The sequence below is a fragment of the Orbicella faveolata genome, unplaced genomic scaffold (assembly GCF_042242905.1).
Source record: "Orbicella faveolata isolate gen_17 unplaced genomic scaffold, um_ofav_v1 contig_1, whole genome shotgun sequence".
In the NCBI taxonomy this organism is placed as follows: Eukaryota; Metazoa; Cnidaria; class Anthozoa; order Scleractinia; family Merulinidae; genus Orbicella; species Orbicella faveolata.
In genome coordinates, this window is record NW_028301536.1 from 1,135,068 (window position 1) to 1,275,128 (window position 140,061).

At 37.9% G+C, this 140,061-nt stretch overlaps 20 protein-coding genes and 1 long non-coding RNA gene across 26 annotated transcripts in view; 16 read left to right on the forward strand and 5 right to left on the reverse strand.

Annotated features, from left to right (window-relative positions):
* The first annotated feature begins 291 nt into the window (after positions 1-291).
* On the forward strand, positions 292-5,263 carry LOC149117655 (acid-sensing ion channel 2-like). Its single transcript, XM_089272150.1, has 6 exons — positions 292-1,230; positions 1,807-1,876; positions 2,593-2,652; positions 3,460-3,673; positions 4,067-4,158; positions 4,364-5,263. The coding sequence occupies exons 1-6, from the start codon at positions 349-351 to the stop codon at positions 4,498-4,500; spliced, it is 1,455 nt and encodes a 484-aa protein (XP_089128276.1). The 5' UTR covers positions 292-348; the 3' UTR covers positions 4,501-5,263.
* Positions 5,264-7,248: 1,985 nt separating this feature from the next.
* On the reverse strand, positions 7,249-13,630 carry LOC110042673 (phosphatidylinositol 4-kinase type 2-alpha-like). The gene is made up of 9 exons (XM_089283775.1): positions 13,115-13,630; positions 11,796-11,996; positions 11,512-11,643; positions 10,801-10,954; positions 10,243-10,319; positions 10,036-10,132; positions 9,658-9,791; positions 8,847-8,906; positions 7,249-8,204 (listed from the first exon to the last, which is right to left on the reverse strand). Exons 1-9 carry the CDS (start codon positions 13,457-13,459, stop codon positions 8,031-8,033), a joined length of 1,374 nt encoding a protein of 457 aa, XP_089139901.1. The 5' UTR covers positions 13,460-13,630; the 3' UTR covers positions 7,249-8,030.
* Positions 13,631-14,653: 1,023 nt separating this feature from the next.
* LOC110042621 (uncharacterized) lies at positions 14,654-19,254 on the reverse strand. The gene is made up of 3 exons (XM_020747987.2): positions 19,115-19,254; positions 18,244-18,357; positions 14,654-16,715 (listed from the first exon to the last, which is right to left on the reverse strand). The coding sequence occupies exons 2-3, from the start codon at positions 18,247-18,249 to the stop codon at positions 15,651-15,653; spliced, it is 1,071 nt and encodes a 356-aa protein (XP_020603646.2). The 5' UTR covers positions 18,250-18,357; positions 19,115-19,254; the 3' UTR covers positions 14,654-15,650.
* Positions 19,255-21,001: 1,747 nt separating this feature from the next.
* LOC110042715 (uncharacterized) lies at positions 21,002-27,836 on the forward strand. The gene is made up of 3 exons (XM_020748081.2): positions 21,002-21,131; positions 25,507-25,552; positions 26,523-27,836. Exons 2-3 carry the CDS (start codon positions 25,547-25,549, stop codon positions 27,453-27,455), a joined length of 939 nt encoding a protein of 312 aa, XP_020603740.1. The 5' UTR covers positions 21,002-21,131; positions 25,507-25,546; the 3' UTR covers positions 27,456-27,836.
* Positions 27,837-29,088: 1,252 nt separating this feature from the next.
* LOC110042716 (uncharacterized) lies at positions 29,089-32,669 on the forward strand. The gene is made up of 3 exons (XM_020748082.2): positions 29,089-29,350; positions 31,017-31,085; positions 31,393-32,669. Exons 2-3 carry the CDS (start codon positions 31,068-31,070, stop codon positions 32,248-32,250), a joined length of 876 nt encoding a protein of 291 aa, XP_020603741.2. The 5' UTR covers positions 29,089-29,350; positions 31,017-31,067; the 3' UTR covers positions 32,251-32,669.
* Positions 32,670-35,518: 2,849 nt separating this feature from the next.
* LOC149117656 (uncharacterized) lies at positions 35,519-36,763 on the reverse strand. Its single transcript, XR_016205803.1, has 2 exons — positions 36,693-36,763; positions 35,519-36,603 (listed from the first exon to the last, which is right to left on the reverse strand). It is a non-coding gene; the product is annotated as an uncharacterized LOC149117656 (long non-coding RNA).
* On the forward strand, positions 35,849-41,563 carry LOC110042607 (uncharacterized). 2 transcript variants are annotated; one of them, XM_020747971.2, is made up of 4 exons: positions 35,865-36,219; positions 37,889-37,969; positions 39,600-39,682; positions 40,156-41,563. In XM_020747971.2, the coding sequence occupies exons 3-4, from the start codon at positions 39,665-39,667 to the stop codon at positions 40,978-40,980; spliced, it is 843 nt and encodes a 280-aa protein (XP_020603630.1). In that variant the 5' UTR covers positions 35,865-36,219; positions 37,889-37,969; positions 39,600-39,664; the 3' UTR covers positions 40,981-41,563. The 2 variants fall into 2 exon arrangements, with proteins under 2 accessions (XP_020603632.1, XP_020603630.1); XM_020747973.2 differs by lacking the exon at positions 37,889-37,969 and having other exon boundaries at positions 35,849-36,219.
* A 2,090-nt stretch (positions 41,564-43,653) lies between these two features.
* On the forward strand, positions 43,654-50,088 carry LOC110042622 (uncharacterized). 2 transcript variants are annotated; one of them, XM_089283809.1, is made up of 3 exons: positions 43,654-43,742; positions 44,838-44,989; positions 46,816-50,088. In XM_089283809.1, the coding sequence occupies exons 2-3, from the start codon at positions 44,975-44,977 to the stop codon at positions 47,968-47,970; spliced, it is 1,170 nt and encodes a 389-aa protein (XP_089139935.1). In that variant the 5' UTR covers positions 43,654-43,742; positions 44,838-44,974; the 3' UTR covers positions 47,971-50,088. The 2 variants fall into 2 exon arrangements, with proteins under 2 accessions (XP_089139935.1, XP_020603647.1); XM_020747988.2 differs by lacking the exon at positions 43,654-43,742 and having other exon boundaries at positions 44,659-44,989.
* A 2,285-nt stretch (positions 50,089-52,373) lies between these two features.
* On the forward strand, positions 52,374-53,978 carry LOC149117657 (uncharacterized). The gene has a single exon (XM_089282044.1). It carries the CDS (start codon positions 52,696-52,698, stop codon positions 53,671-53,673), a length of 978 nt encoding a protein of 325 aa, XP_089138170.1. The 5' UTR covers positions 52,374-52,695; the 3' UTR covers positions 53,674-53,978.
* A 2,228-nt stretch (positions 53,979-56,206) lies between these two features.
* On the forward strand, positions 56,207-61,846 carry LOC110042700 (uncharacterized). Its single transcript, XM_020748067.2, has 2 exons — positions 56,207-56,313; positions 59,876-61,846. The coding sequence occupies exons 1-2, from the start codon at positions 56,308-56,310 to the stop codon at positions 60,746-60,748; spliced, it is 879 nt and encodes a 292-aa protein (XP_020603726.2). The 5' UTR covers positions 56,207-56,307; the 3' UTR covers positions 60,749-61,846.
* On the reverse strand, positions 61,616-64,317 carry LOC110042704 (putative skeletal organic matrix protein 8). Its single transcript, XM_020748070.2, has 2 exons — positions 64,175-64,317; positions 61,616-63,352 (listed from the first exon to the last, which is right to left on the reverse strand). Exons 1-2 carry the CDS (start codon positions 64,184-64,186, stop codon positions 62,558-62,560), a joined length of 807 nt encoding a protein of 268 aa, XP_020603729.2. The 5' UTR covers positions 64,187-64,317; the 3' UTR covers positions 61,616-62,557.
* A 3,721-nt stretch (positions 64,318-68,038) lies between these two features.
* Positions 68,039-70,657, forward strand: LOC110042702 (putative skeletal organic matrix protein 8). 2 transcript variants are annotated; one of them, XM_089283815.1, is made up of 3 exons: positions 68,039-68,999; positions 69,255-69,290; positions 69,788-70,657. In XM_089283815.1, exons 2-3 carry the CDS (start codon positions 69,273-69,275, stop codon positions 70,457-70,459), a joined length of 690 nt encoding a protein of 229 aa, XP_089139941.1. In that variant the 5' UTR covers positions 68,039-68,999; positions 69,255-69,272; the 3' UTR covers positions 70,460-70,657. The 2 variants fall into 2 exon arrangements, with proteins under 2 accessions (XP_089139941.1, XP_020603728.1); XM_020748069.2 differs by having other exon boundaries at positions 68,042-68,999; positions 69,252-69,290.
* Positions 70,658-72,339: 1,682 nt separating this feature from the next.
* On the forward strand, positions 72,340-75,710 carry LOC110042609 (putative skeletal organic matrix protein 8). The gene is made up of 2 exons (XM_020747975.2): positions 72,340-73,635; positions 74,955-75,710. Exons 1-2 carry the CDS (start codon positions 73,618-73,620, stop codon positions 75,573-75,575), a joined length of 639 nt encoding a protein of 212 aa, XP_020603634.2. The 5' UTR covers positions 72,340-73,617; the 3' UTR covers positions 75,576-75,710.
* A 5,620-nt stretch (positions 75,711-81,330) lies between these two features.
* On the forward strand, positions 81,331-85,641 carry LOC110042672 (putative skeletal organic matrix protein 8). Of its 2 annotated transcripts, XM_089283828.1 has the most exons (3): positions 81,331-81,486; positions 84,250-84,782; positions 84,885-85,641. In XM_089283828.1, exons 1-3 carry the CDS (start codon positions 81,481-81,483, stop codon positions 84,889-84,891), a joined length of 546 nt encoding a protein of 181 aa, XP_089139954.1. In that variant the 5' UTR covers positions 81,331-81,480; the 3' UTR covers positions 84,892-85,641. The 2 variants fall into 2 exon arrangements, with proteins under 2 accessions (XP_089139954.1, XP_089139951.1); XM_089283825.1 differs by having other exon boundaries at positions 84,250-85,641.
* Positions 85,642-88,412: 2,771 nt separating this feature from the next.
* LOC149117658 (putative skeletal organic matrix protein 8) lies at positions 88,413-89,176 on the forward strand. Its single transcript, XM_089272613.1, has one exon. It carries the CDS (start codon positions 88,413-88,415, stop codon positions 89,097-89,099), a length of 687 nt encoding a protein of 228 aa, XP_089128739.1. The 3' UTR covers positions 89,100-89,176.
* Positions 89,177-94,459: 5,283 nt separating this feature from the next.
* Positions 94,460-95,192, forward strand: LOC149117659 (putative skeletal organic matrix protein 8). Its single transcript, XM_089284284.1, has one exon. It carries the CDS (start codon positions 94,475-94,477, stop codon positions 95,111-95,113), a length of 639 nt encoding a protein of 212 aa, XP_089140410.1. The 5' UTR covers positions 94,460-94,474; the 3' UTR covers positions 95,114-95,192.
* Positions 95,193-96,681: 1,489 nt separating this feature from the next.
* Positions 96,682-101,283, forward strand: LOC110042719 (uncharacterized). The gene is made up of 2 exons (XM_089284278.1): positions 96,682-97,054; positions 99,172-101,283. Exons 1-2 carry the CDS (start codon positions 96,838-96,840, stop codon positions 99,600-99,602), a joined length of 648 nt encoding a protein of 215 aa, XP_089140404.1. The 5' UTR covers positions 96,682-96,837; the 3' UTR covers positions 99,603-101,283.
* Positions 101,284-102,243: 960 nt separating this feature from the next.
* On the forward strand, positions 102,244-115,823 carry LOC110042717 (transcription elongation regulator 1-like). 2 transcript variants are annotated; one of them, XM_020748083.2, is made up of 18 exons: positions 102,244-102,374; positions 102,772-103,005; positions 103,238-103,540; positions 104,080-104,240; positions 104,665-104,969; positions 105,712-105,912; positions 106,411-106,671; positions 106,751-106,820; positions 107,443-107,662; positions 108,210-108,418; positions 108,817-108,967; positions 111,523-111,687; positions 112,547-112,729; positions 113,510-113,689; positions 113,799-113,882; positions 114,207-114,307; positions 114,651-114,711; positions 114,889-115,823. In XM_020748083.2, the coding sequence occupies exons 2-18, from the start codon at positions 102,778-102,780 to the stop codon at positions 115,033-115,035; spliced, it is 3,030 nt and encodes a 1,009-aa protein (XP_020603742.1). In that variant the 5' UTR covers positions 102,244-102,374; positions 102,772-102,777; the 3' UTR covers positions 115,036-115,823. The 2 variants fall into 2 exon arrangements, with proteins under 2 accessions (XP_020603742.1, XP_020603744.1); XM_020748085.2 differs by having other exon boundaries at positions 106,414-106,671.
* A 629-nt stretch (positions 115,824-116,452) lies between these two features.
* Positions 116,453-120,074, reverse strand: LOC110042718 (stabilizer of axonemal microtubules 1-like). Its single transcript, XM_020748086.2, has 2 exons — positions 119,890-120,074; positions 116,453-119,698 (listed from the first exon to the last, which is right to left on the reverse strand). Exons 1-2 carry the CDS (start codon positions 119,928-119,930, stop codon positions 118,345-118,347), a joined length of 1,395 nt encoding a protein of 464 aa, XP_020603745.2. The 5' UTR covers positions 119,931-120,074; the 3' UTR covers positions 116,453-118,344.
* A 1,425-nt stretch (positions 120,075-121,499) lies between these two features.
* LOC110042670 (DNA polymerase nu-like) lies at positions 121,500-134,662 on the forward strand. The gene is made up of 30 exons (XM_089284331.1): positions 121,500-122,404; positions 124,565-124,724; positions 124,976-125,031; positions 125,693-125,854; positions 126,224-126,420; positions 126,745-126,783; positions 126,913-127,043; positions 127,585-127,694; positions 127,970-128,085; positions 128,184-128,267; positions 128,471-128,531; positions 128,713-128,777; positions 128,985-129,020; positions 129,215-129,262; positions 129,485-129,577; positions 129,843-129,899; positions 130,172-130,225; positions 130,336-130,355; positions 130,660-130,705; positions 130,975-131,038; positions 131,513-131,590; positions 131,693-131,807; positions 131,996-132,078; positions 132,219-132,290; positions 132,424-132,483; positions 132,729-132,839; positions 133,177-133,255; positions 133,593-133,660; positions 133,744-133,805; positions 134,107-134,662. Exons 1-30 carry the CDS (start codon positions 122,140-122,142, stop codon positions 134,194-134,196), a joined length of 2,682 nt encoding a protein of 893 aa, XP_089140457.1. The 5' UTR covers positions 121,500-122,139; the 3' UTR covers positions 134,197-134,662.
* Positions 134,663-139,382: 4,720 nt separating this feature from the next.
* Positions 139,383-140,061, forward strand: part of LOC110042627 (zinc metalloproteinase nas-6-like) — a 7,541-nt gene continuing 6,862 nt past the window's right edge. The window contains exon 1 of the mRNA XM_020747995.2: positions 139,383-139,525. Within this exon, the coding sequence (XP_020603654.1) occupies positions 139,480-139,525 (46 nt within the window). The 5' untranslated portion in view covers positions 139,383-139,479. The remainder of the gene's footprint in view (positions 139,526-140,061) is intronic.

Here is a 140,061-nt window from a genome sequence, read left to right on the forward strand (position 1 = left end):
TTAAATTTTTTCTCCCGGAGATTGAACTCGTCCTTTCAGTAAAATTTTATTAGAATTTCTCGTATTTTAATTGGAAATTAACTTAACTTCTGTCGAGCCAAAAGTTACCTCGTGGATTTTATGCTATATATGCGTGATTCTTTTCTGTTTGAATAAGATTTTGTTTAACATAATTGGAGGTTAAGAAGATTAAAATACAACAGTATATTTTGTTACTCTGATCATCAATAATTAACGACCTTCATTTAAGAGAAATAAGATTCTTGCACAGTTTATTCGAGGACAGCAGAAGGTAATTTGCCACCTGTTTCAATTAATGTTAAGTAAGAAACTGCCTCATCTGTCAATATGGCTTTCAGTCTCCAACGAAATAAGATTCAAAGTCTCAATGAAAGTAGCGAGAACCACCAATCTGCACCTGAAAGTTTGAATTCTTTCGCAGAAGCCACTTCCTTGCACGGAGCTCGCTTCCTCCCAAGTAAAAATGTTTTTAGAAGAGTCATTTGGACGTTGGCTCTCACTGCAAGCTTCGGCCTATGTATTTATCAGGTTTACCAAACTATCGATGCTTTTTACGATCGACCTTTCAACACGAAAATAACCACGAAGACAGACAACGATGGTAGTGGCGTCGCATTTCCCGCCGTTACACTCTGCAATTTCAATATTTTTAACCAGCGAAGGTATAGGAACGACGCAAAACGTAATAATCTTAGCGACGAAGACATTGAACTTAAGATAAAAGCCATCGGACAAATGCTGTCAGGTTCAAAAGATTTCTACAGCGAAGAGTCCCGGAAACGCAATCCTGAGTTTTTTCGACGCACTTACGGCGAGATACCGGACAAAAATAACACTTTAAAGCTCTTTAGCCACGATATAAGGGACATGCTACTTCAAAGTTCGATATTCAATTCCTGTGTTATTAATGGAAGAGCGTGTGGGTCCAAGAACTTCACCTCGTTTACTAACACCGGTTTTGATCAATGCCACACCTTAAACTCCGGACATGATGGTCACCCCTTGATCAATGTCTCACTGGCCGGTGGAAAGGCCGGTTTGAAGCTATTACTGAATATCGAGCGAGACAGTTACGTCGACAATCCTATAGTGCCATTTGTTGGCCTTTCAGTCCTGGTACACGATCAAAGCGCCTTCCCCTTTATGGATCGGCATACGTTTGCCGTTCAGCCCGGGCTTCAAACTCTCTGCGCAGTAAAAAGGAAGAAGGTTTGTTTTTCATCTGAGTAAAGCTATCTCCTTAAATAACGTTAATTTAAGAATTCTAGTCTGAATGTTGTACATGCTAGACACGAGAAAGACCTCCCTCTTTCCGTTAGTAGAGTCGCCTTCTTCCCTGACTAAGAAAGATTGAGGCGACTATGCTCTCACAGTAGAGATAAACCTAAGTATGTCTAGCCAGTTCACGAAAATCGTTTGATCGACCATTATAGGTAAAGTTCCACGCCGAATAATTTTGTAAAGCTAACTGTTACAACTAATATCACAATAATTTTTACTATATTTAAGACCATAATTCTTCTTTATCGTACCTTCATCTTGCAAACCTGACCGCCTCGGCTAATCGCTTATGTATACCCGCCGGTACTGCTTAGTCCAGCCTCTAAGTTCAGCTAAAAGCTCGCAAATGGATGTAAGTATGATCTCGTAAATTTCCGTATTGGGCCTACATGTAGGCGAAGAGAAACCGTTTCATGTCTGGTCATTTAGGAAGTTATAGTAATGATGTCATAATGGCAATGACTTCATATCAAAATACTGTAACAAACTTTTTTCTTTTCACAGATAATAAACTTGCCGTTGCCATATTCAACTAACTGTTCCAAGGAAAACCTGTTTATATTTCGAGACACCCAATAAGAAACAATAAAGATAACTTGATGGGAAAAAATTAATACGAACGAAGAACTTAAAACTGTAAGCTGAATGATTCGATAGAGGAGTTCCATACTTTAATTTCATTTATTACATGGCTTGCTCCGTGAGCGGGCAAGATGGAGCTATCTTGCCTGCTCGGGACTACCGCCGTGTCCCGCAAGAAAAATTTCTCTGAAAGCCATATAATAAATCCTTTATTGACCAAGCTTGTTCGGTCAAGATGGCTGGATATTGGCCTCGTTCTTTTTTTGCGGGTTTATGGGCCTCGACTCCGTCTCAGTCCATAAACACGCAAAAAAAGAACGAGGCCAATATCCAGCCATCTTGACCGAACACTTGGTCAATAGCCCATACATGAATAGAAGTAAACAAAACCGGGAGATTATGCAGCCTTGTACATTATGGTAAAAATAGAGATGCCTTGCTAGAAAACACAATTTGAACTATCATTGCTTCTCAACAAAATCATAGTTACTCTCCATTGAATGATGTTGGATTTCATGTTGCCTAAAGGCGTCACACAGTAACGTAACGCATACGATTAGGCTAAACTTATGTATCAACTAGTCAACCTTTTTTAAAGAAGGTTTAAAAATTTCGAGAACACTGCGCTACATGCACGGTGTGTTAGATCAAGAGAGTTACTCTGGGTAAACACAACGCACTAAGCTAAGCCTATGAATTCTTTCCCAGGTTTGAAGATTCCAGTTTGCGCCTCTAACGACTCCGCATTTTGCGCGTATCCCGAAACTGGTAAGCGTAGACTTTAATTTATTCTTTTGGGTGTGTGCTACAGGAGAGGAGAATGGAATTATTAGGAGAAACAGCGTAGCATAAACTAAGGTTAGGCAAGGAGAATTCGTTGATTCATTGAGAAGATTGAGTGTCAATTTGAGTCATTTTAAGACATATTTGGGAATGTTCTACAATGTCCGTTAAAGATAAAGATCGAGCATGCATTGTAAGAATCTTTTTCTTTCTTTTTAGTTGTAATCAATTGATCAGTCGCTGTCGGTTAGTTCGGTTTCGTCGATCGGTCAGACAGTCAGTCAGTCAGTCAGTCAGACAGTCAGACAGTCAGTCAGACAGTCAGACAGTCAGACAGTCAGTCAATTAGTCACTTAGTCGGTTAGACAGACAGACAGTCAGTCAGTCAGTCAGTCAGACAGTCAGACAGTCAGTCAGTCAGTCAGTCAGTCAGACAGTCAGTCAGTCAGTCAGACAGTCAGACAGTCAGACAGTCAGTCAATTAGTCACTTAGTCGGTTAGACAGACAGACAGTCAGACACTCAGTCAGTCAGAAAGTCAGACAGTCAGACAGTCAGACAGTTAGACAGTCAGACATTCAGTCAGTCAGTAAGTCAGTCAGTTAGTCATTAGTCAGTCAGTTATTAGTCAGTCAGTCACTCAGTCAGACAGCAAGGCACTGAGATATGGTCACTCGAAATGCAGTACCAAAAATATGACTATATCAACCAGAATTAACCGTCAGTGACAATCAAAATTCAGCTATAAGGCAAGCACATATTTTTTGAGGCTGAATTTACTACTTTTGTTTAGAAAATTTTGGTACATCGAAGGAGAAGGATGCCTGTAAGAAAAGCTGTTCACAGCCTTGCGAGCACACGGTATACCAAACGTCTTTGTCAAACGCCGGCCTACAGAGGAAAGTTTTCATCAAGAAACTCAGTTCTTCTCCGAACGTAACTCTGGATTTCCCACTCTACGAAAACTTCCTGAAGATGTCAGATTCTGAAAAGAAGGAGTACATAGAGTGAGTTTGTTAAGTAGCTCAAGGTTTCAGGATTTGGTTCAATGGACTGCGATACCAATTATTAGTAGATGGATTCGTGTTCGGTCGTCCTCCACGTCTTGCCAGACAGCTTCCAACCAGTTTGGATTTTTAGCAAGTTTTCAGTTCTATTCACAGCAACATTTCTTCATTAATGATAGGGCCCACAATGAGCACAGCAGTGCTATGCAGTATTTAAATTGATTGATTGATTAATTTAATAATTAATTTACAGGCTTGTGCTTCTTATTCAATGATTCATGATTCGACCATGATGGTCTTGTATATGTTGTAAATATTTGCTGGGTTATAACCTAAAGTATACTTGGCACTGACGTTATCAACAAAAGTCCCTTTTTCTTATTTCTTTTACAGTGATAACATCATTTCCTTGAACATATACTTTGAGGATCTCAGCTACGACGAAATAGAACAAATTCCAGTGTTTGAGATATGGACTCTAGCGTGTAAGTAACTTTGGTAAAACCGTCTTAGGCAGAATCTTCCGCTTATCAGCCTGTGCTAATTACAGCCAGAGAAATGGATCGAAAGGAACAGTAATTGCGAAATTGGAAATGCAAATGCAACCAAACACTTTGTTATGCCTTAAAAACGAAACACTGTAAAAACGGGTAGGTGACCCAATAATCGATTTTATTATTTTTCTTTCAGCAAATCTGGGTGGAAATTTTGGCCTCTTTCTCGGTATGAGTATCCTCACAGTTGTTGAATTCATCGATATCGCCTTCAGAAGAATTTACTTTACTCTTTTGGAAAAAGCAGGAAGAAGAAGAGTGAGGGAACAATAACAACGAACAAACAAACAGACATTGTGAAGATGGCCACAACTTTTCCACCAATTGACTGGTGTGATGCCAATATTGTAACATCATTTGAAAAAGATTTGTAGTAGTAGGAGTAAATTAGAGTGTAATATAATTGTTTGAGGACATTCAGATCAACACAGATACGTAATTTTAAATTAAAAACATACTGCTATATTCTATGCCAATTTTCTATACCCATGCTGAATCTGAGGTTCCCAGTTTAGGTTTTTGTCTACTTAAACTCCTAAATATTTAACAAAAAGTTTACGTTCAATATTATTTACATGAATATTGGCAGTCTTCCTTGTTGATGAAATTAACGAGTAGTTTTTTTTTTTTTTTTTTTTTTTACAGACAGCTTGTTAGTGGCACAATACTTCAGTACTCCACGCTGAGCTGGGGTGCTGCTTACAGGACAAAACTCACGAGAATACGCACTAAGAAAGGCCAATGGGTATGGGGTGTATTCTTCACTCGTAAGAAAAAAATCGACTAAAATTTACTATAACTTACTTGAAATTTTCGATAAAAATAATATCTACAAGATGAAGATTGCACTCTTTTTGTTCATAAAATTCAAAATGATAAAAAAGTATTCCAGCTGGTTTCTCTGGTACTGCACCAGTCCAGAAATCCGACACCACAACACCAGGTATGCATCAAATCAAAACTTCTATAGGCCAAAAACAGCAACTTGATATGGACAATCTGGATTCCAATTTTTTGCATCAAAGATTTGGGAATCAGTTCTCAGCTTAAAAAACGTACGATAAAATTCCGTTAAAAAGCAGTGTAAGCAGCACTTCTTATTATAAAATACTCAAAAAATAGTTAATAATAGTCATTTGTAGTACTGTCTTATATTTTTTTGTAATGTTTTTCGATAATGTATTTTTCTGTAAGATACGCCGCGTCGCCCAGTTTTAAGAACATTGGTGAGAATTTTAACTTCTCACCTACCTTAATGAGCAAGGGAAAAAAGACGACCGACCCAATGGTGGCTTTTCCACAGCACATTATAATTAGTGGGATAAATGATCAATACGGACGCGATCTTACAAGCAAAGACATCGAAGATAAAAAATCCAACAACAATGACGGAAAAATGGAAGAACTTAGATCGTTCGCACAAAATACAACTCTACACGGGGCTAGATTGTTGTTCGCTGGTAACATTTTCAGAGTATTGCTATGGCTGTAGCTGTTATAGCGTGCTATAGTCATTCAGTTGCTGCTATCGTTTCACCTGTGTGAGTGAATCTAACAAACGACAATTCAACATTTTGAAGACATAAGCTATGACGTCACTGAGCAGACTCCTCTGTATGAGACCTGGGCTCTGATTGGTTAGTGTTACAATTATTTGTTTACAGGACATGACATCACCCTGAGTACTGAAGAAAAGCATATTTCTGTACTAACAGGCGTAACCGCGAATTACGGTCATTCGGAACGGCGAGATTTAGACTTCTGAATATGTCAGGTTAACTTCGGATTTTTCCGGACATATTGCCCTCCAAAGTGAGTAGTATATGGAATATTAAATGTAAAAATAGCACCAACTCGGGAAAAAAAATCCGAGTTCCAGATGGGATTTGAACCCACGATCCTCCGTGATCTAGCCGAATGCTCTAACCACTGAGCTATTAGGGACTGCATGGCGAACAAGGAATTCTGAAACTCAGATTTTTTTCCGAGTTGATGCTATTTCTATATTTAATATCTCCTAACTGCCCTCGGAAATCTTGGGAGCAAGTTTGGAAAGAAAACCTCGGGTGATGTAGATCAATATTTAAACGGTTTTAAAGAAAATTAAAGGAAGGATCACAATCAATAAAGATGTCAAATTGAGATCTATGGTACAACTGCTCTGGACTAAAATATAACTGGAATCGAGTAATCGCAGTCTTGGAAATATCAATTGTCAATCTAATTTTAACGTAAAGGAATCTAACATGCCAGGATATGAAATTTAAAATGACAGAAGCGCTTTTTCTTTGTATTAATCAGATGTCCAGATCTTCCTCATTAATACTATCTGATTGTTTTGAATACGTGTTTTGTCCACAATGTTTTCACGCTGAAATGAAACATCTGTAGCAATCAAGTGCTGTTGTTCCTTAATTTCAACGATTCCGGCTATCTTCACTAAGCAAACAGCGTATTCTAGCACTAATTTGTTGCCTTTTTTTCATACAGGAAACTTGGAGGAACATTCGGTTTCTTCCTCGGAATGAGTCTTATCACTGTTCTGGACTTCCTGGCTTTTATCTTCACTGAGGAAAATTTTGAACTTATTTTAACCAAAACAGAACACAAGAGTCATCACTATGGGGAGCTGAGTATCCTTGGTGCGGGTTGTCGCAGTTATGGCACTGCCCGTGCGAAGAGTAGAAAGAGAGTTACGATGAGAGGGTTTTTGACTACAAAACCAGCTACGTGTTTTCACCATAATTATTGTAACTAATCTTGAAAACTTAGAAGTGTGATTTGTTCCAGTCGAAAGGCTGTTGTGCAAGTATTCAGTCATGACTCATTTGAGTACTAATTCTTGGCAAAGAACAACGAAAGAAAACAAACTGCCTGTTGGAAACACTAAGGGTATTTAGGACTCCGACTGGGCACAAACTATAGGTCAATGTATTTTCCAGCCTGTCCCTTAATCTCAGTTCAAAAGGCGTCACATTTTTAAAACAATTCAGCATCGCAGCTGTAGAATATAACACACAATTTAACAGAACAAAGATCTATTTATTTGGCTGATTTGTGAATACTGTTCATATCTATCCACCTTCATATCCTTCCCTCAACAGAACTCTCTTTCTGGTTTTCTTGGTAACCCAAAAACGGACAGGTTACCATTTCCATTTTTTTCTAAACTATTAAATTTCATTTACCTAAAAATTCTCGGCCACTTTTATCCCAAGATGTGGCAAAAATTTGAATGATCATGTATGCTTATTCACTATTAAATTCTGTCCATACGTCCAATATCTCGTCAACGTGGACCACTACTTATTGCCATTTCTCCAGGCATTTGTACAAAACAACGATCCATTCGTAAATATATCAGCAATTGCGTGTTGTTTATCTCATTAATCTGACGCAACGCAACGCAATGAATTTGAATTCGTTTCTTTAACACGAATTTTAGGCTGAACTAGAACGAATTTTGGCCTTAATTCGTTCAAATAAATCTCTTAATCTTCTTGACTCTACAACACAAACCAAACTTGGCCAAATTACTAATTCTAATTTTGAAATCTTACGTGGGAAATCTTAAAATTAAACAGAAGAGCTTCATTCGAAGCAATGCTTAGGGGTCGACATTTAAACGTTTGAGCATTCGCGCTAAGTACATAGCACCAGACCCCACCGAACACGATATTCAGCACTAGGCTACCAGGAGCCAAGTAAGAATACTGACAGGTTTCTTGTCAGCTTATGGCTAGACTTTCTTCTCACTTAGTCCATTCATCCTCACTGAATCAACTCAAAAGATCATCTGAGGGTTAGCACCATGAGAAAAATGGCGATCTGTGCTGAAAGCTCTGGGTGAATGCGTGACTCTGACTTCTTAGCCGATCTCCATCGACGATCTTCTTTCGTTCCACAATAACAACAGGCATCTGAACAAGCTGCAGTGGGGATTTTTTGTCTCGCAGAGCTTGTGTTAAGTTTAATACCTAAAAAGTAATAAAATTGAAAATCACTGAGAACTCTGTAAGCAGAATCAACTGAGGTCTCTGGTTTTAGTGTGAGGATTTCCTAACAAATAATAATAATAATAATAATAATAATAATAATAATAATAATAATAATAATAATTAAAAAAACTGTTTGCCTGGGTACTTTGAATTACAGTGTATAGCCATCAAACAGGCTCCTGAACAGGCTCCCGACGAGGGCGATGCAGGCGTTCCATGATACCAGAATCTGGTACCATGATCTGATTGGGTAAATCACTGATTGTCGTCTGCTTTGAGATAAATATTAGCCAGATCTTTGTGAATTGGGGTTGACGGGCCTACACGACTCCTACGTTCTCTTGCCGTTCCGTCTCTCGACCAAGAAAATTAAAAAAAAAAAAAAAAAAAAGACAGGCAGATTGGCGCCTCCACCATCCTTCCTTGCTTCGTTCGACAAACTATTTTCTCCGCGCTCGTCGGGAGCCTGTTCGCAGGCTACTGGAACTAGTATTCACCATACTTCAAAAGCTGAACTAATCTACCCTAAGTTACAGTGACAAATGAAAAATGGGGTGGGGCTGCTGCGACAATGAAGACAAAAATAGACTAAAAGTAGTTTAAAACATACACATGTATTACCTGTCCTCTTAGAACTGACATTTGCCGCTCAAATAAAGATTTGTCAAAGCCTTTATCCTCCTATAATAAACACGTGAGCAAATATTGTAAATTAGACTGTATCTCTATGCATTAATCAACATGTGTAAGATTGAAAATAAAGTAAACAATAAAAGCACTTTTTTACAAGTTCACCACAAGAGTACGCCATTTCCAAATTACCTTTAGCCACTTTCTCAAAGCGAGTCTTGGTGCCCATCCTTTCATATGAAACTGAGATTTCATTCACATGCAAATTAAACTCATTTTCATATGAGTGGTTCTGCACCAGGACTCGCTTTGATAGAGAGGCTTAAGGCAACACATAAATCGGCTATTCAAACAAAGTTTGACAATAAACTTGTCATTCATTCCAATTCAACTCACTAGGGGTATTTCTAACCCTCCCCCCCCCCCCCCCCTTTCCCTAATTCCCCTGAATGGATGCAAAGCAAAGGATTACCCTGCAGTGTTAAATCCACCGGTACTTATTTATTCGTGGGGCAAAGAGGGCTACTGTAATGGGAAAGTGTCTTGCCCAAGGACAAAACACACTGACCCTGACCAGGTCTTGAGCCCGGACCTCTCATTCAGGACTTCAGCACTCTGTTAGGACAATAGCCTTCTCATACCACTGACTCTTAAGATGTAAGTTTTTAATCATCTACTGTATGACATCTCATGGTATTCATAACCCGATACACACTGAATTATTTTCCCCCCTTTCAGACTACAACATGCGCATATTTTCAATTCAAATCCACAAATAATAGAACAACTGACAGGAACACACCCGAAAAAGAAGGTACAGGTCTTCTGTGAGGTCTTGAACAAAATTCATATCTGCTAGTTGAGGTAAAACAAGGTCTGATATCTCATCCATAAATGGCTCCTTCGCTTGTGGTAACCACGCCCAGTAAAATGGGTCTGTCAAGAAAAAAATGACTAAATGAAACACGATTTATATACGTCCGCAGACAGTCGCAACATAGTGTACATGTAGCAGGAAGTTGTTTTTTTACTTAATTGACAAAGACTGAAAGGATGAAAAATAGTGATTCACCAGAGAAAAATGTACAGCAACTGGAAACAAATTGATCCTGGACTTGTGTCGTTACTTCAACACAAAATGTGCAAATTAAATGCACTCTAGATTATGCCATGAACTTACATGCTCTCCAAGAGTCTGGATGCTTAAAAGGGAATGCCAGTCCATTGTCAATAGCAGCAACATATATTTTAGGAGGATCCACATAATCCCAGTCTCCCTGCATGGAAAGAATTTAACAGTTTACAAATCATTGACACCAAATGTACTATTCAGAAGTATTCATTTCTTTCTTTCTTATGAATTGACATGTAGTTAAAAAGTCCTCACTCCTTCTTCTCCTTCAACTTGTCGATCCACTTCCGGAGTCTTTTCATAGTTTATAAGCCAGTTGTCATTTCCCCGATCTAAAAGAAAAGTTAATATATCAGATACAGCTGTAAAAAGCCAAATTCGGTACTTTCGTTATAATTTTTCTTCAGTTTGCTGCATTTAAGGGAATATTTGTCAAAAGGTCAAAACAATAAGGAAAGTGACCAACTTCATCTCTAGTCAGTGAATGTTAAAACAAGTTGTGGCAAGATTGTTCTCAGTTTGGAGTAAAAGTTTCCTTCACTGAACATTAGCCTTTTTGCATCTCATCTTTCCGACGAGGAGTGAGGAAAATGTCTAGTTCAAACACCTTTTCAAATTATCTACCTGTTTGATGGGAGAGAATCTGTCTAAATATGCACAGAAGCAGGAGAGAGGATAGGAAGAAAAAAACAAAACTACATTGAAGAATGAAAGGATAAATGGATGAACAAACAAACAAATGAGGCCACTAATAAAAATCTTTTACCAAATGACAAATTACTGTAGATTGAGACTCAGCAGCCCATAGTGTACCTGTATTCCTAATAATGTAATCAAGACAAACAAGTTTTTGAAATTGAAATAGAAAATCTTTGTTAGTAGCAGCAGGAAGTGGTTCCACTTCCATCTTTCTGAGGTGAAACTCGGCATCTTTGTAGCCTTCTACAAACAACTGAAAAGATCCAAGCTGAAAAATAGAGAAAACAATAACACATTAAAATCTTGCACAGAGACAATGTAAGCTGGACAAGTTTTAGACTGGAAAAACAAGTGCCTTGGACAAAATATTGAGTTTGACACTATGATAACAAATGACATACAAGAAACAAGAATATTTAGCTACTGCATGTCTGTACATGTAACTCTATGAGAACCTCTTATGTCTGACGTACATGTACATACAGTAGTGTACAACATGTAAGATAGAGACTGAATTTTTTCCCCTTCAATTAATACGACAGACATGTACATAATATCATATGATTATGTTCAATGCACAATGTCAGCTTGTGAGCCATAGCACTACAGGAAAGGAACTAGATTCAGGACCTGTACCTTACTGTGCAAAAGTGAGAAAACAAGGTTTAAAAGGTCTGTTGCTCTGGGGGAAAGCAAAACATTTCAGGGCAGGTTTGAGGGAGGAAGTATTTCATACTACAAGATAGTACCTGTAAAATGGACCAATTATACTGAGTCTACATGCTACATGTAGATGGTTTAAATTATTTAATGCTATGGACTTACCTTTGGAGGGAGACCAGCTTTAACATGTTTTCCTAATGTATCAGGAAACCTTTCTGTAGCAAACTTTTTTGACCTTGCCTTTGCACGATCAAATGCTGTGTAATTAAATGTTTCACTTGCAAGCCTAACAACCTAAAATTAAAGGAATAATAATATTTACAAATAATTTTTATAACCTGTATAATTGTGCATACAAACATGATACATACATGTACGTTCATGAATCTAAACACATTGTACATGATTTATGTGCACCTATAAGTTACATAATTTGCTTCTGTTACCTTAGTTTTTGGCACAATATTAAGTCCAAGTTTTTGATCCACAAGGCTTGCTCCAGCTTCAGATAGATATCCCTGGTTTGGAATTAAACAATTCCTACCAAAACAACATGGGCAACAGATCTTGTGACACCATTTTGTCCATTTAGGGTTTAGATGGCCATAAGGTTCTTCATCTTTGGGTTTAAATACACCTATCTTTTTCTGTGAATAGACCAAACAAAAAGAACACTGAACTATGTACATTTACACACTATATCTACTTAATTTACAGTGCATTCGAGTGGTATTCTGTGGAATATCCCACAAGTCACTTGGATGTTCACAGTATACTGTACATGCAAGGGACAAGTGGGATATTCCATAGTATATCACAAGAGAGCATTGCATAACTATTTATTACCATGCATTATAATATAGATAGGACCCTGCGCACACTCTGATTGGTCAAAAACCATTGCTTTATCAGAGTATAAAACAAGGCATGTTTTATTGTTTTTCGGGACATTACCTCTATATCATAAAGCAAATGAAGAAGCCTAAGCTGTGTATTACATTGTGATAAAACACTCCGGACATCTGAGAACACTCGAGAAATGTAGAAAACACTCGCCTGCGGCTTGAGGGGAATGATAATGGGCAGACACAGCCCTAATCATATCTTTTAAACTGCCAGAGCTAAGGAAATACAGAAATGAGAAGACTTAAACAACTTAGAAGTTCAAGGGTTGGCGAAGCGTACAACTTTAATTGAAGGAATAAGTGGAACGGGGAACATCTGTGAGGGAAACGTAAGTTACCAGAAAACTTGCAAATAATTTAACATACCCCAGGAAAAAAAAACCAAAAAACATTGATTTATTGTCCCCCTGTCTGAGTTCAGAGTCAATCCCCGAAAAAGAGATTTAACATGAAAAGTTGTTATGTAACTGCAAACAAATGATATTAATTAATGAGAAAAATTAATCATTGCATTTGGAAAATTTACACTAAATTAATAATACATGCCAAAGATCCATAGTTTTAACAACAACAGATAAGTTGTGACAATGGTTGCAAGGCCTTAATGAGGCTTCCAGAAAATTTCTTTTAACTCGCGAGGCTCATATCTTGAGATGTACACCTTGAGCAATTAGTTTGCAACTAAAGAAACCGGAAATGGCTCAACTTTGACACAACCAGCCACCATATCAATTACACAAACGATTTACGTCTCTCTGTCTCTCTGTTTTGGGACCTCTGCACTGGGCTGTGCTGAGGCACGTTTGTAAAAAGGAGACAAAGGTTGACACAAAGATTCTCAGAGATTACAGAAATCTTACCCCTTCCTTATCCTTTACGAAGTAACTTCCACTGGAACCTTGGTAAATTCGTTCTGGCAAAATTCCCACATCAATAGCTTGTTCGGCGGAGTGAATTATCCCAGTAAACTCTGGATCATCAAAGTGGTTTCCCTGGTATTCAGTGTCACTGTGACTGTCCATTCGTGATCGAGATCTGCCAAGTAAGGGTCTTTGTTCAGAAGTTCTATTATCGTAATGCGAGCCGCCAACGATGGCTGTACTGTAGCTCGCCGGGTCGGCGTGATACGGCACTACATCGGGCCCATTTAGGCGGCCGTCTGAGACGAAATCAATCAGTGGACGCCCTCCTTCGTTACTTGACATCTAAATCTTTAATTCGAAAGCCCTGTTTAGAGATTTTCCAATCGTTTTCAGAGCATTTCATTCGTAGAAATCGCCGCTAGACGTACTATTTTGGTTTCTTACATTGTCATGATTTCATCTCATGACGCGCATGGTTTATTGTAGTTTTAGGGCTGCCGCTGACTGGTTCACGGAAGTGATTGCTCTTTCGATTTCGCTTTCCTGTCAAATGTTTTCCAGCAAATATTGTTTCCTAAGAGACAAAATTAACCCAATTCTTGAAAAAACTTAAGCAGTTGACGCTTCTGTGCGAGGGAAGCAAATTTCTATAGCTGGTACAATATTACTGTACATGTGCTTGTTTTAACACAATCACTGCCTCCACTAAACTTGAGTCGCTATATATGCCAACGTGGTCAGACATTTTAAAGAGGCTCCCCGCATGTTTATAAAAACGTTTCAGTCTAACATTTTATTTTCAAGATATCTTAACCCGAATTTCTCCTCCATAAATTTGCCATTGCTAATTAAATTCCAAAAACCCTCCTGGCAAACGTTACCACCTTACAAAAATTACCGCTAGCAGCAAACGTGGAGAAAACCGGTTGCGCACAGATTACAGGATGATTTACTCTTCCTGATATTAAGTCCAAACAGACGCTGAAAGTTTTCAGCACAGACCACAATGAACTTACCTCTCCTCCGACAAGCCTCAAGGAATTTTTCTGCAGTTTTGTCGGCGTCTGTATTAAATACGACGTTTTGTTGCGGCGTCCGTGAGTGGAAAAACAATTGTCAGTCGTTTATGTAAATAATTGCCCAGTTGGCCATTGAAATGCAAAGCACCTTGCAAACCTTGCCTGCTCATATGTGACAATTGGAATAATTTGTGTTTAGAATTGGCTTCGCTTCTAGTAATCTGAAGGTAAAACTTTGAACTAGGATCGACTTTAACTCAGCTGACCCTCCAAAAACTTAATCTACATTTTGAACTGAGCTGTTTGGATATGCACGCGCAATATTCCGGCTTCCATTACGTCTGCAGTCGTTAAATTGAACTGAAACAAGATATATTTCATACTACCAGGCGAATAAAAACGTAAAACAGCCGACTATAACACCTATAACAATACTCGAATTAATCGGAATGAAAGCTGAAATTAACGAGAGGCATTTGATTTTGCGCCCTGATTTTTTAGTTTTACTTTTCAGCTGTTGTTTTTTTCCGTTTTTTTTTTTTTGTCAAGTTTTTGAAATGAAATGAACAGCCAATACTGGTAATATTGCTTGTAGTGTAGGCGTGCTCGAGGCCCCCATAAGCTGTATCAAGGAACGAAAGAAAAATGTAAAAGATACTTTTCTCTATCTTAGTAGATAATCTTTAATTGATGACGTTATGAAAAAATTGAAATAGGGGAACAATTACTCCATAGTATTTAAACCATCCGATAGTTAGAGAAGATGTTAGTCCAGTTTATATTGTAGGATATGCATATGCCTAAATTTATTCCCTGAATGTCAGTGGTGATCAATATCAGTCAGGGAATGAATGAATGAATCGTTTCCGTATTCATGGGCAGGTAACTAGTACGTCCATTCGTTTTGAATACCTATGTAGGCTCTAGGGTAAAATAGAGGTTCTTGTTGTTGCAAAATCGCAGTTTTAATTCCCTTTTTTCGTAATCTTTCATCATATACATTTTTATGTCATAGAAACTTAATTAGAATAAGTAATACAAACGTTAAAATCACATAATTTATAATGTTGAGAAAACTTCCTTGGAAAGATTGCTTCCTTGGTGTCTAACATTCTGTCTCAAACATTTAAGTCAATCCCCGACCCTCCCAAGTGCCACATACCCTTGCAGGTCCCCGTGCATATACGGTTAAATACGAGAGTATCTCCCCCTCCCTTGGTTTTTTAACTCTGTTATAGAGAACCTTACAATACAGTGCAATAACAGTGTGTTTAAATTGACGTATGATGCAGATTCATCTCATCGCTAGCTATGGTAGGGAGCTGGCGTCTGCTTATTACTGTCCAATACATTTATACAGCCATGACTCGTACATTTCTGTCTAATAAATACTGGAAGGACGTGCTAATAAACCATCGGATTCGTGAGTTTTGAAATATATAGACGTGATTTGCAAAGAAAAAACTCTTTTATCGCAACTAGCGGAATTTAAGAATTAGTTGTTTACATGTAGGTCAACTCTGAACATCGTCATCTTCATCACTATCGTCACCATCATCACCATCATCACCATCATCCCGTGAAGCAATCTCGCGATAAATGTAGGGGTACATTTGACATTCACAACACGATCTTATCTCCTGAGTGTATTGCTCCCAGACTTCACTATACACAGTTTTTCCCGTAAGGGTGCTCAGCTGACTGTCGAGCTCAAACCTGCCGGAAAATCGCAAGAACGACAGCTGTAGTGTCCGCTGCAAGCAAATTCCCATTTTTGCTGCACATTGGCGGTCTTTGTCACGACAAATCACTTCGTTGATGAAATTCGGAAATCGGTCGCCGCCCAGCCGAGTGGTAGCCGCACATTCGGTGCATAACCGATGTAGATTTGAGCCGTCTGGTATCGTACCCCGCCCTTGACACCCACGGATTCGCGTACCTGGAGACGTGGGAAAGCTCCTTTTCATACGTTGTAACTTGAAGTCGTATTCCGCTTGATCGGATCGCCGCTGGTCACCGCTATGAATAAGACGCTTCGTAGTCGCTGGCGTTTTGACTTCGGGAGTTTTCGTAGGCTTAGTCGTGAGTTCGGAGCTCTTCGCTACAGCTTCACGCGAGAACGTTGTCAGATCCTCAAAGCCACAGGCGTCGGTCTCATTAATAGCTGTGTATCGTTTGATAAATCCTCCAACAGACTCTAACTGTACCAGCAGTTCTTGTTTAGTCCTACGCAAGCACACTATGGCGCCAAGTTCGTCTTGGACGCGAGAGACCTTTGTGTGGTTAAGGCAAATTTCCGGACTTGTCGTCGAAGGAACAGTTACTTTTGTAGTAGGTCTAACAAATGGTAGCGAAGGTTTTGCTGTACCTATTTTCCACGGGCGTCTATATCTTGATCGTCTTGTCCTTCTAGTAGTCCACCCTCTATATACCTGATGTCGTTTAAAAAGTTCCCGTAGAGAACTCGGATCTCGGTTGGTATCTTGGCTGCCATCATCTTCAACTGCCTGTGAGTAATACCCCCGCACTATAAGAATAGACGTAAGCAGTAGAACCAAGGGCGCTAGTATTGTTTTCGTCTGAAACACAACAGAGTTCAATATTAGTAAAAGAAAAAAAAAAACTTTATATTAGGCTGTTTAGGTGCAACTAGAAATCGTTTTTCTGCCTGAATGTCAGGAAGCAGAGCCAGAGACGACAAGCAAGGGCTTATGACTTTTATCTGAGTCAAGAACAAAAGGCCATATAAATGTACACAAGCTATAAATTGGCTCGAACGAGTAAAGGAACTGGCGTTTATTCGGCTTTCAATAATGAATGATTGTGTTAGTGATCGCTTAATACTGTAAAATGACATCATAATCAGCGGCGCTAGGGATCGTCGCACGTCAGACGCAATTCGTCGATGACATCAATGAAAACAATAAGTAATCAATGCTTAATCGATGGGTTATCGGCTGATTAATTAGTCAATGATTATTGCCGATGATCAATGAGTAATCGATGAATAATCGATAGGCCACATTGATTACATCGATTTTTCATTAAGAGATTAGTCATCGATATAATCACGGTCAACACAAACCAGACCAAATCGAAAATATATATAGAAAAATAACGTCCTCAAGGAATAACGACGGCATCTGAAGCATCAGACACGTTTACTTCGGGAACCCGCTGGCGCTTGATGTTTAACCAGAATTTGACGTCCCGACAAGTACATTTCCCCTTCCCCAATTTTTATCGTCGCGAACCATTCACGCAAAGATTTATACAAATGTGCAACATAATAATGCATGTGTAATTAACGAGTAATCAATGGTTAATCAATAGGCAATCAATTGGTAATCAGTAGCATCAATTAATAACCAGTGACCTAGAAAGATGAGTAGTGGTGCCATCAATGAGTAATCGACAGGCACAAAGGTTTTGGCCATCAATTAGTCATCGATTGTTCATTGATCATCGGCAATAATCAATGACTAATTAGTTGATTACTTATTGATTACCCATCGATTACTCCTCGATGTCATTGATATCGATTAGTTACGTCTGAGGTGGCACGCGACAGTGTCAGGCCTTAACGTGTGTCGCGATATAGAGCAAACTAAGGAAATCTACTACTCCACGGGGGGAATGAGGGCACTTCCGTACATATGCTTTATAGATAAGTGTCGCTGTGAAGGGTATGGCTTTTAGGCAGTTAAGTCTGTGACAGAGTATAAAAATCAGAGAAGTGGCCAGTGTATAAATAATTTTTTCTAGAGCAGGGTTCTCTACCCAGGATTCTATAATAGAAATTGAAAATCGGAAGTGACGTTGTAAGATATTGGTTTAATCAGTTAGTGTATGTTGGACTACAATCGTGATAAAGTTTCCGCATGAAAAATAGCTAGTCTGGGATGGGGTAGTGGTTTTGGCGCCTAGTCTAGAATAGAGTTGCAAAATCAAGCTGATCATGGTCTAGTATAGGGCAAGGCTCTCAGTGTCCCAGCGGCACACCCCACCAAAAGATTTACAGAGTACCACCCCCGCGAAGTTTACCAAGCGAATTAGCTAAAGGAACAAGACCGGATGTTATAAGTATGGCTCAGAGTGGAGAAATACCTTCATTGTGCAGCGATATCAGCTCGCTAAGCAAGACAGTCAGGTTTTCTCAAGCAGGTTTTCTGTTTTCTTTAGGTATTGGGATGTTAGGTCAAATCACCATAAATATGATCACTGCATATATAAAAACCAACAGAAGGTCAATTGAGAGTAAAACTATTGAGTGAGCAGTATTATTAACTATTACAAGGAGTAATAGGCTAACATTAAAACAATGTTAAGTCAATTAACGACGTACAGAGCTTTCTAAATGTGTTGTGACCTTAACGAATCGTTTATTGGGTGGTAAATTTGCACCACTCCGTATCTGAGTTTTTTACTAAGTTTGACCATTTTTGAGAAACATGTTACAGAATCTAAATTTAAAACAGTCTGGGTCATTTTCTAGACAAACATATGCTATCTTAACATGGTGTCAGTCTGTCCTCGCCATACTACCATCAAAGGATATACTATGTGGATTTCTTGTCTAGTGATTTTAAAAATAAAACTATGGATAAAAGAAAAAGTTGTCAAACTATCTTAGGGTGCTTTTCAATTGAGTGTGGAAGGTAATCAGGCAATTACTTTGGTTTTGGTTTTGGCTTTACTCCGGTTTGAAATTGGCCGAGTAGTCTAATTGGTAAGTAATTGGTTTGGTTTTGGTTTTACGACACTCAGCTGAAAACCGCTCTAAAGGGCAATTTAAACGTGTTAGTGAAGTCCGAGGTTCCTAATTTTACATGTTCACTAAGCTCTGAAATTAAGGTTTTTGTCCCAGTGAATCAATCTTACTACGTTCTTGTGATGCTATATAAACTGAACAGAAGTTTGATTTGCCAATACAGGCTGTACCTAACCTTAAAAATTAAAGGGCAAATTTCACTCTTACCTGTCAAAAGTTTGTAGTTACGTCCTTGTTAGACAAAAATAACCTCGGCTTATCGAAGATTATTATAACTATCGCAACCTTTACAAACACAGAATCGTTACACCGGCTCGCGACAATGATATGAAAAACAACCTTGACTTTATATGACGTTACAAAAGGAAAATCTATTTTCATTTTTTTGCTAATATTTTATTTTCAAACAGGGGCTATACTGACAACAACAGAAGAAGTAATATCACTTTCAATTGAACCTAATATATAATGTTTTAAGCAATATTTAGCTGTCAGTGTGACATATTACATATGAATGTGAGTTTTACGTATTAAGATGGCTGTCGCCGATCAATGGCTGGAGTTGCTTCCATTTTCTTTAGTTTCCTGTCCCTGTACCACATCTCTTGCACAGCTAATTCTTGCACAGTTTGAGAGAACCCTTGAGAACGAATTCAACTGTACCAAGTACAGAACAATATTTAGTCAGGGTCGAATTTGAAAGTTTCCATGAATCCATGTTTCGAACGCAAAGCAGCGATCATCTAGAATCAAAGCTAGAATACCTTTTGATATTCAGTCGTTATAAACAAGAAAAGAGGTCACTTTTTGAAAATTCAGAGAGTACATGCAGGTCTTAATTGGCTCTGACATTTTATCTTCCATTCATTAGGACAGTTGACAATCTAGGCTAGATTAAAAACGCTTTGTGGATTAAAATTTCATCTACCCTATTGGGTAGGAAATACTAGTACTTATGTTTGTTGTTGTTTTTGTTTTTTTTTTACGTACAATTGCCACATCCCTCGTTCTTTCGCAACGATCACCGAATGGTACCACCTTTCTGAGATCACGGCAGAGTTGACCTCATTTAACGATAAAAATAATAAAATGTCAACCTCTTTAAAATTATGTTCATATTTACTTGAATAAAAAAGGTTTGTTTAAGTTTGATGGTTCAAACTTTGAAGTCTTGTCGACGCTTTTCATTAAGTCCCTCTCATTCAAGTGATCGGTATGTCTTCCTTGGACGTGAACATCAGTTCACGACTAATATTCTTGGACTCTGACCATCACGTGATTAATGAATTTTCTCTGAAGTTCATTTGCCAGATGAACGTTCTTTCAAAACCACCAGTCCTTGCTAACTTTGGCCATTGTTTTAATTTACACTTCATTAGATAGTACTGTTATCTTATGTAGGCAAAAAACATGAAGGACATTATAAACTAAACAGGAAGAAGGATACAGGAAATTGTGGAGACGTTTGGAGGAGAATTGGGGATTTCCCTTGGAAAAAGACAAATTTAGGTTCTCTTAGATGCCATTTCCTGCTGTTTGGGAACTCTTGGAACGAAATTAATATAATTTCAATGAAAGATTTAATTTGCGTTTGGCGATATATTGAGGGAACATATATACATGACGTTCGAATTTCTTTTGACGTCAAAGCCGCCATGTTGGTGTTTGCAAACATGCAAATTTCTCTCTTTGGGGAACGAGTTCTATTCTTATACCAAGATTTTCTATCGGTTGGAAAACCGATTATGACTGCTGCAACTGCAGTAAAAATGCTCAATTTCGGGCCTCAGTGCGTAAGGGACCCTTGATTTGAATTTTAATATTTACTCGCCAGTTACAAAAAGCATTTCTAATCATTTCACTGCCGCTGTTTGTCCGCCGATTTAGCACGAAAGTCACGAAAGAAAAATATATTCTAGAAAAGTCGAAAAATAGTACTGTATGACATAAATAGCTAGAGCTATGATTTTTCTTTATACCTTTTACGGCAATGCCTATAAATAATGCGCAAATGTCATATCAGATATTTTGTAAGAACACGAGAAGTCCCTCTTGACTTGTGGCGTAGTCAATATTTGTTGTTCCATTAGTTTAACTAATAATACAAGAAACTGGTTTATTTATTGCAAAGTAGGTATACTGAAAAGCAAATTAAGGTGTTTAGTTGTGTCGTTCTCAGTGTCTGTTTAATGAGCTAAAGGAAATCAAAACCTGACTAGAAAAGGTAAGTGAAACTTGTTACTGTAAATATCCGTCCTCAACAAGACAGCTGCCGAGTGGCACGAAATGTTTGCGGGAGTTTGATTTTGCGGATCGGCGAAAGACTTGTTCTTTTTGCTAGGTATTGATTTTTGGGATTTTCATGTTTTAATTGGAATTAAAATATTTCTTTTCCTTTTTTTATATAAAACTATGTGCAATGACAATTAAGTCAAAGAAAATGTAGAGAATCAGTGTCACTCTGTCGCAATTACATGATCTCGTCCTGGTGATGCTGATTGCTCCAGCGATAGATCAGCAAAAACTACGGCACCATCTGATGCATTATCCCTCGATATGCCACTGGCATTTTTTTTCCACATCGGTATTTAGCCAGTAAGATTCTACATGTGATGTTCGTACGTATAATTTCGCGGATGGAGCGAATTTTTGCGGGAACTTTTATTGACACGAACTTCTTTTGCGGATCGTGAAAATACCGCAAAAATCGAAAAAATTAGTAACCGCAAAAATTTTATACCCCACGGTATGAATGGTCACTTGTCACTTGTATTTTCACGGTAAACGCACGAACCCTTAGGCGAGTAGGATATTCCATGGTATATAAAGAGAGATCGTTACCCTTACCCCGGCAGTGGAACGTAGCCGGCCAAAAGGATTGTGAGGTCTGGGAACAAGACTGAAAAACAACAATTTGTAGCCTTTCCAGTTTTGATGACGTCAGGTGTCATATTGGCGCCATTTCCAAAATCATTAACTCAGCTATGCACGTGCTCAAGAGGTAACCGTGTGTAATATAATAAAATTTCATGGTTAGTCTGAGATAACAGTAGTATATTAACTGTTCAATGATCGTTCCAAACTGATATACATCGTTGGGAGGGAATTTATGAATATTTGAGAGTTCAGATCAATAGGTTGTGTTGTACTGAGGGTTTACAACCATGTCTGTAGAAAATCAAAGAGTAACGACGTGACGCAAGTATATATTGCTAGCTGGAACTAGACAAACAAGTTACTGGACAGTTATGACGTCATCCACTAAAAATATCCATTTAAACATCTCAGTTTGGCGCCAATTTCTAGAAGCTAATTTCAGCACGGTTGCATTTATAATTGGCAGATCGGTTTAAATGCCTTGAAAGATTTCTAGGAGATCTCTAATTTGTCACAAATTATGGAACGTTTAAGGATGTTTCAGGGAATAAATTTGTTATTAATTTCCTTCAAGTTTAACAAGGTTTGTCTGGTTTCTGGGCTTACCCATTTTTTTTCCATTTTCGTTCTGTCACGATTGTAATTTATGTGGGATGGAGAAGTTGATCAGGGTTCTAATTTGAGGATATCCTTGAGCTATGAGGTTTAAGACACTGAAGAGGTAACAATCAAAAGCAAAATTGAAGAAATGTTGAATTAAAAACGACGACCCAAGTTTTCTGTTATTTTCCAAGGCGTGCCATGCGTAACTCTCTCAAAGTTTGGCTGAATTGCCGCTGGTCATATTTGCTATTTTGATGGAGTCCCCTCTTATTGGTTTAAGGAGTAATTGAACCTTTTAACTTTTCTGAAAAACTACATTTTCATCACGCACTGCAGTTTCAACAAAACTCTTTGACTTCGTCATGTCGAAAAAAACTCTGAGTTCACCCCTTTCCTACATTCAAAGAGTCATGATTCTGGTGAACCCGGCGTGATTTATTGTTATGATGGCAACAAACGTGATGTTTTTTTTTTTGTTTTTTTTGTATATTAATTTTTGCACTAAGCGAAGCAACAAGGTTAAAATCACTTCAAACCGCTTAAAATTACTATATTGGCCAAGCTTTGAGCTTTGAATTTATTATATTGTTCATTTCAAGTATCATTTCTACTCCATAGGGTAATTCTTCTTAAAACACGAAAAGAAATTTCCTTGCTATTAACTAACATTGAACATTTCGGGGGAGGTATTTCAATACTCTCTTCAAGTCTCTGAAACAAACAGTAGATTTGCAAATTAGTGAAGGCATTTATGAATAATGCTTGGGTAAAAGGACTTCAAATAGATATTGATTTAATTTTGTAATAGGGAATCAGATATTTACAGCCTCTTTGTAGTTTATGTCTAATGCGAATTTGCGTATAATCCAAAATATTAAGCACAGACGCAAAATTCTTCTCAAACTTCCTGCACTTTCCTACAGTCTCACTTCAGCTTGGTAATCTTATCACCTTAATTAACCACTGAAGGAATTTGCTCAGGGTAGAATTTAAAAGTTTTCACTTCAAATGCCTGCCTCGGGGGTGAAATTAGCTATTCTGGCACGTAAACACATATTGTTTAACTATTCTGTTTCGGCTTCAGAGCAGTGATTATCGCTGTAAAATTCTAAAGTCGTTTATATTTTTGTTAATTTATAGATTGCTTTGACGTTTTTCACAAATGTGAGGTTGTTCGGACCTTTAACTGTTTAGTGTAGTAGATTCTCTTACTTTTTTCAGTTTTTTCCTGATTATTATTGCTTCGATGTATTCCTGAACCAGATGCCGTTTACTTTTTTGGTGTCGCAATATTCGGAAGCAAAACTCTTTGTTATGTGAATTCCGTTTACGTGATAGTTTAGTTGCTTTCTGTCATGTTGTTTGCATTTAAACCTTTCAATTATAGCGCAGTGTTATGGTGCGAGTACTCTAAATGTGCAAATTTTCGCTGCGAGTGGAGTGATAAGTAACCAGTTTTAATTAAGCAGAATATAGTGGAACGTAAATAACCGAATTCTATTATTCATAAACATAAGTTGCTTTCACATCTACCGAGGGCAACTGGGCAACACTGTTTACAGCAGCAAAAACATTCAAAAAACGTCAGGATAAGGAAAACGTGGCCGACAAATGCTTTATACATGTAGTTTTCATCCAGATTTCGGAAAATTGCATGGTAAAACGCATCCACTCAGCGCTCATTTTTGGGTGTATAGTGTTTAATCAACATACCTCGCCATTAATTTGAGAACAGAATTCGATTTAACTCAATTTAACTCCACCGCGCGTTTATGTAGTCTTTTGGCATTCTGGTATATGGGAAGCGAAGTCCCAAAATACCATAATGTTAAAAAGACTACATAAAAGCATGGGTTACCGAGACGTGAGGCTAGAGCTCCAGCCAGGCCTGGTCAGGGTCGCCATTTTGTATTCTTGGGCAAAACAATTTACTATCACGAATTCTGGCTGAAGAAAAATAAAAAAAATAAAAGGTTACAATAAAGTCTAATATAGACTAACATCATCTACTAGCACTTAAACTTTGACTAGAATCTATGTTACGGTAAAATACTAAGGCTAAGTAATCAAGGCGTCGTGCTTTATGTAATTTCTCAGTAGTAGTTCTTCTTTGTGATGTAACAGAACTACAAGGCAAGGAATTTTAATGAGAAGACTTATCCAGAGTTGTGATAATGCTGAGGAAAAATTTCCAATCATCTGGCCGGAAAAAGATAGTTATCTTTCATAAAGTTCCAAAGCAATTAAACAATATTCATGATAAACTGTCGTCGTTTGACTTGATAAGGAACGTAATATGTTCAAGATGTACTTGAATATGTTATCCTTGACTGTTGCTGTATGATAAAAAGGTTTGGAGGTCAGTGCTATTAATTAAAGATACAATGTGTTTAACGCTGGCTCTATCAGAATTCTTTTGAATATTCTTAGCCTGATGATATGGCGTTGTTTGTAATCTGTCCACAGCCATTTTGTTTTTGCTCATTAGTAAAATGTGAGCAAGCGACAAATAACCCTCCATTCAATAAAAATAACCCTCCATTCAATTCCCGGCGGGATTGGTGATCGCATCCTCAACGATGGGTGGGAGGCGCGGTGGCCTCATGGTCAGTGCGCTCGTCTCCGGATGGAGCGGTCCGGGTTCGAGCTCTGGCCGGGGACATTGTGTTGTGTTCTTGGGCAAGACACTTTACTCTCACAGTGCCTCTCTCTACCCAGGTGTGTACCGACCAACTTAACGCTGGGGGTAACCCCGCGATGGATTAGCATCCCATCCAGGGGGGAGTGGAAATACTCTTAGTCGCTTCATGCTACGGAAACCGGGATGAGCTCCAGCCTGATGGGCCAGTTGGCTCGTATGTAGACTTTACCCTTACCATCCTCGACGATGTAAAACAAACAGGAAGGTCTGCGAACAAATCAAATTGGATGCACGTAGGAATATTCGTGGGGTATGTGTTCTGCGTGATGTCAGCGTCTTGAAATAGACACGGGTATTAAGTGGTTTGACGTTAGTCACTTTAGTTTTGGACGTACATTTGGTTTGTATGCAAACCAACATCTGGCTCTACTGTATATTACTGATAACACCAATGACGAATTGGTTTGCTTTTACTTAGGTTACTTTATTGCGTTGGATTCTACTGTCTTATTGCTAAAATGAAGGTATGTATTAATTAGTTAATGAACCTCAAACTGTATATAGGCCAGTGACGTTCATGGGCTTGGCAGGAGCTAACAAATTTACATGGTTGTCTTCATCTTTCTCAAATTAAACCCTGCTCATAGCATATAGTCTTTTTCAATACGACTGTTATAAGACTAACCTCAAAGGCGTGTCATTTTGCCCAGCACAACAAAAGTTCATATATTCTGAGCCAATCATAACTCAAACGAAAGACATACAACACCGCATCAAGAGAAAGAAAAAGAAGGTGATTTGTTCATTAAAAACAAAATAAAAAATCGATTGTAAAGCACTCTGACACGCAAATAAATCAATGGTGGAGGTGACGAATGGACGATAACGTTAACGTTTTAGTGGGAGATTGACAAAACATGTAGAACAAGTATCGGTTTTGAGGGATCTTTCGACAGAGAAGGGGTTAAAGATTCTCCAAGAATAAAATAGCTTGTGCCGCGAGGATACGTCATGGCACCTCATAGTATCCTCGCAGATCATGTCATTCTGAAGAGAAAGAGATTTTCTTAATTTTTAGAATATAGCTGCTCTATACCCGCATTTGGAGCTGAGCGTGAATTATGTTTTATAGATATACACGGCTAGAAATTATAGAGTGCGTACGTCCCGGATGCTGCATGTGTTGTCAGTGCAATCTCAGATGTAATTATTTTAGCTTTTTCATGGTAAAACCAAATAGACCATGGTGATCCTATGTTTTCTAAATGAGAAAATAATGCACTCATGTTTTGAGGTCTAGACCTCGGCTGCCGAACGCAGATTTCCTAGACCTCATTCGTGTATTATTTCTTAGAGAATATGAAACGCCGTCTTCTATTTAGTACATAGAAGTTACTTTATATTTATGAACAAGATTAAAGTACTGTTGTAATGTGTCACTTGGTTTAACATCTAAGTTACTTATATATCACGGTATTACTTTTCTTTAAACAGACGTTGATCACATTATCCGTCATTTCTGTCTCCATCTGCTTCATAACACTAAAATGTTCATCTTCTTCGCTTGTCGATCCTGACGAGGAGTACTGGCGCGATCCACTACCCTGGCCAAGGGCTCATAGGATGCCAATCTCCCGGCGTCCTGTGCGGCATTGGCCTTGGCGAAGGAAGTTCGTGAAGCCAAAAACAACGTCTGTACCGGCAACATGGGCTGCAATACCTGGTCCTGACTTTTGCCGGAACCACACCAAAGTATCTCGAGTCCAAGACGAGCCAGGTCCTATTGTATGCTTGCGTAGGAATGTCACAGAGCTAATGGAGCAGCTGAGGACCGTAGGGGGCCTTATTAAGCGGTACATGGCTGTTACAGTGATCGACGCATGCGGGTTTGAAGATTTGACCACTATCACATCACCAACAACGACAACAGCAGCAGGAACCACACCGACTTCGAGGACGCCACATACACATAACATTGTAAGGCGTCCAGCTGATGAACGAGATTCCGAAACTGGAGCCCAGCGTCGCAAAAGGAACATTCCCACGTCACCAGGCACCATTTTTCGCGGGTGTCAGGGGCGAGGTACAATACCGGACGGTGCTACTACACATAGATTATGCACCGAGTGTGCGGCTACAACTCGACTGGAGAGCGATCGATTTCCGACTTTCATCAACGAAATTGTTTGCCGCGATGCTGACCAGCAGTGCGCTGCCAACATGGGATTGTGCATCCAGCGAAACCTACAGCTGCCATTCTTGAGATCAACCGGTGATTTCCAGTTTGACGCTTCTTTGAGCAGTTTGACAGGGAAGACTGTGTACAAGGAAGTTTGGATTGAATATACTCAAGAGATAAGGTCGTGTTGCGAATGTCAAATGTACACATTTCTCTATAGCGAGATTTCATCAAGAGATGATGACTGAAAAATTAAAGGACTCAGTAACGGGATTTTGAGATATTTTGGCCGCGTACAAAATTACTGTTAAGTTGAAGGAAACCTAAAAATAGTAGTTTACTAAGATATAAAAACATCGGAGATAACGATACGCCATAAAGGAACAAGGATGGTTGAGGATGGAGAAGATTAACACGGATTACAAACGACGAACTCAAGACATATAGCCTAAGCTTTTAATTTCAAGATGAGCGACGTAACTCCTTTTACCATATTACGTAATCTGTCTGCCGGCCATAGATTTCAATAGATTGCCGGCTTAAGAGCTTAAAACTGACAGTATTTTGGTTACTTTGTAATTCTTCTGACGTGGATGAGATAACTAAACTTTATTGCATTTTCCATCAAATGACTTTCTAAGCTGACTTATGTCCAAACTGGGAGTGAGACAGAATTGCTATCAAAAGATTTCAACCGCTCTATCTTAAAATTATTATAATACTGGTAGGTTCCTTAGTTACTTTATTTTCCGCACTATACTCAACTATTGCGTCAAATGGGGTCCAATACATAACGTAATGGATTAACCGCAAAGGGAAGTTTATTTGACTGAAAAGGAAAAAGTCGAACACATTTAATGGAAGATGGCGTTTTTGTAGAATACGTCACAAACTCAGTGCATGCCTGCTGCTTGTGTGACTGAAGTTGATCTTCTAAATGGGAATTCTTTTCAACAGTTTGAGTATCAATACATCTTACGCGTTTGACATTACCCAAAGAACTTGAAAATCATTCGAGAGTGGGTAGATACGAGTAATTTTCTCATGCACTCATCAAGCATATTTGGTCAAGTTTCATTGACCGCATACTTAGCAAGTTCAATTCGGTATAACTTCTTTACCCTGAATCCGTGGTTTTAGTGATGTATGTTTCCAATTCTGTACTCAGACGAAATCGGGGGCTATGGCAAAAAGTGAAGTACTTAGACGAATGATACATCGATTCTCCGCTATTTACTTTATTTCACATCTAGATATTTACAACAGTGCGTAGTTTCGTCTTTGGAACTGCCTCCCCTTCAGCACACGTGTTGAACATGTGCTCTGGCTAGATTCCGTAATCCGTTATTTGGTTGCTATGAAACGTAGTGTCTGTATTTCATAATGATTCGTAGATATAAAAATTCAAGTACAGAAGCTATGACTAAAAGAACACCCCAGCCATTTTCAATCCACATAGACGTCGATAAAACTAGCAAAAAAACCCTTTTATTTTCGAGAGCTTCTGTGAAGTAATATTACTATGAGAACGTAAGATTGATTGTAACTAATTGAGGACTCAGGAGCGCACACCTAGAAGGAAGCGATTCTTATATCAGAATTATTCATGCATTGTTCCTTTCAAGGTTATCGGAATCGATGACATCAGTATCGAAAGCGGAACATTCAACGTGATGAACTCTTCTAATCCTGTACCACACCCGGGCGGAGTAAAATAAACCTCCTGTGTCAATATTCCGAGGGTTACTAAATTTTTACCAAACTCGAGTCGTCGGAGTTAAAAAACTAATAAATAAAATTGAGGGTTTAAACATGCCTTTTGGAATTATCTAATTTGTTTAATTAAATCCTTTAATTACTGGATGTTTCTTTTGTCTAGACCACGGGCATTAGTGTGATTGTTAAAGTCCAGAAGCACTTAAGCAGGAAACGGAAAAATCCGAGTGCATTTTCATGCAAAATAGATCTCTTGTTTCAAAACCACAGTTGATCGCAATCAAATATTTAAACTGATCAACAGCAAAATCTGCTTTTTCCGCTCTGGGTATTTAAATAAAGTGCTGATCCTAAAGAAAATCAGAACTGCCTGCAGGATTGTAGAAGAGGGCAAGGAAGAGAAGATATTTCACTCTTCCTCACAGAGGTAAGTCAGCTTTACTGCAGAATGGTCTTGTAACATATTTTGGGCTAAATTCTTTATCGTTGCTAAGTTGAGGGCAACTTGCCCAGATGAAGGTAGGCCTTTCCCTAGGCTAGATCTCATTTGAAACTATTTCATTCCAGTTGTTACAACTTGCAAAATTTACTTCCGAAAATGTCCCAAGGTGGCAGATCGAATAATCTGTAAAAACGATACACTTAGTTCGTTCATGAATCTAGATTCAAAGAACATTTGTAACAAAATGATGATGTAGAAAACTCGATGAAAATGTTAATTTGAAGGCAGTAAAACAAATTACGTATTTGATTGTAAACGGAAATTTTGTGGTATTTTTAAAAGCAATACCTAGCCAAGAGTAGTCCTATAAGTAATATTCTGGTTTGTGGCTAACTGCGCACGTAAAATGAAAAAAAGGCATTTTTTAACGACACACTGAACCAAGCTTTTGATAAACTTTCTTTTTTGTAACAAGACAGTAAAAAACCAGTCGGGAAAGTTGTACATATATTGAGTCATTAAGATAGAGATAAATCAAAAATCTCAGAAAATCTATTTTCGTTCTCAGCGTAGTGGTTCTCTTTGTTTAAAAGCAAATTATTCGCCCCCTGAAACTATTTTCTTCAAAACGGCTGTGCTGCGTTGGCAAAGTCCTTAGTTTACCATAAACATGAAATAACGTTATTTATTAACAACGTGATACAGATTATGTGAATCAATTATCATTGTTAATTTTAGCAGTGGTTGTTCAGATAAGGCGTAGTGTTCAAAGCATAGCAGAGACAAACACTGTAGGTTCGTATTCCGAAAAAGACAAAGTTAATGGGAATTGTTACGTATGATAAAAAGTCAAGCATCCATCCCACCAGCAGGACTTGTGAACAATAGAGTCACTCCGACTATGACATGTGGGCGAGACAGACTGTCGCGATGTTTAAAGAGCTTGCAGAGCCACTTTTCGTTTAACAATCAATATAAATAAATATTTGCTAGTGCTCGCACAAATCTTGAAAAGATAATGAAGACGTGGGAAGCTTTTGGGTGTTAATTAAAAGTACCTGTCATAGCTGATTTATGCACGTTAATTTCTCCTGTTGTTCAGTTCAGAGCGAATGCGGTTTCAAATGAACGCTGACAAATTCTATTCATTATAGCTGTCAGCTGAAAAAAGGGGCTTTTTCAACTCATAGCCTAGAAATCTAAAAAAAGACATTCTGCTCACATAGATCATGAAATATTGACTAAATGTGTTCACTGGTAGTTGAGAGAATGGGCAGAATTTTGACTGGCAGCCAAAGTTGCTTGCAGTCATTTAAATGATATTGTTCACGGCAAAATAGGAAAGGAATAGTGAGAAGAGTAATCAGGCGCTTCGTTGTTACATGGAGTAGGATCAGGCAAACCTCTTCTATCACAAAAGTCGATAGTAACTTCGTATTATTTACTATGTATTAAATTTCTTGACCGACTTGAAATTGAGACAAAGTGTGAAAACAGGGTCTTAAAATATACAAGTATACGACAACTTTTACTTTTAATTCATTTTTCGATAGCTTGCCTAACGGGGTCTACGGTAACTGTCTAGGATATATTTTATAATTTTCTTGCTTATCGGATTAACTTGGTTGACAATAAATAAACGCCTTTTCAGATCCAGAATTTGACACAAACTACACCAGCTAGTCTGAGGAACAACGAAATCATGGAGTTGGCAATGAAGGTGAAATTTCATTCATTATAGTACATTATGAATAGGACACAGCATTTACCATGGCTAAATTACAACAAAGCTTTGGCGAAAATCTTATCACAATGTGCTATTTTGATTCTTTTGGCTTTGAATGACAGAGCTTGGCTGCGAAAGAAAGCCCTATGTGAAAAAAGATGATACTTTTAAGCACACATTTGATCAGGTTTAATCATAAACCAGTAATTTCGGAATCGATAATTCTGGTAGGGTAAAATGTTGAAATCAGATTTAGTCTCCCTCATTTCTTAACTTTTATTTTATTCATTCTCGTTTTCAGATTCTCCCGTTTATTTTTCTTTTTGTTACGTTCCCGCCGTCGTCCGGGAGAAGATGGTTGCCAGCAAAACCTTTAAGAGGTACAAGGAAACCCTACCCGCAGCCTACGACTTCAGGCTCCGTCATGATTAATAAGAAAGAATGCGATAGTATTGTGAACGACCTTTCGCAGTCTCCCAATGTCCTCCAGCTTTGCGTTCGTCTCAACGAAACCGAGTTGATAAACAAGCTTAAAATTATGGGTAGTTTCAATCCACGATATATGGCTATCAATGGAAAAGATGCATGCAGATTTCAGGACCTTTCCGTAGACGAACAACCTTTACCACGACGACCCTCGCCCCAACCAAAAGCCAAACAAGATCAGTCCTTTGAAAGCGAAACAGACATGGATATGAGTGCTTATGGCTTGAATGACATACAGGATGACGCTGGACAGCTTGAGCTTGAGAACGAGAGGAGACAAAAACGAATGATCAGTCTCAACCCAGGTTCCATCCTGCGCGGATGCTGGAGTCGAGGCTCTCCGTTGGACGACTCTTCACTGTCGCGGCTTTGTACCGAATGCTCGGCAACCACTAAGCTGCCACCCGCTATTTTCCCGCCATTTATCAACGAGGTGATATGCGGCGAAGATGATGATAATTGTTTCGGTCCCATAGGAAAGTGCGCGCAGAAAGTGATAAAATTCACGTTTCTTCGAAGCACCGGAAATTTCAAACGAGACGACGCTCTCAGTGAACTTCATAACACTGATATTTTCGTTGAGGAGTGGGAGGATTACGAACAAGATATCAGATCTTGCTGTGAATGCCGCATATTTACGTTTCTTACAAAAAAGTCGTCGATCTTATGTTGAAGCTGTTTGTCTTATCACATAGCGAAGTTTTTTTCAACTATAGTGCACTGCTTTTGTATCCCATCCTTCAAATTAGGAGGTCTCAATGCAGACGAAAGTTCAGACTCGATTTCACATTTTAAACATTTTTTTTTCAGACCAAATCTCAATATTTTATTTATTTTATGACTAAGTAGTAATTGCTCGCTTTTTGAGCCTGAAATTTCTAACTGCAGACTTTGAACACTGAAGTAATTTGTCGTCGAACAGATAAACTTTTTGAATTGTCAAATTGTAATAGTGTTTAGACAAGCTCAGAACAAAATTATCAATAGTTCTTCACTATTTGACTTAAGAATTAGGAACGCCCATAAAGGCTGAGTAAAAGAATTGAATTTTGGGGTTTAACTGCGAATAAACTGTAAACATTTAACTCTTCAGTTTTGATGTTGACGTTGAAATTAGCTGAAAAATCGTGATGATTGAGCCCCCATCCCCGCCCTACTTAAAGAAGCTCAGTTGAACTTTTCATATGGTGCCAAGCTAATTTATATATTGTCCACTTGAATTTGATAAAGATGGATTCGACACCGTAGCAAATTTGGAAAGCTGACGCTTTGACCGAGGCACAAAGTTCTTATGGAGAGACTTCGATCTGAGGTTCAAACCCTTTCTCTTTTATATGCCATTTTTCTCATTATTCTTCATAGAAAATAAAGAAAATATTACCCACTACATTGAGAAATCTTTGAATCTAAGTGAAATCAACATTAAGTACGAAGTGGACTACTAAGGATGACGATAAGTGAACCAGCGACACATTCGTAGTTTTTTATCGATTTAAGGCCAAAAAATACACCCAGTTCATAGAACGAGGGAGGTTTTAAGCATTTTTCGAGGAATACGCGAACATACATGACTGGGGAAACGTTAATATGCGTGCCTGGCTTCACACGAGTCTTTCATCCAAGAGAAGCGCTGGGTTGAACAAACTCTCTGGAAAGAGGTATACTAGAGAGCGATTTCCGCTTGAGTGCGGAAAGCAATTCGTGTTTCCTTTTATTTGCACTACGACGTCCAGCGATCGGCTTAAAGAACTCGCATGACTTTGCTATCCAATCAGAAGTAAACCCAAAACCAAACCCGACGCTCGCACAAGTTTTCCCGCCCATCGCGTCAGCTACATCATGATCTGCTTCGAGTTTTGATTGGCTCACTAGATTGTCTGCGTAGCGTGATTGGCCCGAGTGATTACTTTAGTTTTGGTGCTACCATGTTCAATAGGAACTACTCTATTAATGTAGGGAATAACGTGTTCCCCGCTAACGGCTGTGTGGTAATACCACAAGAAAGACATTTATTTAGATATTGGTATGTTATTTGAATCGGGCACCTGAAGGATACATAACGGTTGAGGCGATATCGTTGACCCCCTCACAACGAGATTTTACTCAGTATAGTAGAGTGTACGTAGAGCACTAACGATTAAATGACATCGCGACGAACGTACAGAGTCTGCAGTTTACATTTGACTGATAAATACAGCACTTTTAGTGCATTTATCTTGAGTATTAACGACTAAATGACCTTGTGAGAAGCATACAGAGTCCACAGTTTACATTTGACTGATGAATACATCAATTTTAGTGCATTTGTCTTGAGTATTAACGACTAAATGACATTGTGAGAAGCGTACAGAGTCCACAGTTTACATTTGACTGATGAATACATCAATTTTAGTGCATTTGTCTTGAGTATTAACGACTAAATGACATTGTGAGAAGCGTACAGAGTCCACAGTTTACATTTGACTGATAAATACAGCACTTTTAGTGCATTTATCTTGAGTATTAACGACTAAATGACATTATGAGAAGCGGACAGTCCACAGTTTACATTTGACTGATAAATACAGCACTTTTGGTGCATTTATCTTGAGTATTAACGACTAAATGACATTGTGAGAAGCGTACAGAGCCCACAGTTTACATTTGACTGATAAATACATCAATTTTAGTGCATTTATCTTGAGTATTAACGACTAACATAAAATGACATTGTCAGGAACTTACAGTCTTCGCAGTTTACATCTGACTGAAAAATACAGCACTGACAATATTGACATCAACTGAACTCGATAGTTATAAATCCTTCCATTAAGATTTACCCGAATTACCTGATTTGCACCGGTATCAAAAATCTCCTCATCAGACAAGCACCGGGAAATTAAACGTTGGGCATTTATTTCAGTTCACCTAAATAACTTGTGTTTGTTCGGTGTCTATTCCTACCTACTAAGCAGCAGTTTCTTTCGACTTCCTCTTAATATAAGACAATGTTAACTTTCGATTTCCGGCAAACATCAAACAGTTCACACGCGAAAGTTTGCGGCTGATGTAACTAGTCTTAGAAAGGAAACTTGAGGGTGGCAGCTTTTTCAGTTCAAACTCAATGTAGAACGATAGTAAAAAGTAGAAATCATTTCTATGCGAAGACGTTATATTGAATTCAAAGGATAAAAAGTGACTTCCAGTATTTTGCTTTGTTCTGTGTCAAGTTTCATCTATCCAAGACGAAAACTCTAGAAGAGACTAAAAGATTGAAATGTTTTCACAAGAGGGAAAAAATCAATCAAATTCAATATCTGCACACCAAGCAAGACCAGTCTCGAGCCCATTTCTATATTTGGACCAAGACGTAATTCATTGTCGAAATCCGATGCAGGATTGCAAAAGTGAAATTACCGAAATCCAAGTGTCATACTTAATATCTGCACACCAAACAAGATGCCACACAAGTGTGTTTTCCCAATCAAGCTCAACAAGATTTGGCGCAATGTATCTTAGCTTTATCTTCATGGTCGAAAACACGAACGCAGTGGTTTTATAACGCAAATGGCAAACATTATTTCGCACTCAGTCGTAAAATTACGTTTGGAGGGTTGTCTAAAAGGAAACCTTACCTTTACTAAAAAGAATTCAAAAGTGCGTGACACATGTCGCTGAGCAGAGACTTAATTAAAATGCAAAGACAAACGACAGTGGCTGAAGTTTCGATTGTTCATGACCCTTCAGCTGAGACCACAAAAGTGACAGTGTACCAATTTGTGCACGTGGACTGTCAAAATTCATTGAATTTTTTGACATTTCAACTTTCTCTATTTTGAAATAACCTGATTTACTCTCATATTCACTGTTTTATCATCATCTGGAGGTTGATAGCTGAAAGTAAACTAAGTCATTCACCGTTTGTCATGTTTGTCTGTCTGTCGACAAACTACTTTTGGAAACGTCAACTCTTTAATTAAATGCGCCTGCGATAGCAAAACACGTGGGTTTATTGGCCTTATAGTTTATTAGTTAGCCTGTTGACTGGTTCCCCGAGGTAATCCCAAAGGTCTTGTGATGCTTCGAAAGTTGACTTTTGCTAGAATTTTCCACCCTAAGGGAAGTATTGTCAACTAAATTTCTGTATTCATGTCTCACAAGCGAACCATTCGTTTGTCAGCGAACTTACCCCAATCAAGCACAAGTTTGGCTGGCTACCTTAAAATAATACATGATATTATGCAATCTAAATGGAGACGATTTCAGCAAACGAAACTGCTTATTGTACTATTCTATATGGCATTTAAGGGTGGGGTGATCCTAGCCTCTCCTTGAAGATTACAAAAGATTTTGCCAAAACAAACGACTTTATCTGCAAACATAGGTCAAATCAAAGAGGCACTGCTCTTGAATAGTCAACCGGATCGACGTGTCTATTACCGGTTAAATAATTTTTTTCAAACCACTCAGCAGTTATCGTAGAATCACGTCAAAGAAGGACTTGAAGGGATATTGGCAGAGGCCAAGCAGCCGTTACGTCACTAATCCGGCCTCTTGAGGTCGCTGACCACATCTCCAAAATACTGTTGTTTCCGTGCGATTCAGTCAAAGCTTCCGATGTAGATGGCATTTTCACGGAACAACAATATCAACAGTTCACAAGGTATTTTACTATAGACGCAGATTGTTCCCGAACAGGGGTTCCTTGAAATAAGGATTACTGGGTTAAAATCCTATTTTCAATAAACGTTCCTTTGGGCATTACGAAACATTTCTCGCGCAATCTCCTTCGTAGCCATCTGCGAAGAAGAACAGTCTCGAGCCCACTTCTATATTTGGACCAGGACGTAATTTACGGCGAAATCCGATGCAGGATTTCAAAGGTGAATTTACTGAAAATCCAAGTGTCATACTTAACTATATCTATTCAGTATCTGCGCACCAAGCAAGATGCCGCACAAGGGTGTTTTCCCCATCAAGCTCAACAACATTTGCCCCATTGTATCCTAGCTTTATCTTTATGGTATAAAACACGAACGCAGCGTTTCTATAAAGCAAATAGCAAACATTACATGTATTTCGCACTCACTCAGTCGTAAAATTATGTTTGGAGGGTTATCTAAAAGGAAACCTTACCTTTACTAAAAAGAATTCAAAAGTGCGTGACACATGTCGCTGAGCAGAGACTTAATTAAAATGCAAAGACAAATGACAGTGGCTGAACAGTTTCGAATGTTCATGACCCTTCAGCTGAGACCACAAAAGTGACAATGTACCAATTTGTGCACGTGGACTGTCAAAATCCATTGAATTTTTCGACATTTCAACTTTCCCTATTTTGAAATAACCTGATTTACTCTCATATTCACTATTTTATCATCATCTGGAGGTTGATAGCTGAAAGTAAATTAACTCATTCACCGTTTTTCATGTTTGTCTGTCTGTCTGTCTGTCGACAAACTATTTTTGGAAACGTCAGCTCTTTAATCAAATGCGCCTGCGATAGCAAAATACGTGGGTTCAATATTGGCCCGTGTATGCAGTACAATAGTTTATTAGCTAGCCTGTTGACTGGTTCCCCGAGGCAATCCCAGAGGTCTTGCTAAGCTCCGAAAGTTGACTTTTGCTAGAGTTTTCAACTCTAAGGGAAGTATTGTCAACTAAATTTCTGTATTCATGTCTCACAAGCAAACTATTCGTTTGTCAGCGAACTTACCCCAATCAAGCACAAGTTTGGCTGGCTGCCTTAAAATAATACATGATATTATGCAATCTAAATGGAGACGATTTCAGCAAACGATACTGCTTATTCTGCTTTTCTCAATGGCATGTAAGGGTGGGGTGATCCCCTCCTTGAAGATTACAAAAGATTTTGCTAAACAAACAACTTTATGTGCAGACGTAGGTCAAATTAAAGAGACGCTGTTGTTGATTGGTGAGCCGGACGTGTCGATTGCCGGTTGCCTAGAGGAAATCAAAACTCACCGCCTGACAGGACTCGAACGATGTCACCCCATGTGATTACGCTTCATAAGCCGTATAAGCTGTTCTAATCATGACTAACAAACTCGGTCATTTAAACAAACAACTAACGAATTTAGGATGGCTTGAAAACTCCGATATAACAAGGATACAGGCATGGAGTTTAGTCTAGGATATTGCTTCATCGAGTTGATCTAAAAATCCGAACCAACAGATGAATAAATAGTCCATTTGCCCCGAGGCATATAAATAAGCTATTTATTTTTTGATTACATCACAATTCAGTGCTTAAGTAGTTTGATTTGTGGCCCATTAAAATCGTTTTTTCCGCTTTGGCTGGTTAAATAAAGGTCCTTAAAGGCAGTTCTGTGCGGATACTAAGCTGAGGCAAGCAGTGAGGCGAGAGGCGTTTTTTCTGAATCGGCAGAAAGGTACGTTATTTTGCAAACTGAATTAATATCTTCTCAATCTTATATTGTTTTTGCCGATTCTTTTGTCGCAACCATTGCCGTTTTAAGTTCTAGGTTTTCAAGAGTTTATTTCATGACAGAGATTGAATCTATCGGTAGTCCGTTGAATTGAAAAATGCGATTTCTAACTGTAGCTGTTTAGTGCATGTACCATCCGGTTCTTACAATATTGATTATATTTTAGCTGTATAAATTCACATCTTATCTTTAAGTCGTATCTTGACTTTCGGTCAGTTTTAAATGCTTAACTATGATGGTAAAACTGAAAGGGACTTCGAAATATGAACCAAGAAATCTACGGTTTTCAATAAATTTTACAAACCACTGTACTTTTACCAGTCCACTAACATGCGTGAAAAAAACTTTTACCGAAACTAGTTTTGAGTGACTGTTGACGTAATTTCTCTTAAAACAGCCTTTTTTGATCCTGGCAAAGGATAAGAAGTCGATAAGGGTGATCTTGTGCCCAACGAATCAACGACAGGATCGAGAAAATAAAATACTATCATTCAAACTTCACACGTTGCAAAGTTTTGTTGAGGAAATTGCCCAGTTATGATAATGTCAAGGTGAATTTAATTTAATGCCGATCTGTCAACATCAATCTTTCGTTATTAGATGTCAGATTTGAAACAAACAGGTCTTTCAAAATGATACCACACCTTTACTTTTCTAACGACATTCACGTGAACGAAACCACCTATGTAATATTGTTGATTGGTCAAGCGTCCCTATATTGACGTCATATGCACTAAATTAGTTCAATTTTAATTTCACTCGGTGTTGATGAAAGTATTGCTGATTTTCGCGTGAGTCTTTTTGCTGGAAATTTGACTGCCGCAGACTTCACAAAAAAGCTGAGCTTTTTCACTGGTCAAAAGCTGACGTTCAAATGGCTAAAATTGACGTTCAAACGAAATAGTTAACTGAAAAAGTTATTGTTCAAATTCGATAACATCCACAATGGCGTCATGGTGTGTTTAATAAGTTGCTGTCATGTAATAAGAAATGCTATTTCGCTGTGTTTGCTGTCCTGTTGCTATATATATTTAATACAACAGTAAATAATGATCAATTTGCGGCTTCTCTATTGTCATGACCGGCTATATTGCCGCAAGTATTGATGCAGCACTTAGCTCGTGTCTATTAAAGTCGGCGAAATCGTGTATACATTCTACGATTGCCACCTTTTTTTTGCATTAATACGTCAGAGAGCGTATGTTGAATAAAAAACATGTTTTGTTTTTATTTGTTCTTCTGTTGTTATAAACAAACACGAACAAATGTTGTTTACTTTTACAAGACCTCGATTGTTGACCTTAAAAGGTGCTCAACGCTTTGAACAAGAAAATCTGTGTTCCATTTGCAAGAGGTATGTCCGGTTCAGTAAGAGATTTGTTTAAAGCAACGGAGGTTAAATAATAAGAATAGAAACTTGTATCTCAGCCATGAGCAACATAATGATAAATGAAGCTATGACGATTGTATGAAGATATTTATATCATTTCGTTATTGGGTTAAGGTAACAAAGGACAAAGTACAAGGTGATTTAATACATTAATAGTTGTTTGCCTTTGTTGCTCGGTTTCAGCCCTTCTGTGAGAGGAAACGAAGTAGCGAAATTCTTTGGCCAGAAGCCAGAAGTTCAAAACATTCATGGAGTTAAAACTGAAGGTAATGTTCCTGTAGACAAGTAATAGTCAAAAGGTCTTGACAGAAGTCATCTTTGCAATATAAATTTTGTATCAGCTAATATTAGTGACGAAAAGAGAAGACAAGAGTCAGTTAACGAAAGAGGAAATTCATTGAAAGCCAGTCAGTGTGTCATTTTCTGGCTGTAGAGGACTGTTCACGTTGCATTGAATTTTGTAATTGCTATCTAACCCTTCCACGAATAGTAGCATGGCGCCATTTCGCTCGTAAAGACAAGGTTTATCGAGTTCTTTTGGTTAGCCATATTTAGCCTTAATGATGCACACAGATCATTTGCCACGATGTTGTATCATTCAAACTATTGTCAAGAAATGACGGAGCTACAATTAAACCCCATCTGGTCGATGTTAAGTTAGAGACAATCAAAATTCAAGGCATGGCAGAGGTATAGTTTTAAAATCTCATTAATCGTTTTTCTCAATTTTTAACCACAGAGCCTTTGTCTGCTCTGTGTCATCTTCCTTCTAATGGCGGTCTTGCCAAATGATGGACTGCGAGTGTCGAAGAAAAAGTTCAGATTCATAAAAATTCGTCCAACACGCCGACCTCCGATTACCAATTCCAGCATCCCCAAAGAGAAATGCAAAATAATTGTCAACAGCCCTCCAAAACGCTTTGTTGGTCGTTTCATCAAAGGACCGATATGCGTCCTCCTCAATGAAAGCCAGAAAACAGCCAGACTCCAGAAAGTTGGCGGTTACGTTCCACGATATGTGGCAGTCAACAAAAAAGAGGCGTTGCAGTTTGAAAGCCTGCTCGGAGATGTACAACCGCTACCGACCAGACCCCCAAGCTCATCGCCTTATAATAACCAATCAGATTTGTCGAGTATCTTTGGCCAGCAGGACGGAACTGCTGGAAACAGGAAACGACGCAGTTCGATCACCCTGCCATCGAGCCCCGGCACCACTGTCATTCAAGAGTGCTTTGATGGAGGTTCCCTTCTGGAAGATGACGGATTCAGGCGGCTGTGTACTGAATGCTTTGGAATCTCGCAACTTCCAGAAGGCGTTTTCCCTCCCTTTATCAATGAAGTGATTTGTGGTGACGACTCAGATTTCTGTGTGCCTGGCATAGGGGAATGCCAACAGAGGGTTATAAAGCTTAATGTTCTTAATTTTACAGGGGAATTTGAGCGCGATGACGACCTAAGTGAGGTGTTTGGGTTTGATGTGTTTGTAGAGGAGTTGGAAACCATCGAAGTAGAATTAAGAGCTTGCTGCGAATGTCGTTTGTTCGCGTTTTTAGGAAAGAAGTAAGGAGCAAGATTAACTTGCTATTGTACTACATCTTACATCTATTTGCATTGTTATTTTTAACGTATACGTAGGTGGCTAAATATAACTAAACTTAAACTTAACATAACTTGTGATAACATACGATTATTTTTGGATTTTCTGGTCAAATATTTAAGCACTATTTAAAATATAACGGTCTTGCCACAGCTACATCCATACGGTGGCTATTCATCTAACAATATCTAATTATTCATTTGCCACTGTTAATTACCTGAATACAGTCAGTTGATAACTAAAGTGAATTTCGCATAAATATAATAATTGTGTAACAACAAAATCACACATCAGAGCACAAGGAAGCCTCACAAAAATCCTGTTAATCATACCGTGTCATTTAGGAAGAACAGTTACTAGGCGTTAATTCCTTAGTTTGTTGTAGCTGCTGTTCAAGGAGAGTGAACTTGAATCAACAATCATTGTAGACAGACAAGTCAATAACTTTCGTAATTTCCTAGGAAGGAATGATAAACATGTAAATTCTCCATTCGATTTCAATTCGTTGTCAAGCAATCAGGAGATGAGAATAAACAAAATTGTTAAGGGAGACTGTCTCTGAAAGTATTGTATCCTCTCCGCCGCCCCCACATCCTAACGAAATAAACATGTTATTTTTAAGCGGTATATAATAACGCTTAAACACTCAAAAGGATGTAAATTAAACTCAGTGGGAGTCAGATATTGCATTTTATTAATTTCGCGAGATAACCTCCGAAAGACAAAAATATTTTCTTAACACGTTGCTAAGCAACAGGCCTGCTTTTCCCTGGCACACGTCGTTTATACACACCCGGGTTATACATTGTGATTATGGTGCGAGAGTGACTTTCACGAAAGCTCTTAGTTACTAAAAATTGAGAAGTCGTTCACAACAGGCCTCAACGATCTTTCTGAATACGTATTTGTCAAATCGGCGATCCGATGATATGAAAGGTTTCACGCAATTTCACATAATTGAATCTCCTTGCTCTCGACCAACCAGCCATTTTGAACTTAAGCGACCCACCAAAAGTGTCGCGCATTGAAGAGTTACAGCAATTCTCGGTTCTCGAGGTCGAATGTCTTGATATGAAATGGCTTTTGTACATGAAAGGTTCAAGATGAAGATGTTCTGATGTATCAACAAGAATATCTTCTTGTTGGTGATTTAATTATTTAATCTCATTACCTATCTTACTGAAGAATTGATTGGGTACGGAAGAAAACTGACATATTTTGTTGAACTGCCAATGCCCAATACAGTGTATTTCTCTTTGTTCAACTCCCTTTTTCTTATCTCATCCAGTATCGCTGATATAACTTTTTCAAATAGCATAATCACATACACTGTAGACAAAGTGATATTAAAAGCTTCAGAATATCTGAATATTTAGAGTTCCCTTGAAGCACGTGTGCTTAAGCTAAAGTACTTAGTTCTGTTTAGATGGAAGACAGAGTGAGGCAGCTAAACACGATTGCGCAGTTGCAAACAACCTATAACAGGTTGCGAAAAGGGCATGACAATCCGGTGAGTACCCTTACTTTGACACAGTGTGACGCCCCTTTGAAAAATCCTGGCTACGCCCCTGAAGAAAACAGAGATCATTGCAGATTTGTGAACGATCTTGAAACGAGGGACGAGGGGATGGGTTAGTAACTATCCATATGGCCCAGACAAGGATTGGCGTCGAACCTTTTACAGGTTGAAAATCGTGTTTTTGTGCCACCTGGAGTCGTATTGTTGGACAAGCCAATGCATGAAAATTTTAACTTTATTGATGGCACAAAAAATATGTACAGCTATTTCGAAACTTGATGTTTTCTGGAATTTCTAGTCACGGGAAAACCTTGTTATGCCCTGAGTTCCAGTTAACAGGGGTGTGTTTCTGCGAAATTGTTTCCAACCTGACGAACTAGTTGTCAAAGTTACTAGGGCCAATCTTAGGAGATTGCAAGCGCGAAGCAAATTTAGTTATACCGAAAAGTTAAGGCGAGTTTTTAAGATTTTGAGTTGAATTTGGTCAGAATTTCTGTGGCACTAAGAAAAAGCAACCAGTTTTTTTAGAATTGGATTCTGGTTTTCAAGAGCTAGTTACGACTTTGGGAATACATATGTAATAGATGTACTCAATAGTATTAGAAAGGCACTTCAGTTAATTTGTGTACAATGTATTGATAACATTAGGCAGGTCACTGAATCAACAAATGAAAATCAGTAATTTAGATTAAATCGACACTATTAAGTATTTTTAAATTACTCTATATCACTGAAACACCAATACAAATTTAAGTGCGCTGTAAAAGCTTAGTACAGTTTCCTTTTGTATTGGAACTTCGATAATGTGTCATTGACTTAACCTGGAGGTGATCAATCTCTAAAAGATCACGAAGCCTCTATAGCTTGAATACATCTTTCCAAATCTGAAATATTTTAGCCTCTACTGTCAGACAATAAAGAGGGAATCCAGTAATTAGAACCATTGTGCGGGTTTTGTCAGAGAAATGCTTAGAACTGAAACGATTTTCTTCCATTTTGCTTACAATACAACTGTTAAGTGGTAGGATGACGTAATACCAAAGAAGTCTCCGTCAGTTGTGATTAAACATTCGGTTTCCTTGGGACTTAAAAGATTGCCACGCTAAATTACCTTTAATTTACCCACCCAAGTCAAGGAAGCGTAATTAACCACTAACGAACGATTAGGACTACGCTGACTATGTTGGATCCAAGGAAATTGAAAACTTGGGTAAGCACTCTTGTTGAGCTATTTGTATCAATGAAGTAACAGTTTAAAAATCGTAAGTAGTTAGGGTAATTTGGCCGTTATGCAGTGTGCAGAACTATGCGTCACAGCAGATGCAATCTTCCGTAGGACAAAACGATGGTAGTTGTACATTTTACCACAATACCATAGAAACCTTACATAGTCTAGTATAAAGTACAAGGAAAGCAACATTTTGTGTATGCTAGATTCGAAGAAGTGAAAGTTTCTGCACGTTTTCATGAGCGTTATTAAAGCGCGCTAAGAATAATGAGTAAATGTGGCAGTCGCCATCTTTTATTAGAATGACAAATAACGGAAAAATGTTAACAATCAGAACTGATAGTCATTCGAGTTTCAGCAAAATACAATCCAATTTTTATATGTAATGGTTGAATTTTATCGTTCGAATGGAAAATTTTGAAAAGTTGAAGGCCAAAGTCGAAGTACCTTAATGAGGAACCTTTAAGTTTCCCGACACTGATTGACTTATGTCATACTTCCATCTTTTTAAAATTAAACCAGTATTTGTCAGGGTTGACGTAATAGAAGACTGAAATATCGCAGATCACAGATCAGCTGCATGTTTTGTTATGTTACTTATTGTTTTTTTTTTCCTTAGTAATCATCGTGAAAAGTGACAACATATTTCACAAGTGCAAACTATTTTCTCAAAAAGAGAACATTTCAAAGATAGATTTCCGTTTGTGTCAATAACGCCGGAATAACATTTCTACCAGAAAGTTATTGGTATAGCCGATGTTGAACTTCTCAGGTAGCTCTTGATATTCTCTAAGCTACAAAAACCTTGCATACTGATAAAGACTGGGGACTGTTTAGTTTAGTACGTCAATAGTTGTTCACATTTTATTGGACCCCTTGTTCGAATCGTTTCATAACTGTATTTAGATATTGCAAAGCTGACTGGTTTACACAGAAAGCAGACACGCAAGGTTTAACTGTGAGACGGAGGACTGTAAAAATGATTCCATCATAAGCAAGGAATATAACTGGTATTATCAGAGTGGTTTTACAATTCTCATTTTTATTCAGGTATGAATCTTAAATTACCTCCTTTAGGAAGAGGCAGGTTCAAAGAGTTTTCTTGGCTAATATCTGTCGGTGTTTCACAACTGACGAGTACATTTTCCTGTCCTCAGCGAAGTCAGCGAGATTACAAATAATCTTGTGCTAAATTTTGCGGCTAGAACGTGAGAATGGAATTGATGCAGGTGAGAAAGTTCATTTTTTCAGATAATGAAGAGCAAATGATGTGGCCAACCGTGTACCCGTTCACACTACGCCGGAGGAATTTGAAAACGGAACTTTCACTCTGAAAACGCGTCAAATGTTTTCTGTCCACACTACGCCAGAGGAATTTGAAAACGGAACAATAATCAGTCATTTTGGAATTGCCTTTGAGGAAAACTTGGCCGGGGCAATCACATGATTATCGTAATGTCAGCATTTTCGAAAAGCTCAAAGTGTTTTGCGTCCACACCTTAACAAATTCCTCCTGTATGAAGAGTGTTTTCAGAAAGCTTCGTTTTCGTGACGGATTAGTGTGGACGGTAGGCCTAACTGTAGAAATCAAGCTGTCTTTTAAAATTCTTTTTAAAAGTCTGCAGTAAAATGCTAATTTTAAAATTCTATTTCACCACTGGGGTGCGGGGGGGGGGGGAGGGGGGAAGAATGAATTGTGATATCTTTGGTATAGGATTTGATTTTGCCGGTTTTAATTTAGTTTGTGTGCTTGTACCGACAAGAAATTTTCACTATTTATTCACTAATCCAGCCATTCAGTCATTCAGTCATTCAGTCATTCAGTCATTCAGTCATTCATTCAGTCATTCCGTCATTCAGTCACTCAGTCATTCAGTCATTCAGTCACTCAGTCATTCAGTCATTCAGTCATTCAGTCATTCAGTCATTCAGTCATTCAGTCATTCAGTCATTCAGTCATTCAGTCATTCAGTCATTCAGTCATTCAGTCATTCAGTCATTCAGTCATTCAGTCATTCAGTCATTCAGTCATTCAGTCATTCAGTCATTCAGTCATTCAGTCATTCAGTCATTCAGTCATTCAGTCATTCAGTCATTCAGTCATTCAGTCATTCAGTCATTCAGTCATTCAGTCATTCAGTCATTCAGTCATTCAGTCATTCAGTCATTCAGTCATTCAGTCATTCAGTCAGTCAGTCAGTCAGTCAGTCATTCAGTCATTCAGTCGTTCAGTCATTCAGTCGTTCAGTCATTCAGTCGTTCAGTCATTCAGTCGTTGAGTCATTCAGTCGTTCAGTCATTCAGTCGTTCAGTCATTCAGTCGTTGAGTCATTCAGTCGTTCAGTCATTCAGTCGTTCAGTCATTCAGTCGTTCAGTCATTCAGTCGTTCAGTCATTCAGTCCTTCAGTCATTCAGTCCTTCAGTCCTTCAGTCCTTCAGTCCTTCAGTCCTTCAGTCATTCAGTCCTTCAGTCATTCAGTCCTTCAGTCATTCAGTCCTTCAGTCATTCAGTCCTTCAGTCATTCAGTCATTCAGTCATTCAGTCATTCAGTCATTCAGTCATTCAGTCATTCAGTCACTCAGTCATTCAGTCATTCAGTCATTCAGTCATTCAGTCGTTCAGTCGTTCAGTCGTTCAGTCGTTCAGTCATTCAGTCATTTAGTCAGTCAGTCGGTCAGTCATTCGGTCAGTCATTCATTAAGTCAGTCAGTCAGTTAGTCAGTCAGTCAGTCAGTCATTCGGTCAGTCATCCATTTAAGGAAGTGAAATTTTGATGCAGTCTCGTATGAATAAAACGAAATTTGTCTACGAACAAGTTTGGGAGTATATACAGGTAAGCTATATTTCTATTTTGACGTGGTCCTGAAATGTGCTAAGCTACAGCAACTTTGTAAAAAATTTTTTTATACATACAGATCGTTTTTATAAACATTCCCCACCCTTACACTGCCTTTACATTTCATGGAAGGCGCCATTTTCTGCGCAACTATCCCGAAAGTTAACGCTGAAACAAGAAGAAAGCGAAAAGTAAAGTTTTGACATTTTTTTTCCAGATTACCTTGCTATCGACGTTTTTGGCTGTGTTTATTATTCAATGTCCAATGGCAAATGGTCGGATTCTTAACAGTAGACAGAAGGAAAACATACAAAACAATGATAGCGTCATGGCCCCTCCTGGAAAGGTTCCAGCTAGTATAGTCACTTCTGTCAAGGACGGAGTATCCCCAACTAAAGCATTCAACCATCCAAGCAACAATACTACCTCAACGAACAGAAACGCATTGACTGTTGATCGTTTTAGGGCACAAAGGTCAATAAGAAAGGCAAAAGCAAAGGTGCTAAGCGCAGTTCAAAACTCTACAACAGTGAAAAGACATTCGAGTGGTCGTCGTGGGTGGCGTGGTGTCAGAAGTGGAGTCAAACAGACAAAAAGACGTGTTAGAAATAGTGTCAGGCACAGAGGCATACGCGTGGACATACAAAACGTCACCAACATTACAGATTTAAATTACACTGCAATTCAAGGCAGTGTTCAAAACAAGTTAAACCTAACGATGTTTGCTCACGGGAGGAAACATCCTTGTAACTGGGTCAACACAACCGCAATGAAATTCAAAACTGGCAATATCGAGTGCAGACGATTACAAACCACTGATCTGCAGCAGCAAATGAATTGTCGTGGAATGTACAATCACAAGTATCTAGCATCGTCTTTTAAAGAAGCGTTGCGATTTAAAGATCTGGATACAGGAAAAACGATGAACCTAAGCAATTCCTTTGTCTTGAATCGTTCATCCTCCAGACGGCAGAAGAAGGCAGTTGATATTGACCCGGGGGAGACTTTGATCGTTAAATGTCACGCGACCAAAACGCCCACAGAATCCGGGCATTTGAGAATCTGTCCCTCATGTTCGGCCATCACACGACAACCATCGACGCCACGAAGATTTCCGGAGTATATTAATGAGTTATTGTGCGATCCTCAAATGGTGTCAAGTTATCTTCCTGGTATTGATGCGTTTTGTGTGCAAAAGACTTTCACGCTTGATTTGCTGCAGTCTACTGACGACTGGGAATTGAATCCTGTATTAAGCGCAGAGGCTGGGTACGATATTTACACAGAGAAATGGGAAGTATACACTCAAACGATACGACGTCACTGCGCATGCGAACTGTTACCCTCAAGTCCGATGGCGATGTATTTATGACAGGGTGTATCAATATATTTTTTTCTGTTGATGATTTGTCGTCACCTTTCTCCTTGACAGTGTATCGTTACTAATGAAAAACAAGGCGTTGATCGGCTTCAGTAAAAGATCCCTCCAGGTATTTCAGAGCGATTATTCCTAGAGAGAAAGCAAGGCTTAATTTCCAAAAATGTATGCAACAACTTTGAACCTCTAAAATGACGCTCAAAATGTTGAGACGGAATCCGCTCAAAGTTCCAGCAATAAGTGCAAAAATAATTTACTAAAAATCTACTCACAGTACGGTTACTTTTTGAGTACTATTTAAATCATCTCACTGTAATTCATTTCTGTAGACCCCGCGATTAGATCCCCAAGCATTCTCGAGAAATTTAATGTCAAACCCGTAATTAAGAATGCTTAATGTGTGCGTTATTGTGTTTTCAACTAACGCGAAAAGTCCGTTTTTATTGAAATATGGATAACTTCAAGTTCAACTTTCTCTCGCGGGGTTAGCTTGAGATCCTAAGTCTCGATAAGTTCTTCTTAGCTTTATACTACCATGCTATGAGGTTTTTTTGGTAACTTAATTTTTCATTGCGCGAATGTTCTGCGGAAATCGCCTTAATTCTTTTGAAAGAAATCAGCAACGACAATGACGTGAAACTTCGGTGTTGAAAGACTACATGGTACATGTTTGTTCATGAACAGTCTTTAAAATTTACAACCTGTCGCTTATAATTCTACTTAGATCTTTAGAGGGAATTTTTTTATGAAGTAAGAATTCCGTTTGCTTTTTTGATTGTTTCTATATTTAGAGCAAATAACTTCTAGACTTATCTCTTCAAAATAAAACAATTCGTAACCAAATCCGATACATTTGAGTTATAGTAACAATATAGAAAACACTTATTCTTGCTCTGTATTCGAGATGGCAAAGAAAACACTGGAAGAGTCATTTGAGAAGTTCAGTTGAGAAAGGTGTTTTTCTATGTCGTTTTACTTGTGCTCTTGCTCACCCACTGTTTCAAGACAGTGAGAGGAAGAGTCAATTACTAGGCTCTTACGAATATTAGACCTGTATCACCTTGACTTACATCATATAGTTTGTAACTAGGTACCTTACGAATTGAGTTTGACGTATTTTGATGCGTTACTTGTACTTTGTTGCTGCGACCATGCAACAATTCCACAGAGCGAAATACTTTATATTTTCTGTTGCAAAAAGACAAACTGAAAACAGATTGTAATCCTGTTAAAAAGTTTGCTATACACTCTATTTAATATATAAGAATATTGTTTTTTCGGCTTAGGTGATCATTCTATGTTCTATATTCTTGTGAATATTCTTAGATTATGGGTCGACTACGTCGACACAACGTCCGATTATCTGTCCTGTATCATGACCTTAATGGCGTTGGAGTAATTTTGGAGCCAGACGGCAGGTAATAAAGCCTGATGTGACTCACATAACTTCTTGCAGAAATGTTATTAGCATAGAACATACAGCTAGAGCTGTTTTTGCTTGTCTTTTGGTGGTTTTGCCATTTGGGAAAGGAAGAATCTCTATACGTACGGTTCAGTTCAAGACATGAAATTGTAGTGTACTTACACACTTTCAACACTCAAAATTATAATCTCTTCAGAATCTCGACTTCGCGGGTTAATTCTTATGATATTCTTTAACTTTTGCAAATGTTAACCTCGATTATCTAATAAAGTATATTTTTATGAATAAGAGAGTGTAAAGGTTGAAAAAGTTGTTAAGATTCCTAGCTACAAACACTTCAACTACGTTCGTTTTTATCCTTTTTTTCTCGTGTTGCTATTAATGGACATTTACTTAATCATATGAATTAAGAGTATTTGTATCAACTGTTATATTGCACAGTTGGCCTTTTGACAGACGATATTGTTTGACAAGAAAGTATGAATACTTTGGCTAGTCTATAGCATGCACATCAACTTTGTATCAAAAATTTAGATTTTATACATCAAGACTGAATAAACATGTATATGTATATGAAATACTAAATAAGAATGCAATAAAGTTTATAAGTGTAAACTAAGTGGAGGGGCAGTGGTGGGCTAAAATATTAAACAGAAAATTCACGTAAAGTACAAAAAAGAACAAAATAATTCATTAGCGTGCCACTAGCTAGAATTGCTGGCCAATATTGCTTAGGGAGCAGATACATGGATTCCTTATTTGGCAATACAGTCGGTATATATATATACTGTTTTGGCTGGTAAAGCCTTGCTGTTTCTTAAAGCTGGTTTAAAACTATAAAGGAATTCCTGTCTGGATGGATCACAACTGAGCATATCTTGATGAAAGGTTGGTGAATCTTGAACTTTTGTACACGGCTTTATTTTGTTTTGTTTTTTTTTTTCACGGTATATTTTCTTAGAACATCCATATATTTGTTATGTTTGATCTTGCCTTTTTACCTAAAGACAAGATGAATAACGTTCTTCATTCGAGCCCGGGCATGTGGTTTTATTGGCGACTCTGCTTCAAAGAGTTCTGTTTTTGATAAGATAACAGCTAAAGCCTTAATCATATAGAATTATTCAGTTCTTTAGTGAAACGTAATTAGGATCTAGTATGCAATTAAAAAGCGACAATTAATTAGACGAGATTGGTATCAGTTATTTTGTGCAAAAAGTCCAGTTTTCTTTCCACCTAAAGTTCTTAAAGGAGGTATGCGCTTTCTCTTATCAGTTGAGTGGAGTTTCTACTGAAGATGCAACAAGATTCAACTAAGTGCCTCAAGTGCATTCTTCATTATAGTGACAAAGTGTTGATTATGAAGTTATATTTGACAGCTAGACGGGTGACGCGGCCAAAATAGACAACATAGAGCACAAATATTGCGACGCAGCTCAGCTTCTCCTTTTTTGTTGATTGATTTTGATAATTTGTAATTGCTTTAAATGGCCATGGTTTTTCATTGGGGATCAATCCGACATTTCGCTGGTTTTGGTTAGTTTTGTCTTTTTGTCTCTTTTTCGGGTCTTGTGGAAATAAACCGTACGTTGTCTCTTGATGATTTGAGTAAAGTATTTTATGTCCTCAAATCTTCTGAAAACCTAGAAATCAACCGCTTGAATTGGAATAGATGATAGAAGAATAACTTACGTTATCAAAACAAACCAATCAAAAAGTTTTTTTCAGATGGAAGAGGAAGGAAAACTGCATACAACATTAGCAGGCCGCATCACATCACTGTGAATACTCCTTATTTCACAAGCTACGTTTAGAAAGAAACCGATGTCTCATTAAATCTGTTGGACTTGAAAAGAATTCCTAAGAAATTGTAGGCGTAGTTCTATTAACAACTAGAAACATGCCTCTTTTCCGACCACGTTTGATATTTTTGAAAAAATCAAAGCAAAGACAGGCGCCACGCGTAAGGCTAATGGTTACCAGGGTTTTACATTAAAGGTCATTTTCTCTCATTAGATATCATTGAGTATTGCACGCCAAGTACAAGTTCTGTCCACTAATGTACAGACAATTATTTGAGCAAGCACGGAAAGTCATGAAGTTGTCAAATTCAGTTAAGGTACGGAAAACGGCGGCTAAGGTAAGTCGATCTAAACAGAATAGAGAAACCGTTGACAGCGAAATGCTATATCGAAGCACAAGTGCTTGGTCCTTGAAGTTGTGTTCGTCGATCATATCCAAGATTTATGATAAAACGGTTTGGCTGTAGCGATAGAACTTTCTAAACACAGCAAAATTTTCATTGCATCCTAATTCTCGCCCCTTGGAAGAGTCAAGCATAAGCTTGCACCGTAACGTTAGATTTGCAATTGAACTACTAGGAATTAGTCAAGTCTCAAATGATAGCTGCAATTTTTTTTATGTAATATTGCGTAAGACATGCTGAACTTCATGTACAATATTTGGCTGAATTGGTTTGGTTTTTCGGAATCGAAATTAAGTTTTTCATTATAAGCACAGGAATTTGGGTTATACGAGGTAGTGGACGGTGGTTAGAAATGTAAGGGATGTTCTATCCTACGGGATGATGCACTATTGACATGCTAACACACAGCTCTTGACTATTTCTGTTCTAGTGAGGTGGAAAGTAAGGCATACGTCACGGCTGTCTTTTACTGGAGATTACTTGGTAATAATTCTGTCGGCAGCTACAGGGAAATGATCATGGAATTAATACAGGTAACAGATTCTTATTCAAAGCAAATAGTCCTTATAATTAACTTCTCGCTTTTTAACTCGAGGAACTTAATCTGGGAATGAGACAAAGGGGGGCTTCTAACCAGCGGTAACCAAAATGTTGCAATTTTGTATTGGCATCAGTGTTCTATTTAAAAGCTTTGGAAGAAAGCGTCGCTTATTACAATTTTTTCCCAATATCTACAATTTAGAAAACTAAATTCTATTCTTTTTTTTTATCAAATTTTCCAACAATTCAACTAAAGAACTCGTTGCTTAATCAGGTATCCTAACTGATGAGCTGATGAATAACAGAAGATGTAAATGTTAAATGAAATTTTAACTTGTTTCAGAGCGTTCTACTTTCCACGTCTTTTGCTGTGTTGTGTTTTCAACTGGCGGTGGTGAATGGCCATAATACCCATTTGACCCCTTCTGGTAAAGTTACACGCCCAACAGGGCTTAATAAGGGGACCGATGGAACACAACCGCTTGGAACAAGGAGCCTTTACAGTGGAGCTGCGTCTAAACGGGCCAACGAAGCACCAACCAAAGCCGCAATGTTTTCTAACAGTAAAACTTTTATGTCTTCAAAGGGTGAATTGTCGATGAGCAAAGCAGTTGTGAAAAGTAAAGTCTCAACAGGAAACGCAACGAAGTCAAGCCAGGGTCGATGGCCAAATAGTGGAGTTCGTAACGTTAGAAGGCACCGCAAACGAAGAGGCAACTTTGCTAGGAGCAGACGCAGAACAAGAAAGAGACACAAAGTATTGCTGACCACGAGGAGAGGCAAGAAAGGAAAAAGCGGTGTTAAAAAAGTAATCGTCAGCAATAATGGAACTGCTAAAAATGACAGCAATTTCCAAGACAACAATGCAACAGCAGGAAATCAAACAAACCATCACCCTTGTAATTCTATTCAAGCACCCAACATGGATTACAAAGTTGGCAAAATTGAGTGCCGAAGATGGCAAAGCACTGAGCTGCAGCAGGAAATGAACTGTCGTGGAATGTACAATCACCAGTATCTAGCATCGTCCTACAAAGAAGCTCTGAAGTTTAAAGATCTGGATACAGGGAGACATTTGGACCTCAGTCAGTCGTCTTTTGTACTGAACCGCAAACCTTCTCGTCGACAGAAAAGGAGCGTACGTATCAACCCAGGAGAAACACTGATAGTTCAGTGTCATGGAGGGAAAACGCCCACACCATCCGGGCATTTGAGAATCTGTCCCGTATGTATGGCCATAACGCGCCAGCCGTCGACGCCACGAAGATTTCCTGAGTATATTAATGAGTTACTGTGCGATCCTCAAATGGTGTCGACTTATCTTCCTGGTATTGGTGCATTCTGTGTACAAAAGACTTTGACGCTTGATTTGCTACAGTTTGCTGGTGGCTGGGAATTGAATGCCGCATTAAGTGCAGAGGCTGGGCACGATGTTTACACAGAGAAATGGGAAGTATACACTCAAACGATACGACGCCACTGCGCATGCGAACTGTTGCCCTCGAGTCCGATGATAACACTTTTTTAACTTTCTAGTGACCAGATTTCTCATTTTGAGCTGTATGGAAACGAATCGGAAGTTTAGTCGTTGTGGTTTTTCCTTAATTGCGACCACGATGTTTGGAATCTTGAACATTTTTTACAGCGCTCGAAAAACGAGTATAAAGGCTTGTTCTTTACCTCACAGTCGTATCATTTACACATAGATTTACACAAGACAACTTTATATTTCATTCAAACCAGATTGTTTGTGTAGCCTGAAAATAAGTAACATCACTGTGGTCGCTTAGCGTGTTCTGCATTTTCAGCAGACACAGTAAAATGTCTAAGTACCGCGAACTAAATTATAATACCAAGAAAAGAACATTTCCTCGGGTGGAGTAAAAAGCTAATTACCATGACCTCTTGCACAACTTATCTCCAAAAATTTTCTACAAATGCATATTTTATTAGTTAAATAAAATTGATAAAATTGAAAATAATTTGTATTGTATATTCGTAGTATAACGTTAAGTTTGCAGTCCAGTCCATTCCTAGATTTTGCAGAACCTCAGCGTTCACTACGGCCAAGTAGTTCAAATTTGCTGTCTACTCCTAAAACTAAAACGGCTTCCTATGGCGACAGATCTTTCTCGGTTGTCGCACCAAGGCTTTGGAACGACTTGCGCAATGTCATTAAACAGTGTTTCACCGTGGACTGTTTGAAATCAAGATTAAAAACTTTTCTTTTTAAGAGAGCGTTCTTTGATTGGGCTTTTTGATAGGGTTTTTATGTGAAAGGACTGTAAAATGCGCTTTTAAGAACCTTATTATTATTATTATTATTATTATTATTATTATTATTATTATTATTATTAGAACCCGGGTCACTTATCAAAGTAGTTCTGTAACATACAGCAACTAGGAATTAACTGAACACGTTGTAAGTCCATCCCAGCCTGCCCCGCAGGCTGACATTGCCCCAACGGCAATGGTTCATGGCAAATCACTTTAAATCAGCAGCGTTTAAAAAGTCTTAGCCATCGAAAGACAGACATAGCTATTCTCTTCACTCTGTAGACTACTGACTGACTTTTGGTTTGGTTTGGTATCTTGCATAATAACAACTGACATCTTGTACCGATTACCAATAACAGGCGCCAAAAACAGCGACACGGCCGAGTGAAGACGCCGATTAAGTTGTGTCTCGCTTAGTGCCAGTTACCTTGGCTTCTGTTGAAACTCACAGACCACTGCAAGGCCTTCTTTATCAATATTCATATTTGGTCTGCTTCTACTGATATTAACGTTATATAATTCAAAACAGAGACGCGTAGTCTGTCACAATCAAGTCAAACTCAAAAGCTTCATGCATTTATTTTCAGACTTGTTATTACTGCAAAATGTTTTTTTTTTTTTTGTTAAACTAAATTGTTTTATTTAGAGACCACCTTGGAGTTTTTAAAATGAAATGTTGAGTTTGAATGAGGGTTGTAGTTTAATTACTTCTGCCAATGCCGAACACCGTACAAATTGACCATAAGAAAGACCAAGGATCGCAACCTCGCCGATTTCATTTTGAGCACTTTGACAAAACTCAGTTCAACCTGCGATGTGTCGTTACATTAGGTTTTTTTATTTTATTATTATTTTTTAAAAAGATTAATTTTGCCATGTTAGATCAGCGTCGAAAATATGCTTGTTTCAGTTTACGAGACTCATTTGCACAGAATTAGTTTTACTTATCAGTGTTTTTAATTAAGGTTTGAATTCGTTGACTGTAGTACTGTTTTACGAGTTTTTAAAAATATTTTTTTGTATTTTTCTTCGTTGCTCTGGACTCTGGTGGCTATCGCAAAGCATTTCCTCCCAATTTCAGTTGTTATGTTTGCGGCAGGATGTTTCTATGGAGCATGTAAGATGTTGATAACCAATGGCAACCAGGGCAACGCCTACGAGACGGTACTATCTCGTGTTTCCAACGTGGTTCAGTGCAGACCGAAGACTTGGAGGCATCTTCAGACCAAAAGGTCTATACGGGATTTATCTCAGGCAAGTAAGCAATGCTGCAAAAACGATAATTTCTACCAGAAGAATGCCATTAACTAACAACATTGAGTGGAGGTTTGAAGAGTTATCAGTGGGAAGAAACTATCTTTCGTCACTGTGTCAATTCATTGTGGTAATTTTTCCTAGAAAAAGGGGCCAAATTATGCTGGCTTGTAAATTGTTAATGAAAATCAACAAAGTCATCGCTATTTTGCTCCTGAGAAATTGTCGCTTGAGACAAAGTATCCACCTTGTAAACAATACGTGGGTACATCCAATTACAAGTTTAATATCAATTCATTAGTTAATAAGAATACTTGAATGCGAACACTTTTCGAAGTTTCGTACATCAAAGTTGCTATTTGAAACAGTATCGATCGCAATTAAAGTAGTACTATAAATTTCTTATTGTGTAGATCTCTGTAAGAGGAAGATTGAGGTTGATAGAAACTTACAAACGAGTGCGTTTGTTTATCGAGATAATGACAAATGTCAGGACTATTTGTTTTACAAGGTTAAAGTTATTAAAACCAATAGCTGGGGGTTACATATGAGCACTTTACCAATTATTGCCTTCATGTTAAGTGTTGAGCTTATTTCGTTTGCAGAAAGTGGGACGGCAGCACTTTGAAAAATGAAGGTAAGAAAGAAGTTGAGAAACAGTATTTGACATCTCCTACTGACCGATTTAGAGAAATGCATATTCAAAAAGTCCGTGAATCGAGTGAAACTGACAGTAGAATCGCATTTTCGGAAAGAGAGGTCAAATTTTTGTCCAGAATATAGCAATATTAGTTGTTCAATGTTGAAGTCGCGTTTCAGTTTCACTCAGTTAGACATTCTGTCCTTTGGTCTCTTCGTTATCACTAGTGTCGTAAAACTGAATAAGTTTGAATAATGAATCACTGTCTGTTACCACAAGAAGTTATATTAAATTAACACCGAAAGCTCTCTAACAATTGTGGCCGTTCATGAAATGGTTGAGAACACCTAACCATGCTCCGTGTAAAACGCTTTTCCTCGTCTGACTAATTCTTTCGGCGTGGGATTGGAATTGGCGATCGACCAAACAAGGGTAAAGAATTTTACTTTTAGCATCGAATCATGCCATTAGTATTTAGTTCACTTTAGCGAATGCAGATGTAAGCGAATCAAAACACAGCTTAAAAACTGAATAGCGCTGCATTTAAGATATCGATACATAATAATCATCGACATGAGTCGATTTGCCGTACAATACGAGGCTGCTTTTTTTTTTTTTTTCGCGTTATTTTTAATATCGGTTTTCATTTTATTGTCCAGTGTAACGCCCTGAAGCTATTTTCAATATTTCGAGTGAAAATTATTTGCTCACTGTAATATTCAAATCGACTTGGTATATTGCAAGAACCATACTGAGTTTGAAATCATTTTGACAGACGAAATAAAGAAAAAAGTTAGAAAAAAGTAATTCATCAGTGAATACTAATTTTATTACATTAGCAGGGATCATTTTGTGGATAGATAAAGAAATTTGTATTGGTTTCATTTCACTATGAACCATTTTACAGGCGTATGAAACTGAAGAAAACACAATTTTTTTTCTCAATTTTTTTAAGTGACTGTTAAGGCTGATATCAGTAGTAAAGCAAACAAAAAACGTTAAAAAAAAAAGAAAAATTATTATCCCACTCGTGGATTATGGCAACCTCTGCGAGGTCCATTTTAACTAAACAATGTCTTATGCTTATAATTTGTGTAATTTGTAGCGCCGACAGACACCGCAGTTGTTTGTTCAAAATTGCAATATTCCCACAATTGGCAACGTGGAGTAAGGCGGAAATTGCGGCACTGGATAGTTAACTAATGTCATTTGAAGATCTAAAGTGCATTTCGAGACCAATTTCTCGCAGTTTTGTGGTTTGGTTTGGTTTTACGTGTAAAAAACATGCGCCAGTGCTCTAACCAATCAGACATTGTGGTTATTCCTAAGCTATTCGGGAGCAAACTTAAGACCGGTCCACACCACGCCGCAGGAATTTGAAAACGGAAGTCTCGCTCTGAATAACGCATCAAATATTTTCCGTCCACATTGAAAAACGCAACAATCGTCGGTCATTTTGGATTTGCGTTTGAAGAAAACTCGATCAGGGAAGGGAAGGTTAGGCGTTTTCAAATTCCTGCGCCTTGAAGAGGGTTTTCGAAAAGCTCCGTTTTCGTGACAGACTAGTGTGGACGGTAGGCCTTGCCGTAGAAATAAAGCTGCATTTTCCAATTTCTCCAGCGTAGTGTGGACGCTGCGCAAAACCAACTGCATCTTGTCTTAGGCACATTTTCCCACGCTTGGGGTTTGCTAGTCGCGGCTTCCAATTCTATTTAGTTGGTTGGGTTGTTTACAACTGTGTGAGCCCTCATCAGTTATGATTCCTTTCAGTGTTTTAGTGCATTTAAAAACGCTGTAAACAACACCGCGGTCCTACACAAATTTTATAGTATTGAGGAAACTGCGTTGCGTCTTTTATACTACAAGTAAATGTTAAAAATATTGTTAAAAAGACGCTTAATGGCGGTAAAAATCAACCTTTAACAATAAGCTTTAAGAGGGTGTCTCTGTAAGAACCGACCACTGATTTTACTTCGAAAATTCGATTTTTCTCATAAGCTGGGATTTCGAAGCCCTTACCTGGTCAATCACTAAAATGAGTTTTATTTGATTAAAAATTCTAATTGAAGTTTACTAGGATTAATTGAAGTTCGGTCCGCTCGACGCAAGTTGTATGCCTGCCGAAACTGGAAAAATAGCACATATTGCTCAAAAGCATAATATTCGCTCAAAAGTCCCAATTCTTTTTTTCAACTATAGATATAGCATAGCAGTTTGCTTAGCCATGTTGCAATTATAATTCAATGTTGTTCCTTCAACGGTTAAAAGAAGATTTTCTACCCGTTAAATCGAGTTTTGAATCAACCGCGAAAATAGCTCTACTTTGAAGGCACGTTTTAAAAATGTGGCACCTGTTTGAAACTGCTGAACTATATAGAGAGGAAGTATAAATTTCCCTTAATTTAAAACACCACATCATTTCCCCGTTATACTCATGGGAAGATTGGGAACTAAAACACACGTTGTAAACACAAAATGGCCGTGGCATTTATCGATTCTTCCTTGGCTCCCCGGCGGATCACCGTTTACTGTTCATACATGTATGTGTGCCGAGAGTTGTCCAAAAGAGTGCTTCTACAAACCTTTCAAGAGGAGTCTACATGATTAAACCGGCTTCGAGGAAAACAACAGTCAGTAATACAAAGAACATCGAAGTATGTGACCGTCACGCTCGACACAGATGAGGAACGTGTAAATGTACTTTAATTATATACAAACCTACAGCTGGAAGGAAGAGCTGGCAGTTTTAATGCTGCCTAGGTTTCAAGGATCGCTACAAAGGGCCAAAGCTTTAATCTTGAAACCAGGTAAGAGATTTACGTGAATTTATCGGAGCACTTTACGAAGGCGAGGTGTTAGTTACTCGCTGGAATATTTTCAAAATTTCCTGAACTTTAACTTAAACCTAGTGGGCAGACAAATTTTATTATTGTTTTAAATTAAGGGAATTTATACTTTCTATTCATGTAGTTCAGCAGTTCCAAACGGGTGCCACATTTTTAAAACGTGCCTTCAAAGTAGAGCTATTTTCGCGTTTGATTCAAAACTCGATTTAACGGGTAGAAAATCTTCTTTTAACCGTTGAAGGAACAACATTGAATTATAATTGCAACATGGCTAAGCAAACTGCCATGATATATCTATAGTTGAAAAAATGAATTGGGACTTTTGAGCGAATATTATTTTTTTTAGAGCGCCGGCAATATGTGCTATTTTTCCAGTTTCGGCAGGCATGCAACTTGTGTCGAGCGGACCGAACTTCAATATATCCTAGTAAACTTCAGTTAGAATTTTTAATCAAATAAAACTCATTTTAGTGATTGACTAGGTAAGGGCTTCGAAATCCCAGCTTATGAGAAAAATCGAATTTTCGAAGTAAAATTAGTGGTCGGTTACAGCCTCTTAAGTCCTTTTAAAGATATTTTTAACATTTACTTACACAAGCTCTCTCTCTCTCATAGAATTTTGTAAAACCCGAAACCATTTGATCCGTTAACGCGTTTTTGTAAAACAACAACTTGAACCTCCACAACTTTTTTATTTCATTGTATATTTTCAGATTTTAGTAAGGCCTCTTTCACTGACGGTTATGACGCTTATAATGTTAGCCACTGGTGCAAGCTCCATGCCGAGCAAAAGTGCAAGTGACATCCAAAACAGTGACGTCATTTACAGAAACGGAGAGAGAGGGGAGCGTGAGTTTACTAAAGGCGAAGACCTGTCACAAAACGATGGAGAGGGGACTTCCGCTCACCCTTGTGCCAAAACTAAGGTGAATCAGACGGTGATTACTTCGCAAGGTGACAAAGTCCTGTGTTTGGTACCGTCAGAAAATGAGCTCAAGGAAGAACTTCAAGCCGTTGGCGGATTCAACAGACATTACGTCGCAGTCAGCTTGGAGCAAGCCGCTTTGGATTTTGAAAATCCTCTTGCTCCCATCGCCAGTAATCCAAAACCGATCGTGTGGTCAAGCAACGTCAGTGGAAAACGACGACGCTCCATTGACCAGAAAGAAGACTACTTTAGGGATGAAGAAGACAATCATGGCCGAACAAAAAGAGCACTGAAGGAGGGTATACAGCAATGTGACGATAAAGGTAAGATATCTTCAGTGGGGTTTCGGCACCTCTGCCAAGAATGCTGGTGGATAACGAAGCTACCAGAAAATAAGTTCCCCCGACTCATCAACGAAAAAATCTGCGGAACAGATGGTGCGAGTACGTCTATATTTGGCGGTACTCCTCAGTTCTGCGGTCAGCGTACAGACGGTATGTGTCTTCAGCAGTCGTTTACACAAGATCTTCTGGTCCAAACCGACGACTATGAACAAATTCCGTCACCTGATCCACAATACAGCGTGGTCTACAGGCAGGTTTGGAAACCGTTCGCCCAAGAGATAAGAAGCTGTTGCCAGTGTCAGGGCCAACCTTAGTACAGTATGTAGATATTTTAGTTTTCTGGTCTGGGGAGGGCGCGGGATAGATCCAGGGAATTTGGTACTGGGAAAAGTGCCGCCGGTTCTTTAAAGCCCTAGCCCATAATTATTTTCGTCTTCCCTATTTCATACTTGATATTCTAAAATTTTGGCCTTATTATTATTATTTTTTTTTTCAATCACTGATCAAGATTACATCAAATCCAGTGACTTTCCCTCGTTACATTTAATGTATCGGTCATGTACGTAGATCTGCAGAAATTTTCAGGCCACAATCGAAACCTAATTCTAAACTAAAACGGTTTAGGTGGCTTAAAACAGTTCCCAGCACTTAGATTTTGATGGGTCGTTATAACCACTCTTCATCACTTGATGCTACAATCATGGTATCAAAAAACTGCCCATTGTTGGTGAACACGTTGTTATCATTGATTTTCGTGACACAATAGATTACCATAACAACAGTATGACCTGCTAAAAACACCGTCAATCACAGCTTCAGGGGCTTATAATTCAAAAACGGCTCAGTGATTTTTTTTTTATTTTATTAAATTTTAATAAGCATGATAAGACGCAACATTTGGCAAAGTTTTAAAAAAATTCATAGGGTTCAGAGCCAACTTAACTTTTTGAAAATTTAAGGTGGCTCTGAACCCTATGTAAACATTGCCGAAAGGTGCGTCTTAGAGTGGCTATAATGACCCATCAAAATATAACTGCTGGAAACTGTTTTGAGCCACCTTAAAACCCTACTCTTTGAGGCGGCACATCTTCGTAGTTTAGAGATGGGAGTGACCCCCCTCCCCCCCTTACCACTGAGTTTTCTGACACTATGTAGCTCTCTTAAAACGCATGTAAAACGTGTTGTTTAACTCATTCAGCTCCAAGTTCAAAACAAAAATTCTCGTTATTGGTTTCCATACATTTCTTTCTTCGCTATGGTAATGAGAATTAGACAGTACATTGATTAAAAATTAAAGATAATTTTTGCGGAAACATCACAAGAAACTTGTAACTGGAAGAATTAAAACAGTAACTACCTGAATACATGTAAAACCAGATTTGTCAGATTTAAATTAAATTAAAATGGCATAATTGTGTCAAATTTCTTGTTACAATATTACCTTGTTGGTTTAGCATGAGAACATGCCAAATTCCTGCTATAGAGTCTGGCTACAGGCTATTTGTCTTGTTGTTATCTTCCGTTTTGTGGCCACCTTCTCGGGGTTATTTCATTAAAAAAAATGGCTACCTTTACCACATGCACGGTGGAACCACGTTAACACGATAACCTATAGGCGATGAAAATTTGGCTGTATTAAGTGACTCCATTTTAAGTGACGACTTGACAGATATATCACAATTGCACCTCTAAACAACTGTTCGTTAATAAGCATGCAGAATGCAGGTATAATTTTAAAAAGATTGGAATTCAGTCAGTACATTAAATATTTTTAAAACCATGGAAAGATGAACATAACTGACTCGTCAATCGAGTGGCCTTGTTAAGGGTAAAGTTGCAAAGTATCAAACGGGTTGGGATTTCAGAGTGTGGCCGTTGGCTGTATTAAAGGTGTTGGCTGTATTAACAGGGTTAGATAAGAAAATGAAAGGGCGTTTCCGAGACAGAAAATAAGTGGCCGTAATAAAAAAGGTGACCGTATTAACGAGGTAACGGTAAGGTGGGGGGAAGGTTTACTGTACTTTAACCCAAAACATGACATTTTCGCTCAGATCTGACCCAGCATTTGATACTGCCATCGTTTTCGGCCGACCTACATTAACGTCTAATCTACATTCAAACTTTTACAATAATTGACATTCGCAGCAACTGCGGATTTTCTGAGTGTAAGGCTCCCAAACTTGCTTGAAAGCTCTAGGAAAGCGTTCAGGATCTGGCGAGGGAACTTCTGCGTAGTTTTCAGTCCTTACCAGAAAATCTATTAAAAGAAAACGTTGAATGCACATTCCTTTGTTCTTGTTGCAAAACAAGTCGTCCTCTTCCAGCCCTCTTCCAGTTGGAATTTCATCGCTGCAAGCAACTTCGTTGATATAGCGTGGGAAACGATCGGAACTCAGCCGGGAGATTCGTTGGCACTCGGAACACAAGCGAACCATGCCGAGTTCTGTTCGATCGCCACGATGGATACAACGAGTCTTCTTGGAGCTTACTATGTTATTTTCCTGGTCTGTACGGAGTGACACAGCCCTTCTGTTGCGTGACACTGCAGACGAGAGATGACTCCATATGATAGGGAAAGGCACGGCTTTTTCTCTAGGAGAGGTTGGTCGGGGGGAAGGGAGGAGGCTTACAAATTCGTCAGCTTCCTCCTTCGTTACTGCAGCATAATACCTGTTCAGGCCTCCGATTTTTTTCAGTTGCTCCCTAAGTTCTTCTTCTGTGGGTACCATGCACAAAGTTACACTGTTCCCGGTAGGGACAGTGATGTTGGTAACAGATGCCTTGCAGGGATGATGACGTTTTTCGTGATCGCCATGGCTCAGTGCAACTCGCGTGATTTGTTGCGTAGATGACTGAGCGTGCGCGAGTTGACGAACACAAACTGAAACCACAGATAAAGTTGTGAAAAACAGAATCACCTAGATAAATGTAAAGAAAAACTCCAAGTTAAATCTGATAATGTTATTCAATTTTCCTTTGTTAAAATTGTGTTTACGAGCATTCGTTTTGATTTTATGAATACAGTTACTGATTAAGACTAGTGCCACTAAATAATAACGAAAATACATACAAATAAAATACAGGAGCCGCGAGAAATTACAACAACAACAAAAACAGTGGCAACAACAACAACAAATATATCAGTCGACATGTTCATTTGAAAAAAAAATGAAAAATAAAGAAACAACCGAAATAAACAAAACCATTCAAAAAACCAAAGAGATCTATGGGATTAAATTACTGATCGATTAAAATTTACGTTTACAGACGATCTCTACACAGAACTACATGGATGGCCAAAAATAAATAATAATGAAAAAGCGATGACTAAACACTCTATGGGTTACCTCGCGGTACATAAAAACCACCAATGCTTTTGGATTTTACATCATATCAGCAATCTGTACACGTGTAAACTATATTCCTAAACCTGTAACCCTTTTTGCGCTGAAGAATATAAACGCTTTTTTCATCATTATGCCTCTATAGTCCGTCGCATTTGTTACAGCCAGTAGATATGCCTGATCTTCAACAAACGGTCATTATAAAAGTCCAAATTGTACACTCGGGTGTAAAGAAGAGAAGTCATGACTATCAAATTAAGCGCGACCAAAAGAATGAATCAATCTGTCGGCGCAACGTCTTTATAGACCACTCACCCATCGGGGGAGTCCTTCAAGAAAATGCGCTCAGTTACCGTGGGTAAAAAGACTACTGATGTCACAATTTACTATGCTTACCTGTGGATGCATTATCACTTCACAAAATGCGAGAAATGAAACGTGGATCAAGAATTGCGGAATATATTAGCTATTAACTGGTACGCGCCAACTGATTTCGTTGGTCCAACTGTCCCACCTCTTTACAGATCACGCCAAGATGAAGGAGGTAAGACATTGACATCAACAACAGGCATGATGAATCAGCTGGTGAACGAACCATAGAAGAAATTGCTGAGCAAACAAAAGTGACACCTAAGGGTTTGACTTGAGCAAACGAATGGTTAAAAAATGTCTTTTTGTTTGATTAAGTTCATGCACTACGTAACAACTGTCAAGTTACTGATTTTCTTTCGCAGAAGATTTCAGGGCGTTATCATCGCTATCTTATTGGATCGATCATTTTGACCCTAAATTTCACCGTTGATTTCACATCGCTCAATTCAAATCGTCACCAACACACCCTGGTTTTTAACATTTAGCCAAAATAGCACGTAATATTCACTACAATGTTTTATTCAATCTGGCCAATGGGAATATAGTGTGGGAGAAACAGTATGACAGCCTTTCGAACCGTGAAAAGAAGTTTGAAAAGTGACTCACGTATTCAATCGAGAGCAAGTAGCTCAGCTGTAACCCATCTTCCTTTTTTCTTTGTATTGACAGAAAAGTCTTGGGAGATTATTAAAAATTTGATGACTATCAGTATGTGAAATAAGTATATTCCTGATTTTAAGAGCGCTCGTGTGATTTTCCATATGCTTAAGAATTATTCCACGAGCGTGCACCGGTAACGCCGAGTTTGCTATAATCATCTCATGGTTATTAAAAACGCCTCCAAATATACTGAGAAAATTAAAATAAAATAAAAATAAAAGGCTCCCAAAAGTCGCGCGTACTCTTCCCATATTAGTTGAGCATGGTATAATGCCTCATATACCATGATGGCTAAGCCAATGAAAACTATTGAATTGCTTCATCCAGTGATCCAGTTTTGAATAGAAAATATTTATCACGAAACTGAAACATTCAAACTACGTGCAATAATCAGTAGACCTGGGCATTTTCTTCACATACAATGGGACGAATTCATCACGCTGGGACTTAAATTTGCTTCACAGAATTTGTTAGAATCAGGATCTAAAATTTATGATTTTGGGAGTAATCAAAAGAGTTCTCAAACGGCAGTCGATCGAGAACGAGTGGACGACGGGGGACGAGAGTGATCGATAATCACTCGGTAGTGAATGCGGTTTCCTTCGTAAAGAGACGATCAAGGTCGACTGAAATCTAACACGACACGAGTTTACGAGTGCAGCCTACTTGTTTGCCTCTATGACAGAAGATCTCAGGCTTGTAGTGTAAACTGTTGGAAATACTGCGTTGATGTAATCTAAAATTCTCAAAAGAAACATTAAAGAAAAGTATACAACTTACTTAGGAGAAGTGCGATGTATTAATGTAATGACTGTATTGTATTGTACTGTTTGTTTGTTTTTGCCACCAGCGCATCCTTCTACACCAGTCTAAACAGAACTTTAAAGCGTGGGTTATCGAACTTGATTTTCGCTTTAAAATATCTCGCCAACACCACATGCGTGAGTTTGCTTTCACTTTTAGATGATTACAGCTCCTACGTATACTTATTTGTCTCGGGTACTTAGTTACGCTACTTGAAACGTTGTGACAAGTCAGTGAATCCCACTAGCTCCGTAGGGAAGCCTGCGATTAAAGAGAGTACCGGATGTCTTGTAGATCAATAGACTACGTAATTTAAAACAAATTAATGCTACTGCACGTGGTTTAGGGCGGAACAAATAAGATACGCTTTGACATTCATTACGGTTTAAAATGCAAAACTCAAATTTCATACTTGGAAACTTTCATTGAATGTCATGTGATCTTTATTCTTACAAGCGTTCAATTCAAAGAATACTTTATTTTTTTAGCCCTTTAGCAAACACCTTTAATAGAAGTGCACGCTCTCTTAAGGGCCCATTAACCGATTCATGCGCGCGCTCGCGCGCGTTGCTAAGGAGGTGAAATTTCACCTCCGGTCACTTACGTCAGCCTGAGCGCGGAAAATAAAAACAACTCAAAAACTTGTAAATTCGCTCACATTTTAGACGTTTTTCTTTGTGTTTCGCAAAATGCAAAGTAAAAAAAGTACAAGCAAAGACAAAATAAGAGAAAGACAGAAAAACAAGAGCTATAGAAAGAGAAAAACTAACTCCGTGTGGCTTTGTTTGATCTTACCGAAGTGCGCTGGTAGTGTAAATTGCGTACGCGCTGATAGGGTAACTTCCAATAGATATCGGGCGCACTTCCGGTTTCTTTAAATGCTAAAGGAAACGCGGTTTTTCATTAAATTCAGCCTTTTTCGAAAGGCAACGTTGGCAACATAGTTATGCATTCCTTTTTCGAAATCACGCTTTTTTCAGAAAATGTTTTGAAATGCTCTCAAAATCTGACCTTTTAGAAATTAAACAAAATCGATGCATAGTGTAATGAGGATTTAAATTAAAATACTAAATCAATGAAAAAAATCCCGGGAAAGTAATTTGCCTGGGAGCCTTTGCATTTTTTCTGTATTAGTCACATGACCATGGGCATGGCCTGATGACGTCATCAATAGTGTTACTGATCAGGAAAAAGTTAAAACACATGAAATAACTCTGAACTAACTAAAAATGATGAGGTTATATGAGACTAAATTTTCCCTAGCAACGGCTCAAAAAGATCGGTTAATGGGCCCTTAAACTGACGTCATTCCGATCTTACGGTGAAAGACGCCAATTTCTTGACTTAAATGAAAAAAAGGCGAAGCTACAAATTGTTGAAAACATGCTCCAATTCAGGGGAAAAAATATCCAAACAATTTTGCCAAAGCAATAGTTAGCAGGAAAAACGCATGTGCCGATTTTAATATTTTGCTTGGATTTCTATTTTAAAATCACTAAATGCGATAAACGTCACTGTTTTCCATATTTTTCAAGATTTCTTGACCTCACTCGCATGCGTCATAGTCTTCACGTCCGGGCGGGCTGCACTGCAGTCTTGACCTCACCAGTTTGTTGATTTCCGTACTAGCAGGAAACGTTTTGCCTCAGAACACTTTTTTGGAAACTAGGGGAAAAAACCTGAAAGAATGATAATTTTGAGTAAAGGCGTGTTTTATATATTCCCCTGTTAATCACCATAACAGTGATAAAAGGCCTTACTATATGTACTTTATGGACTTTACTTTCGTGCTCCAAATGATTATCCTGGCATTTGAAGTTTCTGACGTGCATAACTTTTTTTCTTCAACGTTTGCCTTCCCGGGATTAATCGAGATTGAAGATGTCTCACGTTTGACAGAAATCAAGCCATTGAGATAAACCTTTTTTTGTGCGTGTAAGACATGATTATTTATGGCAAAATTACCCAGGCGCTACCTCAACTGAGCACATTGTGACGTTAACGCCAGCCGCCGATATCAAGCCGGTAAATAAGCAGCGGATTTCCTGATCATGAACGCCAAATTGTCACGCGATTTGCGAACCAAACACAAACATAGGTCGACAATTACCTAGAATAATAAAAACTACTCAACGATTAAGACTATATTGTTGACTAATTTCAGTTTTTGAATGGTCTAAATTGAAGCGTTAACGGTTAAAACGTAAAATTATTAGAACACCTGGGCTGTTGAGACTCGTTAGCTAATTGTTTGAGTAGACAGTGTATATTTCAATTCACTGAACAAAATCATTTTAGTGCAGGGAAGACGTTGGCGTCATTGAGCGTTGTTATAATAAAATGGTCAGAGATAAAGTTAAGATAAATTCTACATTACGGATAAGCTGCTAAACGACCACTTGTGTTGTAATATTCAGTTGTTTCAATATATTTTTTCTTAAAGGAATATGCAGTATTTTATAAGAATATCGAGCCTGAAACTTGCGATATTTTAAGAATACAAACAATTACTTCAACGCCATCCAAGTTAATAAAAGGGAAATACCATACGCTGTAGTCTACGACTACTCACAAGAATACTTTCAGTCTAAACTCGCCAAAAAAATAAGAATATTCAGCCCGGACAGGAAAAGTAATATTCTTATACATGAAAAAGAGTGCATGGTTTTTTTTTACGAGATATTTATGAATATCGTCCCATGTAAGGCCTTGCCGTTGTGTTTTCGAATCTATTATAAGCACTAATTGTAAACGATCCTTAACATCTATTTATAAACGATATCTGACCTGAAATGCCTTAGGCCCAAGTGGCGACTCATTAGCATACACGCCAGCCTATCAATAACAAGGATATGAAAGATATGACGTAAAGACTAAGTACTCTGTACAGCAAAGAAAACAGGAACATAAACTCAATTGGAAGCCAAACGCCTACGCCCTTTAACGTGCTAAGAAAAAAAAAAAAGGAAGAGAGGAAATGCTTCGGAAATCGCGTCGACAAAAGTTCAGCATATCTAGTCTGAAATTTCTATTTGAAATCATGTAAAGAAAAACAGTGAACACTAATATCATAGTTTCCCTTCTTTTGTGTTACGTTGTGCGTTGGCCAAGAGGGTGCCCTTAAAAGATGATAAGATTGACGACAAAGAAGCAAACAACGCCCACTCGGCAATTTCCTCACCGCCCTCTTGTCCGTCTTCTCCGTCAAACTAATTATAGAGCAATGATGGCAAAACCCGCAGATGGTGTCAACGGGACTATCCCTTATGATAATCTCGTATTATAAATACAGGGCTACCTTCTGGTGAGGATAAAAGTTAAGGAACTTGCGCACAGCAATAGCTTACTGAACAATCGAAGACAAGAGAGATACTGGAACAGAAAGGTATGTTTGATCTCAATTTCGTTCAGGTTGCAAAATCAACTTCACAGCTATCTGTAAAGTTGCTTGATAAAACGTGCCAGACCGAGAAAGGGCTAGCCATTGAACGTGATTTTGCAGTTGAAGTCGTGCCGCGCAATCTTTCAGTACATGCCTGGGGGTTGACAAAATTGTACAAAAGGTGCTGACCTTTACATACTTTTTTTGTCAAAACTTGTTCGGCTTTATTCTGAACTTTATCATTGTTGATTGCAGCAGTACTTCATCTACTTGAAAATGAACACTAAAATACTGGTGAGTACATTGTTTGTTTGTGAGTATATTATACAGAATGCTAAATAAATGGGAAAATGGGAAATCTAGCTCCTAGACATTTCCCGAAACCAGAATGCTTCCAGAATTAGTGGAGTGAACAGGATCGATAAACTACTCGGAGTAGATGAGATAAGCCTCAAAATTGTTCTCAAGATTCTATTTTCAAGGAGAAAAGGAGAAATCCCTTCGTTCGCGGCATGAACAGTAAAATGCTTAACAAGTTAAAGTACAACAGTGGAGTGCGTCTTCATTACTTGTGGAGAGCCCTTCTGCTCGCGAAAGGAAACTATTACAGCTAAATACAACTTTGTCTTATTCGCGGAAGAAACGTTTTCTCATACCAGAAGACCGTACAGTCGTCCACAATTCGATTTAAAAGGTCGCCAAATTGTGTTAGTGATCTTGGAAAACTCATTTTACGAAACGCTGTAAATACACGCAGTGAAATTTTAATGCCTTTTTGGTTGCGGTTGCAGCTCGTTTTAACAGTCATGGCGATTATCAGCTGCCTGCAGTTTACTACAGTTAGCGGTGTTCCCACCTCCACAGAGGAACTTGGTTCTCTGGAAGTAGATGGCAACCAAACGGACTGGACGATTTCCCCGCTGAAATTTCTCCGCCAAAAACGCCACAGCATTGGATGCAAGTCTTACAGCCGAGCACAGTTGGTGAGAAAGCTAAACAGACTAGGCACTAGACAAGGGGCGAGCACGTATGGCGGATACAATCGACGATTCATGGCCATTACCTGGAGGGAGGCTCTGAAGTTCCCCAATCTTGTTACAACAGTGAGCGTGTCGCCAAAGAACGTCTCATCGATCCGTAACCTTCCCTTTAACCCTCCAACACAGAGGGGCACTCTAACGTCACGCGCAAACTGTCACACAACAGACAGTGGTTTAAAGCGCATGTGCAGTGCGTGTCCTGCAGTCACGTTCCTGGGTTACGACAGGATTCCGAAATACATCAACGAGGTTACGTGTGGACAAACCATGTGCTCACATGGAGTGCATGGCATGTGCAAGAATGCTCTCATGTATCAGAAGTTTTATTACAAGACTGGTAGATGTGATCCAAACACAGGGTACGAGGAGATAAAACCTTACACTCAGCCCATACGAGTATGCTGCGAATGTATGGTATTTTAAAATTACCTGTAGAAAAGAAAAAAAATTCCTGAGCAACAAGGCAAAATTAATAAATTGTATTATAATTTATTATTTATTTGTATGATTATTGACATAGGCGTTTATACTAATCGTTAAAGAAATCTAGAAGGCATTTAATGAAGTAAATATTTTATTTTGTTGTAATAACGAGTTGAATAATAAAACAGTCAACCGAAACTTGTTGAAAGAATGGAAATTGTTCAATACTATTTTTCTAGGCTGATAAGTTGCTATATTCTTATGACAGGCTTGCTTCATTTTGCATTAATATGTTAAGGAGAAGCTGGATGTGATCGCCGGTCAGTACTACCAGATGGTCTAAATATTATTTTTTCCTACAATGTTGCGTGCTTTATATAGAAAAAGTCGTCCTATTACCCTCAGGAGCCTACTACACAGTATTTTCTTAAAAACGATTTTTATGGCAGGGAATTGATTATTTAATTCTCCAGCAACCAATACTGATTCTGTCATGCGTTGAATCGTCTGTCTAAACATCTCACTCCCGGCCCTGAAATCAGCGCTGAAAGGTTTCTCAGGACAAATTCACGTCAAAAAAGTCCATCCTACAATTATTGATAAGTTGCACAAAACGCTAAAAGTAATACTTCGAACGCCCCTGAGTCAGTGCTAATTTTGGCAGCTTTTAAAACTTGCTACTAACCAAACATGACTTTGTTTACTTATTGAAGGGGTATTCAGTGATAATTCAATTCAAATGGAAATTGAATGCCTTTTGTAATTAGTATAGGTAATCGTATGAAGGGCGTGTGCAATTAAGGATTTAGACCACAAGTAATATTTGAAAATTCTCTCAAAATTGCACGAGCCTTTAGGCGAGTGCAATTTGAAAGTATTTTCAAATATCACGATTAGTGTAAATCCTTAATTACTCGAGCTTTCATACAATTACTCATTTATTACATGACATTTCTCCAAAATGAACTATACGGTTGTGTGAAATTGGTTATGTCCAGTCTCCATACATTCTTTACAGAACCGGTTGCCAAAACTATGTTCAAGTACGAAATGGAATGAGTTTTGGGCGCTTTTCGGCGTTTTTTTTTTTTGTTTTGTTTTGTTTTTTTTCAGTTTGATACCATCAGCTTGTGCATGCATCCCTATTATAGTTTCAGTACATTAGTATAGGTAATCATAAGGTTTCGGCTTCAATTTGGAATTAATTTGCACGAGTGAGTTTTTCAAAAAGTTGATATCATTGGCTTAGAAAATTTCTTATTGTCTTTCAGCCAATCATAATCCAGAACTGCGATGTGTAATTTGCACTGGTGTTACACTTTTTGCAGCGGTGTTACACTTAAACTGCACTGCTCTCGGCCAATCAGAATCGAGTAATTTTTTCATGTGTATTATCAATATAGTAACATTTAAGAAAAAAACGAATCATTAATATTTTTTTGCTTTTCATCAATGGAAATATGTGTTTTGGAATTTTCTATTTTCATACTTACAATAGTGAGATGGTGCCCTATTTAAGAGAAATATATATGCACCGCCTGTCCATTCAACTATTAGGTTCAATTTCCTGTTCCCATTAATTCTGAAGGCTGTTTCAAAAATGCCATTATGGATCACAAACATTTTATGTAAATCTTGGGCGTTTTTTTGACACTGTTCTGTACGGATAATGGGGCTTTAAGTTACTTTGTTATTTGAACAAAAAGTTAAAAGGAAGGCCGGAAATTATATATTATTGATGATCTCCTTTCGTCTCCTATATCATTTGCAATTATTGCAGATTTCACCAATTATGCAATTTTCTCTCAATGTCATTCTCAGCATCCGGACAAGATATTTTAATGCATCTCCATTATCTCTTCATTTTCCTTTGGGAGTTGAGGGGTGGGAAGGTGGGGGGAACTATTTTATTGTGAAATAATTTTGCACAGGTGTCATTCCATGCTACTACATGAGTATATATAAACAGGAACTAAGACACGATGTAAAAGCTATGTACTTAAAGTGTAGAAAATTCAGGCAAGGAAACACGATGTCAGAATTAACCCAGCTGAGACCTAAAAGTACGTTAAAATGCCCTTAAAAATCAATGTAGGTCTGGAATATAATTATAGCCATATTTCTGAAAGGTCAAAAGGACTTCGAATATTTCTGCAGTGACAGAATGCATTATCGTTCCCTTGTTTTTAGCCGGCTGTCCTCTTTTTTTTTTTCGCGCAGTCTTTTTTTATTGGTTGTAGAAAGCAAAAGTACAAATCGATCAAGTTCACATAGCTTGGCAGAAAATGCGGAGAGTTTGTTAACAAGCAGGGCCGTTTTCTATTTCTACTTCATAAAGTGATGTGATGTCATATCTGTGTTTGCGCAATTAAGCCTCTCTTGTCAAACAACCACGTGACCAAACCAATCAAAGCTCTTGTAATACGTACACATTCTGCAAAATAGACCAATTTCGATATATTAGAATTCAGCCTAAAACAATAGACCTCATTACGAGGCCCTGGGGAATAACTACAGAGTTTGTGGGGTTTATTCCCCAGAGCCTCGTCCTGAGGTCTATTGTGTTAGGCTGAATTTTAATATATCGAAATTGGTCTATTATGTATTGAAGAACAATAGCGGTCCCGGATGTTACGTTAACGGGATTATTGCTGTTGACTATGCTTTTATAATGCGCATGATAATGCGCTTTAAATAAAAGACACTTCTGGATAACACAGTCGACGAGACACTTGTTAGGAGTAGAGGGATTTTAGAGTTGAAGTAGGCTAAAGGGATACCAAGACAGAAAGGTATTTTGAAGTAAATCTTGAAGCTTTCAGTTTCGTCCTACCCTTTCAAAAATGAAAATCGCTATTATTGAAAAAAATTAGTATTACTCGTTCAAAGATGTTGGGCGTACGTCAATGAATCAGTCAAGATAACAGAAGCTGCACCAACTAATTAAGACAATCACTTTGAGCCATATTTTACTGCTAAATATTTTTCTTACTTAGACCACAGTTTCTATTAACTCCTTGCGAACGAAAAATTAAAAAAAAAAACATACAACTGCGTGTGCAATAAAGTAGAAAGAATAGTTGGCAAACAGTTGCCGCTACAAATATTGATATAAATTTATTATTTTTTATTACAGCGTGATTTCATTTCACCTGAAAATGGACGTTAAAATTCTGGTAAGTATTTTAATATTCTTGTAAGGGTAAAAAAACATTGATACGAAAAATAGTAGTCATGAAAATAAAGAAAAAAAAAAGAAAATCAGTCAATTTTTCGGTGAAAAAGTACAACCGTAACTGAAAGTAATAAAAATTATTGAGAATCATGCGATCAATTTAGTTAGTAAATGAAATAAAGCTCCAAAAGTACACTTCAGAAAACAATATTTGAAGAAATTTGAAGTAACAATTTGTTTCAGCTGGAGTTAGCAAATAAAAACGTTCCGGTTATTGCAACCAATTTACTTAACTCGGTCACTCCGCCATTAAGCTTTAACTCTTTTGGTCCCAGCTGTAACTACTGAGTAGAGGTGCGGTGGCCTCATGGTTAGTGGACTTGCCTGCGGATCGAGCGGCCCGGGTTCGAGCCCTGGCCGAGGACATTGTGTTGTGTTCTTTTGCAAGACTCCTTACTCTCACCGTGCCTCTCTCCACCCAGGTGTATAAATGGGTTCTGGCGAAATTAATGCTGGGGGTAACCCTGTGCTGGACTAGCATCCCATCCAGGGGGGAGTTGAAATACCCCTAGTCGCTTCATGCTACTGAAACTGAGATAAGTACCGGTCTAATGGGCCTTGTTTTCACCTTTACATAACTACTTCCCAAAGTGGACATTAGCTTGTGACTTTGGACTGACAGTAAAGATCGCAAAACCTTTGTCACTCTACGAACGGTTTCTGATGAACGTGCGACAACTCGACAGCCCCTTGTCTCGTATTTCTTGCAATATGATCGGCCTTTTGAATTGAAAACCTCTTAGAAAGCCGTTGCCAAAAAATGTTAATGTTGTCATCTGTTAGGGCCACAGTCCCGCAATCTTCGCCTTTAGTTCAGTCAACACGAAATAACAACGGGAAGAACAAAGCACTTTTGGTCAAGAAGAAAGCTCAGCAGGAGAAGGGCAATATATATCGAATCTCATCATCTTTCCCTTCTCTCCTCTTGGAGAGGGAGGCCATCAATCCGTCTTCTCCAAGCAACTCTGTCTTTTGCAGCCACGTCTACCTCTCTCCATATCGAATCTAACAGAATATTTTAGAATTCTGAAGGAAGACGTTGCGTTGTCCATGGTGCCTCGTTTCTCTTTCAAATAATTACTGCCAAGTCGGGCCAAAGGCTCCAAAGTACGAAGGATTAACCGTCATGTGGAACTTTCTCTCTCCCAACAGTGTGACCCCAGTCAAACTCGTTATCTTTGGCCACACCAGTCGGATGCTTTAGCTATAAAAGAAATAATGGTTGAGACTCCATTCTTTTAAATAATTTTTCTTTTGCAGCTCGCTTTAACGATCATGACTGCTATCACCTTCCTGCGGTTCACAACAACCAGCGGTCTTCCAACCACAGCAGAGGATCTTGGCTTGGCTTTAGAATCAGATGATAATCAAGCAGGTCGCCAAAAAAGCCAAAGTCTGAGGACCTGGTGGTGCAAGCATTACACTCAAGCTCAGCTGAAAGTAATGCTGCAACAACTTGGAGATGGACCAGGAGGGATTTCGCATGGCGGCTTCAATCCACAGTACATGGCTTTCACCTGGCAAGAGGCACAGAAACTCCCTGTCCTTGTTACAAATGCTAGCGTACCTCAAAGCAGAGTCTTCACCATCGCACAGCCGAGCTCTCTGATGTCATACTCAAACTGTCGTATGACCGTAGATGGATGCATTGAATGCAATTCAAGGAGGGACCTGGGTCCGAACAAGGTCCCGAGATTCATCAACGAAGTCACATGCCAACAAGTAGGCGCTTGTAAGTTTGGCGCGTGTAAGAGTGCTGCCTTGAACCAGCGGTTTTTTCACAAAACAGGAAAGTGCGATCCAAGTACGGGATACGAAGAAATATTGGAATACACCCAGCCAATACAAGTGTGCTGTAAATGCATGCTTTTCTCCATCTAAATCGTGAATGAAAAGAGATGAAATGTATACTCTTGCGAATTAAAAGAAGTGTTAAGTTGAAAAAGAGCCAGATCTGCTAATAGTTGTAGAAACCTAGAATGCAAACTGATGGAATAAATCGATACTATGTCGTGATTAATGAGTCATTTTGATAAACCGGTGAAACACGAAGAAATAGGGGAACTTGAATAATTTGGTATTTCGTATCGGATGCAGGCTGAATTCGACCCCAAATACCCTTGGTTTACATTCAGTTAGCTCCAATTCTCCTATCTCCACTGGAACGGATGCCGCGTACAAATTCGAGAAATGACTGTTAAAATGAGCATATCACACGAACAATCGCATGCATGAACACAAGCTCCGTAATAAACACACCCAAGTATTGTAGCCAATATTTCTTATCGAGAGATTTTTGCAGGCACAGCCATGTTAGCAATGCCATTAACACAGAAGATAAGTGCAAGGTGATGGTTTGTTTGTCTGTAGAGGCAAAACGACCCGACAATTTCCGTTTTGTTTCCATATGCTTGCGAAAACACGCAAAGATCCTACAAAGCGTTTGATTAAAATAAAATATATATAATAATAATAATAATAATAATAATAATAAAACGCAGGTCCAGTAGAATTCTCCAAGCATGCTAAATAGATCCATTTGGCTCTAAATAGTTTTGAAAGCGATGAATTTGTTGATATTTTAGATCTTTGCACTTTAACTGATTGCATTCTTCAAATAAGCAAGGGAACGAAGAACCAAAGGCTTTTACCGCTGGAGTCGACACTCCAGCTTTGGCACTCGAAGCAAGACCACTTCATCTTTACAAAAGGCTCTTAGCTTTGACGACCAATCACAGTGCACGTAGTTTGTTGTCACGACGAAACTTAGAACAAGAGCGAGACGTTCATAACGGTTTTTTTTATTGGGGTTTAAGAATGTCGTTTTGCTATATTTTGCCGTTTTTTTTTAAGTTGATAATTACTTTAGAATAACAAACTATCATTTCATATGACATAACAGTAAATACCTTGAAACTCGTTTTATATTGGTAGCTTACTGCTGTCACTAAATATAAAGCTGTTGAGAACATTTTAAAATAACATCATTGCTTGATCTTTTTTGATGATATATAGCGAAAATGATTTCATGCATTAAACAAGATCAATATAGATTGTGTTATAAGAAAAACTGGACGCTTTCAAAATAGTAAGATCGAAATAACAGAAAAAACACAACTTTAGAAAGGACTGCTGGTGTGAAACGATCAATTATTATTTTGCCTTTTCCCGTAGTTTATGGTTATTTAAGGTTGCGTGCTAGACACCAAGTATTTATAAACTATGCTGACCGGTGGGCGGTAGGCAAGAGTTATGTCACGCAGTTGTTGAATGCTGTAAAAATGACAATAATGCTGATAATTTAAAGAAAATAAGTGATTAGAAATATTGCTTGACTTCAACGAGCGCATATTTTGAAGGCGTCGTTAACGCCACGTGTTTTACCAGTTTCTTCATCTTCAGTGAAACAGAATTCATTCGATTTTAGAACACTAGCATCTTCCTAAGGATGCCTCTGTGTTGCCTCTTAAAACATATTAATTTGAAAATTTCATTTGTCATGGGACTGACACGGAAAAACTGCAATTTTGTAGCTTTAACTGAACTTGCAACATTAAAGAATTGCATTCATGTTTTTCGCTTTTAGGCTGCGCCGTCCACAATGCGTGCGGTGGAGGAATTTGAAAACGCAAAAATCACTGGTCATTTTGGATTTGTGTTTGTGTAAATCTCGGGAAGAGAGCTAGAAATATCATGGATATGGTAACGCCACCGTTTTCGAAAAGCTTCGTTTTCAAAATAATTATTTTCTGTCCACATTAAAATGCAAAACCGGCGTTTTCAAATTCCTCCGGTTTGAAGAGCGTTTTAAAAAAGCTCCGTTTTCGTGACGGATTAGTGCGGACGGTAGGCCTAACCGAAGAAACAAAGCGCCGATTTCAAATTCCTCCGGAATGGTGTGGGCGGGGCCTTAATGAAAATACGAATCCCCCGTCCCGGCCGCTTAGGAGAATTTGTTGATTTATCAGGGTGTGCATAATGACAACCATTATTATTCGGTCACTTACCACCTTAACGTCATAATTTGCAATTTTCAGACTCACGTAATCCGCGAAATTTAAGAAATTGTTCTCATCGATCGATTCGTTTGTTTCCCTTTTTGTAGATGTTCATAATGTTTTAATTTTTGATATATTGTAAGACAAATTTTAAAAAGTTCTAGCTCGTAAATGCAGTGAGTGAAAGTTTACTCGTTCACCTTGTTTTCGATTTTGGATTACCTGAAATATGAGGAGCTAGATTTTCTCGTGAAGTAACAGAAAACATCTTTATCTTTTTTGTGGGCGTCGTATAACTTTTTGAAGTACTCATGAGTTCTATTTGTTGTGTGATTGCATCATATCATTTATTATTGGTGTAATATTGCAATTGTTCACTACCCTCCAGAAATATAGCTTGACAAGATGATGTAAAAGAACTTAACAGGGTGATTAACTTGACGAATTCTACATACTTTCCGGAGAGTTATATCGTTCAGTTACGATTTGACGCTTAGTGAAGCTACATGCAGTTTTCAAATTCTTTGGTAGAAAATTCGCTTTCTTTGATTCAAACAATACCTCTCACCAAAGATGAAATCGTCGAAATGTTAACTTATTCGACCTGTGATTGTCCTGTAAATTTTATCGCCCTGATATTTATATTATTGAACATATATATTTCTGGATTTATGAAAACAGCAAGAAATCGTGCCCTGCTTAAGCATTTTTTTCTCGCTAGAGACTATTTCCAAAGTAGGTGATATAAAAATTAAAAGGAATGCCAGTCTATTATTCCTCCACTCTCTTATCTTCCTTTTCTTGCTGTTCTCTTCTCGCCTTTAAGAGTCGGGATTGGAAATCAAATTGCATATGGGTGATGTGGTGGAAATCATTGACACGGTTTTCACAAATCCAGTCATATATATAAAAATAGGAATTTTTGAAATGAGAATTTTTCTAAGTTTCCCAATCTGGCGTCTCAAGCGGCCTTGTACAATATCTGAATTAATAGGCGCCTTATTCCGGGGCAAACAAAGATCGATACTGACCGCAATGTAATTTAAGAACCGCCAAAGTGAATTAAAAATATTATTACTGTACGCTCCGAAAAGAAAATAATTATGTAAAGCAACAATCAGCGAACGCCATCCTGTCTGTTATATTCTATAATTTTGTTAGAATTTGATTTGAGTTTTATCAGCAACGCTAATATTTTCCCGTTAATGAATAACCCTTCTCTTGGTGATGGCGGCCAAAACAAGACTGAAGTCTAACTCGTTACAAATCAAACCAAAAAAGGTTTGTTATAACCCGAAGGCTTTGAATTCGCCGTGGCCTCAATGTCGCATTAACCACCTATCATTTTATTAAACTAAATTGTTTTTAATAATATAAAATTATAAGGAAATTATATAAACAAGAACAACAGTTTTTTTGCCATTGAAAAGATAAAGGTGCATGTTCTAATAATCTCTGCCCTTTTCTTAAAAGTATATGCTCTTAGCTTGCTATTATTACGACAACAAATGTAGAAAATAAAACTCGTCACAACACAATTGGAAATATTCTTCTGAACATATTTAAAACTATAATTGAGTTGCCTGATATGGCAGTTAAAAGAAAATCCTTTTCAACAAAGATCAATATGACATATTACAGAAACATATTACCTACGTTTATGACCATTAACCGAAAAAAGTCGTTCTATTAATTAAAGCAAAGCAAATTACACAGGTAAAGCAAATGTGATGGAAAAACTATCGCTGGTAGTCGTTTCTTCGTAAGTCGTGCACGATTCCAATATTAAGAACTGGATTTAAAACAGTAATGAGAACAATATTTTCTTTCTTTTATGTCTAGAATATAGGTCAGTCTACCGCCGACCGAATATTGCTATCTTTGGCGTAATACTTTCACTCATTATTCAGTGCCAATCGACTCTTCCCTCCACCAAAAAAACCAAACGCACATTTCCCTTAATTGTTAATGAAATATTTGAGACCAAGCCGGAAAAAAAAAAAAAATTGGCGTCGTTTTTATTTCCATACCACATTTTTCCAATTATATAAATTCAACCTTCGTTTGAAGAATTACCAAAAACGTATGTTCGGGAAAAAATTCTACTTTATCGTTTGTTCGGGAGGAAGAAGCGGCATACAGAAAGCATATTAAAACCGTGATGAGGTCTATTTATGGCTCAAGTAGAAGAAGTTGCAATTTATATATCATTGGGTTGCACGTGACATCATCATTGTCTAAAATCCAAAACTAAAGAGCCATCAAAGTTATTATCCTCATCAGGCATAAGCAGGGGGTAAATTTATATCAGCTCAATGGCTTGCTTTGTCTGAAAACAGGCACATTTTAAATTTCAGAGTTATGGCGGTGCGTCACATAAAGCTATGAACGCGTTTGTCGAAAAATATATACTTATCTCGTGATTTTTAGCCTTTTTAGAAGGCTAAGTATTAGGAAAAGTGCTTATTTAAGTGGTAGCTTGATCAGTTCAGGTAATCAGTTGCGTAGATAGCCAAAGTAAGTTCCAGATGTTTACACTATTTTCCGGCCGCCATGTTGGTGCACCATGGAGGTACACCAACATGGCGGCTCCGTAAATTTGTGCAAAAAAATTCACATCATTTATAAAGGGTAAGCTCAATATACTCTGAAATCAGATATGTTTGTCTCTATTAAATATCTTCAACATACATACAAACTAAACGAGAGTTAAGAAATTATTCAGGTAAAAATTTACTTCATTTATACGTGGCCATACCGTTGCTTAACCACTGAGCTTTGCCGACCGACAGCCGGCACATGACGGAAAACAACTTTTCCCTACGATATTAGTTTTCAACTTTGAACACTCCATAAATCACTTCTACCGCTCTTCTTGTCTCGACTGAAAGCTTAGAAAATATTACAGAAATATTGCATGTCGCTGCCTTTGATAAATACTCTTCGGAATATGCGGAATTATCGCAAGGGCTTTGTTTTTGACGACAGGAGACAACTTTTTTGCGTGTTCGAGTTCGATGCATTGCGTTTAGTTTCAATTGCTATCTTCCTAAATAAAGACGATTACTATAATCGGAAGTCTTTTATACTAAAGCAGTCTTGTGCCTTCGTGTGGACAGTAAGTAGTTAGTTACAAGGAATATAGAGAGATATTTCCTACACTGCCATTTTTCCTTACTAGTCATCCACTAGAGGTGATTTTTTTTTATATATGTGGTCGAACCTGTTCGCGTTTTTCACGACCTTTCACGTCTCACTGGGGTCAATTCCATCGCTTTGCAAGATAGCACAAAAACTATTGTAAATAAGTGCTTCCTGTTGCTGAATTACTGCGAAAATAACCTCACGTCCGGCCCAGAAGCTTATATCTAAGTGTTCGAGGGATCCTCAGATCACAGGACGTCCAATATCATAAAACGTGACTTTGTTACTAAGGGTCCTAAATACCTGGAAACTGCTTTCTAGCTATTACTTGAACAAAAATGGGCGTCATATACACAGGCCAAATTAATCATTGTCTAATTGTGACCAGTCACATTTTTTGTCCAATCACTAGCCCGGCTGTACAAAGTTTGACATGCTGTATTGGGCTTTATACCTTTTCAGATTACACTTTCGATTATTTAAGTTTCTGATATTCTGGCACTTCAGTCATTTTCAATTCGAGGTGAGTTGGTAACACAACACTCGTGTCCGCTCTTTAAAACAAAGCTTAATTAAGAGCTTTTCCTGCCAAATTTGCAGTGTTTGGAGTACCGCCATCAGTGTCCTGTTCTTTTCATTACCCCATGAAGGTAAGCTTTAGTTATGCTAACACATGTTTTGTTTTATATTGAACAGGAAAGTGGATCTTTTCAAAAACGTGCCAAATAAAACCTAACGCCAATTTAAGTGACGTACAAAAGACTTCGTCATAACTTAAATAATATGATTAATAAGTTTAATTTCGATCAGCAAGGAAAATACTTGATATATTCGTTACATTTGCTGAAGCAAAGTAGCGAATCAAGGAGGTAAAACAACAGATAACCTCTACAAAACTATATCTATTGCTGTAACTGTATGTAACCAGATGGTAATTAGTGTTTGGCAAGGGCTATATCCGTAACGCTCTAAGGCGTTTAGACGCAGAATTCCACTTTAAATCAAATCACTGGATTTTCGATAGAAACATTCTTAAAGATCTGTTACAAGGTACCGCATTTGTCGAGTATCTTCGGTACGATTGCATCACTTTCCATAAAGAAAAACTTCCACCATGTTTGTTATTTAAAAGATTTGAAGTGAATTTAACCGCGTTGTTGTCAAAGAGCTTAAGTTTTACAAGATGAAAGCAAATAAAACCACCATGAGAGCCAAACTTAAATAAATAAGCACAATGCGATCGGTCTTACGAAGAAAACTTACAGAGGAATTCAGGACTCGAATGTTGCTTGCCTTCAAGATCATTAGAACAGTATTCTTCAATGCGGTTTTCGCTTTTTTACAGCCTTTTTGCCAAGCTTCTGGTTCAATAATTGAAACTACGTTAAAACACGTGTAAGTTCGTTAGTAATAGGTAATATTTTCTCAATATTTCCATTGCAATAAAAAAATATTGCATGAATAAAAAGAAACTTCTTTCTGACATGCGTACAAGTGGGAGGCTTATGAATATGTTCAGAGCACAATATAAATGAGAAAGTCGGTATTCGAAAAATTGCCAGTTTTTGTCAGTGTTAAGATTCGTGGTTGTAAATGAATTGTTCAATTTACTTGGCCTGTAAGAGCGGTTTTGGATCAGTTGAACAGCCCTATAAAACCTGCGATGGAACGTAATAAGCAAAGACGAAACTGGAATCTGTAGTAGATAAAATCCTTTTTGTTTGCAGCACTCATGCACTCGTACATATCGCTACTTTCGATTCGGAACTTACGTGGCAATATAACCTTTCGAAGGTCTCTAATGAGATAGATGTTGCAGTGCAAGCTAAATTTTTGCTTCATCATCTCTATCCCTTGTTTCAAAACCTCTGGGACATCCGGTTTGGGAAAATGGAAGTTACGGCCTCGCAAATTATTCCCACTATAACGTCTTGCAACCTTCGTGCGTTAGGTAACATTTTCACATGTTTGCTTCAATTTGATGATTATTTCCAACTTTGCGAATGTGTAATACCATAGCTTGTGTGACGATGCTCAAGTGGTCATACCTCTGTGATATGACCTTTTGAAATTTATCACTGAAGACTGAGGCGTTAACAAGACAGTGGAGGATAATATAAAGGGGTTGAAAGTATAAACACTCTATACGCATGCCACCAGTTACAATGTCGAAATAATTGTCTGCCAACATTTTGACACAAAGGTTTCACAGTTTCGAACTGAAGGGCGAACATTAACCTTCACCTTGTTGAGAAAACGCTTAACTTGTCAAGAAACCATCCCTGAAGTCTTGACATTCCGTACCGGCTCGGTGTTCTACAATTTACGGCTTGTGCAAGATTCAAAAGTGCGCTGGTGTACATCATCAACAAAGCCATGAAGCAGGATATAATTTGTCGTTAGGATAAAATTTCATTTGAACATCTTTTTAACGTCTACTTCAGTCACCTTTACATCGTTACCTGTCTATGGAAAAAATTTGAACTTATCTTTCTATTTTTCTGACGTCATGGAGCTAACTCTTTGGCGCCCAAGTAGCCATATACGGCCACGTAATGGTCGTGCTCTTTGTGCCACTTGTGACCTCATTAATTTACATATCACCAAATATTATTGATAAGCAGATGGTAGTACTAGGCTAGGCCTTTTCCCACAATGGTCAGGTTTAGATATCGACGACATTGCGACGTCGCAAACTGAAAAACAACGTTATCAGTTTTGGTGCAAAAACGATGGAAAATGGTCCACTATGCCTATGATTGATCAAGGTCCATTTCTAGGCTTCGCCCATAATTAACATCCAACTTTTCACGGCAACCAGAAAGAACATGCAACGCAGAAGGTAGCCAGAGTATTCTATTGGTATTGAAAGGGTTAACCCGTCTTTGTACTGTCGTGGGTCAGGTTTGAAGAACACGTCTAGCATTTTTTGCGCATGCTTAAAAACTTAAACTGAAATTAGGCCAGAAACTTATGGCCTGGATCATAGTTTTCCGTGAAGTAAGTCCCAAAACACATTACAAATTTTAAGTCCGAAGTCTGAAGAAGTGTGCCCTGAAGAAAGAAGTGCGTAGTTCTGCACCTGAAGAATGCTAGCTCTGCTAGATGAGATATTGGCGGGTATTTGCTATTTTTACCCTTTTCCCGTAGTACCAGTAATACAATAGATTTGGTTTTATTAACAATGAATTGTACTAGAGTATTGTGCGATTCCTATCGTTATTTATACGTACATAGGTACGACAGTTTCTCACATTGTCGTTGCAAGCATGTTCTCTAACTCCTATTTACTTCTATTGAGCAGGAGTTGTACGAGAGGATTGTGCGATTCCCATTTCTAATTCACACGTAAACGTACGACAGTTTCTCGCATTCCAAACATGTACTCTAACTCCTACTTCTTGAATCGACAGGTCTTGTTCCTTTTGGTGCAGTTCGTTCTGCTCACGTCACAAGATGAATTGAGAGCGTCGAGTCTGTGTTCACCACCTACTACACAGCAAGCCTTGGCGCAGTTAAACAAATCTGGTGGCGGACCTCTGGGCAAATTCAACAAAAACTACATGGCCTTTACCATGAATGAGGCGTTAAACAACTTTAAAAACCTGATCACGCAACAACCAGTGAACTTTTCAGCGGCTATATTAAAATCTTCAAGTTTATCAGCACCCTTATCGACGGGCGCGTGCACCTCTACTCAGAGCAATTTCCCATATTGCAACACGTGCCCGGTCATGACCGACCTTGGCGAAGACAGGTTTCCTCGTTTTATCAACGAAGTCACATGCCAGACAGAGAACACGCTTTGTGGTGTGCAGGGAAATGGATATTGCAAAACCACATCAATATCTCAGCAGCTATTGCTGTGGCAGTGTAATCCGGCAACTGGCCAAGAAAAATTTATAGCCTTTACTCAAGAGATCAGAAGCTGTTGCGAGTGCTTTTTGTTCTAATTAACAGTTAGACCCGTAGCCCGCAAGGGCTACGGGTCAATAGCCCATGAGGCGAAGCCGAATGGGCTATTGACCCATGGCCCTTGAGGGCGAAGGGTCTAATTGTTTTAGTATCACCCAACTAGTCGGACAGAAAAGGTAATAATAAAGTTAACAAATGCAAGTTGAAGAAATATTTATTTGGGAATAAAACGAAAGAAAGCGTCAGGCTCGATGGCACCAATTTGGCTACTCGATGACTATTACTAGTAGTCCCCTAGTAGCGTAGCCAATCAAAATGCAGGATTTGCATTAGTCCATTAGTTGGGTGATACTAACATCTTTTATTTTCAGGGGTAGCGTGGGACATGTTTCAAAATGGCGGACGACAGTAACTGTTTCAACTCTATCTTCTACAAAACACCTCGCCGTTGATTTAGAGCACATTTTTTTTTTAACAAGTGATAATCATAATTTTTTTTAACGATATAATAGGACTCCGACAAATTTAATGTTTAATACGGAGGGCACCTTTATACATTTTTTTACTTTAATAAAGTTGGGTATTTTAGTTAACATTTTCACTGTACGATGTCGAAATTCGGATCGATCATTGATTTTTAAGTCTGGTCTTGGAAAAGTATACTTATAAAAAGTGTAAAATATCAGGTCATTTTTTTTACGATCTTATCATAACCTTACAGGGTGTAATAAAAATTACAGTAGCAACCCACAGCGGGAATGAAACTTATTTTCAACAACATCGAAACTTCATTTGCGATGTGCAAAAAACTGTTTCAAATAGCCTAGTATTGTAATTCGAAGAGTTTGAACTTATAATTAAGTTAAAGGCCATTAAATGTTTGTCATGTACTCTGTGTCCTATATAATTCCCTGGCAACAAATCATCACACTACATTTCGTGTTGCGAAACCAGAAGTCAGACTGTTTTAACAATCTTTCGTTGTGCTCATACATATAACTGAGACAGACGAAGCTTTTACTATGTAAAGAAGAATGATGGCTTGATTTAACAGAATAAATGAGGACATGTCCTTATTAATAGGAATTTTATCAATTTATACGTTGCACACCGAACAAAGCAAACCACTGAAAATCGACGAACTGACTCCAGCCATATTAGCTTTATTTTTCAAGATAAATAACCGCTATTTTTAGAGAATATTTAAGACTGAAAAAGCTTAAACTTTCCATTGGGCCATTCAATTCAATTCAAGTTACTTACAATTATTTTAGTTACGTTAAACTTAACATTTAGTTAACAAAAGTACAAAATCAGAAAAAAAAAAAAAAATGCGAAATTACATTACAAAAGAGAAAGCAGTGTAGAGGCCAAGGGCGCAAAAGCTTTCGACTTATTCACTAGCACAGTGGAGTTATTGAAGATTAGACAGTGGAATATAGCTCACAACACTAGGTATAGATCAGTGATATTTGCTGTTATACAATAGTGTCAAAAAAGCCTTTAACACCAATTTTTCGCACAACAGAAATACAAATCGTTTTTTAAAATCTCTTGAAACCAACCAACGTAATTGACTGTAGGTTTCCGGGCCTATAATAATTTAACAGAGAACTCCTCAAACGTCACGGTTCATCCTGAGAGAAATACATAGCTACAAATTGTAGCTTTCAAACGACAAACGAGGAAAATTTTAACCATTGGCAACAAGCAAACAGATCGAAAAAATGAAATTGTCAACACACTATTATTATTACTTTTTGGATTATATTTTTTTCGCTATAAAATACAATATGCAATTAATGAGTTCAGCTACTAATCAGTCTAAGAGTAATCGTGTCAAACTTGAATTGGATGGCTATTTTGATTACTGTGCCACAAAAAACTGTACTCTTTATTTTGTGTTTTGTCCAGAAATATAATATATGTTGAATTTTGTCATTGACTTCTATATGCATCCTTTTTTAATGGTGTTTCATATAAGAAATTTCACAGAAAACTGACAAAGTCTAATGAGAATTTTGCTCTCTTTAAATTAAAGTTTCAAGGGCCCAATAAATTAAGAAAATTGACTATACAAGAGTTGTATTCATTGGACTTCTCAAGGCACTTCTACTGTCACTCTCAGTGAGTGTCGGAGAACTCCATAATTGACGATTCTCAATTTATATAATTACATAGAACTCTGAGCACATTTCCTTTAGTAGCCAACTCAATAAGAAGAAAAGTTTCTCGGGAAGAGCAAAGGTTGACAGGCCACAAGACAAAGCTTCGAATTCTTGACGTACAAAAGGTATAACTATACGTAATGTTATTATCTTAGATCCTCAAATAACGCTCAAAATGTACGCCTCGTGTGCTAAAGTTAATTGATCTTGTTGAGTAAAGTAAGAATTGGTGAAGTTAACGAAACGCTCTTACTGCTGAAGCCCGCTTGTTCTTGATGCTATTATTGTGTTTGGGAGTTTTGTTTTATGTATTTGACCTTTTTTTTTCCTCTTTAAGTTTGAAATATTCTCATTTTCTTAGGGGTGAAAACTGCCGAGGCTCAAAGTTAATATAATGGCTCCCGTTTGAGGTGAAGGAATAACAAAACATATCCCATACATAAAGGGCGAACACTGATCTTCATTGCTCTGGATAATACCCCAAAACCCCTCCTGAATAACTGTCCCATTAAACATCGTTGAAACCCGAAACAACCCAAATCAGTATACATTTGTCGTGCGGGTAAATCAATGTAATTTTGATTTAATACGGTTTATTTTCGAAATTCGAAAATTTATAGAAGAACAAAAAATCAAATATTCTGTTGCTAAGCAGACTCGTTGCTAGGTAGAATCAATATAGATTGCTTCACCGAAATTGTGACGTACGTAATGTTATTCACAAGTTGCAAGACTTTGGAAAACGAGTAGGTGCGCGTTAATCCAAGCCCAGTTCTCAAAAATTCAAATCCAATGTTACTTGCCCGCAAAAAATATCTTTGCACGGACTCGTTATTCCGCAACAGCACTCACGAATCTTATTGGTTGAAAGCAGCTCCAATCATAACATTTACTGGACAATTGAACCGTTACGCTTGAGTGATAGTTACTATTATACAACTGGTAATAAAACTACACTATTACCAATTTCATTTCATGTGACGCTCTCCAGAAAATTGTTCCTTCGTCTTTCTAAAATTAATTCGTTGATGTGCAACTGAAATCTTACAGAAAATGAAAGGGGACAACACTTACGTTCTTGCAAGTGAATATATGAAATATCATATATTTGGATTGCGGAGAAAGCTATAAAGACATGATTGATCATCGTAGTTACACACACAACTTAAGCAGTTGTGAAATTAAAGCCTGAAAAAAAAAAAAAAAATTTCACAACTGCTCAATCATGGCTTTATAACTTACGTTCTTAGTAACCATAACACTCAGTATAAGAGTGTAAGATTTCACTGAAGAGTTTGAATAATATTAAAACTGGGAATAATATACTATTCAATGTATATTGCAACAGATTTCATTTGTATTATATTATATGATATTAATTGCCTTGTGTCCAAAAACAACAGCCATTAGTTATAGCTATTTATGAAGGTGTAGAACATGGCATTGCATTGGCGTTTACATGTCATTCAGTAGATTGTTTCTCTTAACGCCAGATGCTTCCTCGCCTACTGCTGTTTGCCGTTGGGTTCTACCAATTCTGGGGAACTTTAGAGGGCGAGGACACTTCAGACCAAACAACATGTCGGAACAGCGAAGCCTTCAAGAAAATCCTCCAAAGATTTAACAGGTCTGCGGGACCGCTGGGATACTACAATTCCCTGTATATGGCATTTACCCGCGAGGAGGCGAAGCAGTTCCCTGATCTGGTCTCCTGCCATTCACAGATGATGCTGATAAAAAGCGGAGACCTTTTGTCAACGTCCTCAATATTGAACGAAACGCACATTCACGGTACAGCTTTGGATGAAAACAACTTCCAGGACAAACCACTACTTAAAAGGAAAAGAGGCAGAGGTAGAAATACCAAGAGAGCTACCTCATACCCTGTGACTGCCATCACTGGACCTTGTGAGAATACGACAGGAGGCCTAACCAGGCTTTGCAAAGTCTGCCCAGCAATAACAGATTTGGGGCCTGACAAGGTTCCTCGCTACATCAACGAGGTACTTTGTCAAGCGGTTGTCACAAGCTCGACGTTCGAGCTCTGTGGAGTACCGGAATTGTTTGGGATCTGCCAGAACACGGCTTTAAAGCAGGATTTTCTGTTTTTTACGGGAAATACTGCTCAGGTATACTCACAGGAGATTCGCGTATGTTGCGAATGTTCTCTTTTTCCATGACTCTGAAATCATTCTATTGGATATCAACTGAATGTATACCATCAGATTATCAGAACTGCACTTAAACTTCTAAAACTCATTAATAAACCATTTAGTTTAAACAAACGAAATCATGACCGTGATGGTGTTTAAATATGTGATCTTAATTAGCGTGGATATTTACGATTTTATTTCTCCATTTTCTCCTTAGTTTTAGTTTCGATTGATGTGAGAGGATACATGAAACACTCAAGATAGCGTTTGACCTCTTTTCCAAACACCTCGAAGTTCGAACGAAATTCCCGGTTCGCGTCGAATTTTAACTCTCTTTTCGGCGTTTGAAAACATAATGAAACAAGGTCTTTCGTGTTTGATAGGTTGCTAATTATTATAACAGTCAATTAGCCGAAAGTTCATTACTTTGGATTTGATTATATTAAGAGATTTGCACTTTAATTTGAAACATAGTTTGAAGTAGAGGCTGCGTGACCGAGAGGTTTAGGGAGCTGTATTTGAGATCTGAAAGTTCCAGGTTCAAATCCTGTAACTAGCTGAATGTGTTCCAAGTAGAACCGAGTTTAATTCGAAATAATCCGCTCGCCAGCCTCGACTCAGAAGATTGAATTCTTAATAGTTAATGTTCAGTTTACAATATGTGCTAGTTTGTTTGTTTGTTTGTTTGTTTGTTCATTTATTTATTTATTTATGGTGTCATAAATCAGCAGTACGTAGCTTACGTAAAATAAAACCTTCATTTTAGTACTTTTTATTCAGTTTACGACATTAGTTTACGCGGTCACTCAAAATCTCAGGAAAACGTAAGTCGAATGTTGAACACAAACATTAAATCTCAGTTGAAACTATACTGACACGCTAATAAATCTCAGATTATTGACATGTTCAAATTCTGTGGTAATTTTCGGCACTTTAGTTAGATCAGATAATGGTTCAGTGTTTCTTCCGATTTTCCGATTTTCCGATTTTAATATTTAAATGTTACTTTTTTGCACAAGTTGTATGTAATCTGTCGAATGTTTGATTGTATTTGTGGATAAACTAAACTATGATAGATTCTAGCGGTATAAAGATGCTTAGACTCCAATAGGATGCTTAAACTACAATAGGTTGTTGCAAAGTTTTAATTTCTCCTTACATTACCAATACATTGGTAAGCAGACTAGTGATGAGAACTAATAAAATGAACAACTCCTGGACTTGATTGTGATGTACCTTGATGAACCGGCACACGCATGCAGCATGCCACGTCGTAAAAATCATTGATTTTTTTTTGTTTTTGTTTTTTTTTGTTTTCGTGTGGGACTAGTCTGAACATGGAACCCCGGACAGACTTTTCTGTTTTGTCCGAATGACGATTTAGTTGAAGAAAATTAAGCAAATTACAGGTGATGTATTGTTAGAACAATTACGGGTGATCTATTGTTAAATTGTTGAAAGATCCCTAAAATTTGGTGTTATCTTCAACATAAAAGTGCATTTGTCAAAAAGATTATCATTCTAATCATCAAATTTCTTAGTTGCTAAGACCCTTGAAAAGAAAACAATAAAATAAAGAGCTTTGCCATCTTTGTCAAAAACCTCGATCACGTTTCAGGTTACAATTTCCGCATTTTTTCGTGCTTGTCGTTAAACAACGTTTACCAATATCACAGAAAAGACCTTTAAATGAATTCGACAATTTAGTGAGCTGGCAATAATATTACTGAGCAAATTTGTTAATTGTAGTTAAAATAGAGGAGGTCGTCAGTTATATGTCTAGCCTGTGGTCAACATTCCAGTTAAATCACAATAAGCTCTTGATACTGTCCCCATGATCTGGAGCTAAATTTCATAAATGAAAAATCTCGCACGTACTTTTTTGGCTAAATAGCAAAAATTTAAACGGTTCAAAGATGATTTTCGTTTATTTTTGCTGCAACAGACAGGCCAAGACAAAACGTTCTACAGCCTTGAGACTAGATTTCCACTTAGCACTTCAACTTTCATTAGTCTTTTATTTAATTGACCTCGTTATTTAAAGGGATTGCGTCTGAAGAAAAAGTTGAATGTGGTTCGTATTGTTTCGGTACGCTTGAAGCGCCTTCTAAATATTTCCTTTGTTATACTTTTCGCACGTAAAGCGGTCTTTTAATGTACGTAAAAGAACGCGTCAATTGAAATCCAGCAAATTCAACATAACTGCCATGTCATCTAATATGAATTCCAGATATTGAGGGTAAATTACCAGACTTCCGCAAAAAATATATATAATGAAATGAAAAATGGATTTAGCCAAACATTTTTTCAGATCTTAATCCTGAGAGGTATCGACTGCACCTGAATTGCCGGAGAGGAACATTCAATATTGAGGTAAAGTATCGGATGATGATTTCTTGTCTGCCTAACTGAAATGTTGTGTATATTTTAATTTGAAAACAAACAACTCCTTATGGAAAGTAAAGATGGTAATTTGTAGCAATATCGTTTATCGTTTGGAGGTGAAAAAACATTTTTCGTCATTGAACTCGGGAATATATCCGACCAGGTTACAAAATGAAAACTTTTGACGACGAAAATCTAAAATTGATGTTTGAGATACTACTTAGCTTGGCTTGTTGGCGTAAAATGGGAAAATAAAGATTTTGCGTCAAACAATCGTTCCTCCGAAATGAAAAACTTGACTTTCCGTAAAAATTTCAGTAATCAGATAAACTGAGAAGAAATCAAACTTAATTTTTGAATAGTTCTTTTAAACCGTTCATTGAAAATTTGAGTGTTTTTTTACTAACCTGTCATACAAGTATAGTGGCAACAAAAACGTATCAATATCTGTATTAGAAAATACTGAAATGGAACATTTATAGGGAGCAACCGGTGTGTTTCTAAGTGTCCTGAGGCCCTATATATACGCTGATCCTTAATTCGTTACCCGGAATCTTTGCCGTGCACACTAAAGAGGATACGAAAACACGCCACGTCTTGCAGTGACATGCGTAGAGTACCCGAGCCAACGATACAGAGGGTCATCGTGACGTCAGCGTTACCATCGTTTCAAAGGAAAATAGCGATTTCAGAAGTATGTACAGGCCCGCAAATGATCCCAGTTCCACCGCAAAAAGTTAGGAATGGCGTGGACTCCATGAAAAGTCTATGGATGGATACATATTTTCTTAATTATACTAGAAAAAAGACAAGCACCTCAGGCATAAAAGTAGCAATAAAAAGCTTTAGACATACTGCACAAAATACCAAATTGACATGTGCCGGCTGAAAGTCTTCGTTTAGGAAACGCACCGCAAAAATAAACATGAATCTTCGAAGATGCCTCTGCCATCTAAATAACCGCTTAGAACTTTTCCCTGTACACTTCTTATACTTGCGTCCTAGATAGCCACGAGCTCCCATGAAAGTGCGCAAGATTCCTTCGTGCGAATTACCACAGTGATCTTTAGACAGATTTATTTGCATGAATTACGAATAGAGCTGTCGCTTTTGCTCGCGCAATTTCTTTTTCTTTTTCTTTTTTTTTTGTTTTTTGCCGTCTATAATCTCCTCTGTGCCGAAAGCAACGCTAAAATCCACTTTCTCAGGTGAGGATATAGTGAACATCCTGTGTTATGATACATCTCATGCCCAGACCCAATAAAGTCATACAGGGAAGGACCAAGCTAAACTACAACTTTCACAAATTTCGTGACGTTGGATAACACTTTTAAAGTCGTAAAATTTGCTTTCAAATCGTCATACTTAGCATTTTGCTTGCGTTACATCTACTAACTGTTCTCTTCGTTGTTTTTATAAGAATATGTTTTATAAGAATATAGAGGCTGAAATTTGCGAATTTTTAAGACTATTTTAAGAATAAACACGAGGTTCAGATATTGGAATATAATTTTGTGTGTTTAGAATTTGTAATAACAATACAATTATACGTTTTTAACTAAACCGTATAAAATGTTTCCTTTCTCTAAACAGCAAAACTGACCAAAAGCAACAAAACCATACAGTACTAGTCGTATGTTTTATGCCGTATTAACATTTTGCAAGAAGTCAGTCTGACTCTAAAATGACTTTAACACCATTCAGACACCAAATACATTCGAAAACAGAAATGTCAATATTCACAAGAATACTTTCAGCCTCAAGTCGGCAGAAAATTAAGAATTTTCAGCTTTGGCCAGAAAAAACAATATTCTTATAAAAAATAAAGATTGTATCACAATATTGTATTATAATTATTGTGAAATTCAGAAAACCGTGAATACCAGAAATATTTGAGGAGTATTATTATGTAGCAAGGAAAACGCCAATTAAAAGCAAAACAGCAGCGGTAATTGTTTGTGGTTTTGAGGTTTTCTCGCGTGTCCTGAACTTTTTGATTAGTTCAGTACACAATTAACCTTTCAGAATCAAATCGGAATGTTTATACGATTTTCTGAGTTTCTCAGTAATAAAAAAAATCCATCGTATAAATTTTAAATCCACTGTCCAAATTCCTGAGACCTCACATTTCCTCCTTTTATGGCGAGGCTATCATTTCCGGTCCGGGATCATTTGCGGTCAGGGGATCATTTGCAGGTCTGAATAAGATAGCGGCAGGAGTCAAAAATTTAAATAACAATAAATATATTGCCTCTGACTCAAAACAAAACTCCAAGCAGTTAATAGAAAGGAACCGGCGGAAATAACTTGGAAACTGGGAAAAGACATTCTAATGAACTGATTATAACACATTTTTAAGTCAGAAGCAAAAATCTTAAATGTAATGACAGCTACTTTCGATTCCCTTTGGATAGCCCACGATTGAACACGTTCCGAAGAAATTACATATGTCATATTTGAAGTTCTTTTATCGTAAAATCGAAAACGGACAACTTTCATATTTGACTTTTGAGCACTTAATGTGCGTTTCTTTGGCAACATCCAAAATTGGATTCTTAGATTGAAAAAAAAAACATTTCCCGCGCTGAGGCAAAAACCAATCAGAGACACACATCGATTTCTGCAGAGCTACATCTTCTAGTATGGAATGGTTTTATAAAATGTCAGATTGTTCAGAATAGGATGAAAGTGACTGAGTTATAATTATCGTTTTGGCGTACATGCATGAAGTGAAAAGAATGACATTTTTTAAAATTCTACTGATTCCCTTTTTCTAGCCAATCAATCACGATCAGTTCCTGGTACTGGTTGTCTTTAATTTCTAAGTTTCATTTTCCCGTTTTATTTGCGTAAGAGATCGTTAATCTGTTATAATTGTAATTATATAGGTGTATTATTTTGTAGTAAGTCTACACAGCCCTTTGGCTGCCATAATTAAACCTATCCCAAATAGATCATACTAAGACATTTTTCTTTTACCAACGTATCGTTTATTTCTATTTCACTCACAGACCAAAATGATTAAGAAAGCTATTTCAATGGTAATAATGCTCGCGACCTTTCTAAGCTGTTCTGAAGCACAGCCCCTAGGCTCCAACCAAAGTGACGTCACCATTCAAAGGAGTTTAACTTCTACTTGCCAACCCCTGACAACCAGAGAGCTGGAACAGAAACTGGAAACCTTCGGAGGCTACAATAGAAGATATCAAGCGATTACAAAATCTGGAGCTGCTAAATTCTCCAAATTAATCAGTCAACCGACTCCCACCAAGGCACCTACACGTAGCACCAAAAAGCCCCGTGGCAAACGACACGCACCTTTATACTCCCTAACGAATCTTACAAGGGTCGCTCGACGTGGATCGCTCGACCAAAATGGCTACCACCACCTGTGCACTGAGTGGTCAGCGGTCACCACGCTATCAGCTGATTATTTCCCGCGCTACCTGAACGAGGTCATCTGTGATGCTAAGGACGTCGGTTGCCTTAGTTACGAGGGCATCTGCGTTCAGGACAGTTTCACAGTTGACGTTTTGCGGAATACTGGAAAGTGTGGATCTGATGGAAAACAGATTTGGGAAGTTGTGAGCCAACCAGTTAGGTCGTGCTGTAATTGTAGGTTATTTCCAGGATCTTTCTTAGGCAAATATCTCTGACACTTTCATTTTGGACTGGAAACTATGCTGATACCCCTAACCTTCATGGTCCAGTATTCTTAAGCGTATTCAGTAATGCCCTAAAATAAAAAAAATAAAAAAAAAATGAACTCATCGTAATTAAAAATTCTTAAAATCAGCCCTATATTTTTTAAGCTGAAGAGTAGAGCAATAAACTTATTTATTGGAACGCTGGTAAATGTCCAGCACTGTTCAGCGACATTGCGGTGATTGGACGAGGTTACAAAGATGCTCGTTTTGTTCAGAGTAAAAGTAGCTCAATAGGGAGCTCAGGAACGTTCATCAGAAGATTGTTTGATATATATATTTTTTATGTTTTGGCTAAAATCAGCAAAGTATAACAGTTATAGAAAATCAAATAAAAGTCGTTATTTTTCATAAGGCATTGCTTGCTTTAAGTGAGGAGTTTTATGATTTAAAGGAGCTCACCCACAGTATTCAGGGTATTTTGCGTTTTACTTTGGCCACTTACAAAATTACCTTTGAATTGAAGGAAAGCTGAAAATGATAGTTTACTAAGATGGAAAAGCACTAAAGGGATAATAATAAACCATAACGAAACAAGCAAGGCTAAAGATGGAGAAGATTAATACGGATTACAAACGACGAGCTTGAAAAATTTAGGCTAAACTTTTCAAGATGTACAAACCTGACGTAACTCCTTTAAACTTAAACTTAAGGACAATAAATATTTCCTTTAGCCGCTTTACGTTAGGCGCCAGCGCTAAACGCGTCGCGGTGATCCTCGTGAGTGAAGCGCGCGATTCGAAAGAATTAAAATTAAAATCGAACCTCCCGTAGGCGACCACCCAAAATGTCAAGCCTAGGAGGTCGCTAACGGGAGGTTATCACTAACGAGAGCTTAGACCATACTGGGTCAAAATTATGCCCCATTAGCATTCGGTGACTGCAGAAACTTACCCCATGTGTTAATGTTTTAATCATGTGAAAAGTCAACTTCGAGAGAAAAATCCGGTACTTCCCATTGAGAAATTTCCGTCTCTTGTACTACCCAGGAATACGATCGTGTTACAACACCTTATTATCCAATTTCCGCTGTATTTTTATAATCTATCTTCCAAGTTGCAAAGATAATTGAAATTCTAACTTATAGAATTGAATAAGGCGTTCTCTGATAAAAATTATTAAAAATATGAGCTTTCAACAGCCAGTCTACTGTCTTCGACGGATTAAAAGTTGTGACAAATTTTCACAAATTTTTATCCGGCGAAGACAGTAGACTGGCTGTCGAAAGCTCATATTTTTAATAATTTTTACCAGAGAACGCTTGTTCAATTGTATTATGATCAATCCTGGTAACGGATCCTCGATATTTTTGAGCATTTTAATTATTTCTATATAACATTACTGTAGCCAGTTTGTTTCGCTCAGAATACGAAAATAAAGAAACAGAAACTCGCCAACTAGAAATGAACGAGAAGGCAGCATCCTACTCCAAGAGGTAAATTTGACACTAAATGAAGATTGGTGATCCACAATCCATCATTCGGTGGTCCAGTACACTGTGGCACCCTCCCGACCCAGTCTCTCAGCAATATAATGACTTTTGATCCTCCAGCTGATTGATTCGATTCGCAAAACTTAATCGCGTGTAGTGTTCGACTGATAAAGTGCGTTAGTTGACGATGGATGTCGAATTTAACCTATCATTCTAGAGCGTTTGATTCTTAAATATTGCGACGATGGATTCAGATTTGAATGTCGACTTACATCTTCAATACGATTATCTGTTCAAAGTGCTTATGATCGGAGATTCTGGCGTGGGAAAGTCGTGCCTTCTTCTTCGTTACGTCGATTTCGCCCACAGAGAAGCTTACCTCAATACGATTGGCGTAGATTTCAAAATAAAAACGATCAAACTCGATGGGAAAAGGATTCGTCTTCAAGTCTGGGATACCGGTGAGTACATGTGCATGGTCATGTAAGCGCGTAACGACTTTTTCCTAAAAAAACTGTTCGTGAAAATACCATTCTAGAGCAACTGTTTGAAGCAGTTGCCCTCAGGGTCTCTTCTAAATAACGTGCTTTTGTTTCCTCGCTGTGTTTGTTCTCTTGAAAAATTAATGGTTTCCGAGTTGTTCAAGTTTTGCTTAAATTTCAACGAGATCGCTTTGGGCCGATGATAAAATCACTCTTCCAGAACGGCGGGCCCTTCATCTCGACCCGGTGATCGTCGCGGGAAAAATGTCAGTGTGCTAAATTGAATATTATTATTAGCCGTCAATTTCGCAAAATCCTTCGGACAAAAATGTTTGCATTTTTAATTGAGGCTCTATGGCACCCCAGGGATGTGGAATTATTACTTTTTAAAAGCACTGAAACGAGAATATATGATTCATTTTTTTTCATTCGCAGAACAGGGAAAACAAAACGATCAAAAGGTCGTGTAGCCTTCGAAGACATGCTAATCGGCCGTTCAGAAATATTTAATTTTACGTATTAAGCATACACAGTATAAATCTAGCGATTGTGATTGTTGATAAGCACAGGAAACAGTATTGTACGCGAGTGTTTGACTTCCTGGGCAAACAATGGATTTCCTGAAAGGTAAACACGCCGTTATGGAGTCGTCAACATTTCTATAATTCAAGCGAGGTATATTTAACAGACATAAAGCAACAGCGAGATTTTCGGTCTTGTTTATCCGTTACGAATCTAGCTCTTTGCTATCATTCCAATCAGCTAGCGAAAATGTCTATGGCGAGGCGTTCGCACAGATTAATTTAGCTTTGCTGAAGTGTTGAGATTTAATAAATTGATTATGTATTCCATTTGTCGGTTTCACCTCGATGTCTTCAATTACAAACAAACAAATGTACCGCATAATCGCTTGAACGTCTGTGAGTATTGTTTTATTTGCTTTACTTGTACAATATTTAGCAAGATCGAGGGAGTTAAAAATGTTTAATGCTTTTCTATTTTTCACATTTCAAAAATCCGAAAATGAGCTGAATTTTGTATCAGAATCTAGAATTTTAATTCTGTGCGGTGATGAATAAAAGATTCAGATAAATTTGTGGCCTATATTATGCACCTGTTAAGTTTTCTTTTGTCTGACAAAGGCAGGGGAGAATGTAGGTATGCTGAAGGCGTGATGTCATTAACAAAAATAATAAATTATAACAAGAAAGATGAGAGGTTTTGCACAGATGGCAGATGAGGAAGAAGAGAAACTGTTGTTTTCTTTAGTCCTAGTCCATCACATGTTTTGCCTAAAAAGTAATTACTGGTTGCCATCGCCATAAGGAAGGCACCATTACAGTTAGCTACAGTTAAAGAGCAAAGATTAGTGGCTTTTTCAAACATAAGGATCAAAGCCACACTAATTAAGCTAAGCGTTATGTCCCAAATAGTCACATGAATAGCTACTGGGCCATTGTATTCTAATTGATACAATATAAAGACCTAAATAGGTGAAAAGAATATTTCCCCTGAGGAGAGGGGACTCCTGTAGGAAAAGGTCTGGGACGCTTGTTAGGAAATTTGAATTAAACCCTAAAGGATTCCAACTGGGCATAACTGGAGCTTTATTTGACCACTAAAAGATACCACTAAAACTGAATAGGCTTGATTAGCATACGCTGTTAAGGAAAGGGGCTTGTGGTAGTAGACCAGTCTCAAGAGACCAGTGGAAAACAGAAGGCATTATTTTATATTAGTAGTATTTCTTGGAGTGCACCCTAAATGATACTATGATAGTCAAAAATAGTGGTGTTCCATTCTGAACACCCTACTTGAGATCAGAACCCTTGATTTATACCCCTAAATGAGATGACGAGCATCCGCAACCTTTTTATATAGGAGTCCCCACAAAGGAATGTACATAGGGATGCACCTCAGGTCAAATCTAGCCCTAGGTCTTGAGAATCTTAAATATCCTCCAAATGGCACTGAACAATTTTGTGTTTTCATATGCCGTTCCATTCTGGTGCCATAACATATCAGAAAATTAATTGTAAGGAGAATTACTATTAACCACTGTAGAGACTAATGTACTTGTTTTCTTTTATTTGCAGCTGGTCAGGAAAGATTTAAAACAATAACATCGTCATACTATAGGGGAGCTCATGGAGTGATGATAGTGTATGATATAGCAAGAAAAGAAACGTTTTCAAACCTCAACAAATGGCTAAATGAGGTAGAGATGTATGCCAATGAGGGCGTATTGATGATTCTGGTTGGCAACAAGACAGATCTTGATTCACACCGTCAAGTTTCTGCGGAGAGTGGAGCCGAGTGGGCGGCACTTAATGATATGCCTTTCATAGAGACTAGTGCGAAAAATTCTGTGAATGTCACAGAGGCATTTACAATGCTGGCAGAGCTGGTTAATAAACACGTTAAAGATAACCATGCAGAACAAAGGGCATTTGTATTGGGAGATAGCATGGATCAGCGTCGTACAGGAGAGGGAAGTGAAAAAGAAAAGTGTGGGTGCAGTAATTAGAGTCTAAATTTAAACAATTACAAGAGTGATACAGCCATGACTGTTAAGATTTATCTTTTTAAGCGTGCATTTGATTTGTAGTTTTTACTTTTTATTTCTAGCCTAATTGTATTATATAGCGTATTTTATTCTTAGGATTTTAACTTTTAGGATTTAGGATTTTAGGTTTTTAAAGAATTAGGATTTTAATTTTAAAGTATTGTAAAGCGCCATGGACAATTAGTGGAAAATGGCGCTATATAAATGTATATTTATTTATTTATTTATTTATGACTGGATAACAGAGTCTCCCATTTTTGTTGGTGACAATCATAATTTTCACTGCCACTTATGTCTTTTACCACTGGCAAAATGATAGTGAGGTCTAATGACCAAATTTATTTGAAGAGGAGAGCTGATCAGAGGCAGTCACTGGCGAGAGAAAATTAACAAGAGTGATGAGGATGTGCATGCATGTGGTCAGCTGATAAAGACCAAGTAATCTTCATCATAGAAAGGTGGCTTTTATAGGCATTAATTTTTGCTGTTTGCTGATGAATGTACTTTCAAGTTATTTTTTTATGTAAGGTATTAAAAGCTTTCATTGTTTAGAATCAGATTTACAAATTCCCTCCAGAGTGTTGGTTTGGTGACTGTAGGTTTTATTAATACTAACCTCACACCTGGAAGTTGGCATTCCATGTTAAAGGTAGCCATGGTGCTAGTCTTAAAATTTCAGCAAAAAAAGAAATGATGTAATATGTTCCTTTAAAAGGTGATCTTGGCATGGCTCCAGCTCTGTTATTATCCCATAAAGAATATTCTAAAGCAGAGAAAGAGGAGTTACATCATCTTATTAATTGAAGATAAACAAATTCATTTGTCTTTGAATATTAATGCTTTCATCAGGGAAGAATGTTTGTAGATTTCACGATGATCGATCTTAAACCAACAATGCAGTATGAAGGCAGTGCTTTAGTTCTCTGTATGCAAGCCCAAAAGATACCTTATTGGGTAAAATAAAAAAGTTGGCATTCTTTCTCAAAAAGTAACATTTACTTCCCTTAATGAAAGGGACAATGAGCAGCCTCGCACCTTTCACATGGAAGTCTCTACTAGGGCAGCTGTTCCGGGGCCTTCACATCGTTAAATTTAGGTAATGTTATAGTTAATCAGGGACTTAAAAGTTTGTTTGGTAACATCCTCCATGGCAATCGTATGTGTACTTGCAGATTGAAATGTTTTAGAAACAAAATATTAAAAGTCCAAAATAAAAGACAGGACCTAATAAGAAAGAATTGGAATGGAATTATGAAATAAATACAATTTGTTTTTCACAGCTCTAAACTATTGTATGTCTCAATTCCCAATGTTTTAATGATATTTTACTCAAGAAATTCAAATACTATTAAGTGAGTGTACAGCGTTGAGAAAACAGTACACTGTACATCTGTTTTTTATCCTGATGTGATTATTTTGTGCTATCTACAGAACCCAGATTTTGCAAACTATTATTGATCAACATACACTGTAATAAAAATAAAATCTATGAAACTTGTTAATTTGAAGTGTACAGTTACAGAGGAAACTTAACTTTGAAGTTATATGAATGATAAGTTGCATGTCTACATAAACACAACTGTGGATAATCAAGTGTGAATTGTCCCACTTATTATCTAAACAATAAACAAATTACACAATATTGCATGTGTCTGTGGAGAGAGATTTATCATGATTTGAAAAACACTGCCAGACAGCATACATGTATGTTTAGTATCTTGTTTCAATTAAGTCTAACAATACACAGTTGCTTTCCATTCAAGTCTGTTCAATTCCCTCCCCGTCCTAACACGACATGCACCTGTCAGCAAAATACACATACTTGAAGACAAACATACCCAGCTTTCATTTTCCAGACAATCTGGAAGTCTCCTAGACACAAGCAAATCTTCCATGGTAGTCAATCTAGGCATATTATGGGATGGTTAGTGGATGGGCTTTTAATCAGTTATAATTAGTTACAGGCCAGTTTCACTTTGCCTGGACAGACACCTGTCCTTCTTCACTCCTGAGTGGTATTTCAAGAGTGAAGAAAGATGGCTGTTTCGCAGACTAAGTTTACTATACAGTAAAAGAATTTGAACATGGCTCTGAAGCTTAAGAAGAATTGTATGTGACTCAAGACCATAGTGGCTTGCTTATTAACACTCTGCACACCTTGGACCTTTTGGGTTCTCTATTTTATATGTATTTGCTCCACTTTTTCATTAATACTGAGGAGAGGTATCCCTAGCCTTTCCCCCTCAAAATAAGCCAAAACTATCCCTTGTTCTGGCCTTCTTTGATCAGAGAACCGTATATATAATCTGACATAATGAATGTATTACCCACAAGACAATAGTCATGTGAATCCCAAGTCATGTGGAACAGAAATGGTCGGTTGGTGTCTGATTTCAACTTTCTGTAACCTGCAATTCAATTGTATTGAAAATAAGTATGTAATGCTTGGATGAAAATGTAAATTAAAAGGGAAATTAAAAAATAAATCACCCGGATAAACTGCTCTGCTCATGGCCTTGGACTTCATGCACCTCATGCATGAGTTTTCAAAACAGCCGAAAAGGGCTGGGGCGAGTTTGATTATCCGGGAATCAGCGAATTTTATATGACTCTTAATGAATCATGGGAAGTAAAAAATGGCGGCGAGTCTTGCTGATTGAGTTAGCTTGATCTTAGCACATCTGAGAGCAGAATTTCCCAGAGATCTGTCTGTAATTGATTCTCCCACAAGGGGTAAGAGTTTCTCTTAACGTCTTTTGAACTGCTATTAGTTAACACGCTACATTTCGCGAGGAATTAGTTAACAATCATTCAGTGATACGACCCATAACAAACAGTGAACAAATCGTGTAAAGGTCTAGCTTTTGTTTCGTTTTCGATCAGTTGGCCATATTTTGAGTGGTGACATAGGTGGAAAGCTCACGTATAATCTTGTCGTTACAGTATAGCCAGCACCATCCCATTTGAATATTGCGATAGCTCCTAAAGATTTTGAATGTATGAGTGTTACTAAGCTTACATGTGATGAGTTTCATTTTCCCCATAAGGGTGTTTTTATTATTATTATTATTATTTCCAATGCAATGAGTTTGGCTACTTTGACACCTCAACATTTTTATTACTCTTGTAGAAAACCATGAGGCACAACATGCCCCCTCCCCTTATGTCCCAAAGGGCTCTCCCACCAAACATGAGAGGACCACCACCTCGTGGGCCTGTTGGACAAAATCCCAGAGGTTCACTTTTGGGACAACCACCAAGCCCTTTTATGCGAGGACCTTTTGATCCAAGGAATGCCATGAATAACATGAGACCACCATTTGGAGGACCTCAGGGAAATGCTCCTATGCTACCCAATATGCAGGTATTTTATTTAACAAACAAACAAACAGATAAAAAACACACGCAAAAAAGGAAAGTTTAGTATTCATGTTCCCACAGCATTTATCATTCTTCCAAACTTCCACTCGTGTTTGTATAGCTCAACTGTTTTTCAAAGAGAGAAGCCTTTTAAAAAAAGCAAGTGTTATCAAACTTTTACACTTTTAATCTATATGATTACAAAATTAACTTCTACATCTTGTAAATGTGATCAGGCACGACCAATGATGCCAAATCAAATGCCTCCTCCTATGATGCCGAACCAGCAGCAGATGCAGTTGCAGATGCAACAACAGCAGCAGCTGCAGCAGAATAAAGATCCTCCCATGATTGATGCCAATGGTGACTTGTGGCTTGAGCACAAGACTCCTGAAGGAAAGACTTATTATTACAATGCCAGAACCAGAGAGTCAGCGTGGGAAAAACCAAAAAATCTAGTGACCCCCCCAACACAGAATCAGCCACCTACTTCTGCTCAACCAGGACAACAGGTTCAACAACCAACTCAACCGATTCAGGTAGAAATGTCAATCAATATTTGTTTATAGTGACAAGACAAAATTGCAGTGCATATGTAGTTGTCGGCCATTAATAATGTAGTTGTTTTTGTAATAACAGAAATCATCTCACTGAACCTTTTTTCAATATTTCACTGAACATTGTACTGAATTAATATTCATACTTTGTATATTCTTAGTTATTTTATAATTAATCATAGATGTTTAGCACAGAGGGCTACTAGTTTATCAGTTCATACTTTACTATATATTGTATCTTTAAAATCAAACTATTACTAGTTTTGGTGGACAATGTATGCTAAAACATTGTCCACTGTGACTGTCCTGAGCATTCTTAATACAGATATTTTTTAGGTATACTTTTTACGGGAAAGTTGTTACAAGTTTGAGTCAGTAGTGTTTAGAGTAATATTGGATTTTGGCACAGTGTAGTATAGACAGTCTAAAATTGGGCAAAATTGATAAATGTAGTTGTTGCAAAAAATCCTCCCTTAATTTCCTTTGGCTGATCAGAATACATTTAATTTCTTCCATTTTAGGCACAGAATGTTCCTACTGAAGGACAACAACAAACTCCCCCTGCAGAGCAAGATACAGCACAAGCAAGTGATCAACAACAGAATCAGAATCAGCAGCAGACTGGAACACAGCAGCAGACAAACACCACAACTGCTACACCTGAGAAGCTTCCACAACAAAGGTATAATGTTTGTATCCACCTAATATAATTATTGCAAATTTATGCATAGTATACTCACTATTATTGAGAAATCAATGTACTAAAGCGTAGGGTATAGAGGTCTACAAATGAAGTTACTGAAATTCATTGAGTTAAAAAAAAAAAACATTATTTGAAGGTCTTGAAAAGGGAATGTGGGACTGGACAGTCCTTCATAGTTGCCATTTTTATTGTTGATTATCTCAAGTGGTTTAAAGTAAATAAACGCATGTTGAATTGAGGTCCTAAAAGCCCTTAAATTTTTGGCTGTATTAGTCCTGACAGGAATGTGCTTTGACCAACTGTATGATAAGTCATAACCACATAATGGTTTTAGATCAATACATGTAGCTTACATTGGTTTAGCTCTTTATGTACCTTATGACAACTTTTGTTATAAATCTAGCAATCCTGGTATGCCACCTCCTGGGGCATTTGTCCCTGGTATGCCACCACCTCGACTTCCACCCCCTGGAATGATTCCTGGTATGATGCCGCCACCACGTCTTCCTCCGCCAGGTATGCCCCCTCCAGGACTGCCAATGCCTCCTCCCTTGGGTATGCCACCCGGCCTTAGCAGTGAGTGGTCTGAGCATCGCACAGCAGATGGAAGAGTCTACTACTACAACTCTAGAACCCTACAGTCGACATGGGAGCGGCCTAAGGAGATGGACCAGTTGCCACCCCCAATGCAAGGGATGCCGCCACCAGGTACGTCACATGCACATTTTGATTAGATATCTTTTTGATATTACTGTACGAATTCTATAGCTGATGAGTTGTATATGACTGTACATTTTAATGTAATCGTTGAGCTTCCCGGCGGAACGAAGGGTGTCCGCGAAAGTTAATAGGAACTCTTCCATGATATTACTTTTGTGTAAAAAATGCATCACCATTAATTCTTTTTTCAGTAAATGTAGTTTCGTTAGGCTGCAACATTCTGTTTTCCTGATAATGACTGCTGGAATTGTTGATGGTCATTCCCTTCTTGCATCCCAACCCAAATCTTGCATGAACATGTATCCAGGGTTGGATTAAGGAACAACAGGACATATGATATTGATTTCCAGGCTGCAGGTGGCAATAAAAATTTCAGTCATTAAATGTAACTGAAAAATGGGGCACTGTATATATTATAGTCCAATGCAAGAACGTTTGGTTAATTCTGAATCATAGGTTAGTAACAGATACAAATGTACATGTATGAACAATCTGAGCTGCATAATATAAGTACTTTCCAATTCTCTTCCTTGGGTGTTACGTCCTAGGCTATGGGAAATCACAGCTAACAAAATCTAATGATACTCATAACAGTCTTTTCATAGCCTTGCACTGAGTGATTCACAGTCAGTCAGAGCATATTAATATTAATTTAATTAATATAGCCTTTTAAATATAAGCTTCTTGATAATACAACCCCTTGAAAAAAAACTGTTTTATGTCTTTGTAGGAATGCCTCCTCCTGGAATGCTTCCCCCTGTAATTTTCCCAGGACTGATTCGACCAGGAATACAGCAACAACCCATGCCTGCAGGGGGTCCAGGCATGTTGCCAGAGCCATCCTCTCAGGGAGATGCTAGGGATAAGGACAAACCTCAGGATGTTAGTGACAAAAGACTGGAGAGCAGTGAAGATGCTGAAGCTGCTAAAGGTAGGTATAGACTAGTATTCTGTAGTGCTATTAATATTAATATAGATTGACTCTATATATGTACATGAAAGTTAACAAAACTATTATTTCCCTACCAAGTGGTTTATAGTGAATTTCTTTTAAAACTTTATTGTCTTTATCAGAATTATTCAGTATATTAATGCTAGGATTGTCATGGACTTGCAGATGAATATGTGAAGACATCGAAGTTCTAAAATAATTAAAAGAAAATTATGCTGTTGTGGTTGTGTTGGTACATGAATTGTACGTAGTGCAAGTATTACAGTATTTGGTTGTTTTAATTTCTTTTGTACATGTATGTACAGTAGGTGATGGCTAATTTCAGAAGAAACATTACTATCAAGATGTCTAAATGTAGTTTCATTCTAGTGGTCATAGCCTTTTTGATCTACATGTACTCTCTACGCAAATTAGTAGTTTACGGACAGGTATATACTGGTATGTGCATTATGTTTCATTCATGTTTCTTTGTCAAAGCAGAGGAAGAGAAGGAAAGTGAAGAAGCAGCAAAAGAAGATAATCAAGAGGAAGATGGGGACAAGAGCAAACCAGTTGCCAGTCAACTTATTCCTGGAACAAGTTGGTGTGTTGTGTGGACAGGAGACGAAAAGATGTTCTTTTTCAATCCCACTACAAGGTTGTCCATATGGGAGAAACCTGATGAGCTTGAGAACAATGAAAAAGTTGATGAGATTGTTAACAAGGGCCCCCCAAAGAGGCAGCCATCAACGGAATTAAGTATGTGATGGGGATTCTTTTGTTTCATAGTTACTTGGGAGAAATAATAATTGTTTGATTTTTGTGTCTACATTCACAGAAAAAGAGAACAATACCCCAGCTGCTGTTATTGAAGATAATGATGAGGGCCCTCCTACCAAAAAACAAAGGTACCTGTATATAGATGAACCTTATTTATTTGTAATTAAAACTGATAAAAAAAAAAAAATTGGATGTACATACAGTGTAGTCATCAGAGCATTTTAATTCTTGACTCATGTGAAGTTTTATTATAATTTTCTAAATTCTTGAAGTTACATGACTGTACAGTAGATGTGCTTTACAAAGAGTGTTGTTTTGAGTCATAAGCAAAGTTATGTTAATTGATTTGCACATGGTTCGGCATGAAGCTGATGTACATGTAGTTTGTGTGCTTAGCTTGCATTTATAAGTTTCCCAGGGTTTACAGAATGTTTGAAGCTATTTAGCTATTTTGATAAAGACCACTTGTTGAAGTGTAGGGGAAGATTTGTTTGTATGAAATCTGACTAAAACAGATTACCTACAAAACATCCAGAAAACCTAAAACATGTGCCTGGGTGTCTGTCAAAACCATCCTGTGCCGTGTAGAATAATTATGTGCACAGGAACAAAAGTTGCCACCATGCATCCAAGATTACGACTCCTTCAATCGCAGCCCAATTTCTTCCTCAACAGTTTTGTTTGTTTTTCGAAGACTCTTCTAGTTTAAAACTGATGCATGTACGTATTGATTGTTTGTAAAACATAAAGGACGGCAAGCCAGAGTGAGGAAATACATGATGTGCAGATGATTGACACGGAAACAAAAGAAGAGATGTTGCAGCCTGAACATGTTGAACAACAAGAGATAGTTGAACAACCTGTGATTGTGATGCAACCAGTGAAAAATATCCCAGTGAAAGAAAAGAAAACAATGCTATCACTTGATGACAGGATGAAAGAGTTCAGAGATATGATGCTGGAAAGAGGGGTAGGTTACCACTTGGATACACAAAATTATCCTAAACTACCCTTGACAAAATATGTTTAGGAAGGTTATTATTAATTTACACAAAATACTCCTAAACTTCAAAATTAATGTACCCTGGACAAAGCAATTATTTTTTGTTAACAAAGTTGTTGTCTTTATTCAATTTTCAGATCTCCCTACCATACCCCCGAAATCACTTGGTGTCCTCCCCAAGGAAAAAATATATTGAAATACATGTTTAGGCATAGCTAGGTGAAACCCCACATTGAGGGAGCTGAGAGAGCTGGCAGAAAACAAGAACATTAATTTTGTCATTTATCAAAAGATGGCATCTAAAATAGATTATATAAAATAAATTTGATGTCCCGTGAATCTACATGTATGCAGTACAAGAATGTACATCAAGTAATTTATTATGATTATATCTCTGTCTGTAAACTCAGAGACCATAATTATTCTGAATAGCAAACTTTGTAATTAAAAACAAGGAAGTCTAAAGTTATGATATTTTCAAACCTTTTGTATTCCTTTTAATCAACTTTTCCAGGTGTCAGCATTTTCAACTTGGGAAAAGGAGTTGCCAAAAATAGTATTTGATCCCCGATTTTTACTGCTAACACAAAAGGAACGGAAGCAGTGTTTTGAAAAGTTTGTGCGCACTCGTGCTGATGAGGAGAGACAAGAAAGAAAAAGCAAACTAAAGGCCAAGAAAGATGAATTTAAAGCTTTGGTGGAAGAAGCAAGAAATGCAGGAAAGTAAGTAAAATGTTCATATTCGTTGCTGCGTACAAAAAAATCGTGCATGTGTGTACATATTATTTACAGACACTTGCTAAGATAACTGTTCCTTCAGCATTTAAATAGATGTAATTTTTGTATTGATCTGGTAGTAGTATGCTCGGTTTAATGAAAAACATGCAAATTCACACTGCATAATATAATTAGAAATTTAAGGGGAAGAGGGTTTGAAAGTCAAATTTTATGAGGGAAAGTATGAAAAATTTTATGCTACTCTGGAATTTTCAGAGTGATGAATGGCTCAGAGAGTGGAAGGTACAGTCACATACATGTGTGGATAGTGATAATAACTTCTGCAGTTCAGCAATTCTTATTAACAACACTGTACATGTAATTTATAAATAATCCTCTCTAAGGTCAACTTTCAGCGAGTTTGCCATGAAGTATGGAAAGGATGATCGATTCAAAGGCATAGAAAAAATGAAGGACAGAGAGAGTCTTTTCACAGAGTTCATGGCTGAGCTGAAGAAGAAGGAAAAAGAGAGTCTGAAACTCAAGCACGATAAGGTTGGTTCTTTTGTTCCATTGGGGAGGCACGTGAGAGGAACTTGTAGTTTGCTGGGGGAGGGGGTGGGGTAAGAGTGACAAGAGTGAGAAAGTTGCAAGTGAAATATGCACTGTGGAGGGGACAGCTCATGCTGTGACGATTGTTGAAAATCTAAAGTAGTGGATTGACACTGGTGGCAAAATATGGACTGGAATAAAATGTACATGTACTTGTTTTTGTGAGTGATAGAGTGGCTGAGTGGTGTTACTGGAAGAAAGTGGTCATTTTTAACATGAAACAAAGTAAATTTAAGTAGTTATTACAGTGTATGTATCATTGTTTAAACTGTACACGTGCCACAAATCTTTTTGCTGAATACTTAAAATATTATTTTTAGTTGTCAATGTTGCAAATGCAGAGACATTTAATATTACTTTTAATAATGATTTTTAGCATTAAGATGTTTATGTATTCTGATTGCATTCCAATCTTTTATTTTTACAACTGTGTTGTGACAGTTTAGTTGTTCCTTGCAAAAGGCAATTCTGCAAAATAACAAACTGTTAATACTTCCCGAACCCATGAGTATGATGGTGTACATAGACTTCCTTGCAGTTATCCTGTCTTAAAATGATATTCTGCTCAAGTCATACACTGCAGTACATCTGAGCTACATTATTTTGCCCTGTAAAAACAATAAAATTCTAATTTCCCATGAAATTTAGAAGTGTCCCCATACCCCTACTATGGCATTTTTCATAGTGATTGTCAGTATTATGTTAACCTTGTGTCCGTCCGTCCAATACAACACAGCGTACAGTTGGCAAGGTAGCCTTGGCCTACAGTGAATTATCATGTTGCTTCTTTTTTCATCTGTCTGTTCAGTGTTTAACCTGCCCCACAAGGTAACTGAGTGTTTTCATAGCATTTATATCTTCAGTGCTTAGATTTGTTCATGTACCGTAACGATAACCAAGATCTTGTTTATCGTTCATGGTACATGAGCATGTTATTGAGGTGTTGTGCATTTTTTAGCATAGATTACAGTAGTAATCGCTGTTTTAACAGGATGCAGTCGTGGAAGTAACACTGCAGTCACATGGTTTGGTGCCCATGCAGTTTGTCAAGAAAAGTGATAACTGAAAATATGATTGAAAAAAAAAAATTTAGTCTTTTGTTAATTACAATTATTACATTGAAAAAAAACAGTCTGGAATCTTTCTGTACTGTCTCTGCACAGCAGAATCCTTTTTACTGAACTATTTTCAAAATATTGGGTCTGGAAAGTACTTTTGTTCAGATAACGTATTAAATTTTATTTTTGTGACAAACACATACTTTATTCCAAATGCTGTACATTTTCTTACTCTGTTCCTGCATGCTTCCCCCTAGGATTTGAAAAAGAAAGTTACATCCTGCCATGTCCCACCTGAAAATGTTTAAGAAAGTAAACTTGTTATAAGTAGTTTTCTGTCCTTGACAGCTGTCTGGCTAAAGCCTTGCCCCTCCACTCTCCAACTCTAAGTTCCACTTTAAAACACAACCACTCCCCTCCCAGCTTGAATTGTTAGAGTACACATGATTCAAAATCCAAAACAAATATCATTCGAAATCTAGTACAAACTTTGTGCAAACTGTCACACTACTTGTATTGCAATGAAGATTTCTCTTTCAGATTTAGGAGGTCTACATGTATGTTTTGCCTTAGACTTTGTGTTTGTGGCTGAGATCTAATTAGTTGATTAAACCAGAAAACAAACTGCAAAGTAAAGTTAACAGATCATCGTCCTAGCCATTACCTCATAACTAGTACTCACACTTGAGATCTACTCTACATGTACAAATGTACATATTGCTCATGCTGATTTTCTCGCGAAGGGGACTGTTTGCTAATATTCTGAAGTTTTACTTGAGCTGTTGGTTTTGCTAGTTTTCAATAATCTTTAATTGTAAAAATATGCAGTAACATTTTCATCCAAAGGTCTTGAAATTCCCTAATAACTTTTTAATTATTAATTGAGACTTTGATGAGGAAAACAAAACTGAAGAAATATTAATGAAAAAAAAAATCGTTAAAAAAAATTATGATCATAGCTTCTTAGCTCAAGATGCACTGCACATATTAAAATAATTTGTTTACTATTCACTTGAAGAAATAGGTAAATGTTTGTCCTTAAGAAACTTCACAATGAATATTTACATGACTTGTATGAAAGAAAATATCTGCAATAATCTACCAGTTCTTGATAATTATGTAGTGACATTAGGGTTCATGAACACTGCAAACTTAAGCCCTGGCATCAGCGTAGAAATGAATCATTTTATTCAGGTCAGAAAACACAATTACATGTATTTTATCATGTGTGAAAATTTGTTCAGTTTCCATATTTTTGTAATGTCCAAATTTGCTAAATCTTGTTTAGATAAGTTATGATTAGGGTTTTAACAATGTTAGGACTCAAAGGGTTAAGATGCTACTGTAAGTATTAATAATCAGTAAACTGCTTTGAAACATTCACTGGCAATATCTTAAGTTGAATTTTGTTTTCCTTTTTTGCTATGTTAATTGCTACAGATTCACAACGACTTTGTGGAGTTACTAACTGAACAGAAGCTTGACAGCAAATCACAGTGGCGTAAGGTTCGTGGTAAGGTAGAGAAGGATCCACGATGCAAAGCTGTTGAAAGCTCAGTACAGAGAGAAGAGTGGTTTAAAGAACATCTTGAACAACTTTATAAGGTGATGTTAATTTTACAACTGTGAAATAATGATGACTTTCTACATGTATGAGATCTGGATGAGAATTAAGAATGATGTCATGTTTATAACATGGCAATGTACTTCACTCTAGTTTGAATAGTGTGATCGTCCGGGTGAGTGCAGTTCTGAAAAAAACCATTGTCTACAACCAATGTTTCGACAACTGAAGCGGAAGTCTACACTTAGTTTTTGTCAGTGGATGGTGTTGTAAGTCCAGTCAGTAGAAACTGATCGGTCAGTTTAGCTGTGATGATATTGGCTGAAATTTAATGTAATGGTGTAAAGTTTGTCAACAGTCCTTGGCTGGTTCTAGTAAATTTCAATCAGTCTATTATTGGCCAAATAAATTCAGTCTGTTTGAGGTCTGTTCACAGGTCAGCTTTGTTTATGTTGTAAATACACTTGTCGTTTGTACATTGTATAGTGCTGGTAGTCCAAGTCAGTGTAGTAGTTGTTCATCCACTGGCAACAATAGTGTACTTTGAACATACTCATCAATAAAATGTGGAGAACTTAGTCGTGTTTTTCTCATCTTAGTTGTGCATTTCTCATCGTAGTTGTGTTTTTCTGAGCTTAGTTGTGTTTTTCTCATCTTAGTTGAATTTTTCTCATCGTAGTTGTTTTTTTCTCATCTTAGTTGTGACAATAGTGTGTGTTTTCTATCATAGATGTATGTCTACCCAAAAGCGTCTGCTTGTTTGGTCATACTGTAATTTTATTCCAGTAGTCTAAATACATTTGAAAATACTGATGTGAGAGTAGGCAGCATGCTCTCAGCTACTGAGAATGGTAATAGTTAATACATGTAGATAATTAAACTTCTTACTTCAACCTTCAGAAAGAGAATGCTGACAAGGAGAAAGAAAAAGAGAAACAGGAAAGAATAGAAGCAAGTCTCAGAGAGCGAGAGAGAGAAGTCAGAGCAAGTCAGGCTGAACTTGCCAAGGCCAGAGAAAAAGAGAAAGAACAGCACCTCAGGGACAAGGCAGAACAACATTTTAATGCCCTCCTAGCTGACATGGTAAGGGGCTGTCATGTTTTCCTAAAATTCAAATATTTTTGGAATTGGAGTTGTGATGCCGCTGACATTATTACAATTGAATAAAGATAGATTTGTCTAAATTCTTGGCATTTTTTGCTTCATTTAGATGTACTGAATGAATTTCTTAAGTTTCTGAAAGGATTATTTACAGCTTAAAAGTCAGAATATTCAAGTAACTAACTGGTAAACAGAAAACATCATTGCAATTCTTCATGCATACTAGCATTTTTTATTTTAAAGTATCAGACGAATTGTCACGACTCTGCCCAATATGAGAATAATATATTTTCTCCAAAGTAGCCACCAATAATAATGCAGTGATGCACACAGTCCAATTACATGTATTGAATTTTGTTCAGTTTCAGCATAAATGGTATTCTTCCTCAGTCCTGACTTGATCACTTCACTGAATGCTTGATTCCAAAAAATTGATTGATATTAGACCGTATTAATGTCTCATGAAAAACTCAACAGAGAGAATTAAAGGGGCTGCCTCTGGGACCCTTCCCTCAATTTCCACAGCTCACTCCAACCCCCCAGGCCCTCAGGGCCCCCCCCCCCCCCCCCACCTTCCTCAACCTCCCCAACCCCCAGGATTGACCACGGCAAATTATTCTTTTTGTCCTGGGCTCCTAAAAAAATGGCTTGGGCTCCTTTACAATTCTGTAGGCAACAGCCTTGAGTATAATCATGTAACATGTAATGTAGAACTAACATAATTGTCTTTTGAAATGAATATTTGTTTTACCGGCACCATAGGTTCGCAATGCAGATGTTGGATGGAAGGAGACCAAAAAGACTTTGCGCAAAGATCATCGCTGGGGAATGGCTGATGCTCTAAGTAAAAGTGACAAAGAAATACTCTTTAAAGAGCACATTGAAAGTTTAAACCAGAGAAAAAAGGAGCAGTTTAGAAAACTACTGGATGATACTCATGAGGTACAAGCCTTCGCAATGACCTGTTTTCAGTGAATAACCGTTTATAGCATCCTCTTAATGACAGACATATATTGTTGGTAATAATGCCTAATAATTTTCTATTTTGCAGTTGACTCTTACCTCATCCTGGAGAAGTATTAGAAAAATTATCAAGGAAGACCCCAGATATTCCAAGTTTTCCAGTCAGGATAGAGTAAGTTAATAAGTTAAATAATTACTTACTAATTCTCATCAGGTACATGTAATTAACAATGGGACAAAGATTTTGTGTGCTGCTATTGCAAAACAGTGTAACACAAGAACAGAGTTGAAATTTAAGCAAATGTTATGAGAAGATTTCTAAAGTTAGTCCGAAGAACCCTAGAGTCTCTTCAGAAATGTTGATGATTACTGACGGTCACCGAAAGGTCTTCTATAGATCATACATATGCAGAGGTAAGGTTGTTAACAATGATAAATGAATATATTAACGTCACCTTATATATTTAATGATAGTAAACTACTTAATTTGTTGTAGAAGCGTGAAGAAGAGTTTAATCAGTATCTTCGTGACAAACTGGCTGATGCTAAAGGGGACTTCAGGCAGCTACTCAAAGAAACACACTCTCTTACACACAAGTAAGAAAATACATGTACAATTATGTTATCACCTGTTACTTGTTAACTTTACTACTGTTAATTGGCTCTCCCCTTTTAAGCAAATCACTGGGTAAACTGCATAACCTGCTGTTTATCCAAGGGTTTCAATAAGGGCTGGGCACTGGGCAAATTGACCGGCTGCAGTAAGGATGATTTTGGCTGCCTGGTTTGACCATCTAGAGGAACGTTTTTCTTATGAAGAAGTTCAGTTCAAACAATTTTGCCCACCTGTGAAAACCAGTTGCCCTCCTGCTGTAACCATTAATGAAACCCCTGGTTTATCAATAGCTGAGAAGATTCATTTTGTCTTTTACTTCTTTAGAACAAAGAAACTCGTTGAAGAATCAAATAAACATCTAAGAGACATCGAAGACACACTGAAGGTGAGTGTTTCAGTGATCAAAATGGTATCAAAACTAATGCACATAAGGTTACTGTTGGAGAAAGGTGATGTTTGTAACTTCTGTCAAAAAAGTTGTTATAATATTTTCCTAAAAGATCGTGAATATTTCATGATAATGTCAGTGATAATTTTTTATTATTTTTCTTTCACCTTGTAGAAAGACAAAAGATATTTGATACTGGAATGTGTTCCCGAGGAGCGAAATAGACTACTTAATAATTACATCGACGAATTGTTTCGAACTGGACCACCTCCACCACCCACAGCCTCGGCACCATCAAACAGATCCAAAATCCACTCATAAACAGGGAAAAAACCTTAATCATAACTTTTCTTCTTACTGTAGATCTATTAGCTGGAACAGTGTCTTTTCATAGGTCACTGATATGACTTCCTGAGTTACTCCTTTTATCTTCTTCACTCCAGCCTTAACCATGGCAGTGTTAACTTAAATAGATCGAGGTGTATGTTTCTTTTGAAAACCAATCAAGGATTAGTTGTGAATTTTTAAAGTGTACTATTACCAAAGAATGCATTTTACTGAATCTGATTTAATCATTATTGTTGAGAAACAAGGTGTTGAACCTCTCTAGGTTTATCATGCCAGGGACAGTCCTTAAAGCCAGTCAAGGATGGATTGGATGGATTGGTAAACAATAGCCTGGCTGTACTGTAGGTGCAGGCTATGGTAATTATTATTGTCACAAGTCACAACAAAAGCTTGGCCACTAGGAAAAGGGGAACTGCAAGTTATGAGTATTGCTGTAGAACCATAAAGATTTGAGTGTAAAGCATTAGGTAGTTATCCTGTAATACATGTAAATCTGATACCCAAATCTCTCTGTCTTGCAGTGACCTTTAACATACCTTTGAATTATGCTACTTAGTGCAATTTTTAGACTTAATAATATTCTTATGATTTCTTTCCAATTTGCATGTAAAAAAGGCAACATTGTATTCAGGTAATTGAGTGAAATAAATTCATTTTGGCTTTTAAACAAATCCCATTGTGGCTAACATGTATCTTTGTTTGGAAAACATGTTTAAGAAAACTTCATGTTTTGTACACTGACAATAAACTTGGACAAAGAACTTTCTTCAAAGACTTTTTGCATCTAATATACTTTCTGTGTGTCATCATTGGTTTCTTATGAGAAATCTTATTGTTCAACGTGTCTGAATGGTCCAACATTAACCTGTCCAATTGTATGTTTTTGACATGAGATCATCAGCTTGTAACGAGTGACTTGAATCTTAAAACCTGGGTGACTGTTATTTTCTGACCTATTGCTATTTCCCTTTGTCAGTAATTACCCTTTTCATGTAAAATGCTACTAAGCTTGTAGCTGTCACTTAAAACAGTCTTATTTTGGTGTCTTGCAGGGGGTAGGGGAAGGGAGTGGGATTTTTCTTTCTGCCAGAACAGCCAGTGACAATAGATAGATTCAGCCATAATTTGTATTCACATTCTGGTTGCCACGCAACTCAGACCATGTGATGATTCATTTGAGAGATTATAATTGTGCCATTTGCACAAGCAACTGATTGCATAGGAATATGCATACACAGAACAGTTGTCACCTCCCAAATGAATCATCACATGATTTGAATTGTGGCAACAAGGATGTAAACATGTTGGCCAAATCTGTTTATTGGGGATGTGTTACATGCTAAAGACAAAAGAGGTGTAAAATGCACATTAAATAAAGACAAAGTCATGGTTATCTTATTTTTACGTTTATTGAGAACAAAATAATTGGGTGAGGACATTTCCTTCCCATTATTTACTTTCGTTTGTAAATCTAAAGATTCAGTATTGGTTTATACATGTACATCAAAGTAAAAATGTTGTAGAGGCAAACACAGTTACATGTATGTAAGGTACAAGTTATGCCTACAACCTTTTAAAGCATTACAACAACATTTTCAGTTTCTTTCCTGTGTTACATGCAGAAGAACATAATGTATCTTGATAACAGTGTCCTTTATCAGAGACAAATGAAACAAGTGGAACTTGTAACGATAACAAACTGCCGCAAAATGCATGCAAAGCCTCCTTGTCCCAGAATTGCCTTGAATGAAGATGTCACTATAATTGTTGGCTAGCTCCACAGTGATGTCAAATTTACCAAGCATCGTAAGTACATCAACTGATAATGAAAATGAAAGTGTAACTATGTACATTATTACTTTATAATATTTTGGCTTTATAACGACATTGACTTAATGATGGCCTGTAATAGACCTTTACTTAAATAACAGTTTTCTGTTACACAATCACATTTTACTCCCACTTTCACCCTACCCTGTTGGAGCCAGGGTTTTGGCATTTGTCTTCTATTGCAAGAAAACCTATCGAACTGAAAAGAACCCTTATGGCTTCCCTTGAACGACCTGTTAGCTTTCCAGGTCATAAACCAAAGCTGCTAGACCCAAAATCCTTGACCCCAAATCAAAGTGTATTACCTACTCACTGCAAGTAGACTCCAAAGATATTCTCTTGCTATAAAACGTATTCTCAAAGGAAGTAGTAAAAAGATGTTAATGTAATTGATTTTCGGTTTTCAACGAAAACTATACATATGAAGTGGGATCATAGATGCTGCCAACTTCATTGTATCAGTTTGCAGTGGACAAATCTGAAGTTTACTTTGAAAACACTGTTATCAGAATAATTTTGAGCGTTATGTGTGGACATCTTTTTGGTTAAATACAGTGCATGTAAGTTCAAGAGACTGACATTTATCATCTAACAATACATGGAACTACAAACTTAATTGGATCAGTAAAACTGGTTCTCAGTATTTTACTGAGGAAGTGCGTGATAGTGCATGCTGTAAAGAAGAATACAAACTTCATGGTAAAACACTGGCACAGAAGCAGGTGATAGTAAATACTTATTTACTTCCTGGCCTCTAGCTGTGTAAATTAACCCTTCACCTACAAAATGCTGTCAAAAATTACTTTCAAATTTCAGCTTTGGAAAATGAACAGCACTAGTCCACATGAAAGTACTGCTCAATAACTTCATTTGAAATTGTTGGATTTAATCCACAGAATTAAAAGTGCTGTCCACACTACATAATTTTAAAATTCACAAAAGGAGAAATATTCATTTAAATAAAACTCATTACCATGTGTATACACCTGAACAAATGTAATGGAAAATATAAAACAGCAGCTATGTTGTGCAAAATTACCCCCATTTCCCATGGCAACGTAATCATTCTATGAAAAGATTTTCCCCATAAAAACCTGAACTTCCTCAAGACGTAGTGCCCAAATAACATTGTAAATACTTGGTGGGTGGGAAAAAATTTTAAATAATTTTACATATTTTTTATCTGGCTAAGCTACCTTTTTTTTATATTTACACAATTATTACAGTAACTGTGCTGGTAAAATTATGATTCTTACTTTCCCACTATTTCTAATAAATTTGTACAAACAGCAAAACCTTCGACCTTTAGTGAGTTGTAACTATGTTGAACTGGATTTTAACTGTGCTGAATATATTGAGAATTTAAAAGAGAAGTTAAACCCAACTTGTAAAGGTAAATTTGGAAGCAGGTTTTACTGTAAGTACAATAGTCATTAATGTTGGGTTGAAAATCTAAGCTGATAAAGCAAGAGGTTGCACAGTTTCAGAAACTGGCAAATAGTAACTATGACCACGGTTATCATGACTGTAGAAGTACCCTCGCTGTGGACCTTGCTGCCACTGTTGAATTCCCTGCGCTGGACAACTCCTTGGACGGTCACCAGTGAAGGTGTCGTTGTACGTTGTATTCATTTCCATATCCCCACTTATCGCTCGGTGGACCTCATGACGTGCAGGCTTGGCAGGCGGTACATACTGCCCTCTGTAATGACTCCGCATGGTGGACTCACCCTGGAATTTTCCAGACGGTGGTCTGTACTCATCAGGTCGGCCGCTCTTGTGTGTCGCCTGCATCTGCCACGCTTGGAATGCATCCTTATGTGTTGTGCTGTCGTCAAAAGGTTTGCCAGAAGCAAAAGGTGCCACGGGAGGCTTTGCACTTTCAGCTGGTGGCACCCCCCATTTTGGGTAGTCATGTTGGAAAGTGGTATCAGTGGAAAACTTGGCTATTGGTGGCCTGTAAGGTTCCTTAGCGCGCACCTCACGTTTTGGAATAGCCCATCGCCTGTAAGTCACACTAGTGGTAGTGTCCCCTTCAAATGGCTTATTTGACTTAATTACATCCTGTGTTGGCTTAAAACTAGAGGCGGGTCTGCCCCCTCTGTAAGCAAAATCATCCATGAATGTGGTGTTTCCCTTGAAAGGTTGGCTAGTGGTGGGGCGTTTCTCTACTGGCTTGGCTGATTCCGCCGGGAGTACTTCCTTCCGGGTGTAATCAAGCCTGGTGGTCGTGTCTTGTTCCATAGGACCTCTATTTACACGGAGTTCTGAATTCGGGGGCCTGATCTGAGGACGCCTACCAACAAAATACCCAGGGTAGTCGGTTTGAAAGATCGTTTTACCATCCATTTTCCCGTCTCGAGCAGCTGGCGTTGCGTCCGGTTTCATACTTCCCATTTTACACAGCTTTAAGTCCCACGACCTGTACGTATCTTGATGAACTGTACTGCTGTCGAACGGAGTACTATGGGCATGAAACGTCGCCAAAGGCTTGGCTGATGTGGCAGGAGGGACAACAGTTCCGGGGTAGTCGTGCTTGTAGCTGCTTTGCCCCGCCATCAGCCCCGGGGGTTTGACGTACTGCGCTTTATCGCGTTTCGCTGGCGGAGCGTACGAATGTGGAATATAATCCGTCATGTAGTTTGTTCGTTCCTCCATTGGCTGCGAAGAGACCTTGACAGAGTAGTCCGGTTTAAACGGTAAACGGCGATCGAGAGCATGTCTCTTGTAGCGATCTTGATACTCGGTGAATCGACAAGGATGCACTGGAGTTTTTGCCTCGGGCCTGTGGGCACAACGATGCCTCCTAAACAACGAGAAATACAATACAAATTAGACTTCTGACTCGCCCAAGAATTATCTGTAACTTAACAATTTCCTCATGTTAAAAAAACAAAAGTCATTGAAAGCAGGCCGCGACGATGAATTAAAAGCAAAGAGCAACAGACCAGACGGAAAACATCGAAAATCGCATTAAAAATCTTCTTTTTCACTTACCCACAGGTACAAATTTGGCAAATACACAGCGGGTTGACCATGTTGGAAAGGCCCTCTACTTGAACTGCATGTAATTTCAGTAAATAGACACGATCAAACCACAAAACTCATCGCTTCTAGTTGCATAGAGGAAAGTTGTTTATCGTCGTTGCCATTGCCGCGTCTGTTGCCACGCGCGCAAGTGAACCTGGTTAATAACAATGGCTATTGTTATTGACGCACTGTAATTGGTTAATTGGATTTTCATTACGTGACGTAGAAAACTTGAAAAAGGAGATAATTAAAAATATTGGCTCTGATTTCAGTAAAATTAATATATTTCCTTCTAAATTGATATTTCCTTCGACGAGTTCTGAAAAACCTGAACCTTCATCAGTTTATTTTAATTGGCAAAGAAACTACATTTTATGTCAAAAGTTGTAAATAGTAATAACGCAGTGCCAAATTAAAAACGATGTTTACAGCAAATGTTTCGGCCCCAGCGTTAAGTTGGGTTCATTTCATCGCCAGTGCTAAGTTGAGTTCATTTCATCGCGGCGTGCTTTCAATGACATTTTATGTCAGTTTGTTGAAACCATTGACAACACCCACAGCCTCCGGCAAAACTTCGCCTAGCAACAAATAATAGAACTTTTGAAGTCTGGAGAGTTTAATTTTCTTCGCTTGACAGCGTGGAACCTGAATAATAGTGAATACAAAGCTAGAACAATCGAGACAACTGGTTAAACAGTCAACAATCGCAAAGTCTGGAGTGGCTAAAAAAATATTAAATTCAACCCACTATTTTAGCTTATAATCCCATGATTATCCTTCGGCTTTTGTATCTTTGAATTGAGTTCGATGTAATCTAGTAGTTGCAGTGTTCTGACGATTATTATATTCCTTTAATTCTTTCCGCACGGTTTCAGATTCCGTTTTAATTTATTCACACTTGAAACCGTACCGGAAAAACAAACAGCTGCCTTATCATCAAAATTAAACTGCTCCTTTATATGTTGATACACGACTGACAAGGGTTAATATGACTTTTGTGCATATGACTGACTAGTGAAGAAACTCCCGTGTGTCCTTTTGATACTGTACAGTCAGCTGGTTAAACACTCATCGCATAAGTTTGTTTGAATTTGTTTCTCGTATTTATGGAAACACGGGATTTATAATATTGTGTGTGGGTACGTTAATACGCGCTTTTGGCCGGGAGAAAACCAGCCTTACGTATACCTTACGAAAAGATTGTTAAGATATTAAACCTGAAAATCCCGTGACAAAAAGGAGCAAATCAAACTAAAACATTCCCCCACCCCTCCCATCTGAGGATGGTTATTGTAGTCTTCCCCAGTGCTCTTCCAACGCGCTCTCGATTGTGTTTTGGCGGGAAAATCTCTTGCCCACCCGCGGCAAAGCAACTAGCCTAAAATGTTGATATTTTTCACCGTTGAGTTTCAAGCGGCACCGCAGAGTGAAACGACTTTTTTCCCCGTAACTTTTGAGGTGGAATTGATTAATTAGCAATTCCAAGGAATCGAAGCCGTTCCTGGATAACACCTGGAGGGTTTATTCTATCATTTTCCAGTGGACAAGCGTTCTTGATGAGAATACGTAAGGAAGTTTGACCCGATTGGTAACGATCGGTAAGGAAACGTACCTGGAGTTTGTTTGAAGTTTAGACCAAATCTTTAACTTATTTGAGCCCGTTGACAAAATTGCTTTCATTAGCACTTTTTTTGATTCAGTTATCAAATATTACAAAAACAGAATCTGCTTCACTGACCATTGACTGTGCAGTACTTTTACAGAGTTAAACACAGTTTCTTTCTCCTATTATTTCAGAGAGGGCAAAAGGCTTTCGAAGTTAATACTAGTAATAATAGTAACAAAAAAAACATTAACTACAGGGGCGGATCCAGGATTTTTCTTCGGAGGGGCTGCACCACTAAGGAATGGCATAACTGACTGGTGAGGTAAACAAATTTTAAAAGCAAATATGTGGGCAACCCCACATATATTTGCACTTTTGCCGAGGTAAACAAAATTCATTTCTCCCCTCACTTCAGAAAGAGCAAAGGCTCTTGAAACTAATATTATTTAAAACAAAACCTTCTAGTTCACACTTTACGAAACAAAATAAAATAAGCTAAAGTATATAGTTTTTAGAAGGTTTCTTTTTTCAAATTTTCGTACTCAGGCTCAATCAAGCTTTTGCCTATCAACCTAATGGTAGCATAGAAACAGTTAAGCTTAACAGAATTCATGAATTTTCACAATTTAACGATACATGGAACACAACAGTCCTCTGCCGGATCAGATCAGACCCCTTGGGGGTCATTTCAAGCACCAACTTGTTCATCAAGGTGGCAAAGGCATGAACCTATAGCTTGGAAAGAAATATTGGAAGGTCCTGGAGAGTGCCAAAATCCTATTTTGCTGTCTCGACCGGGCCAGAAAGTTGTGAGAGCTATAAGAGAAATTTATGGACCGCGTCAAGGCGTGACTAATCAGTGTACTACACAACAAGGTAAGTCTTTAAGAGACAATGTCCACTAACGTAGAGCGGGCGAGCCACTCGTGGCACATGATGAAAAATCTGTTCAATCCGCATCACAATAACACTCCATTTTGAGCCTGGAAACTTATTTTTGAGGGGTTTACAAGTATTTTGAGGCTAATTATACTTTTGTGGTTTTATTTTCAAGGTCACGACGAGCCGCTTAAAATCACTAAAATTCCCTTCCTCAAAATTCTTAATTTTGCACACTTTTTCAATCGGCAAATTCACTACCCGGTGAAACACCAAAACACCTAAAATTCTAACATTTCGAAAGAAGAAATGTCAGTGTATATTCTGGTATAAAATTTATTTTCGAGCCTTTCTTTAGCGCTGAATACTAACGCTCTCATAATCGTGATAATCACAACACCAACCAGCTAAAAACGAAAACAATAGGCAAGTGTCTGTGACCAGATAATCAAAAGGAACGTGAATATGTCTTCTTGCATTTGATTTCCTTGGTGTTTGGACTTAAACTATATGGCATAAAAGTCATGTTTAGCTCACCTTCTGTAAGATATTACATTCAAATATTAAGTGCTGGTGTATTCAGAATCCTACACGATAACCATTGCGACACGTGGAGTTCGGCAAAGTACATCATCTTCTTATTGACATTCAATCAATGACTCCGAGATAATCCGCTACATTCCTATCTCTTGTTCTTAAACAGCAATCCATAAAAGTTAGGAAGCCTTCCAGCGTCAGTCCCTTGCTTGCTAAAGCGAAATACTTATGGGCTGTTCTGCCTGCGGCTCGTGTTTTCTATACATCTCCCTCGTGTTCTCAAATGCCCGTCATATTTTATGATGATACCCACTTGTATTTCAGTCTTTTGTCAAGCTAATGTTGCTTTTTGAACAAACGAACGAACAAAAAATCAAACAAACAAACAAAGACAAGCAAACTTTTCAGTTTTAAAATTAACTCATTATCTTCTCAAGTTTTAAGTTTGTCCTAAATAAATTGTAGTGTTGTGAATGACACTCTGCTCAAAGCAGTAATAACCATTTTAACGACTGATTCTGGAGAGCTGGTACACCGACTTTGAGGAATCACCTCTTGACAGATGCCTTACAGACGACTTATTTACGACATAAACAAAGCCGAAGGACGGACTTAATGACCGGTGTCTTAGTTGTATAATAAGTTCCGCCCACCCTTATTGACACCATACGCACATGCAAATAACATGATCATGACACAACAGATTGCTTTTACGGGTGATTGCTATCATGATTAAAGGATGACATTGCAAAATTTGGTACTTGAGGTAATGAGATGTTTAACCCGCAAACTGAGGATCAAATTGAATGCGTTGGGTGGAAACACGCATCGCCGTTATATGGGTCTGTTTTTAGCGAACAAAAGACCGCAATCAACACTTGTGGAATGGTGTTTTCTACATTTCTCGAGTGTTCTCAAATCTCCGGAGTGTTTTGTCACAGTATAATGCACGGCTTAGGCTTCTTTATTTGCTATATGATATAGAGGTAATGTGGCGGAAAACAATAAAACACGCTTTTTCTACTTTTTATACTCTATTAGAAAACAGTCCAAAGAAAATACGCGCGCTGATTGGTTAAAAATCGTGTTTCTATTAAACAATTAGATTATGAGCTCGAGATTTCTATCACGCATAGAAATCGAGAGGGAATAATCTAATTGTTTCAGTATAAATCTACTAGTCGTTCAAAAATTTATTTAAATCCTCTTCACAGACAAATGCACTTCAAAACGGCAAGAAACGGCCGTCATTTTGTTAACAAGGGCTCACGTCTACGCTACTCACTATCTATCACAGAATAGATAGTGAGTAGCGTAGCCAATCAGAGAACGGCATTCGTGAAAGAACGTTAGTAGATTTATACTGAAAGTCGATAGAAACACGGTACATGTTTTCTATTTCTTAAAGAAAACATGGGATTTGAACCAATCAGAGCGCGCGCAGGGTCCTATCTATATTATAATAAATAATAAGATAGTGTAGTTTGAGGTTCCTGGTGCTGAAAATTCCACTTGCGTTTTGATCAGTTTTCCATTAATTCACAACTATAGTATAAACTAGCGCGGCCGCATTTTTTCCTTAGGAATAATTATTTTCCTTCGTCATTGACATATTTCTAGCTTCAGAATATTACCTTAGTGAACCAAAGGCTGAACCATGCAAGCATCTGTGTTTTACTGGAGATCCCACACTTGAAGAAAGAATTGATTTACAGGAGCTAAGCACGGTATCGCCTTGTGGTATACAGCAAAGGCTGCAAGCAAATGCGATAGCATTAAGGTATGCATGCATTGAACACTTTGGGAAATATTTATACACATTTTTATTTGGGCACAACTCACCCTTACTTCAGAAAAGCATCCGTACATTCAAAACACGATCTCATCAGAAGTCAACTCTATCCTTTGCAAAGTTATCAATTCTCGCACACTACAAGTCGAAGTTGTCGCTTTATTTCTTCAGCGGGAAAAGATTAGGAAAAGGTTTCCACAAATAGAGCTAGTCTGATAACATATTCTTTGCTTTGTTAGAAATTTGTCTTCACCCCAGTTTAAGGAAGAGGAATCACCATACTTTGCCAAAACAGGTAACTGAATTAATAATGCTCCGCGTGAATGCGTCATTAATTTCAGCTGGAAATATTCACTCTTTATTTCAAAAATAAATTGACGCGTATGTCCCATGCACAGGCATTTCTCTGCCATCTGTAAGTTTTAGGATTGAGAAAGAACGAGTCGTTGAGAATTTTTGCAACTGCCCTCAAGTTAAATTTATACATGCATTACTTCAAAAACGTTAAGGTCTTCTTTGCACTAAATTAATACGAAATTCACGTAATCTTGAAAGTTTTTATTTGTAGCTAGACCCTGAGATTGTGCTGGAAACTAATCAGTGGCTGTTCTTCCTAACTCGCGATCGTTTATTTCCAGGATTGACCGACATATCCAATTTCTCCTCATAATATCAATATCATGATGGGTTATGGCAATTAAAAAAAATTCGTCTGCCTCAACTAGTTGGGGGATATTGCTTTGTATCAGTCAAGTTCTTATGTGAACTAACATTACAAGTAACTTGTTTTAGATACTTCCAGCTAATGAATGAGAAGTTCTCTTAGTCTTGAAGTCTTCTAGCCTTCAATACTTCCTTCTATATCGCCTTATTAAAAGGTTTCCGTGTAACTGCAAGGAACAGCAGCTGCACGCTTTGGAAAATGACCTTTGAGCTCTTTCTTTTTGATATTAAAGACCACACGTCATCAAGAGAGGAGAAGAATAACGATCAGTCAGGGAGAAACACTGAAAACGCAAACAAAAGGAAAGCACAGCAGAGTCCAATCACCAGTTACTTCAAAGAAAGGAAAACTGTTCAAGGGAACGATGCTAAGAGAGCACAAACAGCGGACACAGGTAAATAAACTTATATTATCCACCAGTCCTTTAAGACCGTATTCGATTACTTACACTGCGAAGGAATTTTTCCAGTAGCGTCACAAAATAGCAAACCTGAGTTTCCAAAGGCGCTTTTAACACTAAAAGTATCATGCTTTTGCTTATGCTGATAGTGCGGCTAAAGTTCTTAACGACAAATTTAAGTCGAGCATTTTCAGACCTTCAAGATCCTACTTTTAAAATTTGTAAATTCTTTCACTCACTCAGTTATATTGATGGCTACGCACTGCTTTCGTTCACTGCGTATTCCATGCTAAACTCAATGAGTCGCAATGCCTGGTTTCATTTATTAAGAGAGAATTCATCGACAGTTTATCGTTTCCGCAGAAACTACACCGAAAGAGAACGTCATCAAGAATCAAAAGCGAGGGAGTAAAACGTGGGAAAATCAGCCTATTAAAGTCTCGACGATGAGTCTAGGTCAAAGAGAGGTGTTTGAACAGAACCTCAAATCAGCAGAAGAGGTCGCGTGCACTCTGGTTTATGAAGACGGGTGGTCGCTCTTAAGACCGAACAAACAACAAGTATGTCATATCGTGGTGTAACCATAGAGGCATACTGGTATGCAGAACACAATACTGTGTTGAGATCTTATTTAAAGAATTTACATAGGTATCAAGCTATATCCTATACTTTCTGGGCCATCAAGTGATGTCAGTACATGCAAGTTTTTACCTTGCTCGATTTCTTGTGTCTCTCACTCTAGAGAAGTGGCTTTTAGGGTTTCGAGCACAGGCTTATTTCTTAGTGCTGCTGATGAATACGAAACCCAAACAGGTCAAGACTATTGATAATTTCAGTAACTGCTATATATACAGTGCTTGTTGAGTTGTTTACTCTAATTATAGAAAACGAAGAAACAAGTCCAAGAAGCCTCTGGCAAAAAGGTACCAATAAGGCATTGACTCATTTTCACTGCTTTCTCTGCTCATTTTCCTAAACAAGAGGTTCGAGGCACTGCTTAAACAGACTATACATAAAAGAACCTTGATTTAGCTGTGTATTTGAGCTTACAGGCTCCTACCATGGTTGTTGCACTACCTTGGTCTGAAACGACTTCAAGTACCATTGATTCCTCACAAGGCCGACTAACGTTCGTGGAAATTCCTATAGACACAGCGGAGGATTCTTTAACAAACTGGTGCAGGTATGATGGAGAATAATGCCTTTTATATAGTGCAAACTTAAAATGTAGTAGGAAAACATTAATAAGAAATATAATAAATTGTTCTTTTTTGTTGACGTAAAAAGGTGCCCCAGCTATAAAGTACCACTTGCACCTAAAAAGTTTATATTAGATATCCTAGTTTGAAATCTAGTTAGTTTATGGCTTATAAACTACGCAGCGCAATGTTCACTGCCTCAAAGTCAGTATGTTGCAGTTTTTCAGTACAGACTGTGAGTTAACAACCAAGTTACTTGTGTTTCTTTATGTGCACAGTCAAGGTATTCAACCCGAAATCATGCATGGCATCGCAGTTTTAGTCAAGTTGTGGGCGGGGACAACTGAGGACTGTAATGCGAAATATTGCATTGTTATCTTTCAATATGCGCTCCTTTCCAGTCTTCCAACTGCTCCCTTCCTGTTGCACCTCAATACGACTAATAAGAAACTCAACATTTCGTTATTTTCGTGGTACTTTGTTTCACTGTGAAGTTAATCATGATTGTATATCATATTTGAATAGGAGAGTAGTGGATGATCTAATGACGTCATCATCGACCAGGAAAATCTGCTTCGATTCCCAGAAAATAGTTCGGTATCTTGTGGAGACAACACATTATGACGTCAAAAAGGGTAACGTGTGCTTGCTGCAGACATACATTACGTCCGTCTTAAGACATTCAAGAGTAACAATCAACTGAAAAGCTGACCTGCCAATTTAAAAAAAAAGCATTGTGGCGTTCATCGTATTGGCTGAGATAAACAGTCCAAAGTAGCGTTTAATTGACAACAAAATCAATAGACATAAATAAGATGCACGTTGTTTCAAGTTGTTTTTCTTGAAACGTTACGCCTCGCTCTCTTTAAAACCATACCTGCGTTGATAACTTTCTTTCTTTACTCCGCAGTTTGTCTCAGGTGGCGTCTTCTTGATCCTAGAATAGCTGCTTGGCTATTAAACCCGGACAACCCGCCAGGAACCTTTGCAGACGTTCTTGCATCCGTCCAGCTCAGACTTCCAGAGGTACACTAGCTACATTTATATGGTCCCAAGAGAGTATTAAAGATGATTTGAAATCTCTTGACTGTGCGTCTGAGATGACTATGTTGTTTACTTCACAGAGTGGGGCAGAGGATGATTCAATGATTTGCCAAGATGTTGCGATGCTTGGGCCTCTCATGGTGAAACAATATGGGAAGCTTAAGGTAAGTACGCAAGTCTGAAATTTTCACTTTCCACTGTCCTCATTTTTGGAAAAATTAGGAACTATGTCGGGAGGGGGGCGGGGGAAGAACTCAACTCCAGCTGTCAAACTCTGTCTTTTTCAACTGGCAGGTACAGCACAAATATAATACAACATCTGAGTTGCATGTAACTGCTAAACAACACGGTAACTTTTTTCTTCCAGATGCTATCACTCTGGGACTTGTTCATCAGCATCGAGACACCGCTCTGTTCAATTTTAGCAGGTAATGCGAAAGCTAATTTGATTTCACGATGATTCATTCCGTGACATTCCGATCAATTGGCAATAAACGCTTTCTTTATTGGCGACGATCTTTTGAAACCAAAACTTAGCTAATATGATTTTTCCTGCTATTGTATATCTTGTAAAACGAGAAATATAACCTTACTTTTTGCTTTACCAAGTAATGGAAACTCAAGGAATCGGAATCAACTCTCAAGTCTTGATTGAAGCCAGCAATACCCTTAAGGTAAATTCATAGCTTTATGCTTACAACCATGTTGTTTTTTTAAAACCAAAGCCGTTTTTTTAACAACAGTCTTGTCTGCACGGAATGCGAACGAAATGGTCTCTTTGGTTCATAATCTCTACATTAAAACTATGGTGAAAATTTCTATACTCCAAAGCCAGCCTGTATAAAATTAATATCAGCTAATTGAATCACATTTCATTTCAGATGAAAATTGTAAAGGTCGAAGCAGAAGCCCACAAGGTAAGGTAGACTGAAGTAACCATACGGTTTGGCGTACAGCTGATACCAAGTGTTCATATCCTAGTAAAACTCTCATCCGAATTGGTTTTATGAATACATCAATGACCAAGGCGGTCATTTCGAGCCCCCTGCGTCGCAAAACGTTTGTTCATAGCAACAATAAAATGAGTGCACTTGATTTTCTTAATTTGCAGGCTGCAGGGCATCCTTTTCTTATCAACAGTCCTCAGCAGCTGAGAGAGGTGAGTTAACTTATAGCGAATAAAGGTCCATTCTAATTAGAGATGTAATTACTCGCTGTACGTTATTGGATGGAATCCAGCTTTATGACGCTGATGTCTACTATTTTGTAAGGTAAACAGTTGTCTTTGGATTTTCTAGGATTTCTTTTGAATCTGAGTATAGAAGCGACGAAAGCTATTCAGCTTAATTTCCTTTTACTGATTCTTCTGCCTCTTTTAAAGGTGCTGTTTGAAGAGCTGAGACTAGACCAAAAATGTAAGAAGAAGCTTGCAAGAACCACAATCAAGAATTATAAATCCACCTCAGAAGCTGTGGTAAGTATATGGCACACTGAATTTAGTACATATAAATTATATAAATTACTAGTTGCTTAAATTACGGCCTTCCTTTCGGTTTTTCCTTATTGCATTCCCCTTATCTGAAATACATCGCCTTCTTCTTTGCGTATAGGCGGATCGTCTTTGGCTATCCAAGTTTAGATTACACATTTTCTCTTCTTGCACCTCATCAGTGTTTACCGAAAAATCAATGTCGATGCACATTTGTTGTTGTTTTTTTTTTGTTTGCTTATCTTTACAGCTGCTTCACCTGCAAGAGTTTCATCCATTACCAAAGCTTGTTCTGCAGTACAGACATGTATGTTTCGTTGAAGTTAAATGAATATCTTCACAGGGCGGGGTGGGGACAGCTCAGAGTCTGGACTACTCACAGGCATACACTGTACTCTGTAGTGAGTAATTGCTCAAGTTTGACCGAGCTAAGCGACTATGCGGCAATATCACGAAACGCAATGTAAGTAAACTTGAGAGCAAGTGCTGATATTCACTGGAACAAACCCTACATCTGTTCACCTGTAAGTGGCCATGTAAACGTCCTCGTTCATGTCTGTTTTTTATTTTTGTCGACAGTTGGTAAAACTAAAGTCGACGTACTTTGATGGAATACTCTCACATGTCCATGAGGTAAATGCCACTTTCTTTCCCAAAACATAAATCCGGCAAATGCAACAATACCGGCTCTTCAGGTTATGTAATCATATTTTTTGATTGCTGTTATCTCCTTTTTCCTGCAGGGAATTCTTTTAACAAGCTGGTGAGTTCGTTGAGAGATACAAATTAGTACTCACTGATTAGTACGGCTTTTTACGGATTTAAATTTCTGATCATTTGAACATTTCAATTGCCTCAACTGACGCCAACTGACCAGAGACCTGACGAAGGGGTGTGCACATGTAAATGCCAGAAAAAGAGTCTGAAAAATCTAAATGTAATGAATATACATGCCGTAAGGCTCATAATCGGGGAATATGGACTGATCAGAAAGTGTTTGTTTTTTTGGTTTGTTAGTTAATGCATATTTACGCGATAACCAGCTAAGTCATTCGTCTTATTTGCAGGGACCAAACAGCAGCGGCCACTGGAAGACTAACGTCAGCAAATCCAGTAAGTGCTGTGTGGCTTGCTGCTGTATATCGATCTTACTTCAACTTCTTTTTGTAAGTAAACCTTTCCCAATCTCGATTCAGCAATGTCATACGTTATTTCTACCACTTACCAGCATTTTCAGGTAATTAAATTGAAGTAGAAAGCAAAGTGGTCTTTCACTAAAAGCCAATACCGCAAAACTACCCAGTACTTCTATAGTATGGTGGTCACCGTGGTGTCTACATTACAGGGGTTAATTATTATGTGTATCTTCGGTTGTCTTGTAGAACCTTCAGGCCATCCCAAAACAAGTTATAGAGGTATCTGGAATCAAGAAACAGTTCATCGTAGGTACGATAGAACATTGTTTTCCGATTCGGCTTCAGTATCAAAAGGAATGCTCTTCGACGATTTGGAACAAACTAGGAAGATATTTATGTACGAAAAGGCTGTATCTATTAAAAAACCTTCCGTGGTCGAGGAAAACCGAATTGAAGACGAGTCTTTGATAAACATGCTCAGAGAGTTTCCTAATTCTCTTCGTGCAATCTGAATTAGCCAAGGCTCTTAAAATGCTTGTGTATTAATTTTAACTCAATTTATCACTAGTCTGTGTCTTGTTGCCATGGGAAATGGGTGGATGTACAGGTTACAACATTCTAAATGAAATGATACTTATTCCTCAGAAGGCTCACTGTTGCTAAAGGACGGAGCTACAAGGAAATGTAATAGATGAATGAACAAAGTAATGCGAGTTGTCACCGAAGGAAAGTCTCCATCTTCTAGACACTGGTTATTCTGAAACCCTTCTTTCATCATCTTTAGGCAAACCGGAAGAAGTGGTAACCATTTATGCACGGGATGCTTACACAAGTAGAGAAGGCTGGTTATTACTTGCGGCAGGTATTTGGTATTGAATGATTATGTTACTTTAGTTACGCACGCCTGCTTGTGACCACAGTAAAATATCTTCTCAGTAATTGACCGGCTGTGGTCTCTTTCTAGATTTTCAGTCCATTGAACTTCGCTTACTGTCCCACCTGTCCGGAGACCCGTCGCTGATACAGATCTTCAACGACAAACAATGTGCAGACGTATTTACAACACTTGCCTCACAGTGGTAATGTAATAATTTGATTGCTCTTTCAAAAATGTTCTCGTTTTTACTTTATTTACTATTTGCATTCCCGGTACCAGAAAAAGGATCGATCATCGTGCATTGAATGAGATAATTCTAAGTTTAAACTAAAAGAAAGTTCCTCCTTATGCCTTAGAACTTTTTCTGATGTACCAAAACCGTATGTCTAGGTTGGACAAAAGCTGTGAGGAAGTTCAGTTTCATGAGAGAGAAAGGACCAAACGAATTGTGTATTCTGTTATCTACGGTGTTGGTAAGGAGAACCCTTTACATATATACTGTTTTTTGTTTACTCCTATAAGTCCTCTCTGAGAAGCACTTGGAAGAATAGTCAACGCGTATAAATATTATATGTTTGTTTTGGTTAACAATTCGTCAATATTTGTTGTACAGGAAGCGAAAAACTTGGGCATACCCTCAAAGTGAGTGCTGATGAAGCAAAAGGATTCATTGAGAGCTTTTTAGGTGTGTTTACAATCCCTGTCTGGCACTAGGTTTCTGCTCCTATAACAGAGATCGTTAATTTTAATTGTACTGAAAAATTCATTATCTATACTGTACTTACGTCTTTTTATGCGTATACGTTGAATAATTTCAGGGAGATTTCCAAGAATAAAGGAATTCACCCGACGCTGTATTGAGAGTTGTCAAAGAAACGGTTTGTAACGGAGTAGTTTATGTACTAAGTTCAGAATTGCTTTGGCCATGTCCAGGTTGAATCAGCTAAATTGTAAGAGATTAGACCTCCGAGAGAAAAGCTGGTCCCACAAAGGACAAAAACTTTGCCTTTAGAGCGACATAGAAGGGCTTATAGATAGGATATCGTTTACTGAGTTGACAGAAGAGCCTTGCTCAACTCTACGTTTTCTGTGGCCTCACCATACGTTTGTTTTCTGTACACAGGCTACGTGTCCACCATTTTGAACAGAAGGCGATGGCTGCCACATATCAAGTCTTATGATTTCACCCAAAGATCGCAGGCTGAACGACAGGCTGTCAATTTTATCGTGCAGGGTTTGTGCGTGTGTAGATTTAATCACCTCTGTCGAACATAACTCCCATGTCTGTCAAAGTTCTTAAAAGTGGTCTCAACATTTTCCCTGAATGCTGAATAAATGTCTGAATTTAACATTTCCCCCTGGCTTTGGATCCATGCACCTTCCTGAAATTTGAACATTTCCATCTAGTCGAAAGTCTCTGGCATTCCATCTTAGTTGATATCTCACTGGTTGAATTACCTCACTGGTACGTTCCAAAACGCTTTTAAACCCGGTTCCAAGGCCTTTTCTTTTAAAGGTTTTTTAAAAACTGATCAGGCTCGTTGATTTGTAACATTTTGTTTGAATTTAAGGTTCTGCCGCCGATATTTGTAAAGCAGCGATGATTCAGGTCATAAGTGCCATAAGCGAGGATACCTCTCTGCACGCAAGGTAAAGAACTGTTTTGATGAAGTGTTTCATAATAAGTTGCAATGCAATATTTAAATAGACTTCAAGCTGACTTTCAGGCTTCATGGCCATCCTTAATTTGTGCTGCCCCTTTCTTTTCACACCCTCATCAAGACAGGCGATTTTTTAAATCGAGTCTTCCTTCCACTCTTGCCTCCCTTTCTCATTTTTTTTTAAACAGTCCATAGTCAGCGTTTTCTATTACTTAGCGTTTTTAAGTGTAAGTAAGCGACTAAAAACTTTTAACACCAAAATAGTGAGATAAAGTAACGCTGACTTGTATAAAAGCTGGTGTGTTCCGTAATTATTTTCTTTATAGACTGCTGTTACAAATACACGATGAGCTTCTATTGGAGGTCCCTGAAGATGAAATTAACAAAGTGACAGGTAGCATATCTCTGTCAGTTTTCTTATGTTTTCTACGAAACATTGCGCGGAGAATAATGTAAAATATCTATTTATGATTGCAGCAAGCGTCAAGTCAATAATGGAATCTACGGAGAAACTTTGTGGTGGCAAGGTCAAGCTGAAGGTAATAAAAGTATTACTATTGGTGGAAGTCGTAAACTGGGACTTATACTGCATGTATTCAGCGAAAACAAGGATTTTTACTGACATATAACAGACCATAGAAGAGAATGAAGTGCATGCGGCATGCTTTGGCGTAATTGGGCAAGTAATTTTAATTTTAAAAATGTTTGGCCTCTACTTAGAATTTGTACTTGTATCATACATAAGATTAGAAATTTGTGAAAACCAAACAACATCTCAAGCCAGTACGTAATCCATTTTAAAACAGCCACCAATTGAACACTTGCATTTCTTATTCATAGGTACCACTTCCTGTGTCTATCAGTACTGGACAGACGTGGGGACACATGGACACCTTCCCTGTTTCAATGCCGCCCCTAACGCCTTCATAATTAACAGCTCTGGAATGACATTTATACGCTTTCCTTGTAACAACCTTGCCCTAAATCAAAGATGGCGTAATTGTATGCCACACATTAAAATTTAACCTACTCGCTGTCTTAATGAATCAGTGTTATAACGTTTTTTCAGAGAAGAGTGGAAAAATTTCTCGTTACTTAATCAATTTTTTTTCTCGTCGGTCCGATGCAAGGCACTGTACTTGTTGTTCAATATCACCAAACTGTAGAGCAAAGACTGCTAAAGATGAAGGGTCTTAAGTAATGTACGAAAACTGTTATTAAAACTAATTGTATAACATCGGTCATTCCAATCTAGAGGAAACGACGCTGTTATATATCTTAGTAAATGGAAATACCGGTTAACAATTCCAATTTTGAAACACATTTGTACTTTATGCATGAATCTCTGAATTGCTAAGCATCAGGTTTTTTTTAATAAACTAAGACATAATACTGAGTCAACAGTGTTACTTATAGCTATTAAGATTAACATTTCAAAAGTCTGTTGCATCAGATTTGCTTCATTTTGAGCGTTTGAGAGCTTATCAAAGTTTTGCCATCTCATTTATCGCAGCTATTCACCTCACCTCACCTATCTTCTTCGCGCTCTGTTACGCATAAGGCCGCTATCGCAGCTATTACTGTAAATTGAATAGCTGTCTCAGTGATTGAAGAACTACTTGCAAGTACCTGATTCCTTTTTCGTGAAAATTTCGTAGGAAACGACAACAAACAATTTGATCCTGTTTGCCTTGATCCCTTCAGCTGAATAAACAACACAAGTTGTCAGGCTTCTAATTTAGGCAATGATTCCACTACCTTCTTATTACATTTTGTGGTCGGAGGAGTTATGAATATAAAATAAAAACGCTATTATGGCCTAAAAGAAAAGGTCGCAATTCCGAATAATTCGCGCTCACTCTTAGGAGAGCCCTCTGGCCATTGGTTTCTTTTCCGGAAACAACAACATATCCACAATTTAACCTCCCGTACAATCTCTTTGTAAGCTTTCCGATAATTGGAACTGCGAAGCGCATAGATAATTGGGTTAATAGCCGAGCTACAGTACAGTAAATAAATACAGAGGTAGTGTGCTTTAGGTAGCTGTCGACGAATTATAAACTTGACCACGACGAATGGAATATAACACACAAAAAACCCAACAACTTGAATAAGCAGCAGCTTTACAATCCTGCGCTTGGATTCAAAATCTTGCCCGACATCTTCGTTGCAAATCGTTTTGCTAAAATAAAGCTCCTTGATAATCCTACAGTAGCAAAACGTGATGGTACACGCGGAAAACGAAGCAAACAAAACGATAACGACAGCATGCGAGGTCTCATTCCAAGTATACACACATTGCTCTGTCTTCTCGTCATACACAGCGTAAAGGACAGTTGGCATGTTCAGCAAAGGGCCAAAACCCGGCCACTGCAAACCAAACAGAGCCTTTCTTTAACCTCAGCTGCGCGTTCATCGGGTTTAACAAGGCGTGGTATCTCTCAACCGCTAGCACTGCACCGTCATCGTACAAACCGATACAAGAATCGACAATCCACTCATGTTATTCATGGACAAAAACTTGCGCGAGAAATCACCAACTTTGCCTTGTGGATGAGTTAAAGAACTAAGCACAACGTAAGGCACACTCCATATTGCCGTCCATAGACCAGCAACAGCCAGATTAGCCAGTAGAAAGTTTGTTGTCGTGTGCACATGCCGGTTCTTTTTCACGGCGAAAAGCACCAAGATATTGCCAAGGAAGGCGACTATTACAAGAGCGGAGTAAATCAACACGTTAAACATGGTCTTCAATGTCATACTTGAGCGTGCGAAAAGTATGAAATCACTTTGAGGTATGTGGTCCAATAGATATGCTTGCGCTTATACGACGTATCCTTCCGTATTCCTCAAATTTGTGCCTTCAGAATTTCTCCTTTGAAAACAGGAATAACTATTGTTAACGGTAATTTCTATTTACAGTGGTGAGGTTACGTCTGTTAATCGCAAAGTTAAGTGAGGCATTTTTTAAGCTCGGTGATATTTCATGATTTGTTTCTCCTTTACACAGCTGCAGCCTCTCTTACACTTTTTCGCAAACAATTTTGAAATGACAATTAAAATTGAAATAAATTTAGCCAATGATCTCATAGAATCATCTTTTAATCAATTATTGCATTGAATTCAACGTCTGTAAAGTAACCCGACGCAATATTTTACCGACCAAATTCAATAACTGTAACCCAGTTTTAGCTTTTCATATGTCAATCATGGATAGGTGTAGAGAAAAATTCAGACACAGCGGGCAACCCTGAGCATGATAAATTCCTGCATCGAATATATGGGAGATAAGACTTATTCTCCATAAAGAGAAAAAAATAATTATACATGATTCCCTACGGAAAAAAAAAATATTGCAGATAAAACTTCTCCCCCAAAAATGAGAATTTCCTATTCCTCGCACCTTTGCTATACTAACGGTTTGCTACCAAATATATATTTTTCAGGGAAGAGACCCTTAGGTTTGCATAACGTTGTCACGTTGTCGTAGATCAAAATGTTTATCAGAATGAAAAGAGGGTGTTGAATAAGTAAGGCCTTTTCGATACTACACCGGAGGAATTCGAAAACGGAGGTTTCACTCTAAACTGAAACGGATCAAATGTTTTCCGTCAACGCGACAATCACAAGCGGCAGAAACACTTGAATGCACCCGCGAGCATGCGCGTAATAAGGTTCTAGTGAAATGATTGTTGTTCCCGCCATCTTTTAAATCTGTTTGAACGGACTTCAATGAAAAATGTCAAATTCAGGCCGAACGAAGAACAATTCTGAGGCAAACAACAAAAATAAGTATACGTACTTTTCGTGGTCGGACGACGAGGTGGGATTATTTCCAAACGTAGCAATAGAGTTAAAAGCCTCAAAATCGATCGAAAACATCGTGACATAATCGTTTACAAAAGCTCCGTTTACAAAATTTTTCTGTTCACACTAAAACACAAAGTTCACTTTTCAAATTCCTCGGGTTTCAAGAACATTTTCCAAAAGGTTTCCTTTTCAGTGGACAATTTCTTCGGATTTTTGTGGACGGTAGGCCTAATTAACCGGAGAAATACAGCTCCGTTTTCAAATCCCTCCGGCGTAGTTTGGACGTGGCCTAAGATTGTAAGTTGGAGGTTTAATTTTTAGAAACTTGAAACCAGCATAAAAAATGAGTTTAGACATCAATGCACTCAAAATTAGCAAGCGATAAACCATATATGTACTTATAATTATCTCGCTCTCTCTTTTTTTTTTTGAAATCGATTTAATTCCGCGCCACTTTTTTGAGTCTTTTAATTATTGACATCGGTTATACATGACCGAGTTTTATTGAACATGTCACAAGACAGGGTTATTAAAGACCATGTCACGTCACAGAGTTATGCAAGGGGCTGATGAAGTAGGCAACAGACTGTAAATGTTTTGGAAACAGTAAATTTTGTACCCTGTGTGCCCAGTTTCATACAGGCGTGATTTTAAATCAAAGGTCAATCAAGGAAAAACAGCGTGGTTGATGTAGGAATATTAGTAAAATAATTGAGGCCAAACGTCCAGTGATGGGCTTCTGTCGAGGAAAGGCCCTTGCTTGAAGAGCGGCTCTTTCTTGCTCGTAGGGGGGTTGGAGAGGTTGGAGAGGACGGAGAGGGCCGTCAGAGATATAGTTCTTGCTTCAATTAGGAAGGAAGAGATTCGGTCGCGGCAGGAATTAGGATTTGGAGTGAAAAATGTTATGCGTTTACAACAATAAAGTATGCTAACTAACTAAACATAACCGATACATAAAAGCAATCCCTATAGTTTTCAAATAGTCTTCGAGAATACTGCAAAAATAAAATATACAGAACAAGGGCTACTGTATAGAGGGTTATTCTGCTTTATAAGCTGATAGATCTTGATTTTATGATGTTTATTAGGGGCGCAGTTGTACAGTCGAGAGGTAGCTTTAGTCTTTATTAACCAAATGAAATTCGAGTAAAAATAAATTCAGGTAAAACTAGATCATTTATTGTGTGTAAATATTGAGTACAGATATTGTTTTCAGCGATCACTGGATACACATAACAAACACTGTAAGTTTGCGTAGTAAACCCCTAGTGCGCAGCTGATCTTACGAAAACTGTAACCCTAGAAGAATTTTACAGTGCTTGGAATATACGTTTGTCTTGAGAGAAAATCGTTTTATTTAATAGAAAGAGAGTTAGACAAGAGCTTAGCAGGAGCTTTGATTAGGCGAAGACCTGCTAACAGAGACGAGTGGGATCAATTTAGTCCACGACTAGGCAGATCAGCTGATGGGACCACTGCAAAAAGGAGACTACCTGGCGCGTAATACGCCACTCGTAGTAAAAATGAAAATAAATAAACAATCTTTTGAATAAAGTTGGTGCTTCATTGAATTTGAAAACGGCTGAATATGATGAGTATATTGGAGCCTTAAAAATCAAATTCGGGTTAATTAGGAAAAAATTAAAAATCTAATGTTTTTAAGAGGCTCAAGTAGCTATCATCACCCCGACCTTCAATGGTTCGGCATTATTATCTAGTTCATTGAAAGCAGCTTTACTTCTCGACTCATTATGCTATGTGTAATGGAGTTAGCGCCTGCAAGGTAAACCAATTGGTCTTTAAAGTCATGACTGTTGAATTGCTTGAATTATGAAAATGCTAGTATTTAGCATATAACGTTTCAGGTGACTATATTCCCAATAATATCTTAACCACGTACAAGCCGGTAAATACCTTATAAAGTGGACTTCTCACAAAATATTTTAATTTTCACCAAGCTGTTAATTTGGGTGCTAATTTAATCCAATTTTCTTTCACTAAGTAAAATCGAGACGTTTCCTTCTTAATCTACACGTAATTCGAAGAACTTTTCTTTTAAAACGTAATTGTAAACAGCAATACAGTTTGATTTGCGACTCATTGTGTAATGTACAAAGCCTTTCATGGCTTTGTCAAGACATTGCAAACGATTTTTCACCAAAAATATGAACAGCTGCTTTCAGCGTGTCATAGTTGTATAACTTTACAAAGAAATGGTGCTTTGACAAAAATTTGAGATATTCTTTGTTTTTCTTTCTGTTAGTACAACCGTGCAGATGGCTTTGATCAATATCGCAATACCGCCTCATAGAAAGAGAACGACCTCCAACATTTTGCACCTACTCTAAAAGACGCCTCGAGCCACATAGACGTTAACAAGAAACGTTCATTTTCCGAGTCAAGATGAAGACGTTTTTCGTCGTTGTCCTCATGGCTTTGTGTGCCCACGGCAAGTATATAGTGATTTGGTATTTCTTATTCAATTGTCTTTCCTTGGGGGGAATACACTGAAAATGGAAGGGGCCCGCCCCTGCCGGACAATCTCGACAAGTACAATTGCAGATTTACACAACCGTTTAACTTTCGTTTAACTTGCAGAGGTCATTTTCCACCTAAAAATAACAAGACACCAAATAACGTAAGGAGCAGATGAAATAGAGATAACTTGATCAGCACAAAGCCAAATCAAGCAAATTTGAACTGAATGAGGCTAAAAAAATGGAACGATAAAGATTTTCACTACGACAAATTCAGTTACAGCTTTCAACAAGTTATAGTCTTGTAGGGGTGACTTTCGAAAGTGATCCTCTGTTTATACTTTGCTTTGGTACCTGTCCAACCAACAAAAGTTCAGAACAAAAGCCATTATCGGGCTTTGCACTAACAAAACCACTTCGGCATGTCCAATAGGGGCATATCTTTGAGAGCAGGACTGAAAGTTTCCGCTAATGTGAGCTTAAAAATGTAACATCACTTTACTGTTTC

What these genes read in the sequence shown, in the direction of transcription:
- LOC149117655 (XM_089272150.1), top strand. Translation starts at nt 349, where the DNA reads ATGGCTTTCAGTCTCCAACGAAATAAGATTCAAAGTCTCAATGAAAGT. An exon ending in GCGCAGTAAAAAGGAAGAAG is followed by an intron (nt 1,231 to 1,806) that starts GTTTGTTTTTCA and finishes TTCTTTTCACAG; the next exon opens with ATAATAAACTTGCCGTTGCC. An exon ending in TTGCGCGTATCCCGAAACTG is followed by an intron (nt 2,653 to 3,459) that starts GTAAGCGTAGAC and finishes ACTTTTGTTTAG; the next exon opens with AAAATTTTGGTACATCGAAG.
- LOC110042673 (XM_089283775.1), bottom strand. Translation starts at nt 13,459, where the DNA reads ATGTCAAGTAACGAAGGAGGGCGTCCACTGATTGATTTCGTCTCAGAC. An exon ending in AAGCTGGTCTCCCTCCAAAG is followed by an intron (nt 10,955 to 11,511) that starts GTAAGTCCATAG and finishes TCTATTTTTCAG; the next exon opens with CTTGGATCTTTTCAGTTGTT. An exon ending in TTACATTATTAGGAATACAG is followed by an intron (nt 10,320 to 10,800) that starts GTACACTATGGG and finishes CTTTTCTTTTAG; the next exon opens with ATCGGGGAAATGACAACTGG.
- LOC149117657 (XM_089282044.1), top strand. Translation starts at nt 52,696, where the DNA reads ATGTTTTCTAACAGTAAAACTTTTATGTCTTCAAAGGGTGAATTGTCG.
- LOC149117658 (XM_089272613.1), top strand. Translation starts at nt 88,413, where the DNA reads ATGCTTCCTCGCCTACTGCTGTTTGCCGTTGGGTTCTACCAATTCTGG.
- LOC149117659 (XM_089284284.1), top strand. Translation starts at nt 94,475, where the DNA reads ATGATTAAGAAAGCTATTTCAATGGTAATAATGCTCGCGACCTTTCTA.
- LOC110042719 (XM_089284278.1), top strand. Translation starts at nt 96,838, where the DNA reads ATGGATTCAGATTTGAATGTCGACTTACATCTTCAATACGATTATCTG. An exon ending in TCTTCAAGTCTGGGATACCG is followed by an intron (nt 97,055 to 99,171) that starts GTGAGTACATGT and finishes TTTTATTTGCAG; the next exon opens with CTGGTCAGGAAAGATTTAAA.
- LOC110042717 (XM_020748083.2), top strand. Translation starts at nt 102,778, where the DNA reads ATGAGGCACAACATGCCCCCTCCCCTTATGTCCCAAAGGGCTCTCCCA. An exon ending in AACCAACTCAACCGATTCAG is followed by an intron (nt 103,541 to 104,079) that starts GTAGAAATGTCA and finishes CTTCCATTTTAG; the next exon opens with GCACAGAATGTTCCTACTGA. An exon ending in AGTTTTCCAGTCAGGATAGA is followed by an intron (nt 113,883 to 114,206) that starts GTAAGTTAATAA and finishes AATTTGTTGTAG; the next exon opens with AAGCGTGAAGAAGAGTTTAA.
- LOC110042718 (XM_020748086.2), bottom strand. Translation starts at nt 119,930, where the DNA reads ATGGTCAACCCGCTGTGTATTTGCCAAATTTGTACCTGTGG. An exon ending in TGCCAAATTTGTACCTGTGG is followed by an intron (nt 119,699 to 119,889) that starts GTAAGTGAAAAA and finishes CTCGTTGTTTAG; the next exon opens with GAGGCATCGTTGTGCCCACA.
- LOC110042670 (XM_089284331.1), top strand. Translation starts at nt 122,140, where the DNA reads ATGAATTTTCACAATTTAACGATACATGGAACACAACAGTCCTCTGCC. An exon ending in ACAACACTTGCCTCACAGTG is followed by an intron (nt 131,808 to 131,995) that starts GTAATGTAATAA and finishes CCGTATGTCTAG; the next exon opens with GTTGGACAAAAGCTGTGAGG. An exon ending in TGAAATTAACAAAGTGACAG is followed by an intron (nt 133,661 to 133,743) that starts GTAGCATATCTC and finishes TTATGATTGCAG; the next exon opens with CAAGCGTCAAGTCAATAATG.